Genomic DNA, 136162 nt, shown 5'->3' with positions numbered 1-136162 from the left:
TGATATTTCTTCAAAAAGAATCTGTAAATTCTTAAGCTTGAATATCTATTACAGAGATTATTTCTAAATAACATTTATTTCTGTTAAAACTAATCACTTATTTTGAGGAAAATAAAGGAAGTTTAGATTGATTGCAACTTTCATATTCAGCAGCTACTAGAAAGAATAAATACTCACGGGATAGAAAGAAATAATTCACCTTTTGAATATATCAGGGTTGTCCTTTTATGTCATAGGTCATATAAATGAATGAAGTGAGGTAGGTAAGTTTCTCTGATATTGAAACATAAAGAGAAGAATGGAACAGTTAATTTTCAGAATAGCTCTAGGAAGTAAGTATTAGAATGTATTCTTATTTTACCGATGAGGAAACTGAGGCACAAATAAATCAAGTTTCTCCCCCAAAGTCACACGTCCTGTAAGTGGTAAAGCTAAGCTTTGACTGCAGGTCATGTGACTCAGGAGTCACTTTTTAACCATGTTGTAAGGATCCAGGAGAGAGCTGGGGAGTGTGGTAGGTGCAGGGTCAGCCACAGCATTTATAGAAGGGGGAGAGAAGGGGAAGTAGATGGAGAGAGGCTGGTAAGAATGAACCTGGTTAGAGAAGGACGGATCTTGAACGTCACACGGCTTCATTCTACAGCCATCAATTTACTTAAGCAGAGAAAAGAGATGGGTGATTTTTCACAGTGGTGGTTTTCTGTCATCTGGAGGTATTTTCCATTCTGTCTCATTCTCTGGACACCCCAGTTAACAGTATTTTTTGAAACATCCTTTAGCATTAGAAGTTGAATAGACTGGGGACATGTTGTAATTGCACTATTAACACTAGTCCATAGTTTACCTTACAATTTTCTCTTTGTGTTGTACAATTCTAAGTTTACTTCAAAGTTATTAGTACTTTTATTCTGATAATACATATACAACCTAAAACTCATCTTTATACCTTTGCATTCTCATGGTGTTCTACACTGATAAAGTGGGGTTACTTAAACTCACTGTTTTTGCTATAATAAATATCATAAGATCATGTTGAAAGCCTGCTCATGCCTTTCTTACTTTATCTCATTAACAAATCAGCTTTCTCTTCTTTTGGCTAAATTTTTTCAAATCAGAAATTTAAAATTTAGAAAATTTAACACATAAAAATGTCATAAGTCACTGAGTTGGAAATAGCCTTGAAATCCTAATTAGATACCTGAACACATGCCTTTTTCAAGTAAAAAAAAAGAGCAAAGAAAACAAACAAAAACTGGCAATGACTCTGAGTAGCCAGAAGCCCAGCTAGGACATGACCTATTTCCAGCACTTTCAAAATATATTGACTTTCGATTGAAGAATGGCTTTCTTTATCAAAAAATAGAAAGCTCAGGTTCTTAGGGAGAGAAAGATTTGTTCTTACAAGAGGGAAAATTAACTGCGAAATATTTGTTAGCATGAACCTGTCCTGCTTTGAAAATATCAAGTGCTGAAAGTTATTTTAAATATATTTGTAGTGATACCTTTCTGAACCATTCCTCTACCCATGGAATGGACCCTTTCTGGAATTCCCAAGCTTTGGAAATACTTACTTCTATTTTCGTCTCTTTTGCTAAGATGTGGCTCTAAATTAAAAGATAGGAATGTAAAGAATTAGAACCAGCTCCATTCCCAGCAGGGCTGCAAGTTGGTTCTGCTTGATCTTGACCCAGGTCAGAGCAACTGCTTTGGGAAAACTTTTAATGTTATAAAAATTCCTCATTAGAGATAGAAAGTTATGAAGCAACAGCTGCCCTGGCAAAAGATGGAGAAAGGGCAGAGGAAGAAAAGAAGAGCATTCATTAAGCTGGTGAGTCATTTACCAAACCAGCAGACAGGATGCATTATCAGGAAAGCACCAAGAAAAGGTCTAGAAAGTCCAGCTTTGTCCAGCTTTCCACATGAATATGTGACCTGGAAACACTGTGGAAATCAGATTAAATTTCTGGATAAGATTTAGCTGTAACTGATCAGCTTTAAGTAGAAGGCCTGGCCCTGCATTACAGAAAGATATTTGGGAGGATGAAACTAGAATGATTGAGTAATGACAATGAATAGTATCTAAAATCCAAACTCATAGCCAGTGAAAGGAGATGGGGAATATGTGCCAGATGAACGAAAATGTGGTTCATGAGCACACACCACCATGAAGTCTGGAATTCTGTAAAAGTTTCAGCCACTGTCTCTTAGGAGAGCTTGTTTCCACATTTTCACTATTCTCTCCCCCTCTATCATGTACATTAGGTGTACCTTGAAGTTATCAGCTGCTCTCCATATTATCTCTTGTTTGCATTTTCTATTTATTAATGTTAATGATGTGCTTTCAGGATTCCTCTATTTTAACTTCCAGCTCACTGATTCTCTCTTCAACTAAGTCTAACTTGTTTCTATTATCCTTGGGAACCACTATGCTAATTTATTTTATGACTTTACTTTTCAATTCTAACATTTGCATTTGTTTCTTATTTATCTCTTAGATTGTTATTATTGACTAAGTCCAATCTTCTTTGAAAAATTGCTATTCCCTCTTTGTCTCTTTCAAAATTCTATGTGTTCTTATAAAATCCTTGCAGAATTACTTCACAAATTCTACCACAACAGATGTGATTTGTTTCCATTTGTGTTTTTTATGGACTTCATATATTTTTATTTTATTTATTTACTTATTTAATTTTGGTGACCTGAATGGGAGTTCCATTTCTCCATGATGTGTTTTGTTTTTACTGTGGATTTCTAGTTGTATAGCTTTCCTGCTGCATTGCACAGTTCTATGCCTTACATTATAGAATTTCTGTCTTTTATTTGTCTCAAGTATTGCTATTGTTTGTTGTTGTTGTTCTTTCTTTCTTTTTTTATCACAGCAGTTCTAGGTTTAGGGAAAAATCATGTAGTGCCAAGTACCCACGTGCCCCACTCACACATGCACTTTTCCCTATTATTAACAACTTGTGTTAGGATGGTACCTTCGCTTCAGTTGATGAAATGATATTATTGTTATCATACTATTAACTAGAGTCCACAGTTTACATTACAATTTACTCTTTGCATTATACAATTTTATTTGTATACGTTTATGTCAAGTTTACGTCAAAGTTATTCTTACTTTTATTCTGATTTTATATATATATATATATATATATATATATATACACTAAAATTTCCCATTTTGTCTACTTTTATTTATAAAATTCAGTGGTGCTAATTCACAATGTTATGCCACCATCATATCATATGCTAATGATATCCTGAATTTGTAACAATATTTTTAAAGTATATAAAATGGTGGGTAAATGTTTTTTATAATCATACTATTATGGTTGCCTGTGCCCTCAAAAGAGAAAACATCACCCATCATCCATGCTTGTTTATGTGCAATTAAGTGCAGAATCCCAGCTCCACCACTCCGCATATGATTTGGGAATGTTGCTTAAGTTTTCAAAAATCTTGGTTTTCTTATGCTTAAAATAGAAATGATTATTGTCTATGTCAGAGAAAGATTCTGAGGATCAGATGAAATATTTGAAGTAAAGCGTAGAGTCTAGTCAAGTAAGCACTCAAAAAGAAGCTAATAAGCAAACAAACAAAAGAGTGGATTATCCTTTGAGTTTCGGCTGTTGCATTTACATCTTGACCAAACCATCTCCCAAATCGGGAGACCTATACCTGACCTGCAAATATGTTGCAAGAATGAAATGAAGTTAAGTAAGAGATGAAAGTGTTTTGCAAGTTGGAGAGTCCAAGTTCTGACAAAAGTTATTGGTACAGTTGGGTAGTTGCCGGCCTTTTTCCATGTTGTCATACACAATGCACTCTGACCCCTGACCCTTCTGTTGTACTGGCAGGAGTTCCATGTCATCATACACCATGCACTCTGACCCCTGATCCCTCTGTTATACTGTCAGGAGTTCCATGGCATCATACACCATGCACTCTGACCCCTGACCCCTATGTTGTATTGGCAGGGGTTCTTCTCCACAGGCTGGGTGCTCCCCACCTCTGGTAATTGTTAATTATCTTTTAGGTTTAATTTGATTTGATGCACTGATCCTAGAATGCTCATCCTTATTCCACAGATGGGGTTAGGTGACCCCTGACCCCCATTCCCTTGTCCTTAGCTCTGATTCTACCTCAATTTGATTTTTGACATTTGCAATTCCTTTAAGGAAATGAATGGTAGGTTCATGGAAGGCAGGGTATGTTAGTTCAGTCTTGGCTGGACCACACACTGGACAGCTTAGAACAACAGAAATTCATTCTCCCCCAGTTCTGGTGGCCAGGAGTCTGGAGTGAAGGTGTCTGAGCCGTCTGAGCACTGTCCTTCCTGGCGCCTTGCTAGCCTCCAGTGGATGGCAGCCCAGGGTGCCCCTCAGCTGGCAGCAGCTGCACTCCAACCCACACCCACAGTCCCCTGTACATCTCCTCTAGTGTCTGTACTGCTTCCCTTCTCATAAGGAAATCGTTGTACGGGAATGAGAGCCTACCCAACCCAGGAGACTCGGTCAACCGATTCCATGTGTAATAGCCAAAGGTCACAGCTACATGTGCTGGGGGCAGGAGTCCAGCCTGGAACTGAAGGTCACAGTCTCACGTGCTGGGGGCAGGAGTCCAGCCTGGAACTGAAGGTCACAGTCTCATGTGCTGGGGGCAGGAATCCAGCCTGGAATTGAGGGTCACAGTCTCACGTGCTGGGGACAGGAGTCCAGCCTGGAACTGAAGGTCACAGTCTCACATGCTGGGGCAGGAGTCCAGCCTGGAACTGAAGGTCACAGTCGCACGTGCTGGGGGCAGGAGTCCAGCCTGGAACTGAAGGTCACAGTCGCACGTGCTGGGGGCAGGAGTCCAGCCTGGAACTGAAGGTTATAGTCTCACATGCTGGGGACAGGAGTCCAGCCTGGAACTGAAGGTCACAGTCTCACGTACTGGGGGCAGGAATCCAGCCTGGAATTGAGGGTCACAGTCTCACATGCTGGGGGCAGGAGTCCAGCCTGGAACTGAAGGGCACAGTCTCACGTGCTGGGGGCAGGAGTCCAGCCTAGAACTGAAGGTCACAGTCTCACGTGCTGGGGGCAGGAATCCAGCCTAGAACTGAAGGTCACAGTCTCACGTACTGGGGGCAGGAATCCAGCCTGGAACTGAAGGGCACAATCGCACGTGCTGGGGGCAGGAGTCCAGCCTGGAACTGAAGGTCACAGTCTCACATACTGGGGGCAGGAGTCCAGCCTAGAATTGAAGGTCACAGTCTCACGTACTGGGGGCAGGAATCCAGCCTAGAACTGAAGGTCACAGTCTCACGTACTGGGGGCAGGAATCCAGCCTGGAATTGAGGGTCACAGTCTCACGTGCTGGGGGCAGGAATCCAGCCTGGAACTGAAGGGCACAGTCTCACGTACTGGGGGCAGGAATCCAGCCTGGAATTGAGGGTCACAGTCTCACATGCTGGGGGCAGGAGTCCAGCCTGGAACTGAAGGGCACAGTCTCACGTACTGGGGGCAGGAATCCAGCCTGGATTTGAGGGTCACAGTCTCACATGCTGGGGGCAGGAGTCCAGCCTGGAACTGAAGGTCACAGTCTCACGTGCTGGGGACAGGAGTCCAGCCTAGAACTGAAGGTCACAGTCTCACATACTGGGGGCAGGAGTCCAGCCTAGAATTGAAGGTCACAGTCTCACGTACTGGGGGCAGGAATCCAGCCTGGAACTGAAGGTCACAGTCTCACATGCTGGGGGCAGGAGTCCAGCCTGGAACTGAAGGGCACAGTCGCACGTGCTGGGGGCAGGAATCCAGCCTGGAACTGAAGGGCACAGTCTCACATGCTGGGGGCAGGAGTCCAGCCTGGAACTGAAGGGCACAGTCGCACGTGCTGGGGGCAGGAATCCAGCCTGGAACTGAAGGTCACAGTCTCACATACTGGGGGCAGGAGTCCAGCCTAGAATTGAAGGTCACAGTCTCACGTACTGGGGGCAGGAGTCCAGCCTGGAACTGAAGGTCACAGTCTCACGTACTGGGGGCAGGAGTCCAGCCTGGAACTGAAGGGCACAGTCTCACGTGCTGGGGGCAGGAATCCAGCCTGGAATTGAGGGTCACAGTCTCACGTGCTGGGGGCAGGGGTCCAGCCTAGAACTGAAGGTCACAGTCTCACGTACTGGGGGCAGGAGTCCAGCCTAGAACTGAAGGTCACATATCACAGTTGCATGTGGTGGGGACAGGATTCCAGCCTACAATTTTGAGGGACACAGTTCACCTCATATCACAGCGTTGGGCTTATTAATCCCTTTCCCCCAAGGGTAAGTAATGAGGAGGCACTGAGTTACCATTACTAGGATTTAAATCCATTTCCACTTTCTATCCCCAGAGTATGCCACATGAAAGCATGACATTTTCTCAAAAGAGGGACAAACAGCAAATCCATGTCCTAAATGCTCTGTGCAGCTGGAGCAGGGGTAAAGAGAAATTCAAAACACCTTTTCTTGGGAGGAGTGAATATTTTGAATGATCTGCTTTAAGGGGACCTCCTTGTAGTGCTTGTAGTAGAGACGGATGTGTTGTTAAAACAGGGCAATGCTTCTGTATACTGCTTGTCAACAGTCACTCATCCCAGCCCCTCAAGAAAACCCCTCCCACGCTGCTGACCCTTGTCTCCTGGAGTCTCTCCGAGCCCTTCACCACTCTGTGGTCCAGGAACACAGGGCCCGGGCTCCGCTGAAGGTCTGCTCCTCTACGGCTTCATCTCTGTGGACTGCTCAGGGCTCATGCTCAGCCAACTGTGGACTACATTGAGCATAAGCTCTGTCTTTGTGTTGCTTATTTGAGTGTCTCCAATGTTTTTAAGGTGCATTTATTTTCCCCATTTTTTCCTGATGGGAATGAAGGGCTCTCTGTTATTTTCTGTGATTGCTTCTAACCAGTGGAATGAATGCAGACCCACGCAGGCTGCAGATTTATCATAAACCGAGCACCCCTTCCTCCGAGTGGACGCTCAGTGGGACAGAATGACCAGTTCTAGGTCAGGTTCACACTGACCTTCCCAGGCCCAGGAGGTCTCGTTTGTTCTGAGCAGGAAGTGACACAGGCATCGTGGTCCCTGCGGCAGCTGTGTGCAGGCTTGGCCTGCAGACCAGTCCTTTCCATCCATCTGATGTCTGTTGGCATTTTCTCTTTTTCTAGTTCATTTGTTCTCCAGGCACAGCTTTTCAGGGCCAGGCAGCCCCAGACCCCACAACCCCAGTACACATCCGGCACACGCGTTTGAAAACTGAAAGGCAGCATTTAAGGGCTGTGATTAGGGCAGTGGGTCCAACTAAGTTCACGCTTTTTCCTCACTTTTCTAAACAGGAAAATCATGTGGGTTTTTTGGCATCTTTAACGGAGATTGATAGACCAGCAGCAGACTTTCCTTTATTTGAAAGCTGAGACTTTTTGCCGGTGTTAATTGCACAGAGTAGCAGCAAGATGCACACATTCGGATTTGAAATATCGTGAGTCAATTTCGAAGGACGTGTTTGTGGTCATTTCTGCTGTAACCCAGCAACAGGAGGATGGAGACGGCCCTCCCCGAAGTTCTCTCCTTAGGAAACTCCCTGCGCTTTGCCTTTTCAAACCAGTTCCTCTGTCACACCAAGCGTGTTCCCACCTCGTGGCCCTTGTTTTGTAGTTACCTCTGCTGAATAGCAATTCTCTAGATCTCCTTCCTCACCTTATTAACATTTCTGCTCAAAGGTTACCAAGTTTGAAAAGCCTTTTTAGCACTCTAACAAAAATCTCTCCCCTCCCCACCACATATCCCTCTGCATCTCCTGAAATGCCAAAATATCATCTGTTTTCTCCTCGTGTCTTCTTCCCACCAATGAGAAGTTTGCCTCCACCAAGATTTGCCCAGCACCTGTGGCGGGGTGGGGGGAGGGCGGCTGGAACAAAGTGGGTTTTCAGAAGTATTTACTAAATGAATGTTGCTAACTTTTTAGATAGAGCGACTCTTGCAGTAATAGAAAAGGAAGTAACATTTTCCTATTCAATGGCTTGTTAAACATCTATTTTTTTTACTAGGCACATAACCATCTAATTAGATTCACTTGTGTTCTCATTATGCCCTTACACCAGCTCTTCCACAACCACTCTAGGACGGCCTCTTCCACCCTGATCTCCATCTGTTTATATTTTTTCTCATCTTTAAAAGCTCCATTCCAAGGTTGCCTCCTTCGTGAAGCCTTCTTCACTCCATCGCTTCATGGGCAGGAAACCATCAGTTCTACTTGCTATCTCGGAGTCGGCCAATCCATGGGAATGGAGCCGGGTTTGGGCGCCTGGCCCAGGCTGTGCTGTCGGGTTCTCCTTTAGGAGAACTTAGCTGTGGGAACCAGAGAGTAAAGTTGATCATGTAGGGAAGTTAGAATTAAAACACATAAACTCCAGAAAAATGAGACACCTATAGTTCATAACAAAGATTAAAAATCAGAGATACCAGGATACTCTTCAGAGATGCATGAATGAAGCAGAGATGAGGAGAGAAACCCAGACCCAGGAAGGAGAGAGGAGGCTTATGGCTGTCAAATTTCTAGGGTCACACTGGAGTTGTCCTTAAGGAAATCCTCATCCTTGTCTAGCCTTAGCTCACAACGAAATGCCTCTTGCCTCACATATTTGACAGCAGTGGAGTGCTGAGCTGCCTGCCCTTGAGGATTTGCTAAGTATGATTTAGCTGCAAACTGGATACGTGGCTCTTGGTTGGTTCTGTCCTTAAACTCAGGCCAACTGAGAGGGTTTCAACACGACCATTGGAGCGTGAAATGTGTGCTCTGTAGTTGAGGTTGGAGTAGCCGCTGCTTGACTTTGACCTGGTAAACCTACAGTATAAGAGCTGGCCCACCTGCCATATTGGTGAAGGCACAAAGGTAAGCGACTGCTCTTGGCATCAGGTTTTACTCCAGAAGTTTGTTCAGGCAAAGAAACTGAAGGCCACACGTGTGGGAGAGCCACCATGGGGCTTGCTTAGACCCTGTCCAGTGGGGTTGAAGGAAGGGTCAGCAGAGGAGAAGCTGGAGGTGGATGGCAGGGTTTCTAGGGGCTGAGGGGGAGGCAAACAATCACCACGGACTTGAACATGTTTGCCCAGGTAGGGAACTTCAGCTGAAAGACTATTTATGATGGGGTGGAGAAGAGGGTTAAAAAAAATCACATAGTGAGAGAAAGAGTCAAAGTTAGGGGCTTGCCAGGCTCAAAGAGTGAGGATTCAATTTATCATGGTGACAGCCAAGTAAAAAATGTCCAGCTGCCTTCAGCTCTCATTTTCTAGCTCTCTTCCTTCTGCACTAACCTAACAAGGAATATAGAAACAGCAAGAAGATATGGAAGAGACACTGAGAGAGAAAGAAAAAGGATGCCGGTTGGACCCCTGCCCCTAGTAGGCAGATGGCCACCCATTCACAGGTCCTTGCTGAGGGAAGGAAACCATGAGTTCTGCTGATTTCATTCCCAACACATTCATAGTGAACTCTCCACTCTTTCTGAAAAAGCACTCCAAATGGCTTCTGTTCCCTGTCACCCAGTGGCTCTGATTGATGCATCTGCCATGGCCTCCTAAAGCACGTTGATGCCCCTACAGGGCTGGGTGGAGGATGTTTCATTTTCTAGTCACCCTCTGGTATGTCTCCCATCCTCTCCAGATGTTCGGGATATTGACTTAGGCCTAAACATTAGAACTCATCAAATGTCCACCCACAGGGGCGGTCCTAGGGCCCAGGACAGGTTTAACATGGTCAGAGCAAGAGATCAAGTGCTGACATCTTCCAGGAGGGAGAGGTGGTAGAGAAACCCAGGTGGACATTGCACCGTAGACATTCTCAGGCTTACGGAGAGGATGCGAGTTACAGGGTAAGGGTACACTGTATATTCTCCAACTCCTATGAGCAGTCAAAGCACCAGTGATGTCTGACTACCCCTGAATGCATGCTACCTGCAAATTGTATGAGAACACTCCAGAAGATTTTGCTTATGTATTGCAATAGCCTTAGGAGGGCGTGTCATCCTTATTATGGCTGTCCGGTGAGCCTAGTGAAGGAACTGTGTTTACATTGCTGGGTCCAGAGGAAGGTCTGCATAATGTGCTAGTATTGTTGTTTTTATTTTCAAATGTTCTAGGTTAACAGAGCTATCATGTGGCAGGGACAGAATTTAAATGTAGGCAGTGTGAATTGAAAGCCCTTTTCTTTGTTTCAAAGTCATGATCACGATTTCTTGCTGCTTGTTGACATCACCAAATCTTCACAGCAACCCTGAACGAGCTGCCAGTGTTACTCCAGGACGCCCGCGGGATGTACCACGAGCTGCAGAGTTAGGAACCTTTGGAGACTCTGGGGCTCCACCACAGGTGGTCCTGACCCGACTCCTGTACTTTGTCCACCGTGAGAAGATGCCCCCTGGCACCGAGGGCTGCAGCTTGCAGCTGAGAAGAGAGACCACTCCCTGTTTGTTCTTTAGATGGGCTCATATATGGACCAAATTAAAGCTATAGAACTTTATCTTCCTTATAGCACAGCCAGCTGTCAATCAGCCACTTGATCAACTCTGCCTTCCTGCATGAATATCATTCATCCTTGTCATTTCCCTGGAGTAATTATTATGATTTCTCTCCTCAAAAAAAAGCTATTACTGTCAGTCTGTACCAAAAAATAATTAAATAGAAACATTTCAAAAATGTCACAACTAATTATAGTTCTAATTGTGCTTGTTCCCAAATTTAGTGCGATATTGCACATTACTGAGTAGAAACAAACCATAAATTATTGTATTTATGACATGCATTGCAGTACAGAATTGCATGCCAAATTCTTATGACAGGCATAAAAGAATTATTCAGAAATACTACTGTGTTTGATGCCAAATTTAGTGATAATTTATAGCAGTCTGAATTTCCCCACCTGCTGCAAATTCCCTCAGGTCCTCAAGTTTTACTTATTCCCCGGTGATGGAATTTTAAGAACACCATTTACCTATGGGGAAATTATGCCTCCTTTGCTGTGTCCTTCACGGAATCCTTCAGTCCTTTTGAGTCTTAATCATGGCCATATGGAAACACATCACATATCTTGTACTGTGGGAGGATGCTGGGCTCTCTGGTCCGACAGCCAGCTTCTTCCATTTATTATGGGGAAGGAGGGACACTGTGGAAATGGTGCAATGGAAAGCGGGGATCCCTTCTGCATCTGGTTTGGTTTATATCCAACCTTCCTATGGCAACCAAGTTAGTTAAAAATATCAGGCTGTTCTTCCGTGAGCTCCTTGCCTTGGATCCTTTGTTTTCTTGTCTATAATGTGGCAATAACTATGGTACGCTTTCTTCCCTGAGTTTACTGATCATTCACCTGGTTCCAGCTTTTCACACATACCTCAGTTTCCCTCATTGCAATTCTGCGGAGCTGGTCATCTTGACCCCATTCGAAGGAGAACAAAGCTGAGACTCAGGAAGATGTTCCTAAGGCATCATCGCCAACAAGCAGAGCTAGTGTCATTCGCCTGAGAACATGGGCAGAGGGAGGCCACCTGACTCATCCCGGCTCACCGCCATCTGGTTTCCCATCTTTGGGAGAAGCTGTCCCCTAAAACCTAATATCAGTCTAGAAATCCTTAACGTTTTATGTGGAATGGACAACACAGCATAGGGAGGGCCCCATTTTGGGCGCCCAGCACTCTGATTTCCCTTTAGGAATCCACCACCCTCCTTGATGGGCAGAGCTGTAGGGGCCATCAGGGAGAGGTGGTCGGGGTGGACGCATGGTAAGAGGCCAGTCCGACTCTCTGTTCTGAGAATTTAAATCCTCACCCAATGCACAAAGACAGAGTCTCAGGAAGAGTGCATGTATCCTAATTTAGGTGACATGAATAAAATGCTCTTTAAACTCTGCTTTGCCAAGTCCTGGGGCTGCCTGGTTCCAGTTCTTTATCGTAGTCATTTATTTAGGAACACTTCCATAGCCCTCACCATATGCCACTGTTTTAAATGCCTTACAAATAATAGCCCATATAGCCCTTAACTTGTACATCCTTTCTAAGGCCTGTCTTCAATTCTTAGAGCTAGCCCTTTTCATACCAATAACCTGTACATATTTTTCCCCGTAAGTTTGCCACAACCAGACTCTATTGCTGGCAACTCAAGGATCCTATATAAAGGCTAAATAAATAAACTGGTGCAATGAAATTGCTCCATAAACGTGAGTTTCCCTTCCTTCACTGCCATGATTTAAACTATCATGAAACATAGACACAAATACTAGAAAATAAATAATATATCAGATTAGAAGCATCCTTGATTTGTAGCGTTAGATGAGAATTTAAGGCTCATTGAGGCACCTCCCGCAGGGTACACTAGAGGCTCAGGTATTGGTAATTAACTCACCAAGGTCATCATCCCGGCGGACAGGGAGGGCCTGGAGCGCAGGGGACGGTGAGCACAGAAGCGTCTGACCAGCTAGCTCGGCCTTGAAGCATTTGGTTAATTCTGCTCAAATGACGGGTAGAAAGGGACTTGATTTAATTAAATAAATCAGGGAAATTTTCATTGGGAAATGCACGATAGAGTGAGACAAGAGTGCACTAGACCTTGGCCCTAGGGCTGGCTCGGGGGTTATCTCACTGGTTGAGTGGAGACAACTCACTTCTGCTGCTCTCTGCACTGCAGTCCCTTTGTCTGATAACCTCTCAGACCTCAGTTTCCATCTCTAATTTGCTGATTTTGTGAGTTTTACTTCATGACCTAACAGGTACCTTAGAGAAGTAGGGATTGACATAATTTATGATGGATCTGGCAATTTGTAGAGCATTTTTCATTTTACAAATCCCTCTCACCCTTAGGTACTTATCACACGCCGTGAGGTGGGGATGAGTGTCATCCCGTCCGCATCGAAGGGAGGGAGTTTACTAAGAGCTGACCCTGTGCTGAGAGCTGTGTTTTCCCAACAGCGCAGCTTCGGGTCAGAAATGGGAGCCCCTGCCTCGGCCGCCCCCTGCCCCGTCATTCCTTCCCTCTGAGACCCACAACCCGCTGAGGTGACCGAACACGCCTCAGGACTATTGCGAGGACACAGAAAACCAGAGTGTGGCTCAGGCACCCTCCACCTCCACAGATTTACCCTCCATTCTCCCGGACAATAAGCAGTTAAAAAGGCAGCCCGTCTATGAACTAATACTCCTAGTAAATGCTCAGGCTATGCTGTCTTGGAGGCAGAAGCACCCTGGAAGAAAGAGGTAAGGGGGTGCGGAAGAGGTGCGCCAAAGGCTGGGGCGGCGGACACCCACTGGCTCCACGTGCCCCAGAAGACACCAGGACACACGCTGGACAGGATGCACATCCTGGCTGCGCTGGCTGCCTCTGCGCCGGGGAACCCCAGGTCTTACGTGGGGAACCCCGGGACTTACGTGGGGGACCATAAGCAAAGGAGCCAGATGTTGGGAAGGGATGCTACCATGAGCCAGCCACAGGCTGTCCCTGCTCAGGCTGATCAAGCTACAGATGCTGCCAAATCCTCGGCCTGCAGCCTCGGGAGCCAGGACTGGGTCTCACATTTGGCACGATTACCACGAATTCGTAGTGAGCTCATTATATAGGAATGACAGGCTGTTACAAAGACGTCAACTTTTACACTCAGTGAGAGATTTAGTCTTTGGAGGGTTTCAAGCAGAAAAGTATAATCATCTGGTATGTTTTACAAAAACGCTTCTTCCTGATTTTTTTTTACTGTAGTAAATATGAGTTTACATTTTATAAATTAAGTTTGAATAAAGGAAATAAATTTGAATAAAAGAAATAAGTTTGCGTAAAACAGAAGCACTAAAGAGGGTATTGCAACAATTTTGGTCGATCGTTGGAGCCATAAATGGTAAGAAATGCTCGTACTCTGGACGTCCTCTGAGGGCAGACTAAAGGGGGTTTGTTGATGGGTTAGATCTGGGGTTGGAGAGTATGAAAGAAGTTGATGGAATTTCTGATCGCTTCATTTTTAATTTTTTGCTTGAAAATATAGAAGAATGGAATTTCTATCAACTCAGATAAGGATTGCTACAGAAGAGGTGGCTCTGGGGAACGACTGCTGGAGTCAGTTTAGGAGGCACTCAGCGCGAGGCGCCTGCTGCATGTTATTGGGGATGGTGAGCAGTTACCTGGTTACTGAGTCTGGAGTTTAGGTGAAGGTCTAAACTCAGGGTTTAATCTTGGTGACACCAGCACATAGATAGTATCCCAATCTATGATATTGGATTATATCATTGGGAGTGATGATTCAGTTTTAAAAAATACAATAGGATAAGTGCAGACACTGAGACCTGGGGTGATCCGTTATTTTAAGGTTATGAGATAAAGAGAAGCAAAGAAAGGTAAATAGCAACCAATGAGGGAGAGTTAGCCATGGAAATGTGGTGCTGGGGAAGTCAAGTGAAGAAAGCGTGTTAGAGGGAACTCTACCCAATATTGTTGATAAGTCAAGTAACATAATGAATGAACAATTAGCCCCATGATTTAGCAAAGTGGCAATTATTGGTGACAAGACAGGTTAAGTAAAATGGGAACAAAAGCCTGATTGGAGTGGTTTAAGACAGAATGAGAGAACACAGAGTCCTGTTCTAAAGAGGAGCAGAGAAGTGGGGGTTAACCGGAGGTTGCTATGGTGTCAATGGTTTTGGTTATAATTTGAGTGATTATAGGATGCCTGTGGGTAAAAGAAATAATTCAATAGGAGAGGAAAACGATTGATGAGAAATGGAAGACAATTGTTGGAGTAATATCTTGAGTGGGATATATCATGAAAAAAACTGTTTTTGGTATTTAATTTTTCCCATGTAGAAAAATGGAGAAGAGTGCCTATGTGTTACATTGTATTTTCCAAGGATGGCCACATAATATCCCACCCACAAGCTCTTCTTCAAGGAGATATTGTCACACCTACCAGTAGATGAAGCCCACTGCTGTGCGTTCCATGGTGCTTCCAACGAGATGGCAGCAGGAGTGACCCTGTACAAGTTCCAGGCATAGCCCTTACCTAGCCAGCTCACAGGCCCACCTCCACTTCGTGGCATAGCCCTTACCTGGCCAGCTCACAGACTCACCTCCACTTCGTGGCATAGCCCTTACCTAGCCAGCTCACAGGCCCACCTCCACTTCGTGGCATAGCCCTTACCTGGCCAGCTCACAGGCCCACCTCCACTTCGTGGCATAGCCTTTACCTGGCCAGCTCACAGGCCTGCCTCCACCCTGTGGCATAGCCTTTACCTGCCCAGCTCTGAGACCCACCTCCACCTCGTGAGAAGAGTGAGCATGCCTACAGCACCATTCCCCAGCCAGGGCTCTGTGGCCAGCCAGCAGCCAGTGTCAGGGCCAGCCTGGAGTCAGGGGGCTGCAGCTGCTCTCCAGGTGAGACAGCATGAGAGGTCCTGGGACAACAAAATTTGCCAAAGCCCAGACAGCACAAGAATCACGAGAGAGACAAAAATATCTCTTTATTTCGAATTTCTAGGATTTGAGATATTTTGCTATACAATGATAGACAGCCAGAACATAAACTGGCATCAGAAGTGAAGAAAGGGCATTCTACCGTGACAGCCATTTAAAATGGGCCTCACTGGTTCAGGACTTAGATTAAGGATTTAAGGCCTTAAAGAGATGATGGGTGGCTTCGGGACATATGGAACACAGCTTAGGAGGTCAGAGGAATGTGGCAAACGGTAGAAAAGCTGTTGCTAGCAGTAGCGAGAATATATCACAAATAGAGAAGTTCTAGGAGTAACTGGAACATACATCCAGTAAACTGACATATTTGGCTAGGAAGATCTCAGCACAATAATGGAAGTTCCAAATTCTTTATTTCAACCTCGTATCATAAGGTACAGATAGAAAGAGATGAGCCGAAAAAGGAACTGATCAACTTTCAAGCCAAATTTGGATGAAATATAAATGACCAGGACATGGTGGGTTAAAAAATACCACTGTTTCTCAATCTTTCCAGATGGGAAACAGCTACCTAAGAAAGAAATGGAGCAAAGGTAGAGATCCTCTCACGTGTGCAGTTGTAAGATTCCAGAAATAGTATGGAAATTCCTGTAGTGAGCTTCTGAGAATGCTCGGTGCGTTCCCAAAGCATCCTGACCAGGGAGATGCCCGTCACCAGGGGACTTGCTTGCGTGACTTTTTCACACACAGACGGAGCCTCGGTAAAATTACAGATACAATTTTTACTTGTTATTAATAATTATTCTTTTACCAGCAGAAGTGCTAGCAGCTTGGACAAAAAGAGACAGAAATAGCCCCAAATGGAGAGAGGCTTATGGAGAGCAGACACGCCGTGAGCAGGAAGCAGCTGAGGCAGCGTCTGGGCTGCAAACACAGCCCAGGCCCGTGAAGAAAGGAGGGCGCCTGGGGGTGGACGGGGCCGCAGAGAGCAGGACGGAGGGCAGCTGGGTCATCGAGCCCCAGGACACAGGCTCATCAACGGGGGTTCAGCTCACCACTGACCAGCAATTCCCTCGCAGCTCCTGTTTGTTCATGTTTTAAACCAGAATGCCTACTGAGGGAAGAATATTGAGGAGAACTGTGCTCAATAAGACGATTCAAGTCCTTCTGGTTTGATGATTCACATCCTCCGAGAAGGGTCAGCACGTCTGGATGTGACGTCGCTGACGAGACCCTGCCTTTACACTGATGCTGTAATGAGATGAGTTGAGACCTTGGGTTCCTTGGGGTGTTGGGAAGCATAATTTGCATGCGAGTATTATGTGAATGGTTGTAGATGATCGTAGGTTCTAAATATGGCCCCAGCAATATCTCGTACATATTCCTCTGCAATATGAACTTGCCAATCTCCATCCAGAGGTGGAGTTTTCTTCTCCTCTGTCTCGAACTGGGTTGCCCTGTGATTGCTTTGACTGATGGAATTCAGTGGAAATATACTTGCTGGCCGTCAGCATACCCACTAATTGCCCAGGAGCTTCTACTCTCTTCCTCTTGGAATGCGCACTCTCAGAAGGCAGAGGCACCATGCTGTGAGAAGGTCCCTGGGGAGGCTGTGTGCAGCACTCTTTCCAGAGGCTCCAGCTGAGCAGCAGTAACCGACATCGTTCCTTTGATGGTGTCCAGCCTGTGAAGCGGGCTCCAGGCACAGCGGGCTCCAGGCACATCCGCTGTCTGGCCAAAACCGTGGAGAGAGCCCAAGTGAGAGCCACTCAGGTGGGCCCGGTCAACTCACGGAAGTTGGCAGAGAAGGTAGAATGTTGTTTAAACTCAGTAAGTTTAGGGGCAGTTTATCTTGCAGCAATAGACAATGGAGCAGCTGCTCCACTGGGTCACAGCGAGGAAAAAGGAGCTAATGAATGCCAAATGCCTGGGACACAGAGGCAATTAATAAATGTCCTTTCCTTCATTTTAAGTTCAGATACAGATTAAATAAAACTGAATGTGATAGCACAAGGACTTGACCTTTTTAAATCTCTTTTTCTCCCTCTCTCTTAGTATCTAGCTGTTGCTTATTGTCAAGTGAGTATTCTCCAAGTCTCAAAAACAAAGCCAAAATGTTAGGATAGAGTTCTCTAATTGCCCTTCTATATTTAATGACAGGATTCTGTGATTCTGTCGTGTTGTCACCATTGCTGATGATGGGATCCTTTCATGCTTACTTTATACTTGAAATTCTTTGGGTAAATGGCACTGTAAATTTAATGCTTTATTCAAGTCACACCAAAGTGTGGGTTTTGTATAAACTTTAGTTGAAAGCCTCAAAAGTGAAAGGACGTTTTCAATCAGCCTGGTCGCTGAGAGTCTTATCTGAAGGCACAAGAAAGACTGAAAAAAAAAAAAACACACTTTATAAAACTTTTGCTCTTGTGACATATTGATAAAAATATAGACGTCCGGATTGAGTCCTCATTTTCTTGTTATAAATAGAATTTAGTTATCGAAAATCTAAGTAAAGACCCACTCAACCCCATGTGAGAATTCATCTCAGATCATGAATGAGACTCTTCATTTCTGTGCAGCCCTAAATTTCCCAGCACTTCTCAGCAAAAGATGTGAACATTCAGTACCTAATCAGTTTCTCCAGCCATAAAATTATCAAAATAGCAAAACACAAGTTCTGAGGAAATATAATCAAAGAGTAGGACACCTGTCAGCTTGTAGCTATTTCTGGGTCCGTTTTCAGAGTCGGCACCCCACTGCTCACACTCTGACATCCTATAGGATCTGACTAAGCTTTCTGTACCAGGGTCTATGAATAAGAGGATCCCCCAAAACTACCCCAACCAAAATCAGTGACCCGCTTCCCCTGCAGTGGTGCCTGAGTCCCTGGGCAGCCCTGTGGGAGAGGAGACGCAGCTCCCCATGTCAGGGCCCAGGGTGAGACGCGGGGGAGGGCTGCACTTCTCAGCGGAGGCTGTGGCCGTCCTTTCCTTCCCCCTTCTGAGCCCTGCTGAGGTCGGGATATCAGGCTGGAGGGTCACGGGTCTGATCCAGGTTGGAAAGCCCAGTGTTCCTTGTTCCTTGCCACACTGAGTTTACTTTTGAAGGAGTTTATTCAGGTGCCTTTGAACAGGGATGCACCTTCTAGCTTCTGAGTATCAGTCTGCCCACGGCCTTTAGTCGAGTCCTTTCCCATAACCCTCACAGGCAGCGGGCCCAGGCGGAAGGCGGGACCTGTGGGGCCGCAGACCCTGCTCACCAGGCACCGGCTTCAGCAGATTGCCTCCTGGGTGCTGGAAGCTCCCCGCCTCCCTGCCGTGCCCCTGCCGCTCCCCCAGCCACCCAGGCCCCGGGGGCCTCCCTGGGCTCCGGACACGCCCTGTCCACTTGGTGGCAGCTCACGCAAGTGCGTCGTCTCGCCCAGGCCCGGGCGTGAAGCGGGCACAGCAGCAAGGGCCCGCTCATATGCAATTCACCAGGCGGGGCCATGTGCAGCGCAGCCAGGCAGAAGAGGGCAATCGCTGGTCCTATCCCTTCCCGCCGCGGCTGCACTTCAGACGGCGTCCGCACACGCGCTGGCCACCGCGAGGGTGTGGCTGTCGCCTGCATGTGCGCGTCCCCCCAGCCTGGAATCACGGAGCTGCCGTCCCCGCATACGGGAGGTCAGGCTGCAGGGAGAGGGCGGCGAGGGGCTGAATGGGGCCTCGGGTGTAACGGTAACTGCAGCCCGGAAAATGAAGGAAGGCGGGAGCGGGCCCTGGGCGGGGAGGGGCGCAGCCGGCGCGGGGACACGGGGACGCGGGGATGGAGCAGAGGCTCCGGGACCCCCGCCGCGGGCCTCGCGTCCACGTGGGCCCACCCCTGCCTCCCGGCCGCGAGCGCTGACACATCGGCGCGCTGAGGGCTCCGGAGCCCAGGTCCAGACAAGACTGACTGACCGCAAACTTCAAATGTTGCGTCCATTACACAGCCGCGGTCCTGGCAGCCGGTCTGCAGAGCCAAGAGGCGGGAGGCGTCCTCCAGACGCAGGAGGCGGCGGCTCAGCGCTGCCCGAGGGGAAGGGGCGGGGCGGGGGTCCCTGCGGGGACAGAGGCGGGTGCGGGGGGGCGGGTGCGCGAGGCGGGTGCGGGTGCGGGGGGCTTGTGCGGGCGTGGTTGCGGGGGTCTGGTGCGGAGTCAGGGTCGGAGGCGGGTGCGGGAGTCCGGTGCAAGCTAGGGCTCCAGGCGCAAAGCACGGCCGTGGGTGCCTCCACCTTTATGAACCGTAGAGAATCAGCGAATTCACAGAGAGGAAGTAGATTAAAGGTTGCCAGAGGCCAGGGTGAGGGGGGTCATTCCTTAAAAGATAAAGAGCTTCTGTTTCCGGTGATGGGAGTTTGGGTAACAGGAGGTAGTAATGGGGCACAGCTTTGTAAAAGGAATCGATGCCACTGACTGGTACTCAGAAAAGGGTTAAAGTGGCAACGTTTAGGTGACATTACCATACAGGAAAGGGAGAAGGGACATCCATAGAGAAAGGCTCCTAGCCCGGAAAATGCATTTGTGTCCTTGGACACGTGTGCAGATTCGCCCCGTCCATCCAGAGCAACTTCTGCGGCCCTAATGTCGCCCCGGCAGACCAGTGGCATTCTTCGTGTCCCATCAGGGCCGGCTGCCACCCTGCCAGTTGGTCTCAGGTCACATGGGGCACCGTCGGTCTCACCTGCCCAGGCCGGCTGCCGCTGCTCCGGACTCACCCCCACTTCCCACCTGACGTCAAGGCTGTGCCACCGACTGCCTAGGACGGGGCTTGGAGCACGGTTAGTCTCGTGGGGTGGGGACGAAGAAGGTCATTCCACGGAGCAGCGGGATCATCTGGTGGAAGGGACTGGGGGACAGCGTCCCTGAGCTTAACAAGGGCGCTGGGGACAGGCAGCTGGATGGAGAAACTGCAGTGGTCCACTGGCTTATGGTCAGTCTACCTGCTCTTACTAAGTGTTGCAGGCCCCGGGCACAGACACAGAGGGACACGCGTTAGGTCCTCAAGGCCGGGCAGAGTCTATGGGGGAAACAGGTGTAAACAGACAATGTAAGAGAACAGCTGCGCAACATTTAACGTTCATGTGAAACGTAACTGCGTGAGCTTGGGAAACGTATTTAACATCTTTGGACCTTGGTTTGCTTAAAGGTAAAAGGGGGAGATGATAATAATGGGTACGGCAAAGAGTTATTCTGGATATTAAACAAGATAATGCGAATGAAGTGCTTGGCCAGCTCTGTGACACAGTGGGTGCTCCAGGACATTCGCTACAAAGATTGCTATTACCATTGCGTGTGGACACACATACATGGTAGGAGTTTAGACTTGTGGAAGAAATTAAGCACAGCAACTCCATGGTAATTGTTTGCCTGAAGGACAGAGAGAGAATTGCCTCAGGGTCTCCAGGGAAAATGCGTCTGTAATAGTTACTTATTCAGTGAAAAGTTCTGAAACAAAAATGGCATAATGTGAGCACCTGTTAATTTAGGATGATGGTAATGTGTATTACTACATATTTGCATTTCTGCAAGTTTTCATTTTTACAAAGTTAAAAACTTGGGAAACAACAAGAGCGGGATGCTGTAGGTGTGCGATCCGTTACCATGGCAGCCGGGTAAGGGGCGTGGGTGTGAGGTGTGGGCTGGGGCACCATCTGGGTGCAGGTGTAGGGCAGGGGTGGGGGCTGGGGCGTGGGTGCTGGCTGGGAGCAGGTGTGGCCTGGGGCGGGGGCGGGGGCGGGGTGTGGGCCCATCCTGGAGGAGCAACACAGAAGGAATCTCATTTGGGCCACCTACTGCATGCCAAGAACTGTGCTGGATGTTTTCTTGTAGGAAGTTATTTTAAAGAGAAATGTACCAAAGATGCAGAAAACATATAAAATTATGCATAACGTAAATTGTCCCTGAATCAGTGCTGCAGCATGAACCTTAAAATAAGCAGTGTTTCCCCGAGGGACATTTGGCAATGTCTTGAAGCATTGCTGTTTTCACAACTGCGAAGTCTCTGGCGTCTAACAGGTAAAAGACTGGGGACACTGCTGGATGCCCTGCGTGCACAGGACAGGCCACAGCACAGAACATCCAGCCCACAAGGTCAATCGTGCTGACCTTGAGAAACGCTGAGGCAAGCACCACTGTCAAGAAACAGGATAAGGACAGTGCCAAAGCGACCCGCCTCCTTCCCAGTCAGACCCTTTCCTCACCTGAGCGTGTACTCCTCGATGTTTGAATTTAATCCAGGCTCTTCCACTAACACACTGCATTACCTTGGACAGGTTCCTTTAAGTTCTCTGTGCCTCATCTGCCCGTCTGTAAAATGGGAACACTGGAAGTGTCCCATCCGAGGGCTGAGTGGAGCAGCTAGAACACTGCTGAGTGCAGACCGTGTGTGCCCACGGCCACCTCGTCCAGGGTGTTTTAGCCTGCCAGGGCGTTACGTCTCTCTGCGTGCCAGTGAAGCTCCATAATTTCAGCCCTGGGGGAGCTGTGTTTCTCCACGCCCACGGCCTGAGTGGGCATTTCACGGGACAGTAGGAAGCCTGGCTCTGCGGTGCACCTGCCTGGCGCTGGCTCAGGTGGCTCCCCTGGGCCCCACTCCCTTGCTGGTGCCTGGACAGGCTGCTCGCCCTCCCTGACCCATTTCTCTCTCCAGTGAGTGTCAGAGGAGGGCCTTGTAATTCGTCAGGAATTTGGGCAGAAATAGAGCAGATGCCAAATTTGGTTTGACATGGGGAGGTTCCCCCAATGTGCAAAGATATTGCTTTATCAAATATCTTTGGCCCAAATCATTTTATTATTTACTTGTTTTTCAGCATTTACACAGACACGTGGAACCTAGCAGATCCTTAATATTAGGGTTCCGTTCGCCTTTTCTGAGATTACTACTCTCACTTCTGCCCTGGCAATGGACAACAAGAGATTTCTGTCCTTCCGGACCAGAGTTTTCACATCAGTGAAAAGCAAGCTTTGTTGAAAGGAAATGGGGTTGCAAGGTGGCCATAGATGGAAATGCTCCCCATAGCGAGGCTCAGTGCCACTGAATTTGGTGACCAGTGCTTTAGCCCGTGGTTTGTCATTCAGGACTCCCTCCAAGGCAGTAAACACAGAGGGTCAAGGACGCTGTTGGTTGCCACCTGGACTTCCTGCCCTCTTGCCGTCCCTACCGCTGGGGGTGTCAGCTGCTGACAGCACCCCACCACGTCCTTCCCTGGGAGTCAGGAAACTATCTCTCCCTTCTCCAGAGCACAAGTTGTGGGTGTTGCTCTTGCCTAAATTTGGACAACTCCAAAGGACAATCTAGTCCCAGAGCTCCAGTGAATTTGATTGTGATCTTGGGACATTACAGTCCAATTTCTAATTTCCTTCCTCCCTCAAATGCTGTGTTTTAGAGAACACTCCACAATAAACTTCTTCATGCAGATCCAGTTACTCAGGAAACTGAAGGTAGGGGTCCAAGAAAATCAACTCAAAAATAAGGATCCTCTCACTGGTGATAAGTGGAGCACAGACTGCAGGAGGAATTCAGTGCACACGTTTCAGCTTTCATCCTTGTGGACCGGGACGGGATAAGACTGAAAGGGAATGTACTAGCAGGTCCAATTTCTCAGGATTTTGACAGTTTCAGGGGCTGTTGTGGTTATAAGGATTAAAGAATAAAATGTCTGTATCTCAAGGCAAAGACAGTGAAGGACTGATATTAATATTAGGGTTATAATATTGTTTTTAGGCATTATAGAACACTCAACTTATGACACTCCCAGCCATTTAAAATTTAATGCTAATTTTAAAACCAGAAGGTATACTTGGCAACATATGCAGATACTTATTTAGAGCTATACCAAGGCAGAGGATGTGAAAAGTGAGAGGACTTACACCTTGAATGCAAGAGTAGCTGTCTTCTAGAGACAGTTAAATTCCCAACTCCAGCAAGTTCTAGGTTGAAGACAGAGCTCTAATTAATAAGGAGAAAGATTCTGCAATAGCAGAAACCAAAACCAAACCCTGCATACACCATCACTGGAGACACCTTGAAGTTGCCACCCAGCTACTTGGTTGCAGGGTGACTTCACAGAAACTCTCCCACTGTGGAAGGGTGAGCCAGTTGGGGTCTCTGGGAAGCAGATGGTCATATGGCTGGGAGTGTCATAAGTTGAGTGTTCTATAATGCCTAAAAACAAGTGATAAGGCACATGACTGAGCCTGGAGAGCTGTCAGACTGAGACAGACTTGATGAAGTTTGCCCCAACATGGAGTTCTGCAGCAGTCCCACACTTTGAATCTGTCAAAATCCTGAGAAATTGCACCTGCTGGTACACTCCCTTTCAGTCTTATCCTGTCCCGGTCCACTGAGGATGAAAGCTAAACCAAGTGTACCGGACCCCTGCTACAATTTTTGCTCAATGGAGCCAGGACCTTGACCCAGTATTTTGCTTGGTCATTGCCTAAAGACCACCACAGGAAGATGGTAAACTAAGTCCAAAAGTCGAGGTGGACCCCGAAGGGTATAATGGCGGAAGGTTAGCTTCTTATCGCTGGCAACGAGTTATTACTTGACGGAGGTGTTGAGTGGTACATCCCCTTGTTTGCCACAAAGAAAAACAACACATCCCCTAAGAATGGTTTTGCATAGCATCGCCTCAGACAGATTAACCCACTTCACAGCAAAGGGAATTGATCAGCGGTTACATCACTGGACAGTGAGATCCTTTGAGCCTATCAAATATGACACTGATAGAGTTGAAAGCGCAACTGAGGCACCGTTGTGGAGGGGATTGCCTGTGCCACTCATCCTAAATCAAAGGCCATTATATTGAATTGGGACCCCAGTGTGAAGAGTACATGATTCAGGGAACCAATGTTTGAAAGTGGGAATGGCCCACTTACCATCAATCCTATCTTGAGGATTTTGGTATTCCTGTCCCTACAACCCTGTGGGCTTAGAAATCCGAATTTATAGACAGGGAAGGCATCCAATAGGCTCAGAAAGCATCCTTTCTAAGTGACAGCCACCAGCCAGCTGCTTCTTACACAGGCAAGGAAGGGTGTTTCCACCTGCTAGGCTGACTGATGCTGACCTCAGGACAAGGTGGCACTGCCTTTATACAAAGGAGCCAGGTGTCCGTGCTGCACACCCTCCTAAACTGACACCCGCCTATGACCTGGGCAGCAGAGGGTGGCCATGGGCTGTGGCATCCAGCAGGTGAGGTTCTAGAATAGCACAAGGCAAAGGACACATGTCAGCAGAGAGTAGCCAAGTGGGAGGGAAATCTAGACAGGGATGCTGAGAAGAGAGATGATGAGTATCCACTGTGGCACCAAGACCGACTACAGCCGTCAGGCTGAAGTGCATCCTGCTAACCTGCCTTTTCTACTTTGTGTCCCAGGAAACAAGACAAATCAGTCTCTTGAAGGAGCATTCTAGATGGAGTGCACTTATGGCATGAGGTAAGTCTGGGCAGCACGAGTGGTGGACTGTAGTGGGTGCTGTGGTCAGCTGCATCTATTCCTCCTTCAGGACAGAGGCACTCATTCTCCCAGGCTGAGCATGGGATACTAACCACTAGCACCTAAATCAATCCCTGCACGCTGCCCTCAACTGAAGGGTCTTGCCTCGTCCAGGCTATGATGTCTTCAGAGACAGCCTGCATGAATTAGTCATCAATGAAGCAGAATAAATGCCAGCCCCCTTTTTCAAATTTTAACAGCTTTGAAGGCCACCTCATCTCCAAAGTTGACCACAAGATATTCTGAGTTTTTTGCGGGGCGGGGGGCGGGGGGGAGCAAATCTTAGTTCAGCCTCTCCCTCTGTCAAACCCTGCTTCCTTTGCTCCTCTGCAGGTGCTGATCCTGAGAATGCTTCCTGATGTCCTCCTGCACCCTTGTCTCCATCTCAGGGATGTGGCCTGGAAGCAGATTGGGGATAGACTCTGGACACAGCCCACCCAGGCTCAAGTTCAGCTCTGACACTATCAACGTGGCCATGGGCAAGTTGCTTACCTCTGGGTGCCTCGTGCTCCTTATCTGCTGACTGCAGCTGTAAAACCTACCCCTAGGCTGTAGGAGAAGTACCGTATAAGTTAGGAGGCTAGAGTAGTGTCTGCTACCAGCAGCACTATGGAACTGATCTCCATCAATATTGCTATAACAATAATAACTACTATTATTATTTATTGCTTTAATTATGGCTATTTGTTAAGGATGGGGTTTATGCATTTAGAATTCGCTTTGTTAGAGATTCTGCTAAGAGCTTTTGACTTTGACTTCATCTAGCATCACTGTTTCTCAGTTTTCTCCTTATGAAATGGAAATAAGAGTGCTGATAGAATACACTTGTTATTGTGACCATTCATTCAGTTCCTCTTAGGAAAAACCACTCAGCTAATTGCCTAACACCTCCTAAGTCTTCAGCAAATGTGAGTTGTGCTGATAGGAGTAGCATTACCTCACTGACGTGAGCGGTTACTCAAAGGCAGGCGTGGGCTGAGTGCTTTACAGGTCATATCTCCTTCGATTCTCATAGCCTTATTTGATAAATAATTTATCGCAATGTTTCTACGTTGCCAGAGATGAGATTCAAGCCCACCTGGTCTTAACCCAGAGTCGCATTAGCTGCCACCCTGTCCAGCCACTGAAGCCTTTTTGGATCGATATCCTCCTGCCTGTGTGCTCTCCCGCGGCACTTCCTGGGGCAGGTCTCCTGTCTTCCTGCTGCTTCCTCACCCACGTGCTGCCCATGTCACCAATCGTCCCCCTCCTGCTTTTCGTGGTGTTTTTTCCTGGCCGACTCTTGGGGGCAGAACTTCTGCCCTATTGACCGGGGACCTGCAGTTCCTGGCCCAGCGCCGGCGTGGCAAACTTCCCCTGGTAACCCGACGGGATGCCCTTCCATCCCCCAGCCCAGGCCTGTGCCACGTCTCACGTGAACTTTGGGTTTCTCTTTAGAGCGCCGTGTGGAGTCATCTTTTTGGGAAGGTCACGGAGGGTGGCACCCCCCGTTACGATTTCTTATTCTGGAATCCCTGCCAAACCTCACCCGGAGCCAACACCTATCACCCAGCTCATCCTTCGAGCTCGGGAGACAGCTTTCCCAGTGCGCATCCAGAAGGGTTTCCATGGCAACCGCGGCCACTTCCAAGGGGAGGGAATGTCTCATCTGGCATCTGTTTCTCCTCCCTGCGTGCCGCTCAGTTGACACCGGCAGTTGGGATGGGCCTCAGATCGCCTTTCCAAATGATCCACAGCTGACAGGAGCAGGTGCACCTGTTAAATAAATTACTCAAGCTGCATAAAAGACTGATGCACCATCTTCTTAAAACTCCAGAGAGGTCTGCTTTCATCAGCTGCACCGTCTCTATGTCAAAAGGCTCCCTGTCCTGGGAGAGGAGCATGGGTGAAACCCACGAAGAGTCGGCCCTGGGACAAGTAAGTGCAAATACAAATATGTCTGTGCTTACGGTGATGATTTTCTGTACTCATTGCTTGCTGCCTCCAGGGTCATTTTACACCTGATTCACCTTCACAGCTGCTGAGGGCTTAGCGTGCATATGAGATGTTTAAGGACAGCCTAAGGGAAAACAAAGCCCAAAGGTTCAGGCACAAATGCTGACATCGGTTACCTGTCCAGTCCACTTCGTGGCTGTGTGACCCTGGGAAAGTGTCTTAACTGTTCTGTCTCTTAGTTTCTTCGTCAGTGGAAGTTGGGTAATTATAGTAATCCAATTCATAGGATGGTTGTGAGGATTTAGCTGGGTTAACATCAGCACATTTCCTAGTATAAATACACACTGAGAATATGTTGCTTAAATGAATACAGCCCTTGCATGACCTGAGTCTCTTTACATATCACAGCCAGAGTTCATCTAAGTTAAACTTCACCTTGTCTCTGGAACCCCCCTGATGGTCTCCTTTTCCTCAAGGACCCTCAGCTTACAGGACTTACCTGTTTTGAGCTTTAGACTGACTCTCCCATGGGTGGGCATCTTTCCAAGCACCTGCCTCTGCGGCGTTCAGTGTCATGGTGAAGCTAAGGCTTCAGGAATGAGCAGAGGACACAGGACATCAGAGCATCCCCACAGCTGCCCCCCGAGAGTGCAACTTCCTGGCCTCGATCATGAGTGGGGACAGGGGTCCTGCCAGCTACTCGTCCTCCCGAGTCTCTTCCACATGGACCAGGTGCCGAATTGAGCTGGTTCTCTCGCCCAGAGGAAGCCGTTGTGGTGACGTTGCACCAAATGCAAAATTAGTAAAGTTGAAACACTAACATTAAGAATTATTTATGCCTGCAATACTCATTTAGAAAAACGTTATTAGAATATCTCATTGCCAGTACCAACAAAGAATTAAACACCCAGGAATAAAAATAATGACAAATATGTAAGATTTAGATTAAGTGTTTAAACCAATATTAAGGGTGGATATAAAAGATTCTGGGAGAAAGAAACAGGAAAGCTACTTACAAAATAGAGAAAAAACAATTTTTTCCTGAGGTAAATTATCACCAGATAATTATTTGTTCAGTGTAATTCCAATCAAAAGTCCAATAAAAATTTGACCCTTGGCAATTTCAGTTGGGAACATATCTAGGTTCAAGGTATTCAAAATACTCATGAATAGGTAATCGAAAGAAAAGAGGTCCCTTTGTATACTGGAATATAATTAAAATATATGTAATGTTGTACTACATGTGTGATATGTAAAACAGCATGTATATGCATATATGTCATATTAGAATAAAAACAGCATAAAATCCAGTAAAGTTGGAAAAGGCAGACTCTTTGGAAATAAAACTTTATCTCTCTACCACACACAGAATGCAAAAGTAAATCCCAGACGTATTATAGAGCCAAACATCAAAAGTAAACTGTCAACACCCTAAAAGAAAATGTAGATGTATATTTTTACAATATTTTAATATGGTAAGATTTTCCATGAAAGCTATGAAATGTGACAATCACAAAATGTATGTCTTTTAATACACACATTTTTTTAAAAGCAAAACTTTTCTGAGACAAAAGATTCCATAACCAAAATTAAAGCACTTTGACACGTACTTAGAACACACATTTTTATCGTAATAAGTACTGGTGGTAATATGCAAAGAGCTCCCAAATAAAGTGACCAGCAGCCCTGCAGACGGGTGTGAGCTCTGAGCAGAGAGGCGCTGGTGTGTGTGGTCGAATTTGCTGCCCACCCGCCTCCCGGGTGTGAAATCTGCAAAGTAAAAGTACAGTGAGAGATGCCACCCCACGTCCTCAAATCTGAAGATGTAAGGTTGACCCTCCTGTCAGCACCTGCTGGAGGGAGATGACTGGGTAAGACTCATTATTAATAGATTTACCTTTTATCCCAGAAGTCAAAGTCCAGCAATGCAATATTCCTGCAGCATTTATGATGGAAAATGAAGGACTCCCGACATGTTGGTGAGAGTTCGCGGTGAATGGCCTGTGCGGTCACAGGGTTCCCCGGCTGGGCACCCCAGAGGGCGCTGGCTGGACAGGCCTTGTATTTGGGGTGGGCTGGCCATGAGCTGGCCAGTCACCTCCGCATCTCTCTGCCACCTCCACAAGCTTCACGGGCCGGAGCCCTCAGGAGAGGACGGCATGTGTTCACCCACTTCCCTCGCCCGCCTGTGTCAGGTCCCCACACAGTGTCAGTGTGGCTGCATCAGGGGACAGGCACCCGAGGGACCCGACTGTGGCCGGCCACAGGTGGCTCCTCGCAGGATGGGGCCATGGCCAGAGAGTGGAAAATCCCAGGGATGTGCAGTGTGTGGAGTTTGCTTATGGCCGCGAACGCGGTGCATTTTGCTTTGTTTGTGTGTGTTTCGTGTTTCCATGTGTACTGGACCAGGACTTGTGTTCCCAAATGGGACAAGTTCCCTCAGTGTCCATCTGGTGACTCTTCTTTAACGATGTGACCCAGATGTCATTTGAATTCATTAACTTTTTCTCTGCTGGATGTAACAAATAACTGCGGGTGTATGTTGTTGAAATGTCCCACTATGACAGTTTCTATTCTCTACATTATGCACATTGAGGCTAATTTATTAGGAGCTCAGAGGTATGGGATTGCATTTTTACCTTCACCTTATACATTCATAAAAACTCTCTTGGTCTGAAAGTCTACATGGCATGGCTTTAAGTAGCTAAGCCACATTTATTTTGGTTATTATTTGTCTGGTATATCTTTTTCCCTATTTTTGCACTCAGTGTTTCTGGATTAAATCTCTCAAGCACAGAGCATCACTGGTGTACTTTTATTCCATCTAAAAATCTTTTAAGAAAGAATTTTGTCTATTTATAATGGGTGGAGTTATGCAAGATTTTAAATTTTTACTGTATTGACATTTTGTAGCATTTTTTGTTAAGACTCGTCAGCCCTTCACATTTATTAGCCTTTTATTTGGACTGATCACTTTTGGCTTATTTATTTTTATTGTTTAGTTTATTTTTTCCTACTGGTTTTTAAATTATTCACTTCATTTATGTTCTTCAGATATTGCCATTGAATTTTCAGCTTCATAAGTAGTCTTACTCGATTGCCTTCAAACAAGAGGGAATTTTAATTCTCCCATACTAATTTATATTTTTTGACAGTTTAAAATTTTTGTCTTAATTCATTTTGTAAACCACAGATTTGACACTTTTATTATTTTATTCAGACAATGTCTGCTTATATTGACTCATGTTTACAAACATTTTTAGCTGTTGAGGTTTATCTTCCCTTCTCATTTCTCCTATCTTCCTTCAGTTGTTTTTCATTCTTTCCAAAATAAATACTTTAGAAATTACTTTAGCATTGTTCTGTTAATGATAATCTTTCATTTCTTTTGTTTGTTTATTTGATCATGTCTTTATTCCTGAGATAGTTTGTTGAATTCCCAATTCTAAGTTGATAGTTATTTTCTCTTAGCACTTTGAATAGATCATTTTATGGTTTCTGGCTTCTGGTAGCTGTGGTGCCACTGCTCCTGCTTCCTCCTCCTCCTCCTCCTCCCCCCTCCCCTCCCCCTCCTCCTCCTCCTCCCCTTCCCCTCCCCACCTCCCCCATCCCCTTCTCCTCCCTCTTCTCTCCCCTCCCCTTCTTCCTCCCTCCCCTCCCCCGTCCTCCCCTCCCCCTCCTCTCCTCTCCCTCCTTCAGTTCTTCTTGCCTTTAAGAAACCACTATTCATCTGATTATCATTCTTTTATTAGCAATTTGTCTTTTCTCTTTGAATACTTGTAGTTTGCCACTTTGTTTGCGGCATCCGCTGTTTCATGGCAGGTGTCCAGGTTGGATTTCTGTTTAAGTATTAGACTTGGCATGCCTGCATCCCCTGTATGTAGGGACACATGTCTTTCACAGGTCAAGAAAATTATCAACAATTCCAGTTTTAAATATTACGCGGTCTCTGTTCTCTCTGTGTTTTACTTCTAGGACGTCAGTTAGCTATAAACAGGTATACATATTCTTCAACGACACTGGAGTCAATTTTACATTCTCCACCTCTTCACACCATCATTAGGCATCCTGGAAAACGTCTTCAGGCCGCTGTTCTGTACCTGGTTCTGCCTTCTCTAGTCTTGAACTCCCTGTTGACCTCCTCCCTCTGTTGGGCCCCCACCTGCCAGCACCATTCTAGCTGGAAAACCTGGAAAAGCTAGAGACCATATTTTAAAGATTCTCTTGAAATCAGGGTCACCAGGGCTCCAGCGGGAGATCTGAGCAGTGGAGAAGAGGTGGCACTTGTGGTTGGCCCCGGCTCGCAGGACTGAGAACAGGCGACGGTGGCGCTGGGCGTTCTGCTGTCTTCTCTCCGGCCTCTGGGTGATGGTCAGTGTCAGCGGCCGCTGCCCCTTCTGCTGTCCCATCCCGTGTCAGCGTCGGGCATCCCTCGGACTTCCTTAAGGCGAGTGTGTTGGTGGCCGCGGGCGAGGAGGCGGGTCCTGTCCAGTGGCAGCGTCCGTGGGAAGGCCCCGGGGGGGTTGGGGAGTCAGTTTGGGCCACACCGTTATGTGGAAGGAAACCGAGTCCCCAGGTCCAAGCCTATATTCACACACCTAGTGTGGTGCATCTTCTGTCACGCACACAACCCTGGCTAATACGCTACTTGTTGGGCTTTTAATTTAGAAAAAGTTCTATTTCCGAAAGTTTTCCTCCTTTTGTGAGTGAAAACTTAGACTACAGTTACCAGTGGCTGGGGCGGGGCAGGGAAAGGGGAATTCATGCTTAGTTGGTACAGAATTTCTGCGTGGGAGATGAAAACGTTGGGTTTTGGGCAGTGGTGACAGTATCAGCACAATATTGTGGATGTAATTAGCACTACTGAGCTATATATTGAAATGTGGTTAATTCTATATTTGATTGTGGTTAAGTAGGGACATTTCGGGTTGTATATATGCTAATAGAATAAAAACAGAAATGTACAACACAAGCAGAGAAACTTTATGTCAACTATGGATCCTTGTTAAATAGTACGGATATAGTATTCTTTCATCAGTTTTAACAAAGGCACACACCGGGCGAAGTGTTGATAATGGAATGGTGTATACAGGAAGCCTGCACTGTTTGCATGATTTTTCTGTAAACCCCAAAGTCCTCTAGTTAAAACAAAGTGTTAAAAAAAGAATTTATCTTGGTTTCTTGCTAATTATCATACCATCCTTTATTTCTTGAAATATTCCGTAAAGCAATTTATTTTATATTCTGTGTCTCATTTCCAGTATCAGAAAACATGTTGGGGGAGGCTTAATTTGTTGTCATTTCTGCTGACCATTTTCTTACATATTTGGTGAATTTATTTGTAAAATCATGCCCGGTTGAATTTAATATATGGGGATTCTGAGGGCCCGTATTTGGAGAGTTTTCCTCCCAGGAGGATGTGCAGCTGCTTCTGCCAGGACCCACTTTGTGGGACCTTCCTAAGAGCACCCTATTATCACTTGCACGTCCCCAAATGCCATGTGAGCCTGTCCACCTCCTCTCTTACTGAGCGCTCCAGGCAGACTCCTCCTGAGGTCGGTAGTTTCCGCTTCCTGGGGATCCAGCCTGCCTGTGGCATGCAGGTTCACGCTCTGAGGAGTCCTGAATGCCTTCTCTCCAGGTTGGGGTCTTGGGATCAAAGCTGCAGGGATGAGTCTGAGTGTTTCGTTTCCTTTCTCTCCCACTTGCCACATTTGCTTCTGAATGTTCCACATCCTTGCTTGGTAGTCAAAGAAGAGGCAAGGCATGAATAACGTGTGTCCCTAACTTTTCCAAAGAGCACCCTAACGGCAGCCCCCTAACTCCAGCATGTAAGATTTGAGAGCTGAATCTCAGAGTCTGCTCACACCACAATGGAGGGCAGTGCATTTTAGCAGGGTTGTGTTATGTCTACTTATGTATCACTCAGTTATTACTCAGCCAATGTTGGTGGAGTCACGCGTGGTCCCCAAATCCTCTTTCAATGTGAAACAAATTATATTTACTTGGAAATTATCTTTGACTTTTAAAGCTTATAATGTGTCACTATATTAAGATGCATGAAGTTTTCTCGTCTAATTTTGTTTCCTTTCTATTTAAGTGAGTTGGAGAAGGCGTGGATGGAAATATGATAATGTTGTGCTTATAATGTACTTATGACAGCTGTTGACATCACCCCAGAGAGAAACTTGCATTGTAAAAAGAACAAAACCAGGTAGACAGAAATGAGAAGGAAAATAAAACTGAGAGAGTAATAAAAAAGTTTTCCTTTAAGGAAAAGAGCTTTGACTATAAACAGGGAAATTCACCAGTTTCACAAAATGCGTTTGGAAGAGTTTCATGAACAGGCATATATAGATAAAAGTGTGCACATCCTGTTATTTATGAGACTCTAAATGCAGAATATCTTCTATAATGTCCATGTATGTAGAGGTAATGATGCAATATATAATGCATATATCACTAAAGGAATTCAGCATTCCCAGGTATGAATTGATAATTTCTTACAGACCTAGTAAAAGTCTATAAAACCAAAACTGCTGCCAGCAGGGCCAAAGTCGAGTCTGCCCTTGGTTTTGGAGTCAGGAAATGCCACAGTGGCGGTTAGCCAGGTGAAAGCGGGCATCAGAGTGCTACATGCTGATAGGCTACATGGATTAAAGTAGATATCTACATTTCATTTCTTACAAATTCTATTTCAAACCCAGATAAACTCCTAGACTCCTCTTGTGAAAATCTGAGTCACCACTTCATTAAACTGTGGCTTTCTCCTCGGGATTCTTACCCTGACCCTCTTAACTTGAAGGGAACATCAAGCTGTGTAAATCAACTTAAGGAATTAAAGCTGTTTTTAATTGCCTGCTTATGATGTGTTGAGGACAAATTTAGGTCTAGAAAGTAAAGCTCCCTCTCCTAGGGTGAGGTGGAAAGCAGGGTGCTTCCTCTTCCCTGCAGTAAACTTGGGTTTTCTCTCCTAGTGGAAATTTAGCAGAAGGCTAGTGATTTGATATCTAAGGGCTATAAAAGTACCCGCCTTATATATGAGTTCCTGCTATTCTGCCCTAAAACTGGGGTCTCTCCACTTGTATTTCCATCTGAGATAGCTCATTATATATGCTCTACTCATGTAATTTTCATTTGTTTGAACTTGGTACAGCTGGTTTTGGGAAAAAATGTTTTGAGAAAGTAGCTTGACTATAAATGCATTTGCCTCACAATAATTAATTTGAACAAACTCCAAAATTATGCTTAATAACTTTTCAGATCCTAATTAGGGCCAAATAAATGGCTTCCATTTATAGTAGAACGAATCTGATTAGTTTCTTGTTTGGTGTGCTACAAGCATGCAAAATATCCACCCTGAGGGGCCACTGAGCAAAATCCAAAACTTCAGATTTATTTAACCACGATTGCAAATTTATAAATTGCAACAGACTTTCCTAATTAATTTTGCATCATGCTAATGATTTTGCTTTGTAACAACTGGTTGTATTAGGAGGAATCACAGCCAGATCTGGAGCCATTTGCAGTCACTGTTAGTTTGGATAGAAATGAGCAGAAACAATAAGGAAAGCAACTTTCGGGGACATGGCTCCTGAGAGGTAATTACTGGTTCCACCAAATGTCTGCTGAAGCAATCCATTCAATGGCCATGATTTAGTAAGACCCCATTATATTAGGTATTTTACAGCTAATTTTACTTGCAACTGAAATGTTTTCTGCTGAAAGAAATTATTATCCAAATGTCTATGGCAAGGCTGGATGTGCAAGAGTCAAATGGGTCCAGATTTTGAGAAAAACAAGTGAAATGGACGGATGCTCAGGCAAATATAAGGGGTCATAGAAAGGGCACTGGGTCATAGGTGGAAACCCAGATCTAGTACATGTCTATTGCTTAATAAGAATAACTCTAAGTGGGCAACTGGAGGTGCTACCATATGGCCAAGAAAAACGGGTGCAGACAGAGGGAGAGAAGAGACTAGAGATGTGAACGGGAAGATAGAGGCAGTTCAGAGTGTCTTACTAGAGTCTGCACAAATGGAGTCATAGCTGTGTGTTAGAAAAAAGGCTTCCAGAAGCTGCTGGAAAGCAGCTTTCAAATAGTTGAGTTAAGGAGGCGAATAAGGGGCATTCAATGGTTTTCTGAATGAAAAGCTCCATAACTAAGAAAATGCAGAGTTGGCAGCTTGCAGGGAGGACGTGGATTTCTTGGACTGTGACTCCTTGTAGTTGATGTTGGGTCTTCTAATCAGTATCCCTTGTATTGCCGTTGTCCTCAGAAAAGATATGAACAGTTCTCGAAAGAGCAAGCATCTCGGCTTGTTGGTGGATCTTATGGATTTTAGGCTCGGGTTGTGTTTCAAAGTCCAGCCCATGGGAAGAGTCTTGGAAATCAGACAGTGCTACTCAAGAGGGTGCTCAGAGTAGAATCTGAGGACTTAGCTTTAGTAAATCAGGCTGGAGAATGTATAGAAATGGCATACAGTTCCCAAACTATTTAGTTTTCTAGACTCCATCTGCTGATGAAGAGTCTACTTCTAGGCTTGAGGGGTGGGGGAGCCTGGAATAGAAAAGCAAACATACAAGCAGACACATTTCAAATTGAATTTGATGAGATGTAAGTTAATATTCATTAGGTACAAATTCTAGTAACCTGCTTCAGGTTTAAGAAAAAGAGTGATCCCATGGCTAAGCAAATGTCTCACTTTTCCAAAGACAGAGGTGGGGATTCATGGAGAGGGCAGGGAGCAGGGGCAGGGAGCCCGCAAAACCATTTGTGTTCACTGTACACGGAGTCAGCGGTGGCAGGAGAGGTGCTTAGTCATCCTGCAAAGCAGGTAGCAGCACAATAAGAAGTGTCTGAAGAAGAAATCAATTGGACACGTATGTTTGAGCTGCTGTAGAACAGCAAATGGCGTTGTTGCCGCCTCCCCATTTCTTCCAAAGTTCCAGTTGGGACTATTAGGGGCTGGTGAAATATGCTGAATGAACACATGGTTTACTGGAAAGAGGAGACAGCTTGAGACTGCTTTAGAAATGAAACCTTTAAGACCTGCCCTACTAGAAAGAATAATGAAGTCTTTCATATTGAAAAGAAATGATACCAGATGGTAAATCTAATTCATGGGAAAAAATAAGAGCACTAGAAGTGGTAAATATGTGGGCAAATGCAAATGTCTGAATTATATCTTTCCTTCTCTTATTTCTTAAAAAAATGAGGTTATTTAATGTAATTATTATAATACTGTAATGTTTGGTTTAAGATCTAATATATAAGATGTAACATATTTGACAAAAATAACAAAAAAGGAGAGGGAAGAAATGGATCTACGTTTCTAAATTCTATTGGAATTAAGTCAATATTAACCTGGAGTAGGTTCCAAAGATGCATATTATCATCTTTAGAGCAACATTAAAAACGAATTTTAAAAGAAGGAAAAAAGAAGGAAGAATAGTTGGCGGAGGAGAGTGCATCAGGTGCTCCTTCCCTGGGGCGGTTTGGCCCCTGCTCAGGGAGCTTCAGGGCTGAGCGCCCCATCAGCCCCCAGCCCGCCTCCAGGTGAAGGAATTCATCTTTAATTGTCAAACAAGCAGACCTGTCTGGTAACAGGGTGGAGTGCCCACTCTGAGGCGTGTGTAATCACCACCAGATTCCTTCTTTCATTAAATGCATTTTCCCTGAATCCAATTTTGCCTGGTCAGATTAATGCATTTCCTACGACACCAATTGTTTGAAGTGAACCCTTGATTGCTAGAATGGCTGAGGGCAAGCTTGCTCATTCATTCTTTCATTCATTCAATTTGAGTTTCACTGCTTTGCATATTTTACCCTGGTTGGCACAACCTCCATCCTTACAGGGACTATAAATTTTGGGGCTCAGGCTGAGTGCATCCAAAAAAGCTATGTCAAAGGCATACACACTGCACAGCAAGAGGAGGGGCGGCTAGAGGAGGAGGATGGGGGATAGGTAGGGTCGATAGTTAGAAATGTTATGGAACTCCTTCTTTCTGCTCACGGCTATTCCTTGACTCACATTTGAAATGGCACTTCTCTTTTGCAAGCTATTTTAAATTTGAGTTTGAGTTTTCAAGCACTCATAAATTCCATTCAAAGCACAGTATTGTATGAATATGCTATTTACATATAAGAATATGTAGGAGTTGGGAGATGGCAAATATTTTAACTTCCCTTGGTGGATGAACAAATGAAGACTTTAAGAGGTTAAGGAATCTATTAAAAGTGACCAAGCTAATAGAAGGAAATATCATCATCCAAAATTGTTAAAATAATCACATCTACCTCTCTCTAAATATTCTGGAATAGCATTTTGATGCCAAGATATTTCCAGGGCCAATCTTGTCCGAGCTCCTTTCTTCACTGAAAGATTCCTTCACCTTCCTGCTCCTACTCTAACTTGACTCATCAGAAGTCGATGAGTTAACTGCAGCCTCTTAACTGAAGACTAGTTTAGCATTCTCTGCTCATCACGGTCTCCAGTGGTGTGTGTGCCCCCTTCCTTGCCATTCCTGCTTCCGAAGGATTTCTCTTTCTCCCTTCCCCACGCCCCCCAAAACACTCCCTAGAAGAGAATAATGGTGCCCACCTCATGAATTAAGTTATTCAGTTAATTGTTGTGAGTTAAATGCTTGCCTGGGATTGCCTCATATTAGCTAGTATTAGTATATTAGAATTATTATTATTAATGATGTAAATTTTAAGTACTGCAACTATTAGTCTGGTCATATCATAAAAGCCAGTATCCTTTTCTAAAGATAAACACAACAACTGCCTAAACGTGCATTTAACATTTATAGCAATTTTTATCCAGCAAGCTAGTTTTATATTCATGACAAGCACTTTCAACTTTAATATGTTTGCTTACATGAGATGCAGATTGTAATTTAATAGCACGCTGTTTAATTATGCCTTCATTTGTATAAATTGTAATGTTGCTGCTGAATAAATGAAATAAAAATCTCTTTAATTTCCTTCTCAATATTTAATTTAAACCAGTGATAAACAGTGGCCATTTCTTTGAAACAATGTTAATTAATATTCAAAAGACTAAATTTGTTTTAGGATGTATGGTATGTGTGGCATGTTGAAAGCATAACTGAACTGGAAATAAGGTTGATAGAGTTAAATAACCTCTGAACAGAGGAAGACATACTATACCATCCCATTGGATACATTTTTACCAATAGAAAAATGCACAATATGGGCTTTATATTTTCAAAGTGCTCATATAATTGTATCCAATATACAGCTCAGGATTTAGCTTTAGAAATAATTCACACACGTGCCACCTAATTATTTAACATATCAAAGCTTTAAGGGTCTCTGAATTTGATTGGGCTCCCGGTGTACATCCTGTTAAAGAATTAGGAGGAAGATGAGGGGCGGAGACCACCACACCGCTAAATCCTTCCACCCCCGACCCCAGACCTGGCACCTGGGCTGCAGAGATGAATACAACACCATGGCAGCCCTCAGTGGCTCGTCACCCTAGAGGGAAGGGGGGGGGTCACAGGCAGCTGTACCCCTTCCAGAACAATCCATGCTGTTGAGGAGAATCTGGTGCCAAGGGCAGAGGGAGAAAGGGGGGCACAGTTAGCCCTGTCAGTCACCACCCTTAGTCATGGCGACTCCGAACTTCTCTACTCCCGTCCACTGAGCATCGAGCCTGGTGCAGCCATGGCCTGGTGACCTCGAGGAACTGGTCCAATACTTGTCATCCACACGTGTGGACACCGAGGCCCAGAGAGGATCGATGATTTAGGCTGGAAGACAGAGCAAACAAGCAGCAGACAAAGACAGTGAACCCCAGAGTCTGGCCTCAAAGTCCACGTGATTAGCCCTCCCACGTGCTGGGAACTTTGCAAAGAATGTCCAGCGGCAGGGGGGCGGCGGGGCTGGGAGGGCCTGGGTTGGCAGCGGCGGAAATCTCACGGCCGGCCTCCAGCCGAAGGCAGTGGACAGCGGAAGACACCAAGGGGCCCACTCCTGCCTGGTTCCGAGCCAGATGGGACGGGAGCCCGAGCAGGACAGTGCAGCCTGAAGGGGAAGGCTGAGGACACAAGGGCCCTGGGTGCCCGGGAGAACCCTGTCCGAGCACAGAGAGGGCAGCGCCCCTGGGGGCGGGGGCACATCCCCCGACCCTAGGCGGGCTCGGGTCTGAGGGAAGCGGTTGGAGGGCAACGGGTCCGGCCCACTGAGGGGCGGGAGCCAGCGGAGCCAGCGAGGCTGGCGAGCGGTAGCGGGAGGCGGGGGAGCCCCTGAGCGCGAGCGGCCAGCGTCCTGCGCTGAGCCAGGGTCTCGGGGCCGGGGCCGGGGGCGGCGGACAGCCAGTGTGGCCTCCGCAGAGAGTGCCAGTGTGGTTTGAACCGTGATGACCTTCCCCCGGGCCTTGGGAAGGGAGGGCCGCCTCTGTCCATGCAGCCGTGCGGGGACCAGCTCCTCCAGGTGTCTGCACAGGTCCCGCGCCGTGAGCAGGCATCCCAGACCTGAACGGGGAGGGCGGGAGCTCCAAGTTGGGCCATCCCGCTCCGCATTCTCCCCTGGGGCTGCCTTGAGGCCACCCATCACCTCCCAGGTTCTGAGCAGAGATGGCCTTCAGCCCTGCTGCCCTCAGGTGCCTCTCACGCACGGGGAACCCACAGCTCAGCAGCGGCTCTTTGGCCCCTTTGGTCCCAGGGTCGTCCTTTTGTCTGGGGGGGCAAGACCAGGAGGGGAGCTGACACCTTTGGCCAGACTTCCTTTTCCTAGGCAAACATACACTGCTGAATCAAAAGGTGGCTGGTTGTATTTTTACTTGTTGGCCCAGCAAGGTCTGGGCTTGGCCTTACCTTAGCTTGGGTGTGCTTGACCACAGTCCATCCAGAAACTCAAACCCAAGCGTGTGAGCTGTCAGCCCTCCTCCCTCCCTCCAGCACCCTGCTTCAAACAGTGACCCGTCCTTCCAGGTCTCTCACTTTTTCACCTTGGACTGCACCCCACTTTCCATCCCCATGCTCTCTCTTTCCCCTCCATCATTTCGTGACCAGCTTACTGCTACTGCAAGCAAACTCTTTTCCTGTTTCCTTCTGCCCATTGTACTAGAGCCTGCACTGCTGCTAGATTGAACTTTCGGAATTCAGACGAAGCATCACTGTTGCCCTGAGTTTGAACCTGTGAATGGCTTCCTGTCGCTGAATAAAACTTGGTTCCTCATATACAAGTCCAAGAGCTGCACGTGGCTGCTGACAGCCACTGCCCAACCCCTCCCACAACAGGCCCTTTGCCTGAGGGTCAGCTGGCCCACAAGTGTGATTATGTGCTCCAGGCAGAGCCAGCCTGCACCGCAGTTTATTTTAGGGAACACTCTCCTCTTGGCAGCATTTTTATCCCCACAGACTGCTGACAATTATATCTCTTTTACAAGATTTTGTGAGGACTGTTACTTCCCTAAATGCCTATATTAAAAACAATAAAGAGCAAAAATCAAGAACTTAACAGCACAATTGGAGGAACATGTGAAAGAACAGCAAATTAACCACAAAGAAAATAGAAGAAGAGAAATAACAAAGATTGAAGCACAGAAAATTGAATGGGAGAACAAAAGAACAACAGAAAGAATCAATAAAACCAAAAGTTGGTTCTTTGAGAAAATCAATAAAATTGATGGGCGACTAGCAAGACTGACAAAGAAAAAAAGAGAGACGATGCAAGTAAACAAAAGCAGAAATGAGGAAGGGTGTATTACCACAGACTGTAAAGAAGTAAAAGAAATCATAAGAGGATACTATGAACAACTAATTGCCAATGAATGAGACAACTTAGATGAAATGGACTAATTCCTGGAGACACACAAAAAAGTCACACTGACTCAGGAAGAAATAGAAGATTTTAACAAACCAATCACAAGTAAAGAGATTCAATTAGTCATCAAAAATCTTCCTACAAAGAAAGGCCCAGCTCCAGAAGGCTTTACAGGGGAATTTTATCAAAAATTCCAGAAAGAACTAAGACCAATCCTGCTCAAACTTTTCCAAAATTTTGAGGAAAAAGGAATTCTCTACTTAACTCATTTTATGAAGCTAATATAATTTTAATACCAAAACTGGGTACAGATGCTATCAGAAAGGAAAACTACAGGCAATCTCCCTAATGAACATAGATGCAAAAATTCTCAATAAAATATTAGCAAATTGAATCCAATAACACATTAAAGGAATTATACACTCTGATGTAGTGGGGTTTATACCAAGAATGCAAAGATGGTTCAACAGAAGAAAATCAATTAATGTAATAGAGCACATTAACAAATCAAAAGGGAAAAATGGAAAAATCACCTGATCATCTCAATGATACTGAAAAAGAACTCAACAAAATTAAGCCCCCTTTTCTCATAAAAACACTCCAAAAGATGGGAATCAAAGGTAACTATCTCAATATGATAAAGGGAATATATGAAAAACCAATAGCCAGCATTGTACTCAGTGGAGAGAGACTGAAAGCCTTCCCCACAAAGATCAGGTAAAAGACAAGGATACCCACCATCACCACTATTATTCAACATTGTGCTAGAAGTTCTAGCTAAAGCAATCAGACAGGACAAAGAAATAAAAGGCATCAAATTGGAAAGGAAGAAGTAAAACTCTCACTATTTGCAGATAACATTTACTATACTTGGAAGATTCTGAGAAATCCACAGCAAAGTTACTTGAGCTAATAAACAAATTCAGCAGGGTGGCAGAATATAAAATTAATGTGCAAAAATCAGTAACATTTCTATACACAAGCAATGACCTAGCTGAAGAGTCAGTTAAGGAAAAAATTGCATTCAAAACAGCACTTAAAATAATCAAATACTCGACTTCCGGAGAAGATGGTGGCTTAGTAAGCCATGCGGGTCTTAGTTCCTCCTCCAGAACAACTACTAAAGAACTAGAAACAGTACAGAACAGCTCCCAGAGCCACGACAGAGACCAGACACACAGCGCACCCCATTCAGGACTGGCTGGACCGGCTAAGAGACTCCGCTGCGGTGAGGTCCCTGAGAGGCGTGCGCTTCCCCGGGCCAAGGCGGCTGGCGGCCGGAGCCCCTCCCTCCCTCCTTCCCGGGCCGGCTGGGAGCTTTGGATCTGGTTCCCCAAGCCGCGGCGACCGGAGCCCCTTCCACACACGCAACTTCCCGGGCTGGCTGGAAACCTTGGATCGACGGTTCCCCAAGCCGCGGCAGCCCTCCCACATGCAGCTTCCTGGGCCAGCTGGGAGCTTTGGAGCGGCGGTTCCCCAAGCCGCAGTTTCCGGCGACCACAGCCCTTCCCACACATGCGGCTTCCCGGGCCGGCTGGGAGAATCAGAACAGCAGTTCCCCACGCCGCGGCAGCTGGCGACCCTCCCCCACAGGCGACTTCCCGGAGGAAAAGGAAAGAGTCTCCAACAGTAGTAGAGACTGAGCCCAACCTAACACCAATAGTGGAATTAAGGAACAACTTCTGACTACTAAAAATAGGCCCTCAGCTCAGGCGAAACTGATCAAGGCGGAAGTCGCCGATTGGGCTAACTGAAAAAGAGGAAAGGAGGCAAAACAGAGCCTTCTGCAGCTGTTTCTGCAGAAGCTTCATTGCCTCTGGGCTCAACGCTGGGATTACACAGGTTACGACTGCCCCGAATGCAGAGGCGGGCTGCTTTTAGGGCTCTCTACCACATGAACCTTCCCCGCGGGAGGGGTGAAACGCAATTCAGGTGGAATCCCTCTCTCAAGGAATTCAGATCCCAGGACTTCACAATTTGAAGCCATTAAAACCAACCTACAACCTTTCCTCTGTCTCCACCACACACCCAGCAGCGAGAGTCTTCCAAAGTTAAAGGAGCCACAACATCTTTTGCTGGTGGGACCCGCAGACAGACAAGTACCACATACTGGGCAGGATAAGAAAAGCAGAGCCCAGAGACTTCACAGGAAAGTCTTTCAACCTGCTGGGTCCCACACTCAGGGAAATCTGATTAAATGCCCAGATGCCAGCAAAAAAAAAACAAATCACACCAGGAAAATTGAAGATATGGCCCAGTCAAAGGAACAAACCAATAGCTCAAATGAGATACAGGAGCTGAGACAACTAATTCTGAATATACGAACAGAAATGGAAAACCTCTTCAAAAACCAAATCGATAAATTGAGGGAGGACATGAAAAGGCATGGGATCAACAAAAAGAAGAAATGGAAAGTCTGAAAAAACAAATCACAGAACTTATGGGATTGAAAAACACAGTAGAAGAGATGAAAAAAACAATGGAAACCTACAATGGTAGACTTAAAGAGATAGAGAATAGAATTAGTGAACTGGAGGATGGAACATCTGAAAGCCAAAAAGAAACAGAAACTGTAGGGAAAAGAATGGAAAAATTTGAGAAGGGGCTCAGGAAATTGAATGATAATATAAAGTGCACAAATATACGTGTTGTGGGTGTCCCAGAAGGAGAAGAGAAGGGAAAAGGAGGAGAAAAACTAATGGAAAAAATTATCACTGAAAATTTCCCAACTTTTATGAAAGACCTAAAATTACAGATCCAAGAAGTGCAGCACACACCCCGAAGAGAATAGACCCAAATAGGCATTCTCTAAGACACTTACTAGTTAGAATGTCAGAGGTCAAAGAGAAAGAGAGGATCTTGAAAGCAGCAAGAGAAAAACAATCCATCACATACAAGGGAAACCCCATAAGACTACGTGTAGATTTCTCAACAGAAACCATGGAAGCTAGAAGACAGTGGGATGATATATTTAAATTACTAAAAGAGAAAAACTTCCAACCAAGACTTCTATATCCAGAAAAATTGTCCTTCAAAAATGAGGAGGAAATTAAAACATTCTCAGACAAAAAGTCACTGAGAGAATTTGTGACCAAGAGACCAGCTCTGCAAGAAATACTAAAGGGAGCACTAGAGTCAGATATGAAAAGACAGAAGAGAGAGGTATGGAGAAGAGTGTAGAAAGCAGGAAAATTAGATATGATATATATAATACAAAAGGCAAAATGGTAGAGGAAAATATTACCCAAACAGTAATAACACTAAATGTTAACGGACTGAATTCTGCAATCAAAAGACATAGACTGGCAGAATGGATTAAAAAACAGGATCCTTTTATATGCTGTCTACAGGAAACACATCTTAGATCCAAAGATAAACATAGGTTGAAAGTGAAAGGTTGGGAAAAGATATTTCATGCAAATAACAACCAGAAAAGAGCAGGAGTAGCTATACTAATATCCAACAAATTAGACTTCAAATGTAAAACAGTTAAAAGAGACAAAGAAGGATACTATCTACTAATAAAAGGAAAAATTCAACAAGAAGACATAACAATCATAAATATTTATGCACCGAATCAAAATGCCCCAAAATACATGAGGAATACACTGCAATCACTGAAAAGGGAAATAGACAAATCTACCATAATAGTTGGAGACTTCAATTCCCCACTCTCATCAATGGACAGAACATCTAGACAGAGGATCAATAAAGAAACAGAGAACTAGAATATTACAATAAATGAGCTAGACTTAACAGACATTTATAGGAAACTATACCCCACAACAGCAGGATACACCTTTTTCTCAAGTGCTCATGGATCATTCTCAAAGATAGACCATATGCTGGGTCACAAAGCAAGTCTCAACAAATTTAAAAAGATTGAAATCACACAACACTTTCTCAGATCATAAAGGAATGAAGTTGGAAATCAATAATAGGTGGAGTGCCAGAAAATCCACAAATATGTGGAGGCTCAACAAGACACTCTTAAACTGTGAGTGGGTCAAGGAAGAAATTAAAAGAGAAATTAGTAAATATCTTGAGGCGAATGAAAATGAAAACACAACATATCAAAACCTATGGGATGCAGCAAAGGCAGTGCTAAGAGGGAAATTTATTGCCCTAGATGCCTATATCAGAAAAGAAGAAAAGGCAAAAATTCAGGAATTAACTGTCCACTTGGAAGAACTGGAGAAAGAACAGCAAACTGACCCCAAAGTAAGCAAAAGGAAAGAAATAGCAAAGATTAGAGCAGAAATAAGTGAAATTGAGAACATGAAAACAATAGAGAAAATCAATAAGACCAGAAGTTGGTTCTATGAGAAAATCAATAAGATTGATGGGCCCTTAGCAAGATTGACAAAAAGAAGAAGAGAGAGGATGCAAATAAATAAGATCAGAAATGGAAAGGAGACATAACTACTGACCTCACAGAAATAAAGGAGGTAATAACAGGATACTATGAACAACTTTACGCTAATAAATACAACAATGTAGATGAAACGGACAAGTTCCTAGAAAGGCATGAACAACCTACTTTGACTCAAGAAGAAATAGATGACCTCAACAAACCAATCACAAGTACAGAAATTGAATCAGTCATTCAAAAGCTTCCCAAAAAGAAAAGTCCAGGACCAGACGGCTTCACATGTGAATTCTATCAAACATTCCAGAAAGAATTAGTACCAACTCTCCTCAAACTCTTCAAAAAAATCAAAGTGGAGGGAATGCTACCTAATTCATTCTATGAAGCCAACATCACCCCCATACCAAAACCAGGCAAAGATATTACAAAAAAAAGAAAACTACAGACCAATCTCTCTAATGAATATAGATGCAAAAATCCTCAATAAAATTCTAGCAAATCGAATCCAACAACACATTAAAATAATTATACATCATGACCAAGTAGGATTCATCCCAGGTATGCAAGGATGTTTCAACATAAGAAAATCAATTAATGTAATACACCACATTAACAAATCAAAGCAGAAAAATCACATGATCATCTCAATTGATGCAGAGAAGGTATTTGACAAGATTCAACATCCTTTCCTGTTGAAAACACTTCAAAGGATAGGAATATAAGGGAACTTCCTTAAAATGATAGAGGGAATATATGAAAAACCCACAGCTAATATCATCCTCAATGGGGAAAAATTGAAAACTTTCCCCCTAAGATCAGGAGCAAGACAAGGATGTCCATTATCACCACTATTATTCAACATTGTGTTGGAGGTTCTAGCCAGAGCAATTAGACAAGAAAAAGAAATACAAGGCATCAAAATTGGAAAGGAAGAAGTAAAACTATCACTGTTTGCAGACGATATGACACTATACGTTGAAAACCCAAAAAAATCCACAACAAAACTACTAGAGGTAATAAATGTGTACAGCAAAGTAGCAGGTTACAAGATCAACATTCAAAAATCTGTAGCATTTCTATACACTAGCAATGAACAAGCTGAGGGGGAAATCTAGAAACGAATTCCATTTACAATTGCAACTAACAGAATAAAATACCTAGGAATAAATTTAACTAAAGAGACAAAAGACCTATACAAAGAAAATTACAAAAAACTGTTAAAAGAAATCACAGAAGACCTAAATAGATGGAAGGGCATACCGTGTTCATGGATTGGAAGACTAAATATAGTTAAGATGTCAATCCTACCTAAATTGATTTACAGATTCAATGCAATACTAATCAAAATCCCAACAACTTATTTTTCAGAAATAGAAAAACCAATAAGCAAATTTATCTGGAAGGGCCGGGTGCCCCGAATTGCTAAAAGTATGTTGAGGAAAAAAAACGAAGCTGGAGGTATCAAGCTGCCGGACTTTAAGGCATATTATGAAGCCACAGTGGTCAAAACAGCATGGTATTGGCATAAAGATAGATATATCGACCAATGGAATCAAATAGAGTGCTTAGATATAGACCCTCTCATCTATGGACGTTTGATCTTTGATAAGGCAGTCAAGCCAATTCACCTGGGATAGAACAGTCTCTTCAATAAATGGTGCCTAGAGAACTGGATATCCATATGCAAAAGAATGAAAGAAGACCTGTATCTCACACCCTATACAAAAGTTAACTCAAAATGGATCAAAGATCTAAACATTAGGCCTAAGACCATAAAACAGTTAGAGGAAAATGTGGGGAGATATCTTATGAAACTTACCATTGGAGGTGGTTTTATGGACCTTAAACCTAAAGCAAGAGCACTGAAGAAAGAAATAAATAAATGGGAGCTCCTCAAAATTAAACACTTTTGTGCATCAAAGAACTTCATCAAGAAAGTAGAAAGACAGCCTACACAATGGGAGACAATATTTGGAAACAATGTATCAGATAAAGGTCTAGTATCCAGAATTTATAAAGAGATTGTTCAACTCAACAACAAAAAGACAGCGAACCCAATTACAAAATGAGAAAAAGACTTGAACAGACACCTCTCAGAAGAGGAAATATAAATGGCCAAAAGGCATATGAAGAGATGCTCAATATCCCTGGCCATTAGAGAAATGAAAATCAAAACCACAATGAGATATCATCTCACACCCACCAGAATGGCCATTATCAACAAAACAGAAAATGATAAGTGCTGGAGAGGATGCGGAGAAAGAGGCACACTTATCCACTGTTGGTGGGAATGTCAAATGGTGCAACCACTGTGGAAGGCAGTTTGGCGGTTCCTCAAAAAGCTGAATATAGAATTGACATATGACCCAGCAATACCATTGCTATGTATCTACTCAAAGGACTTAAGGGCAAAGACACAAACGGACATTTGCACACCAATGTTTATAGCAGCATTATTTATAATTGCAAAGACATGGAAACAGCCAAAATGTCCATCAACAGACGAGTGGCTAAAGAAACTGTGGTATATACATACAATGGAATATTATGCAGCTTTAAGACAGAATAAACTTATGAAGTATGTAATAACATGGATGGACCTAGAGAACATTATGCTGAGTGAGACTAGCCAAAAACTAAAGGACAAATACTGTATGGTCCCACTGATGTGAACTGACATTAAAGAATAAACTTGGAATATATCATTGGTAACAGAGTCCAGCAGGAGTTAGAAACAGGGTAAGATAATGGGTAATTGGAGCTGAAGGGATACAGACTGTGCAATAGGACTAGATACAAAAACTCAAAAATGGACAGCACAATACTACCTCATTGTAATGTAATTATGTTAAAACACTGAATAAAGCTGCATCTGAGCTATAGTTTTTTTGTTTGTTTGTTTGTTTTTATATATATTTTTTGCATTGTTTATTTTTATTTTTTTCTCTATATTATCATTTTATTTCTTTTTCTGTTGTCTTGCTATTTCTTTTTCTGAATCGATGCAAATGTACTAAGAAATGATGATCATACATCTATGTGATGATATTAAGAATTACTGATTGCATATGTAGAATGGAATGATTTCTAAATGTTGTGATAGTTAATTTTTTTTAATTAATAAAAAAAAGAATCAAATACTTAGGAATGACCTTAACTGGGGTCATAAGGGACTTGTACAGAGAAGACTACATAATATTGCTAAGAGAAATCGAAGATCTAAATAGGTGGAAAGACATTCCCTGCTCATGAATAAGAAGGCTAAATATAATTAAGATGTCAATTCTCCCCACATTTATCTACAGATTCAGCACAGTACCAATCAAAACTCCAAAAAACTACTTTGAAGATTTGGAAAAGCTAACTACCAAATTGATCTGGAAGGGAATGAGACCCTGAAAAAAAGCATCCTAAAAGAGAAGAACCAAGTGGGAGGATTAACACTCCCTGACTTTAAAATCTGTTATAAAGCCACAGTGGTCAAAGCAGCATGGTACTGGCACAAAGATTGAAGCATTGACCAGTGGAATTGAACTCTGAGTGCAGAAATAGTCTGCCAAATGTATGGTCAACTAATTTTTTCACAAGATCTCCAAATCCTCAGAACTAGGACAAAAAAGTCTTTTCCATAATTGGGCACAGAAGAACTGTCTCTCAATAGCCAAGAAAATGAAAGAGGACCCGTATCTCACACCCTACACAAAAAATTAACTCAAAGTGGATCAAACACCTTAATATAATAACTAGCCAACCATACAGCTTCTAGAAGAAAAGTTAGGGAAACATCTTGAAGACCTAGGAACAGGAGGTCGCTTCCTAAACTTTGCACCCAAAGCGCACGCAAAAACAACAATAACAACAAAAGATAAATGGGGACTCCTTCAAATCAAATGCTTCTGCACCTCAAAAGACTTTCTCAAATGGGTGAAGAGGCAGCCAACCCAATGGGAGAAAATATTTGGAAATCACATATTGGACAAAGGTTTGATTTCCTGTATATACAAAAAAAATCATACAACTGAACAACAAAAGAACGAACACCCAATTATAAAATGGGCTACAATATGAATAAGCATTTTTCTGAAAAGCAAAATATAGATGGCTCAAAAGCACATGAAGAGATGCTCATTTTCACTGGCTATAAGGGAAATGCAGATCAAGACTACAAGGAGATACCACCTCACACCTATAAGAATGGCTGCAATTAAACAAACAGGGAACTATAAATTTTGGAGAGGCCGTGGAGAAACTGGGACACTTATGTGCTGCTGGTGGGAATGTATAATGGTGCAGCCACTATGGATGACTGTGTGGCAGTTCTTTAGGAAACTAAATATTGAGTTGCCCTATGATCCAGCAATAGCACTTCTTGGTATATACCCAGGAGAACTGAAAGCTATGACATAAACAGACATTTGCACACTGGCATTCATAGCCCCATTATTCACAGTTGCCAAAAGATGGAAACAAACCAAATGCCAATCAACAGACAGTGGATCAACAAACTGTGGTATATACACACGATGGAATATTATGCAGCAGTAAGACAAAATGACGTCCTGAAACACATGATAAGATGGATGAGTCTTGAGGACATAATGTTGAATGAACTTAGTCAGACACAAAAGGATAGATAGTGTATGATTCCACTTTTATGACCAGCATAAAGGTATAATCAGAGGCTTATAATACAGAATATAGGGGACTTAGAGATACACAGAAGCTAGAGATTGGTGAACCATTAACTAATGAGGTTGAACTCCAATGTAAGGGAATAGATAGGAGCAAAGGTGATTCTCTAGTGGGTCTAGAAGTAATATTACCATATTGAGATGAACAAGATTGAAAGGGGTTGTATAGACCTACGTGTCCCACTGATTAAAACTAGAAATATGAATTAGTTCTCACAAGAATTACTTCAAAGATATGATTCTTCTATAAAGAGTATTTGAGTCTAGGATCCAGGGAAACTGCTATTGCATGCTATGAGCTATGTTCAACAGGAAACCATCAGCACTACCACAGCAACAGCAGAGGTAAATAATGGGGGAAGGGACAAGAGTTAAGGGGAGGTTTAGATTTCTACTTGGCGAGAGTGTCTTTATGGGTTTTCTTTCTCTTGGGAACAATGAAAGTATCTAAAATTGAGAATGTTGATGGACTGTGGGCTGTGAGCCTTCTACATGATGCCTGATGAATGCAGGTGGCTGAAGGATGCATGATGGAGAATTAGATTGGTGAAAAATGATGTATACTTATGAACAAAGGTTGTGTTGCTACAAAAAGGAACAAAATTGTGACACACGCATCGATGTGAATGAACATGTGGGGCATTTGGTGAGACAAAATAAGCCAGAAACAAAAGAACAAGAAGGGTACGGTCACCTTTAGAAAATGCTTATGAGAAAACAGGGGCCTAGATTGTAAGCTTTTAGAGGATATACATCAAGTCCAGACTGGTGATTATCATTACTGGATTTTGAGAGGCTATTTTATATATATATATATATATATATATATATAATCTGATATTTAGAGATAAGAATGAAACTGAACAGGTTGGGGTTAAAGTAATTCAGAACATAGGGGTAAGGAAGACAGTGTTTATATTTTGAAACCACACATACGCTTTGAGACCAATGAAAGAAAGATTTATTTGATCTGGAACTGAAATTTTCTGCAGTGCATAATCTAATTCAACCTATCTGTACAGCTCATTTGAACAATTGAAACACAGGGAGCACAGAATAAAAAAGAGGTCCTTTAATCCTGTATAGATTATTGTAATGCCTGGAAACATCCTAGAGTATATTAAGCAGATAATCAAAAAGTATTGGCAAAGTCCCCTGAGGGATGGGAGAAAGACTATGGAACTATTAAACATTACCATCAGGGAATCACCTGATACTATGTCAAACCTTAGGGACACCAAATCAATAGGCCATGCTGCTCACTTTTGTGAAGCTTAAATAGATAGCAGAAAAGTTTAGCCTACCTATAGGCATGCTTGAGGGTTACTTCTGGAGGACCTCTGTTGTTGCTCAGATGTGGCCTCAGTCTCTCTAAGCCCAACTCTGCAAGTGAAATCATTGCCCTCACCCTTATGTGGGACATGACATTCAGGGGTGAAAGCTTCCCTGGCAACATGGGAGATGACTACCAGGGATGAAGCCAGACCTGGCACCAAGGGATCAACAATTCCATCCTGACCAAAAGGGGGAAAAGAAGTGTAATTAATAAAGTATCAGTGGCAGAGAGAGTCCAAATAGAGCCGAGAGGCTACTCTGGAGGTTGCTCTTACACAAGCTTCAGTTAGACCTTGCTACCTATCACAACCTGCCAATCCCCAACCAGGACCATTCCAGCCAATCCTAAAGAACACCTACGGCAATATATAAGATTCCACAAGGGTTCCAGCCCCTAGCATAACTTTCCAGAAACCTACAACTTCCAGATGGGTCCCTGGTCCAGATAAGTTCTGAAGCCTAGCCTAGCCTCTCCAGAACATCAGATAGTTCCATCTCCCTTCCCCATATTAGTGACAGACCCTTCCAATATGAAACATTTAGAATTGCCATAGCCAAACAACCCTAAAGAGAGGGATGGAAAGGTCAAAGGTGATGGTGGAATTATAGAGAGAAGATAGGACTTCACAAATGAGTATGAATACTGAATCATTAAATTGATATCTCTTTTAGTCCCCAGTATCTTAGAGCAGCTAGAAGTAAAACCTAAAATTGTGGAATTGTAACCCATGTCAAATTCTGAAATATGTTCTATAACGAATCATGGTGCTGTGCTTTGAAATATAGCTTTTTTGTATATATGTTATTTTTCACAAAAAAATGAAGGGAAAAAGTCTATTGTGATGATGAGAAGTATTTAAGCCTTATAACCTCCTATGTTCTGGAGCAGCTGGAAGGAGAAATCTGAGATGATGGTATGGTAGCCCATGATAAACTCTGGGATCTGTCCTGTAAAATACTTGTTGAAGAGTGCTTTGAAAACTATTGCTTTTCTATTTATTTGCTTTGTTATACTATACATTAAAAATCAAAACAAACAAACAAAAACATTATATTCTTCTGGGAGAAAGAAAAGCCTTGCTACCACTGTGACTTTGGACGTCTAGTTACTGAAAGAATGAGTCAAATTACTTTTGTTAAGCAAAAAAAAAAAGGTTTTGTGGGGACTGAATCTGATGATGTTCTTGGCACACAGAAGAGACTCAAAACACACTGGGTTTCTTCCTCATCATCACATCTGACCCAGCCACATGCCTTCCCTGTAGTGGATGTTCATTATGTTTGTAGAGCAGTTGTTGAAACAATCAAGACCTCCATATCCTGTTGGAAGCAATCACCATAAATTAGCTTTCTAATTCTCAAAATAGTTAAATGTCAATGAGTGCATTCTATTTTTTCTCCTCTAATTTCCTTATAACTTCCTCCTATTTTGACAGCACCTAGCACCTCCCCGCCCCCCCCCCCCCCCCGGAATATTAGATAGCTTGTGGCATTTTCCAAAACAGTTTTGTTATTGCCTTCTTTTCCTTCTATTTCCCCACCTCCTCCTCCTCCTCCTCCTCTTCCTTCCTCCACTGAAGAGTGAGAGTCACTGTTGATCCTTTGATGCCATCAAATGCCACCTCCCACCTGTTTCTAGAAGACCTGTGTTGCATCCATTTCCACTGCTATGGTTTCATCTTCCAGGCATTATGCAGAGCCCTCCAGTGTCAGGCACTGAGCTGGGTGTTTGGGAGACAGGGATAAATAGTGACACTTTCCCAACCTGCATGGTCCAGCCCTGCCCTGGACATTTCTCTTGCCATCTCCTTTGTCACGTTTACCTTCATGTGCTACATTAAGAAGACTGTCCTTTCTTCTACTTGAAGAATGATTCAGTCTCCTTGGGTTCAGCTTAGATGCCAGTGCCTGACGCCACTCCAGCAGACTAAGCCATGCCCTCTTGTGAGTGCCAAGTTCTTTCCATATTCATTCACAGCCTGTGGGCAACTCGATGACACAGGTCCCCCTTTGCCTGCATACTTTGCAGTTTCCTTCTCTTCTCCAGAATGTGACCTTAGACTTTGAGGGGCACTACATTCACTTCTCTGCTGGTTTGACAAAGGAATGAGCAGCGGCTGCCAAAGGGGCTGGGAGAGGCTCAGAGACCTTCGACAGGGCAGAGACCTGCCCCGAGAGGGGCATCCAGCCTGCTTTCGAACAAATCCTTCAATTCCTTGGACTTGTGAACATGTCTCTTGTAACCAAACACTGCATTCTATTCCTAAAGTATGGTTTGATGTTTGCAGAAACTAGAATTGTGTATTTGGCTCTCAGGATAGTAGAACAGAATGTCCAGTGCCAGCCTGAAGGAGACACACTGGGGAATTCATGTTTGATTTTAGATGGCATTAGGTTTTTTGTAAGTATATTCTGCAGTTATTACATATTTAATATACAATAATTTATATTATATTAATTATATATATATTATATATAACACACACACACACACATATATATAAGATTCTGTTCCAATTGGGCTGAATGGCAGCTGTCTCTGGGTGGTTCTGTGGCCTCTGCTCTTCATCGGCTGTTTCAGGAGAGGAAGGACTGACCTGATGGACATGCCCTGGCAGGACGCTCAGCCCGTGCCCCTCTCTGGGTTCTGATCTCCTTGGATTCCAGAGCTTGTATTTGCTGCAGCCCCATAGGGAGGGTGTGTAACTCAGCTCCCAGATGGATGTCACCAGGTTCCCTTGCCCAGCAGCCCTAAGCCCCACCCTCCACAGTGCTTTACCAGGAGAAATGCTCTCTCCTTGGCTCCAGTGGCAAAAATCTACCCCTTGGTTTTCTCATCTGCTCTGTTTTCAGGCTGACCTTTCCTCAAACCAGCTCTTCTGCCAGGAATGTCCAGTCTGCAGTCCAGTAACTAATGATCTTTCAGGCCAGCTCAAATACCTTCTCCCTAATGCCTTCTCTTTCCCTGCCTCTCTCACATAAAAGGGATGACCCTTCTGTGTGCAGTCACAAAACAGATTTCTCCCACTTTTCTAAAGTGTCTGACCTTTCTATCATAGCTGCATTCACTGGGCTATTATGATCTGTTTACTTTCCTTTCTCCTTCACTGTTGCTCCCTGAGGGCAAATACTGCCTGATTATTTTGAAATTCAAGAGCATCCAGTGCCTGGAATATAATTGGCAAACAATAAGTGCTCTTTAGGGAAATAACTATAGGAATTGTTAATGAACTGATATGGACACACCTTTCACCTTACATGAATTTTTCCCCCTTAATTACCGATGGGCTTCCTACCCTGTTTCAATTACTACAGAATTGTTGTAACTCTGAGCATCTTTACTCTGTCCATGCCTTACATCATTTCCCTATATCCTTCTTTTAAGTATGGTCATTGTTGATTTCTTGACTAACCTCCAGTTCTAAGCACACTCTCCCGTGGTGCTCTCTCCTCAGCTTCAGTTTGCATTTCCTGAAAATCCATCCACCCCCATCAGGCTGTCTTGGGAATTGAATGCCCTGTGACTGACAGCGACTCCTGCCAGCTTTGCCTATCCCCTGGAAAAGGACTCAGGCTACTTTGTGACCTATTTCCAATTTGGAGGCACTGAGTAAGTATTTATTTTATTGAACTTGATCTGGATGTGGTTGAATCCAGACTTTACAGGAGATTGCAGCTCATGGGGAGTGAGAAGTAATGGTCATAAGTCTCTGTGATGCTTGGCAATAAGCAATGCCTTGAGGAAAATGCCCTAAGTCTGTAAAATAACAAGGCCCAAGGGTTTGGATAATCTCTGATGGGAAGGTGCAGGAAGGATGGGAAGGGTCCAACGTGGAGCTGAAGGCATGTGACTTTGGGTTTGAAGGATGGGATGTTAGTTCATGGGGCTGATTGGTTCAATGTGCACAAGGAGCAGAGGCATGAGCAGTGATTGGTGCTGGGATGTAAGGGTACAAAGCAGCGAGCTGTCACCGTCAGGTGTGGAGAGCCCTCCACAGGTATTTTAAGGACATTGTTTCTCCTGGTTCCCACAGTGCAACTGTACCATGAACGGCTATCTCCACATACAGGGGAAGAAAGAGGGGCTCTAAAGAGCCAGTTGATCAGCTTGTCCTAAGAACTCATGCACACTTGTCTGATGCCAGTGCCCAGAAAATGGTTGCAGGAGCCAAGAACCAGAAGTCCCAGGCAAGAGGCGGCCTCACTTTTGGAATTCCTTGTGTATTCTTAATATCTACTGATTCTCCTGTGATCCTAAATGCCTAGCTCTTTTTATTTTTCTGTTTTTGCATTTTCTAAGCCATTCCTACAGAAGAAGAGCCTTCAGCTCCTGGGCCCTGACCTCAGAGCACTGCCTTCTCTGGCTCTTCTTTGTTTCCTCAGGCTCGGCCACTGCATCACTTCCTTCATTGAGCCTCCCTTCTCTCCCCAAACCAATGGGATCACTTTCTCTTCTGAAGCTACAAGGCCATCCTTCACTCCTATGGTAAATGTGTTTCTTTTGGCTCCCACAGGGGTGTCACATGCCTGCCCAAATCTGCGTCTTCTGTGGGGCCTCCCGTGCTCCGCCTCCCAGTCCCCTCGCCTCTCGCCTCCTGCTGCTCCGGCCCCCCTCGGTGGCTGTGGCCACTTATCTCACCTCCAGAGTCTCTCAGGAGGAGCTTTTCCCTGGGTTTGTACCCGGGTATTGTGCATCCCTCACGGGAGGGGAGGTTTGTCTCTCACCCACGCTTTAGGTGTGTTATGCAGGATGTGATCTTCTAAATTCATACGAATCACTTATTTTATATTTATACCTCACCAACCTTCAAAACAAGTATTTGAGGCAACCTAAACTCAAAAAGATATACATGACACCTGCACAGGAATGTAAAATTAAAGACAATATAAAGAACATAGGAACATGTAACCAGTGCCCCAGGTGGTATAGCTTTATACACTTTTTGCTTTCAAAGCTCTAAATTTAATTCTGAAATTTCTGAAAGCAAAGGGAGAAAAGAGAAAAGCCTTATTTAAGTCTCACGGTTAGAAATACTGAGTTTCTATCTATCTGCGACCCCTCCCATCAGCATCAAGTCGTAATGCTGTTTTAGGTGGGTCCCACCATTCCTGTTTCCTCCAGCACCCCCTAGGAGAGGCAATGACCTTTCTCGTTTGTCCAGCTGAGTCTGCAGACTCAGTCCTTCCTAGTTCCAGGGCCAGGCGCAGTCCCAATTAGTGATAAATCCACGGGCCAAGCTGCACACAGTGGGATCTGGTGCTTCTTATCCTCCCTTGCCCTGTCCATGGAGAAGCTCACCCGACACCAGGCACCTTTCCCAGAATTCCCCTGGCTAGTCACCCCAAAAGCAACTGTGATTCCACAGACATAATGTCTACAGCTCTGCCAGCTTGGGATGGGGTTAGAAATCATTAAGTTGAATTTGACTTGTTAAGGCGGAAAATGTACTTCTTGGAAGTATGTCATAGAGCTAAAGGAAGCAATGGCAAGACGAAAGAACCAGGCTTGTAAGATGGACCTGAAAATTAGGTGTTGAGGGGATCACAGCCAACGTGTCAACGCAGGGATGTTCTGGTTAGAATACAGTTGCATCTCTTTTTCTCTGTTCATTTGTCTCATTCTTTCCAAATTACAAGTTGAGGATAGGAGCCGTTGATTGACAGAGCTGTAGTTATTTGCATGAACTTTACTTTCAGAAGAGAAGAAAGTGAAGGATCTGGTTTTCTGTGGTGGAATCCCTGCCACTCACCAGAATTCAAATCCCAATGGAGAAAACAGCTCCCACGGTGGCAGAAAATACCCATAGATGCAACACAATAGCCTTGGCTCTCCTCCTTAGGTTTTTATCCTGTCCGCTTCTAGCCCGAACTTGCAGGACCTAGCAGGCTTCCCTGACACCTCTGTGAGTTTGGAGACACACTTATTACTTTGGTCATGTGAGGTTTTGTAGCCTCGGAGGCATCGTTCTATGTGGTGGGAGACACTTCTCAGTAGAAGGGAGGACAGTCAAATAGGAAGAGTAAGCCAAAGATGGGATGGGATGCTGGGAAGGACATTCGAGTTGAGGTCACATGATTTAGCAAAGGACTTCTAGATCTGTGCTGTGCAATGGGCTAACTTAAACTTAAATTAATTAAAATTAAAAAATCTAATTCCACGGCGACACTAGCCACACTCCAAGGGCTCCTATGGTCACATATGCCGTCTTTGACAGCCCAGAAAGAGCATTTCCGTCATCCCAGAAAGTGCTCTGGCTGAGGGCTTGCATTGGACGAGAAGGAATGAGAGTCTTTCCCAGTCCTACAGGTCTAAATGAAGGGGTGCCCCTTAAGTTAGCAACTGTGGGTGCTACTCATATTCACCAGGGGGCACAAACACACAAACACACAAACTCACAAACTCACAGTGCACATACCAGACGAGGTTTGGTGAAGGAGATGAAACTGGTGATGACCTAAATCGGGGTACAGCAAACTGTTTCTATAAGGGACAGAGAGTAAATATTGCAGGCATCGTGAGTCCTTATAGTCTCTGTTGTAAATCAACTCTGATGTTGTAGAGCAAAAAAAGCCTTAGACAGGGAGCAAATGGCTCTGTTCCAATAAAGCTGTATTTATGGATGGTGAAATTTGAATTCCCTATAATTTTCATGTATCATGAAATGTTGCTGTTCTTTTGATAGCCCTATCCCTACGGGATATCTCTTATTTGGGATGGCTAAGAGTCAAGGGTCCTGGGACCAGTCCCTACTGTTCTCACAGCCTGAAGGCTGCAGGGTTACTGCAGTGCTGTTGTTACGCTGTCCCCATTGTCCACAGCCCTGTCCCATCGCCCCTCCTTGCTTAGCTGGAAAATCCACATAGCTCATTAACTGAGAGTGTAGACTAAGCAGCTAAGCAGGCCCATTTGTAAATACCAGTTTTCCTGCTATCTGACCATGCAAAGTTGGACAATTTACTGAATCACTTAAAGCTCAGCTTTGTGGCTGCTGCTGTCGGTTTTCATTGTAAAGTCTGGTTCGCATCGTGTACCTCTGGAGGACGTTGAGGGTTGTGTGGGATGACACAGATAACACCCTGAGGAAGATATCTGGCACCCGGATATTAAAAACGAAAGCCACAGATATCCACATCCATAAATGCAATAATCAGATAGGAAAATGGCTGAATGGATGTCAAAATGCACAAATGCAATGATATAAGAGTGGGAAAGAATGGGCAGAGAAAACAAGTTCCCAAGAATCTAGGCAACAGATAGAACTATACTCCTCCTCTGAAGATTCCTTCCCAAAGGGAGACGCCAACTGTTAAATGCCACCTAACACCAAGGAACTTGACTCAGAAGGGAAGGGGGATCATGCGTTTGATTGGAACTGTATTTCCTTCAATTTGCAGGAAATTGTGATTAGTTTCCTACAAAGGAGGCTTTAATTGGACCCAGTTTGAATTGATGAGCAGCTAGTGCACAGGCCTTTGTTGTCTCGCAGGTGGATGCTGTCACACGTCCCGAGTTGCAGAGGTGAGTCTGTGGCCCACCTGTGCCTTTTCTGACACACGGCGGCAGGACAGGGTGCAGACGGCAGCTGCTCAGGTTTCCTAACGTGAGGGCAAAACCCTTCCACCAGTCAAAGTCTGGAAGGCATGTAGTTAGTGCCCATCACTCATTTATTCCTTCTCTCATGGATGATTTGGTCTAAAAGTGTCAATTCCTGGTTTCAATAATCCATTTCATTTTAAGCACACAAATAAAAAAATAAACTACACTATAAAATTCATCAGAATGACATACAATTATTAAGACGCACATAATTCTGTAGTGAATTGTTCAGTTTGATAAACATTTATGGAGCCTAAATTCTGGACACTGTGATTTATATAAATGGTCCCGAGAATATAGCTCCTACTCTCAGAAGCCCACAGTCTAGTGTAAAAGACTGCAGTACACAAAATCATTTCAGAAAAAGCGGGATAAGTGCTGAAGCAGTACGAAGCCTCGATCGTGTCTGACAAAAGCATGGCCCACGTAGGATCCCAGTCCCACGTGTGCAGCTGAGCCCTGTGCTAGATCACGTCCATGGGTGGCTGTAAGACGCCCGCAGCTCCAGAGACTGGGCTGCGCCCCGGTCCTGGCACCGCTACCTCCATCGGGGGAAAGGGGGCCCTCTTTCTGAGTTACAAACAGTGTGCTTGCCCAGGCTTTTACTGATTGTGAAAAAATCAAAAAAGAAAGAAGAAGGGAAGGAAACAGCATGAGGGCAGGAGAGAGAGATCATAAAGGCTGGAATGAAAAGACATGAAAAGATGGAGAAGAATTCTCACCTAAGTTAGTGCTGAAATGGACGTTATTGATCACCTAATCCGGGGTTGGAAACCTTTTGTTCTGTGCAGAGACACACAGTAAATCTTGACTGTCAGACCTTGTGGACTCCGAGGCAGCTGCTCCGCCTTGCCCCTGCCCTAGACCATGCGTAATGTCAGTGTGGCACATTCAGCTGAATCCGGCAGCCCGTGGGCTGGTTCCCTGACCCCTAAATTCTCAGCTGTTCCTTCAGCTGTGATGCGGTGCCCGGCACCTTCTGAGCCCTGACCAGGTTGTCGGCATATTCCCTTGCATTACCTCATTTAATGTCCAGAAACAACTCTGTGAAGAAGTCACAGTCCTGCTTTATTTTCCCTTCATTTTATCACGGAAGAAGTTCAGAGAGACTTTAAGCTTGAACAGGGTCTCCTCGTAAGAGTGACTGGACAGGAGGGGTTCTTTAGTCCATTTTCAGCCCACAATGTTTCTCAGCCATCTGGAATTTGCAATAGTTACTCTACTCTGCAGTGCAGGACATAGAGTCTTGAAGAAGCTAAGTGACCTATTCGAGATCCTTCGGTAACCTGGAGCCAGAGTTGGGACTAGAATATTTCCCTGATTCTACGATTACTTCCCCAAGGGGCTGGGATAGGTCCATCATGTACGAGCTTTGAGGCATGTCTTGGTTTCCAGCAGGGTGTACATGGGAGATGCCTTTCCCAGAAAGGCTGGCTTATTATTTCAAATGTGAAGTTTTAATCTAACTTTTTTAAACTAAGAAAAACATATTTTTCCTGAGCTGTTGCAATGAGACAATTGCCTTGAACACTGTGAGAAGCTGGCAGGGGGCCAGAGAGAACGACGCAATGCTAATTTGGTGGGATTCCAAATTTTCTCATCCAGCTCACTAGGCAGAAGATGCTATGTTTTTCTTTTCTTTCCAAGCATGAACTGAATATTTGCAACCTGAGATGACAGTTTTAGCAATTTGAGACGAGCTCATCTCCAAATAAACCTAATTTTCAGTATCATCCAACAGTCACAATTCATTCGTTTTGACCATTAAATCAAATGCCAAAGAACAATAAGCTTCACAGTTCAGGGACTCGTGAAATCACGGCATGACCAGAAGGGGTCACTGCTGCCCAGCAACTGGGTCTCCTTTCTCCGCTTGGTGAGGATTTAGGACACGGAAAGAGGAAGAGACGGAATAAACCAGCATATGCCGACGCCTCAGCTCACACTGAGAAATAGACATGGTCTTCAGCGCAGCCTTCCTTTCCATGAAGTTCCATGCAATTCATTTCATTGTAGTTCAGTTTAATTCTTTCAGTTCAGTTCAGTGCTATTCTCGAACAGGCATGGTGGAAAAAACAAAGAATAAAACAGGAGAGAATCTTGGCTTTCATGCCAAACCTGGATTTATTCCCAACTTTGTCTCATATAAAGTGCGTGTCCCTAAAACATTTATTTAATCTCACTCAGCCTGAATGGCATCTGTGGAACAGTAAAAATGATCCCTAAATTACTGAACTTAAAGCAAGTCATATGGATAAAAAGACTAACTCAGGTGCAGTCAATACCATTAAATATTACTTGGTGCCTGTCTCGGACGCTGAGAGGAATGGCGGTGGAGAGGCACCTCCAGGTGGGGAGAGAAGGTGCCGCCCTGTTCCGCTCAGATGGCGGTAGAGCCACAGAGGCAGCGAGGACAGGTGGCTCTTCCTGGAAATCAGGTGAAGGGTCACACACGAGATGGCCTCAGGACCGAGGGAAGTGAGGCGCCCTGGGCAATTAGGAAAATTAGGAGACGTTTCCTTAGGAGATGTGCCCAGGAGGCGAGCAGAGGCGTGGCTGCCGCACAGATGTGAGGAGGAGGCAGGGAACGCACAAAGAGGGTCTGGGGAGGGACTGGGGAGCGCTGGAGCCAGGACTGGGGGGTTTTGCCTTATTTTATGCTTAAAGATGTACCCGAGGACTTGACTTTGGGCAATGAAGGGTGGGTTTGAAAGGCAGCCTGAAGGCAGAAGATTGTTTGGCAGTAACTGTAGCAGCATATGAGAGATTGTTTTTCAAAAGCATCCAGGATATGTTAACTGCATGCCTACGCAATGTCCTGGGTGCTGGCTTAGAGTGGCAAGCAAGACAGACAAGCGTCCTCCTTGCATGGAATTTGTGTCTTGTCAGGGCAATAGCAAATACAGTGGAGAATAAATAAAAGAAGATTCAGATAGGGAAAAACATCATAAGGACAAAAGGTATCAGAGTGCCTTGGCGGTGGCTCGCTTATTTATATCCGTGTATTTATGATAATACAACGTCCTTGAGTACATCCCCCCCAGTAAGGCCACTGACCACTGTGAGTAACAGATTACTTAGCCCCATGTCACAGAGAAGGAAACCGAGTCCCAGAAGGACAAAGAGCCTGGCTGTTTGTAAGTGGGAGGGCCAGGGGTTGGGACAAGTCTTCTGACTGGGAGTGGGGCTCTCCGATGGGGAGAGAGAAGAGCCTGAACTCCATCTAAGGGGCTTTGCTGTGAGGCCCAGCGCAGGCGGGCAGGAGCCCAGGAGGTGACAGTCCCGAGCTGGGGAAGGGGCACGGCCCCTGCAGGATGGCTGGTGGGGCAGGGGGCTGGGAGCTTCCACATCCAGCTGGGGAGTGAGAAATCAGTGGGCGAGGCGGCGGGGAGTTATCACAAGGTGGGGGGCTATGACTGCTGGAGGCGGAGGTTGGCTAAGGGGGGTTATCGCCATTGCAGCTGCCACAGGAGAGTGCAGGGGGCATGCAAGGACGGTCTGGGACTGCCCTGTGAGTGGGGGCAGGTTTGGTGTGGCAAGGGGCCTCCTGCAAGTGGCTGGTGGGGGGGTTCCTTGGAATGCCTGCTAAGGTCAGTTACTTCATGGGGGGCTTAGCTTTACAGGGACCGTGGCTCATCTCTATGCAGCACAGCACTCATCACTTAATTGGACATCAGAAAACCGGAACCCATTACCACAAATGCACCAATTCCTAAAATAAGCTAGGATAATGCAAAGAGGCAGGTTTAGTTAGAGAAATCTGACTTCAAAGTCCATATCTGCAGTTACCTGCCCTATAGTCTTTGGCAACATTTCAGCTGCTGCCTCAATATCTTTGGTGAAGTGTGGCTTCATTCCTGAACTGAAGGCCTACTGTGAGAATTTACCGGTGAGTTCCTGGAACCTACCTGGCATGCCTTGACACAGCCTACTGCCCCTCCCCTTCCTTCGCAAGAACCAATAAAGCAAGGAGACTTGTAGCTCAGGAGTGTAATGGTTGTTTATGTGGCTGCTGTGAGCAGAAACCCCTTTCTCAGTTAATATGACTAATGACGTACCCTCATGATAATAATAATGCTAATGATAATGGTGATAACAATTTTAATAAAAGGATTTCATCAAAAGAGCCATATTTCCCTATGGAACTGCACCTATTTCTCTTGGCTATAATTCAGCATTGCTTTGAAAGTGAATCCACAGAAAATAAACTACTATGAAGAGCTAGTAGTTACTAGGCTTGTTAGATGCCTGGTGTTGTGCTAGACTCAACATGTATTTAATTTCTCCCTCCCCAGAAAACCCCATGGCTTAGGCTCTGCTATATTCCTGGTTTTACGCGTGATGAAATCCAGACCCAGGGAAGCGAGGGGCTGTTGGGCTTTGTGGAGGCTAGCGTGGTCGCTGCATTCTCAGCATGCCCTCGGGCCGCGGGTGGGTCTCCTGTCCTGCCACTGCATCCCTTGCAGCCCCGTAACTGCCTGACATCCGAAGTTAAACAGATTTTAAAGTGAGTTATGCTGTCTTCATCTTTTGTTTTCATCTTTTGTCTGTTATGAAGAAAATAGAAGAAGATCTCCTGGCATGAGTCCCAAGTTTGAGCACTGCCCGTCCCCAACCCCCCACCCCATCATTTTTGACATGGGTGTTTAAAAGGCTCACAATTCCATGGAATAAATGCCCCACAGCTGTTTCTCCCTTTTAACATTGTTTCCTCCTCTTCAGTTGTAAGCTTCCCCATCTGTGGTTTGAAGTCACACAATTCTGCATCTGATGGCAGGCGACTCCAATATATTCGGTCAGGGAGACATGAGTTCTTTCAATCCTGAGACTCAGCACTCTAGAAAATTAGACACGAACTCAATACACAAAAACAACTGCAAGAAAAACACTTCTCTGACTCAATTTCCAGACAGACTGGGCCTCCTGGCTACGTGAAGGATATCTTTTATATATTTTTTGACAGATCTGATCATTGCAAACACAGCCACTGCATTCACCTCCATTCCTCCCAAACTGTCATTTCCTATCAAGGGCAAGAGCTAGCCACGAAATTAAGAAATGCTAAAGAGGATGAAGCCTGGAAAGAGGAAGAGTGACGTATCAGAATCTAGCCAGGCAGGACACACTCTGTTGAAGTAATCATGTATGGGAATAATTGCTTTAGACGTGCTATCCTTTATTTCACTGAGATGTGTTTGTGTGTATGTGAATGTGGGGGCTCCGTAGGGAAAGTAGAGGGCAGAAGTAGGAGAGGGGGACAAGAAGAGAAAGATGGGGAGAGGAGGAGGGGAGACAGACATACTGAGATAGAAAGAGAGACAGAGGAGGAGAGAAGATTGCAATGTGATGATCGGAGGCATTTTTCCTTCTGTGCAAAGGGAGGTTTTAGCTTACACTCAAAAATTTCCCAGGTGGGTGACTTTATGCCCACCTGACCTCTTTGTTTCTCAGTTAACTTTTTTGCAAAGTGTGATCATTTTTTCCTGTTCTCTTTTACTGGCTGAATGATTGCCGATGGCAAATGATTGTTTAAATGCAGGGATGCATTAGCAGCTCTGTATGTTATGCAAACACAAAGATACAGTTGTTTGCAGCTGGTCACTACTTCCATCAAATAGACACATCTCTGAGTCCACACACAGCCGAGTGTCGGCCTCTGTTTTGGTCCAGACTGACCTGACAACCTGCCTCCATCACTTCGGTTTCATGAATGGACTTGATTCGGGCAGCTGGACACCGGGGTTACTCCTGACTGCATCACTGCCCAGTCTTCTAAGTCTCTCTGAGAAATCCTAACACATCTGTGATTTATAATATGATCACAAATATGAGTCAAATGCTAACGTCTATCTCACAAGGTATTGAGAAGTTCAAACGAGTCCAGATGGGCAAATGGGGATTCTTCATGTAGATGTTTGCTATTGGTATGGCTAATAAGTAGAAAGCAACCCAATCTCAGATGTGTTTTGTATGCTGCTGCATCCTTCCCCCTATGACAAAGAAACACTCTCATCACTAACAGGATTCCTCCTTCCACTCCAAAGGGGTGGAAATGTAGCAGAAACAGAAAGTGAATGAGGGATGGTTGTGTGTGAGTGTGAGATGAGGAGCGTATTTCCAGGTGCTGGAAAGAAGGGACAGAAACACAGTTGTCCAGGATTGTTTGGGTTTCTCATCAAGTCCTTTACACCATCCCATACTGAAGTCTGGAAAACACAACATGCTTTTTCATTTTAAGCTGTCTTCCAGATGTTTGATATCTTACAGGCAGTGCTCAGCCACATTTATACCGCACGTGGCTGTGCTTCCAGTGGGACCGTATCCCAATTCAAGTGCCTCCTGTCTATGAAGCCCTCTGAGTAGGTGCCCCTTCCCCAAACAGATGGAATTGCACTATTTACACCAGGGTTATTGCAGGTGCTTGACACATTTTTATAGACTATATGATTGAATGAAGAGGAAAATAAAAGGAATTGAACACTTAGGTTGAAATTCTTTGACTTTGTTAAAGTGACAAAGGGTTGTTACTCTCCTATTATCTAGATGGAAAATAAACACACTGCTAACAATGTCGGCTGCTTTAGGCCTTCTTGCATTCTATGAACATAAGTAGTGGAAGGAGGATTAAAGCCATAAGGAGCTGATCCATTCAGGAGGACTAGTTTGTGTCCAGGGTGAGAATTCAGTCCTGCCAGTGCCCCGCAGGGCAGGCAGCACCGTCAGGAGGTGGTCTTGGTGGTTTCTCTGCACAGCCTCTGAGACATGACACCACCAAGGCAGGCCACAGCCAGCACTTCTTCAGACATTGCCAATTTTATGTAAACATGATGTTTTTACGTTGGTGATACTGAAATATTATTCCATATGCTAATTAATGTAAGGAAACATTTTTGCCTTTTAGTTTCACCATATACAACAAATATTACTTTTTAGTATGAAAATGAATTCCCCACATCACAAATATAGGGGCTCTATTGGGAGAAACCATTGTCCTTGGGCTTCTTATGCCCTACACATATCACTGTGTGAGCCAAGACTGCAGGGCCTGGTGCTTTTTGCTAGGATATTTCTCAGGGTGATAGTGCAGCTGGTATCTTAGAGGGAGGAAGCAGCATTTCCTCCTGGACAAAATGCAGGCTTGCATACTCCTTGTTATGAAAGCACCAGATTCCCAAGCTCAGTGCTCCTGAGCTGTGAACAAGCCTGCTGCCCGTGGAGAGTTCACCTCTGGACCGCACTCACCTCATCCCCAAGAGCTCACGGCAGAGGAAAGCAAGGCCAAGACGCTGGTGGTAAGGCTACTTGCCTGTTCATGAATAATGGGGGTCTTGTGTCTTCTCCAGCACCCCAAAACAACAGCAGGCTAACTCCTGGCTTGTAACTAGGATAAACTCAAATCCCCAAACTGACATTCTGCTGGTGAAGTGACACCGTGTAACTTTCTACAACCCATTTCGAAAGGGTACAGTCTGCCTTGCCACAGGCCTTGGTATGGACAAAATACTTTTCTTAGATCATCAGCATCTAAACTGAAGGACATGGCCCAGCTAAAATGTCCTGTTGAATCACTGTGAGGAGTTAATGAAGCCAATTGAATAAAATGCCTAGTGGTTTTTCCCTTGTAGATTGCCATCTTTAAAATGTTTTTATTATTGTATCCTAATGCATTTTACATTGTCAATCAATGACAATGAGTATAAGACTTTGCAAACTGTGTAACATCCTCATTTTTTAAACTGCTTTCTCAGTGGTAGTACCAGTAAAATTTTGAGAATGCCAGAAGGTCTGGATATTTTGGGGTTGGGCTCAGGCCAGTGAGAGGCCACCAGACTGCATCCTGCTTCATATTTTCCATGGAGTGGGGCAGAATCTGAAGAAATAAAGCCAGTGCAACTATTGAAAAAGAGCAAATATGGCTGAGCAATTATGGTCTGGGGCAAGGAGGAAAGGAGAGCCCAGGAAGAAGCTGCACTGCAGAAGAGGATTTGGAGCTGAGTACTTCTCATTCTTTTTTCTGGTGCTTGTGAGCAGAATGAACAGGACTATGGACTTTAGATAGAGAAGTCTTCAGATTAGCCCCTGGACAGTCACCAGCTACAGCATTAGGCTAGGGTGAACGCTTGAGCCTTTGCATCTCATAGCCCTTCCTTACAATCATCATCACACTTCATCGCAGGCTTGAAGATGAAGGAGTCTACAGTTAAAAGCCTTAATGTTGACTTAATCCTGTCCCTGGCTCGCTGTTGCACCTGGAGAAGTCACCCCACTTCTTTAAGTCACGCCACTTCTTTGAAACTCAATTTGCTGATCTTTAAAATAGAGGAAATAATGCCTACCCAGAGGATGGTTGGGTAGCTAAGAAAGAATGCATGTCAAGTCCTCAAACCCATGTGCTCCAGGCAAGTGACAAGTTGTTCTTGTGGCTTTCATTGGACCACATTGCTGTGGATTTTGTCCCTGCTCTTCCCTTATCCCTCAGGCTGTACTACTCCAGGGGGTTCACACTCACTTTCAACTACGAGAACATGAATTTCATTGATGAAGGGATTTCTCCAGAGCTAGGGAAGCCCCTCTCCCCATGCACAAGACAGACCCTCCCAGGAGCCCTCAAACCATGTGATGAGAGGTGGTGCACTGGTGTTCCTGTTGGTTGACTCTTACGTGGGAAAACTCTAAAGGGTTCCCTAGAGTTTCCTCAACAGATTAAGATCCAGTTGTCCACAGTGACTTAAAACCTCATCCTTTATTAGCTGGAAGAACACATTCCTTTGTTATAGCTGCTCAAACCTTGCATTCTACGTCTTAAAAAATTCCCATAACAAACAAAAAGCTATGTGCATGTGAATTCCTGTCTTAGCTCTACCTCCAATAGGACGCAAACCCTCAACACACTCCTTTGGAATTTATGTCAATTGTATGCATCTGAGCAATGATGGAAAGCAAGATCTGGAAGAACACACATGGACTAGAAATCAATTCTGTTAATTCTGCTATTTATGGTGTTTCTTAAAGTAAATTTTTTCCTTTATGTAAGGAAGGTGATCTCATTCTGAAGAAGATTTTATGAACTGCCTCTGCTGTTCCTACCATGTTCCTTCCTTTATGGCTTTAGTATCAGAAAGTTGGAGGAGTGTGTTCCCATAAAAGAAAGAGATTAATTTTGCAGTGGCAGAGAATCCTGGCAATTTTGAAATACACAATGGTTGGTACTGGAAGCCAAAGCTGAAATTATTGGTCAGGGTCAGATTGGAGCAGGCTATCAGCAGCAGGATTAGTAACCCAGGCTAACTTAGAGAATAGTTATTATTTGACTCACAGAATATCAGAATATCGCTGACTGTGTAAATACTGCCCGCTATGCTCTGAGGACCAGGTGATGTCCCAGCTCAAGAATAAATCAGGAAATGTTCACAGATGTTCTAATACTTGATACTGTAGTATATTCTCTCGTTCTTCATAATTTCAGCATCTTTACATTTCATTGGCAATCTATACTACCAATATATTGCCAATATATTGCCAATATTCATCTTGCCAAGGAGTCTTTTCTATTTTGATAGATGGCTCATTATTTATAAAAGAACTGTGACTTCACTCCTAGGATATGCCTCAAAACTCCCCAAGTCCTCGATTTTATACATCTGCTAGCTTGCGTTTTCCTTGTTTTATTCACATGGGCTCTCACTGTTCCCTAGCAAGGGTTTTCCTGGGACGCAGTAGATGTGTTCTGAAACAACCGGCTGAGAACACCAGATCATTAGACAAATGTGAGAACATCAGAGCTTCGTACACTAAGTTATTCACATTTCACTTCCCTTTAGAAGTTATATTTCCTCTTATTTACCTAGTAGTTAGATTTCTGAAAACGAGTGAATTGAATATTACTTCAATTAAATGCACTTCTAGTTAAAAACAAAGATAAATACATAGAGGTTTAAAAAAATGCCAGCAATACATTTTTGGTTCCCCTTTACATTCATTCCCAGGAGCACATCACCTTGCTCCATGGCTTCCAAAGACAAGTAAAGCCCCGTACCCAACTTTATACCTTCAGCCCCCACCTTGGCCTTGAATTTTGGTACAGAGTAGATACTGAATAGACGTTTTGAATGAAATGAACAAAAGAATGAATACGAAGAGTGAAAAGTTTAGAGAATTGTAATGTAAAATATATTTATTCAAGAAACATTCAGATCACTAACAACTGTGATCAAATGTTTTAGGGTTCTCTAGGGGAATAGAACCAACAGGAGATATATATATATTATGTAAATATTATGATATTTTCATAGGAATTGGTTCATGTGACTATGGGACAAGTCCAAATTCCCAGGGCAGGTGACAAGCTGGGGACTCCAGAAAAGGTCCCTACTGAGTCCTGGGAGAAGCTGGATGGCTGAAATAGAGATGGAAATTCTCCCTTCTAACTGCTGAAATCATCACTTCTCCTTTTCAAGCTTTCAGCTGATTGGGTGACACTTCTCTTGTGGTTGAAGGCACTCTCCTTAGCTATTGTAGATATAATCAGCAGAGATGCAATCAACTTTCTGAGGATTTTAATCTATGAAATATCCTCACTGTAACAATCAGGCCAGTGCATGCTTGACCGGACAACTGGACACCATCACCTGGCCCAGCTGATACAGGGAGCTGACCTTCACACCAAGGGACATGCATATGGCAGCCTACATTCTCTATGCATGCTCTTCTCCATTGCAGCTGCTTCTGTAAACAGTTTCGGTGATGCCCAGCAACATTTCAGAGCAGCAGTTTATCTCCATGTCTTTGTCACGTGCTGATTCTAATGATGCTTTCCCTTAGGAAGGCGTGCAGTATGGCATCAGAGATCTATTCTTTTCAGTGTGGTGATGACCTGCATCTCTACTGATTTCAAAGGTTCTTTTTTTGGGAGTCTTGCTGTGGTGTGAAGAGATGTTCTCCAGGGATCACAGACAGTAAATGCATCTCTCTACAGTCCATGCTCGTGTCGCCGTGACAAGGTGGGTGCTAGCAGAGGTGGGGTCAGCTACATACTCCGAAGATGAGCCCCTCCATCAACCAGCACCATACCCAGTAAATGCTGGCAGGCAGGGCAAACAAGGTACTAGAAAATATACAAACAAGGTTGCAAAATATATGGAAATCCAATAGTTGCCATTCAAGAGCCATGCATACCATCACCTTCCTAAACTCCCAGCTACCCCCAAAGCTCCCCACACAAGTGCTCCCTGGGGACTGCCAACAGCCCGGTCTGGTTGACAAATAGACACGGGTGTACCTTGTAGAATTACCCGTGTCCGCTGTCCTTGAATTGGTCTGGAGGATCTCATATGGCTGCATTATTTAAGCGTAAGAGAATCTGTCTGAAAAAGGAGAATGACTGCCCCTCCAAAACCAGTAGGCTGATGGAGAAGACCAGTAGGACCACACTGGTCTGTGGGAAGAGTAACCCCTGCCTCGGTGCAGACGGAGAGAAGGCCGACAAGAGCTGGTCGGCATGGTGTAGTGTAAACAGTCTCCTGTCTTGTCTCTCCATTCCCATGTGCAAAAAATAGGTCCTATAACCCATCTTCACCCATAAGACAACATACTGGGCTTGCCCTGTATGGCATCTTAGATGTAGAAAAGGCTTTGGACAATAAAGTCATGAGGCCTCTGCCTCTATTTTTCAGTTCTAACAGATAACAAGCAAACAAGGATCATCTGGGACATTGAGTGTCCAAGAATATAATCTTAACTTCAATTCACAATAAACTTTTGATGTAAACATTGTCTAGAACAGCACTTCCACAATTCTCCAAAAGCTGATCAAGATTGTCAGAACAGAAGCAGTCATTTGAAGGATCATCAGAGTAATCTCCCAAATATTGAAATCAAAAAACTCTTACCCAGACCCAGGATTTTTGTCAACATTTATAAACTTTAAAAACAAAACTTTCTACTATCATAAATAGAAGATAATTCTAAAATGACCTTGCATTAGCTAAAATGATCTGATATATCATGCATAATATTAACTTTTCACTTTGGGAAATTACATTTTAAAGATTTAAAGCCACAAAAAAAGAAAACCGTATCTCAAGTGAAATGCAATGTCTCCTGATACCAAATTAGAAATGTCTTAAATTTGACTATTCTTAATGGAGCCAAATTGTATTCTTAGTTTTGCAGATTAAATTCTTCAGGTTATTATAATATTCATTTCCATCATTGTATACATATTTGGGGATGTAGTTGCAAATAAAATACCAAAGCAGAAAGTCAACTCCACCTTGATGCTTTCCCAGTTTTCTTTTACAGATGATTCATGCTGAACCAGACCAGACACCGGAGTTGTGGGAGTGAAACTACTTTTCTCCCCTCCTCTAGCCATGTTATCAATTCCCTGTACACAATGGCAAAGAAATTGCAATGAAATAGCCAGTTCTTGAATGCAACTTTTTCTTTCTTTCTTCTTGCATTTTTCCCTTTAAATTTTGCTTTCTTGTCTTTTGTATGATCTTTTACATTCCTTCTTTCCTTCCTTGTACTCTCCGTACCTGCCTGCCTTCTATCCCTCTGTTCATGCATTCATTCACTTTCAGTTCTTTTGTGTATTAAGGTTATTGCTTTGTTGTCCTTTCTGCCCATTGTTTATTTGCTAGCTCTACATTCATTATTAGCATACAGTTCTTTATATTCTTCTCTCTCATCTTCTTCCTCCACAAGGAATTTCCCTGGACTTGTCCAAGGTGCAAAGCAACTCTTCCGGGACTTAAACAGAAAGAGTGTCATCTCACAGGTCAGCTCTTCAGAAACCTATGTTCTCTCAATCGTACTGCTCACAGACCTATCCCAAAGTAGCTCTCCTGATGGTCATGGCAGAGGAAGCCCCCACCTTGTTCATGCATGATGGGGGAAACCAAGTCTGCACTTCCTAACCTCTCTTCAACCGACTTCCTTGCTTCATGTCACCTCATTTTCTAGTTTTCATTTAATTTCCATTTTTACTTTATTTTATTTACTATTTTTACTTTATTTTATTTACCTTCTGACTTGTTTGTAACACATGGTGGAATGGAAAATACCAGAAATGGAATGGCTTTTAAATGAGAATTTAATAAGTTGCAAATTTACATTTCTAAGGCCATGAAAATATCCAAATTAAGTCATCCAGAAAAACATACCTTGTTTCAAGAAGGCTGATGACATTCAGGTTTTCTCTCTCAGCTGAAAAGACACATGGCAATGCCTGGTGGCTTTCTCCCCAGATTTCTTCAATGTCTTCCCTGGGAGCATTTTCTTTCTGCATCTCCAAAGGTTTCTGAAAGTGTCAGCTCTGAAGCTTTTTCCATGATGGTTCCGTCCTAAAGGGCTCCAGTAAGTAACCCTACCTTAAATGGGTGGAGAGACATCTCCATGGAAGCCATCTAATTAAAAGTTACCACCCACAATTAGATTGGTCATATCTCCATGGAAACAATCAAAAAGGTCCTATCCCGCAATATTGAATGAGGATTAAAGGACATGACTTTTCTGGGGTACACAATAGATTCAACAGGCACACCTTCTGTTTTTACACTTCCTACTCCTCTTACTTTCTGAATTAGTTAGGGTTCTCTAGAGAAACAGAATCAACAGGAAACACTCACAAATATAAAATTTATAAAAGTGTCTCACATAACTGTGAGAACACAGAGTCCAAAATCCGCAGAGCAGGCTGTGAAGCCAATGATTCCAATGGAGGGTCTGGACAAACTCCACAAGGAGAGGCTTGCGGGCCAAAGCAGGAAGAACCTGTCCCTTCTGAATCCTCCTTAAAATGCTTTCAGTGATTAGATAGGGCATCACTCACTGTAGAAGATGAGTGATCTCTTGGCTGATGACAAATGGAATCACCTGTGGACGCAGCTGATATGATCATGATTTAATTCTATGAAATGTCCTCATAGCAACAGACAGGCCAGCACTTGCCCAACCAGACAAACAGGTACCACCACTTGGCCAAGTTCACACATAGACCTGACCATAACAGCCCACCCCTTGTCAACTTGGCAGCTATACTCATCCTCTTAAACCATACCTAATTTCTAAATAGAAAACAATAAAACACTCATTTTTTCTTTCATCTAACAATACTCAACTGTTCTACATATAACTGGAAACACATTAAATCTCTCCAGAATAGGGTGCAAGTCCTTGGGTAATATTCATTCTTGAACTTGATATCTTACAACTTAAATAGCATAACATGAACAAAACAGCATCACAGTCATTGTTTCTGTAACTGATCATGTGGTAGTAGTTCATATTTATCACTACCTTCTTCCATTACCCATTCCATGTTCCCTTTACCCTCAGCAAGCACTTAAGCTGGCCATGGTTCTTTGCCTGGTTGGATGATCCAAACCTTCATTCCTGAAATTTCAGAGCCATTGGCAGTCCTGCCTGCATTGGGTTGTTGCAGTTTTCCATTGATTTTAATCACAGGGCATGGTAGTACTAAAAGATGCCCTAGGAGATCTCCTATATTCCAAGAAAACTCTTCTTTACCTCCATTGTGCAGCTGAAGTCCTATTTACCCCTGATAGTCAGGGTCAATCACCCCAGACAATAATGTAATCCCTTCTTGGCTTGTTGATCCAGGGGCATGAGTAGCCCAAAGTGACCAGGTGGCAGTCTTAGATTCCAGTTCAATGGAATCATTGTTTCTCCTGGTGGAAGCAGTTCCCTTTTGGAACTAAAACCTGTAGACCAGCAGAGCTCAGGGTCACAGGGACAGGAAGCAAAAACTTTCCTAGTGGATCACTAGGAGTAATAGTGAGTGGCACCACTCCCATTTCCACCCCTTGGTTCCTGGACCCATGGATCCTGGCTATGGGAGAAACAGCACCATACAGTGGACACTGATTCAGAGCATACACAGCTTCCTGGAGAACATTACCCCAGACTTTCAAGTTTTTGCCACCTAGTTGGCACCGTAATTGAGTTTTTAAAAGGCCATTCCATGGTTCTATCAATCCAGCTGCTTCTGGATGATGGGGAACATGGTAAGACCAGAGAATTCCATGAGCATGTGCCCATTCCCACACTTCATTTGCTGTGAAGTGTGTTCCTTGATCAGAAGCAATGCTGTGTGGAATACCATGACAAAGGATAAAGCATTCTATAAGCCCATGGATAGTAGTCTTGGCAGAAGCATTGTATGCAGGGAAAGCAAACCTATATCCAGAGTATGCATCTATTCCAGTTAGAACAAATCACTGCCCCTTCCATGCTGGAAGTGGTCCAATATAATCAACCTGTCACCATGTAGCTGGCTGGTCACCTCAGGGAATGGTGCCATATCAGGGGCTGAGTGTGGATCTCTGCTGCTGGCAGACTGGGCACTCAGCAGTGGCTGAATCCAGGTCAGCCTTGGTGAGTAGAAGTCCATGATGCAGAGCCTACCCATAACCTCAGTTCCTACCACCATTGGCCAAAAAATTTGTTCATGAGCCCATTGGGCAATGACAAGAGTTGCTGGGGAAAGAGGCTGACTGGTATCCACAGAATGAGTCATGTTATCCAATTGATTATTAAACCCTTCCTCTTCTGAAGTCACTCTCTGGTGTGCATTCACATGAGACACAAACACGTTTATGTTTTTAGCCCACTCAGAAAGGTCTATCCACATACTTCTTCCCTGACCTCTTTCCAAGTCTCTGACCATCCAGCCAAACCATTAGTAACAGCCCATGAGTCAGTATACAAATACACCTCTGGCCAGTTCTCCTTCCAAGCAAAATGAACAACCAGGTGCACTGCTCGAAGTTCTGCCCACTGGGAAGATTTCCCCTCACGACTGTCCTTCAAGGACAGCCCAGAAAGGGGTTATAGTGCTGCAGCTGTCCACTTTCAGGTGGTACCTGCATATCATGCTGAATTATCTGTAAGCAAGGCCCAAATTTTCTCTTCCTCAGTCAATTCACTGTAAGGAACTCCCCAGGATGCCATAGCTCTGGTCTGGAAAGAGAAGGTAATGTGGCAGGAGTGGTGACCATGGGCATTTGGGCCACTTCCTCATGTAACTTACTTGTGCCTTCAGGACATGCTCTGGCCCTATCTCGTATATACCACTTCCATTTTATGATGAAGTGCTGCTGTGCAAGCCCAACTTTATGGCTGGGTGGGTCAGACAACACCCAGCTCATGATAGGCAACTCAGGTGTCATGGTAACTTTGTGGCCCATGGTTAAGCGTTCAGTCTCTGCTAAGGCCCAGTAGCAGGCCAAAAGCTGTTTCTCAAATGGAGAGTAGTTATCTGCACCAGATGGTAAGACTTTGCTCCAAAATCCTAAGGATCTGCATTGTGATTCTCCTATAGGGGCCTGTCAAATGCTCTAGACAGCATCTCTATTTGCCAATGAGACTTCTGGCACCATTGGATCTGCTGGATTATATGGTCCAAGTGGCAGAGCAGCTTGTACAGCAGCCTGGACCTGTCACAGAGCCTCCTCTTGTTCAGGTCCCCACTCAAAATTAGCAGCTTTTCTGGTCACTCAACAAATGGGTCGGAGTAGCACACCCAAATGAGGAATATGTTGGTGCCAGAATCCAAAGAGACTGACTAGGCATTGTGCTCTTTTTTGGTCATAGGAGAGGCCAGATGAAGCAACTTATCCTTCACCTTAGAAGGGATATCTCGACATGCCCCACACCACTGGATGCCTAGAAATTTCACTGAGGTGAAAGGCCCCTGTATTTTTGTTGAATTTTTCTCCCATCTGCTCACACGCAAATGCCTTACCAGTAAGTCTAGAGTAGTTGCTACTTCTTGCCCACTAAGTCCAATCAACATGATATCATCAATATAATGGGCCAGTGTGATGACTTGTGGAGAGAGAAATGATCAAGTTCCCTGCAGACAAGATAATGACATAGTGCTGGAGAGTTGATATACCCCTGAGGTAGGACAGTGAAAGTATATTGCTGACCTTGCCAACTAAAAGCAAACTGTTTCTGGTGGTCCTTACTAACAGCTATTGAGAAAAAAGCATTTGCCAGATCAATAGCTGCATACCAGGCACCAGGGGATGCATTAATCTGCTCAGACAATGATACCACATCTGGAACAGCAGCTGCAATTGGAGTTACCACCTGGTTGAGCTTATGATAATCCGCTATCATCCTCCAAGACCCACCTGTTTTCTGCACATGCCAAATAGAGGAGTTGAATGGGGATGTGGTGGGAATCACCACCCTTGTATCCTTCAAGTCCTTAAGAGTGACAGTAATCTTGGCAATCCCTCCAGGAATCTGGTACTGCTTCTCATGTACTGTTTTGCTAGGTAGGGGCAGTTCTAGAGGCTTCCACTTGGCCTTTCCCACCATCTATAATATCCCTCACTGCATGTGTTAGAGAGTCAATTTTAGGATTCTGCCAGTTGATCAGTATGTTTATTCCAATTATCCATTCTGAAGCTGGGGAAATAACTGCAGAATGGGTCTGGGAGCCATTGGACCCACTGTGAGATGGACCTGAGCTAAAACTCCATTGATCACCTGGCCTCCATAAGCCCCCACTCTGACTGGTAGACCAGAGTGACGTTTTGGGTCTCCTTGAATTAAGGTCACTTTTGAACCATTGTCTAATAATCTCTGAAATATCTAATCATTTGCTTTTCTCCAATGCAGAGTTACCCAGGTAAAAGGCCACAGGTCTCCTTGGGGAAGGCTTGGAGGAAGATTAACAGTATAAATTTGTGGCAGCATAACAGGGTTCTCCCCCAAAGGGACCTGACCTGCCCTTCATTCAAGGGACTGTGGGTCTGTAGACTGTTTCAAGTCTGGAAATTGATTAAGGGGTCATGACTCTGTGTTATTGTAATTCAGATTAGACTCTGTTCACTTGACCTAGAACTCTTTTGTTTATACAGCTGAAACAAGAGTTTAGTAGACTGCCATTCTATTGTATTTCTAGGTACCCCTTGATTTACTAGCCAATGCCACAAATCTCTGTGGGTCATATAATTTTGACTCCTGCTTTGAGTTTGCTGTCTATTATAATAGCCACATCTACCCTGTCTTTGGTGATTAAGTGCTGCCACCTGGCTTCTGCCAACTCGGGATCCTGTCATCCCCATAGTGTTTAAGGATTCCAGCTCAGTGACAGCAGTTCCTACAGTAATACCCGACCTACAGAGAAGTGCAATTACAGATCTCTTCAGGGATGATGGTGCCAGTCTCACAAACTTATTTCTCACTGTTCTGGTAAGAGGTGCATCCTCTGGACATTCCTGGGGTGTAAGAGCAGGCTTTGCATGATAAATCCACTCTAACATTCCAATCTCTCTAAGCCTCTGGATCCCCTCATCTACATTATGCCAGAGCAGTTCTGGCATTTCAACCTCAGGTAATGTCGGCCACCTTTTGATCCATGTTTCAACCAATCATCCAAACAAACTGTTAATACCTTTTCTAGCCCCTCAAGCTGTAACATTGAATGCAGACTCTCTGCTTAGTGGGCCCATATCAATAAATTCAGCCTGATCCAGCCTTAAATTCCTCCCACCATTATCCCAAGCCCTTAAAATCCATTGCCACACATATTCCCCTGATTTGTGTCTCTATAAATTGGAAATCTCACATAGTTCTTTTGGAGTATAATGTACCTCTTCATGTGTGATGCTTTGTACCTCACCTTTAGGGGCCTATTGGGACTTTAGTCTAGTTATAGGTCTGGAAGAAATGAGGGGTGGTGGGGGTGGTTCATGAAAATAATTAGAAATCCCTTTCAAGCCATTTGCTTCAGGGCCTTCATTTGCAGTTTCATCTGGTGAAACAGGATTAATCCCTCTAGGGCTAATCTCTTCAGGAGGAGATTGGGTGGCCAATTCCTCAAGTCAGGCTGGAGGTGGGGTGGCTATGTCCTCAGAACAGACTATTATAGGGTTATCTAGAGAAGACTCAGCATGACCTAGGATTTCAACCTTGCCCCCCACATCATTATCAATCCATATGTCGCCATCCCATTTTTCAGGGTCCCACTCCTTTCCAATCAATGCCCTCACTTTAATGACAGGCACCATGCAAGACTGAGATTTCAGTTTATGTTGTAAAGTTGCTACTCTAACAATAAGATTCTGAGTGTGATTTTCAGAGATCTCAAGTCTTTGGCTATAGGAGATAAGATTTTCCTTCGGGATACTCATAGAAACTTCTACATCCATCAGACAGCGCTTAAGCTTCTCGTTTGAAGCCTTAAGCCCATCCCTTTCACCCCTTAATGTATCCAGTGTGTCTTAACAACAACCAGCCAACATCTCTATAACTCTTATTTCCACAAAACTCTGTAAAGGTGTCAAAAACATTATCCCCCAGAGCCTGACTTCGTACAAGTGAAGCACTAGGAGAATCGAATCATGATATTTTGACTATCTCTTTTGCCAGCTCTCTCTATGGATTGGGAGTGTCATTCTGTTTATGGGAATCAGAGTCCTTAGTGCCTCTGAGTCCAGTCAGATTAAAAAACCATTCATAAAAACCCATTTTTAAGATTATGTTGGTACTCCTGGTACCAAGATATATTAGTTAGGGTTCTCTAGAGAAATGTAATCAACAGGGAACATTCACAAATATAAAATTCATAAAAGTGTCTCCCGTAACCCTGAGAATGCAGAGTCCAAAAGTCGTAGGGCAGACTGTGAAACTGATGACTCCAATGGAGGGTCTGGATGAACTCCACAGGAGAGGCTCACCAGCTGATGCAGGAAGAGAGCCTGTCTCTTCTGAAGCCTTTTTAAAAGGCTTCCAGTGATTAGATTGAGCATCACTCATTGCAGAAGACACTCCCCGTGGCTGATTACAAATGGAATCAGCTGTGGATGCAGCTGATGTGATCACGATTTAATTCTATGAAATGTCCTCATTACAACAGACAGAAATTAAAGACTTTGTAATTATCTTGGAGTTTATTCATTTTCTTTCTTGCATTTTTTTTGTATTTTAATTACTTTCATGCTTTTTCTTTGTTTTTCCTTATTTTTAACCTGCTCCTTTTCCTTAAATTTTAAAGTGCCTGTTTTAATTTCACTGTCTTTACAGTCTTTAATTTACTTCCTTTATTTAGAATTTCTAAACCTTTTCCCAACCAGACAAACAGGTACCACCACCTGGCCAAGTTGACACATGAACCTGACCATGACACTTTCTGTATGTTACTTCTTTTATTTCCTTCTGATATTTTATTTCTGTGAATTCAATAATCATCTTTTGGTTTCTTTCACTTTTTACCTTAGTGTTCTCTGTCCTTTTTCTATTTATGTTTACTGTTTTTAAGTTGAGGTTTTCTTATGTTTTGTTCACTCACATATTATTTTTACTATAATTTATGCAATTTTATTACCCTGTTTTTCTTTATTTTATTTCTTAATCTTATTCTCTATTTTTTTACTACTTTTACATTTTTTATAGTCCTTTCTTTTCTTTCCTTATTTTTTTCCCTTTCTCTCCCTCATTTCCTCTTTCCTGGCTTTTTTACATATTTTTCTTCATTCACTCATCACCTTCTACTTCATCTTTTATTTGTCCTTTGTTTACATTCTTTACAATTTCTCTGTTTCTCCTTTTATTCTGTTAATTATTTTCTATAATTTCTTTCCACCTTATTTTTCTCTATTTTTTGCTAGTTTCTGTAGATACATAATAAAATTTGTTTACTTCTCATAAACTAGTTCAAAATTGTTAATGTTTTCTGAGTTTTAAGTACCTTCTTTTTTCTTTACTTTCTTTACACTATTTCTTTTCTCCATATATTTTCTCTCCTTTATTTCTTTTCTCTTTTCCTTTACCTCTTCTTACCTTCTTCATATTATGCATTTGTTTTTCCTTTTAGTTAATCTATTTTCTATAATATTTATTTATTTTCTTATTTTTAGTTTACTTTTACATCTTTAATCTATTTAATATTATCTATTTAACTTATATTTGTGCTCATTTTACATTTTGATTTTAATTCATTATATTACTTTCTGTTTACCCTTATGTTATATACATAACTTCTTTTTCTTATTTCCTCTTTATTTATTTGACTACAGTATCTGTTTTCAACTTCTCAATGTTATAGTTTTTATTTTTCTTTCATTGTTTTTACACCTTACATTGTTCATCTCCTTTGTGGTCTTTTTTTCTATTCTATGTTACAACTTTATTACCTTTTCTTTACTATCTTTACTTTACTTCCATTTTTATTTGATGTATGTTCTCTTTGTTTTCTTTTCCCTTCTTTATTATTTTTGTGTCCCTTTGTATTTTTCTTTATTATTATTATTATTTTGCTTTCATTTGCTATTATCGTTTGTATGTATTTTTTTTTCACATGGGCAGGCACTGGGAATCAAACTTGGGTCTCCAGCTTGGCAGGCAAGAACTCTGCTACTGAGCCACCTTTGCACCACCTTGTTCTATATGCATTTTAAAGACTTTGTAATTATCTTGGAGTTTATTCATTTTCTTTCTTGCATTTTTTTTGTATTTTAATTACTTTCATGCTTTTTTTTTGTTTTTCCTTATTTTTAACCTTCTCCTTTTCCTTAACTTTTAAAGTGCCTGTTTTAATTTCACTGTCTTTACAGCCTTTAATTTACTTCCTTTATTTCTTTATTTAGAATTTCTAAGCTGTTACTCTCATCCATTTTCATTTCCATTTATACTTTCTATCTATTGTCATGTTCTATCTTTTAGTTTTTTGTTTGTCTTATTTCTCTTCAGTGTAGGCTAATCTGTTCAATTTATATAGAATGAACCCTGTGGATTTATAGAAAAGTTAATAATAAAATAATGAATTATGCAACTTGAAAACATAGATTAAAAAAACAAAACCTCAAACAACTCATCAATGTTATCACATAAAGACTACACAAAATTTACTTCTTGAGAAAAGTCTAAAAGATCAGAATTTTCCAAACTATCAATTTTTTAGTTTCCTTTTACCCGAGAGTTCAGCTATCAGCTTATCCCTTTCCTCTAACATTTTACCATAAGATGCAAGGAGAAGCCAGACTACACTTTCAACATTCAATTTTGAAATCTCTTCAGCTAAGTATCCCAGCTTGTCACTTTCAAATTCTGCATTCCATCCAATATCAGGTCTCAATTTTGTCAAATTCGATATCACTTTAAAACAAAGGTTATCTTTCCTCCAGTTTGCAATGACGCAATCATCATGAGATGAAAACAAGGAGATAAGGACCAACAGATGCTGGACATGTGCCTTGCTATCTGACAGAGGAACCCTGAATGCCAGCAACCTTTCTTCGGAGAAGGTTTGGTCCTATCGATGCCCTAATTGGGGCATTTTTGTGGCCTTAGAACTGTAACTTTGTCAAATAATAAATACCTATCATAAAAGCCAAACCATTACTGGAATATTGCATTCTGAAAGCTTTAGCAAACAGAAACAGATTTTGGTACCAGGAGTGGGGTACTGAAAGATGCAAATACCAGGAATGTTGGGTGGACATTATAAATGGATAAGGGGAAGGGTCTGGAAGAATTGTGAGGTGCTTGATAGAAAAGGCCTAGATATCTTTGAAGAGACTGTTGGTAGAAATATGGACACTAAGGGTTCAATGATGAGGTCTCAGATAGAAATGATGAATGTGTCATTGCAAACTGGAAGAAAGATGACCCTTGTTTTAAAGTGGTAGAGAATTTGACAAAATTGAGACCTGATGTGGGATGGAATGCAGAATTTGAAAGTGACAAGCTGGGATACTTAGCTGAAGAGATTTCAAAATTGAATGTTGAAAGTGCAGCCTGGCTTCTTGCATCTTATAGTAAAATGTTAGAGGAAAGTGATAAGCTGATAGCTGAACTCTTGGGTAAAAGGAAACTAAAAATCGATAGTTTGGAAAATTCTGATCTTTTAGACAATAAGTCAACAGAAAATGCTGCCTCATGTGAGGATTTAACCAAACATGGAACCAGTCAGCCATTTTAGTACTAGTCAGAATGGGAAATGTAGCTATCCAGAAAGGATCTGTAAAAAGTCCTATTGTCAGTTCGGACTCTGTGTGCTGTATGTGAAACCGCCAAGTTTTTTTGGTGATATGTACATGAAAGGATCCACTGCCAGCTTAAACTAAAAGGATAGATTGAAGGGAAAATTACTTCAATGGCAGAACCATAGAAGCCAAGGTCTAAAACCAAAAAACCTTGGAACAGAAGAGTGGTCCCACCCGTGCATGTGGAAAAGGTGAGTTGGCCCCAGTTTGCAGAGGGTGAGCCTTCCTCCTCTTTGTTCAGGAAGAGTACTGCTGCCCCAGCTCCCAGAGAGGGTGAAGCACATTCCCCAGGGATTGAGGAGAGTCAGGCTGCCACCCCACTGTTCTAAGAGGTTGGGGCCTATGTCCCAGAGAAGGCACAGCGTCTGGCTGCCATCTACGTATGTGAGGAGTCTGCGCAGAGAACATGGCTGTCTCCCCAACTTGGAGATGTTGGACCTCAACCCAGTGCTTCAGAGAGAAGGGCTGCTGCACAAGGCCTTGGAGAGGGTGGAACTGCTGCTCTTTCAAGCCCTAAGGATGAAATCTCATCCTATGCATGCCTCTCGAATGAAGTATGTCTTGTAGGTTTTGGGACTGATCTGAATACATGACCCCTGTTTTCCTTCCAATTTCTTCCTATGGAAATGGGGACATTTACCCTATGACTGCTCCTCCTTTGTACATTGGAAACATATCACTTGTTCTGTTTCACAGGTGCACAACTAGAGGAGAATTCTGCTGTAGGAATGAACACACATGTAACTGATTTTGATGAGACTTTGCAATTAATACTGTTACTGAAATGATTTAATGATTTTTATATCATCATGGAATGAACGCATTTAGTATATGGAAAGACCATGTCTTTTTGGATCCCAGAGAGTGGAGTTTTGAAGCTGTGTACCCCAGAAAGCACCATGTTCTTCTAGTCCATTCTTGTGGGTGCAGATGTGTTGTGGGTGGAGTCTTTTGACTGGGTTGTTTCAGATGAGATGGGACCCAGTTATTCAAGGTGGTTCTTAAGCCTTCACTGGAGTTTTGTATGAGGATTAGAGAGAGAAAAAGCCCAGAGAGCTCAGAGAGGGAGAAATACCAGAGAGAGATGAGAGAGACAAAAGCCCCAGAGAAGCTAAGAGAGGACCCACAGGAGCTGAGAGAGGAGACCCCTGGAACCAGGAGTAGAAAGCAACAAAATCCAGGAGAGGGACCAGCAAATGCTGGCCATGAGCCTTGTGGAACCCCAGGCCAGCGGCTTTCCTTCAGGGAAGCTGTCGTCCTGCTGATGCCTTCTGTGGGACATTCTCATGGCCTTAGACCTGCAACTTTGTAAACCAGTAAATCCCCATCGTGAAAGCCAACCCATTCCTGGTATAGTCCATTCCAGGAGTTTTAGCAAACATACTATAAATGGATGACCTTATTTTCATTTTCATTAATTTGGAGGACATATTTTATACCCCGTTGCATATGAGGAAATTGATGAGTAAAGAAATATGCATTACACTGAGTATTGCACAGCTAGTAATGTGATGGGCAGATATTACATGGGAATTCTTTTCTCAGGATTATGTGGGTTTATTTTAATCATAAATATATCATAAAAACACATTTTGGCTTTGAAAAAGTAAAGCTAAGTAAAAACAGACATGGTTCGAGGTTTGGTGATTCACAAAATAGTAGATTCAAATGAACGATATACACACAAAAAGCAGGTCTTTTTTATCAGGCAATTCAAATTAGTATAGCAATGAGCTCCTTTAAGACAATGCTATTGGCAAAGATTTAAAATGTGTATGATTCTCAGAGAAACGGTATGTGCAGAAATAGGCATTCTCAAACACTACCCGTAGGAGGAGACTTCTCCCTGTTTTGTTTGTCAATGCATCTTAGTGTTTGGTATTTTTGGAAGGTAGGGAAGACTTTAAGTTAACTTGTTTTCTTTCCCCCACACAAAGTATGTGAGCAAGATGATAAAATTAAATTTTAGCTGTGATATCATTAAGTAACAGCGAAGGAATTCCACAGAGAGTTGTCAGTCTGAAACCCAACTGTCAAAAGAACTGGCTAAGAACCATCTTTTTTCCTATTTGACCACATACCCTTTGAGTTCCTCACAATTTAATAAAATGCCCTTTTCACGAAGCACAGTGGAATGATGTTAAAACTAAGTGCAGAGGGGAACAGAGTGTTGGCTGTGTGTCACGAGAGCGAGTCAGAAATGTGATGCCCAGCCAGCTTTGGGTCTAGGCGCAGACAATTGATTGCTGCTTCAAGGTAGAGAATTAATCCAGACTGGACAGGGTTTGTGGTGTCAGATGCCATGACTGGTGGACACTGCAGGGTGAGTGTCCGAAGTGGGTCTTCATGAATAAAATGCTGTTTCTCTAAGCAAGCTGTTTGCTCAGGTGAGCAGACTGTTGTCTTGGATAAGTTAACCTGTAGATTTTCCTGAAGCAGACAGTGAAGTTATTTAGTGGTCTGTGACCTTATCTTTCCAAGAAGAAGATTTGACCCAGACATTCTCAAACCATAATCCACAGTGGGGTCACGGAAGCCTGGTGTTTCCAGACCCGGTAAGACGTGGGGTGCTTTCTCTGGAGGGAGCCGTGTGGGAGCCTACCCTCGGCACAGATAGGGGACAGGGACTTTATCATGCGCCTCACCAGCGGGCAGGGCACTGCACGGAGAGCTTGTGACTGAAACCGGGGTGCACATTTGACCAGAGTCTACCTCGTGTGCGAGAGGCTGTGGGTCACTGGGCCGAGGACCCAGGGGAGGCAGGTGAGCTGTGCGAGGAGGCAAGGGATGTGCAAATGCCCAGTACCTAGGGGCCAGGAGGACACTGCGATGGGGAGGGAGCTCGGGGCTGCTCTGAGCGGGAGCCTGGGGAGAAGACCCCGGGCGCGGGGGCGGGGGCGGGGCAGGAGCAGCCTGCGGAGAGGCTGAGAGGATGGCGGAACCCAAGGAAGGCACTGCACTTCATGACATGCCTGTCTGTGAATTTGCAAGGCTTGACTCATAGCAGACAAGGTGTTTTCATTACTGATTCAAATCTCAAAGTGGCGTTTTAGTTTGCCACAGCTGCTGGAATGCAGCACACCAGAGATGGATTGGCTTTTAATAAAAGGGGATTTACTTAGTGAAAAATTTATAGTTCTTCAGAGGAAAGGCAGCTTTCACCTGAGGTTCTCTCTGACACTTACACGAAAAGGCGACGTCTGCTGGCCTCTCCCGGCTTCTGGGTTCCAATGCTTTTCCCCAGGTGCTTCCTTTCCGCACCTCAAAATGTCTGGGCTGAGCTGTGAGTGCTGAACTGCCTGGGCTGAGCTGCTGATCTCTTCTGAACTCCCCCTTTTAAGCCTCCAGCTGGTTAAGTTAACCTCACTCATTGCAGACTGCTCTCCCTTAGTCGGCTGCAGCTGTGATCAGCCATGATGGTTCAAGTTCACAGCCCCAGGGCTGGGTACCCTCACCTGGCCAGGTTGACACCCGAATGCAGCTACCACAGTGGCGATGAAATGTTTTCAATAATTATTACAGTTTCTGGGGAAACCTTCGGGCCTGCTGAACTTTTTACAAGTGACTTCTAAGGAAGTTGTTCTAAGTAAATCTTAAAGGCACAGTGGGGAATAAAACTACCACTGTGCTTTGATTCTGCCCCATGAGTCATTAAAAGGTAACATGCCCAGTCTCCTGAGGATTGTGATGACATGGGGGGGAGGAGCCGATGCCATGTGGGGGACGGAGCCGATGACATGGGGTGGAAGGAGCTGTGCAGTTTTAAATATTGGCTTCCCTGTCTCTGAGGCTTCAGTAGATATGGTGAGTCATTTGAACGTAGAAGCAAAGCTTACAGAGCTGCACAAACTTCAGCCCTGAGCCGTCTGTGGTTTGAGGGACAAGCCCAGGTGGGATAAGGACCCGTGACCAGGAGGTCACCATTATGGAGAGCGTAGAAAACTGTCAATGGGGCTCTCATTGCAAAACAGTGTCCTGTAAAAATTTCAGAAGGAAGGAAGAATCCCAGCGGGACTGGTGTGGTGTCCCCCAGACTTCTGTAATTGTGAAGAATGGACCTGGAGCCCCAAGACTAAAGAGAAGTGAGTGTGAAGCAGATGCGGGAGTTCGCTGTGGCTGTGCTGCGAAGAAGCCTCGTGGCTGTGGGTCTGTCATGCAGACCTGTTAATCAGGCGTGTCCTTATTCATAAACTGGGGTTAAAACGCCCACAGAGTCAGGTGCCTCTCAGACTTCAGGTGCAGAGGTTTCTACAAGCGACTTTGAGGTTGCCTTCAGCTGGATGGAGTGGCCGCCTGGCATTGAAAGCGGCCGGAGGAGGCTGCGCCTCGGGCCGCTCTGCTGAGTAAAAGCAGCCGGCACGAAGGCCACAGAGTGCATGATCCCATTTGCATGAACTGTCCAGAACAGGCAAATCTGTGGAGACAGAAAGGAGGTTTGTGGTTGCCAGGGGCAGGAGGGAGAGGAAGGGGTATGACAGTGAGTGGGTGCTGTCTTTTTGGGGCGGCCCTGGGCTGGTCTCACCACCACGCGGAGACCGGGGTGAACCGGGGACCCCCGCTGCGCCCCTGAGCTCCTGTCTTCTCACCTGTCAGCTGAGGGTGCAGGGACTATTTCCAGGACGGTTGAAAGGTTCAAAACTGTAATATATATCTGGATATATATATACGACTTCACCTGTCACAATCACAGACAGGCAGAAACTAGGTGCTCAGAAAAGGAAGGTGTCCATATTTGTGTTTTGTGATTGTTTTCCGTGCGTGGGGCAGTGAGGGCACAGATGCACGTGAAGGCTGCGCTCTCCGGGCCTGGGTCCGCAGGGTCCGGGGCCGCAGCTGGAGCTCGGTGCCTCCCCGCCCCCTGCCCTCCCCGCACACCTGCGCAGGTGAGACAGGCCGCGTCTCGGGGGCCTTGGTCTCCCCACCCACTCCGCCTTTGCTGACCGGAGGACTTCCGTGGAGTGCGGGATTCTGCTCGGTCCTAAATCAACCTCTCCGAACTGCTGCTGCCACCTTGAGAGAAGAGAATCCTTTACTGAAGAGGGAACATTTTATTTCAGACCCAACCTGCGGCGGCTAATACATTTATCCCTGCGGCAGGCAGGTGACCGCCGACGGGAAGCGAACTGCGGGTGAGCCCTGAGGGCCCAGCCCGTTTCTGGGGGAAGGGCAGAGGGGTTGAAGACGTGGAATCTGGAAGACGAGGAAGCTCCAGCCGGCAAAGGGCAGAGCGCCGGAGCTGAGGACCGAGTCCTTCCCAGCCTGGGGACGCTGAGACGCGGCTGCGCTCGCGGCAGACCACTGCCCAGTTTGCAGGGCTGAGTTCCCCGGAGCGTCGGTGCTCCCTGCACTGCATTTGTTACATGTGAATACAGCCTGGACCCCCTTTAACACATATTGTTCAAGGACGTGATGAGCGGGAATATAGTCAAAAAATAAAAAAAGAAAAGAAAAGAAAAAAACAAGCTTAAGTTCCTCCCTCACATTTGATGGATGAGAGAATGAGCAAATAATCGCGAGCCGTGACCCAGCGAGGCAATGCAGCGGCTGAGGTCGAGCACCGCACCGTAAGCAGAGAGGGCAGCACGTGGAGAGGCGCTGGGCTTCTTTTAAAGGTTGTCCAGAGAAATTCCTTCACAGGATGATGCTGAAGCAGAGAGCTGGTGGACCAGGGAAGGAGCCCTGCCTGTGTCTTTAGGTGAGGAAATCTCATTCCCTGTGGCAGAAATGAAGGGCAGCAAGGGGACCAGCGTGGCTGAGACCTGCGAGGGCAGGAGAGAGGTGTCGCCCAGCGGCTGCAGGGGCGGGCGGCACGGGCACAGCCATGCGGGGCTAGACTCCTCAGTGAGGACCTCGGTCTTTACTCTGAGACGAAAACACTCTCCAAGTGTCTTGGGCACAGGAGTGACGTGATCTGGACATTCTGGTGCTGCAGGACAGAGCGAAGGGGGCATACCTGGAAGGAAGGGGACCAGTGCCCCTTCCAGGGGAGAGAAGCGGCTTGAGCTTAGATCATTCAGGAGACAGGACTGAGATTCTGGATCTAGTCTGGAGACGTGTGAGAAGAATGTGCTGGAAGATTGGACAGGGTATGAGGTAGGGGAGATGGAAAGGGTCAAGGAGGATTTCAGAGTGTTTGACCTGCAGCTGTGAGAGGGCAGAGTAAACAAGAACTAAAGGGTGAATGCAGATCGGAAGGAGAAGGCAATAGCAGCAGATGCAGATTTTGTGGGGGCGAATGCTTGTGCAATCTGGCAGCACTTGTGAAGAAAAAACTAATAAAGCAAACTTTGAACTCCCATGTTCAAAGTACCTCCCTAGGTACTGGGCGCTGGAAGGCGTCCATGGATATGAGAGGCCCCAGAGCTTGGGCTTCATTAGCTCCATGCTCAGTCTGCCTCTGAAACCAGTTTCAGGTTTGAGCATTAAACTTGAGTTACTCTCAAATATGCAAATAGAGCTGCTATTTGACAGCTGTTTGTGTGAGTCAAGTTAGCCAATTATAATGTGGCAGTTGTCATCTCCTAGAGGGCATTAAGCTCTGACACCAGAGTGAGTGTAGAGGATGAGAAAGTCAGACTGTGAGCCTTGGGTACTCCAAGGTCGGCTGCCAGGAAGAGAAGGAGCTGGCCATTACAGTAGGAGGAGAACCAGTAACCTCCATTTTCTATCCGCAGGTCAACGCTTGATCTGCATGTGGAATTCAGCACAGTAAATCCTCCCCACCTCATTGAAGTGCTTTATTCCCCTGGCTTTCTACTTCACTGGTCACTTCTTATTTCACCCACTGGCTCTGCTTCCCTGCAATGGTTCTAATTCGCAGTGCCCAGGGCTCCGCGCTGAGACCTCTTCGCTGCTGTGTTGGACCCTGTTCCTGGGAAATCCCATCCAGCTCAGCTGGAAGGCAGCATTGGCGTCTACTCCAGACTGCCAGGCTCCTCTCCTCAGCCCTGGCCGCTCCTGACATCCAGGCTCGTTTATGCAACTTCTCCATGACCTTCCCACAGAGTGTACACATGCACCTCAGACTGTAGCAGTCCAAAATAGAATTTTGCTTTATCTTCTTGTTCTCTCTCTTCCTCATCTCGGTAACCTGATTCATCGTCCATCCCGTCACCAAGCCCCCAAACCCAAGAGGCTTCCTCAATCATACTCTTTTCTTCTACTAAAAAATAAAAATCTGGCAGTAAGTGGTCTCTGTTCTGCCCCTAAGGAATCTCAGGGATGCGTCTGCTTCTCCCTCCACCGCCATCACTCGTCTGAGTCAGCGTGTCCCTCACGGGAACAGTGGCAGTGCACACGGCGTCCTGCCTCGGCCCACGCTGCCCTCAAGTACACACACCGCACAGCAACCGGGGGTGCCCGAAGCATCACTCAGATTGAGTCACAGCTCTTCTGAAAACCTTAACAGCTTCCCGTTTCACTCACGACCCTGCCAAATTCCTGCCATGGCCGAGAAACTCCTGGCAAAATCAACGGCCCATCTCTGCACTCAGTCCCTTAGCAGCACCCCTGCTGCCTGTGCTTCCACCACGTTCATCTTGGTTCTGTTTCTCGATGGAGTCAACAGAGAACATTTCTACACAAGAGCCGTCGCTGGCCCATCCCCTGCCTGAAAGTCTTGGCTCCGCAAACACCACGTGGACGGTTGGTTCTCACTCAAATGCCAGGTCCTCAGCACGGGCTCATCTGACACCCAGTAAAGTCGCTTCTCCAGCTTCGCCTGCCGCTCTGTCATGCTGTTTTGTTTTTTATTGGATTAGTAGAATTTATCCCTTTCTAAGTATATCACCTTTAGTTATTTATTGTTCATTAACTTGCTTATTTCTGCTGCATACATGTCTCTCTCCTACTGTGATGAGAGTGGGTCCTTCTCCACTTTTCTTTCCACTGCATTCCCAGGGCCTTAACACGACTGGCAAAAATAGATATTCAGGGCGGGCCACAGTGGCTCAGCAGGCAAGAACGCTCGCCTGCCATGCCAGAGGACCTGGGTTTGATTCCCGGTGCCTGCCAATGTAAAAAAAAAAAAAAGATATTCAAAGTATTTTCAGCTATCAAGTTTAGGAGCTGGAAGGAATTCAAACTACGTTAGTCAGATGCTGATCATTTATGAAAGTCATGGACACTTTGGGGCACCAGAGTCACATTGAAAACAAAACTCAGTTGCCCAGCTGAGAGTCAAGTTTGTAGATACACATAAATAAAAAGGCCAGTACAAACTAGTGTAGTAATTTCAGCCAAGGGGCAAATAAGGCTCACCTGGGTGCACAGGGAAGCTGGTCATATTCTGTTGTGGGAAGACTGGGGAACTGGGGAGCGTTCAGGGAGGAAGTTATATCAAATCTGATAGCAGAAGATGAGGGCATGTTTTCAGGAGTTGTGTCAGATTGCGGACACATTTTATTCCAAGGAAATCATGTGCGATGTCCTACATTTAAGAGGGAGGTTGGCCATTTGGGAATGTATTTTTTGTTGTTTCCTATCAGAGATCAGTAACATATGCTTTGGGTCTAAAATTGCCAGGCATCTGGAAGGTAAAGTGGTGAGAGGAGAGTGTGTGGACCAGGGAGGGATGTAAGCAGCCTAAGACGGAACTAGGACAGGGTAAACTAAGAGCATGGCAAGGGCAGAGCTTTTTTTTTTTCTGCGTGGGCAGGCACCAGGAATTGAACCCAGGTCTCTGGCATCACAGGTGAGAACTCTGCCACTGAGCCACTGTTCACTGCCCAAGGGCAGAGCTTTTGAAGCCCATAGGTTCCCCTTGTGCCCACGGACATGCCTCCACTGGGCAAGTCAGGTGACGCTTGCCTTAGGTGTCCTCCATTGGGGCCACTGGGGGAGTGTGAAATGGGGAAGGGAAGGTGACCTTTACTGCAATGGGCTCTGCAAACCAGGACTTCCGATGTTGCCAGGAGCAGGGCAAGTCGCATCTGGGGATCCTATGCTAGTGCTGCCTCTTTGCTGGGAACTTCCAAATTCCAGTATAATTCTGGCAGCTTGTGGCCTTACTGCTGTCTGACTTGAATCGTAAGTTTGGAGTCAGCCAAGTTCCCATACTTTGAAATCTAATTTATAGAATTTATTTCAGTCCCACATCCATGCAGGAGCACTGGAAATATTTTGCTTCTTCTGGTTATTTCCTATTGTACTGTCAGCAGAAGAGGGAAATGGAAGAGAAATCAAGTGTGGGTGCTTACACCTGGGCAGGGAAGGGCTGCTGCCCACCAGCCCTGCCCAGGCTTTAATGGGGCATATGATCTGGGCAGGATGCGGGTCCTTGCTGGAACCCCATTCCCTGCACATGAAATGAGCATCTGAATCAGATGCCTTCCAAGTCTCTTTCAGATCCTGATACTCTAAGATTCAAAGTGCAGTTGCCCAGATGCTCCTGAAATTGTGACCATATGGCCGAGTTTCTGACCTGCTGGAATATGGCTGCCTCCTTAGTTACCAGGCAGAATGAGCTCATTACCCGGGATTTCACAGATGCTTCAGGTCTTCATTAGGCAAACTGTTTGGGTGGCAATTTCGTAAAAGCTTTTCAAAATATTTTGCTTTGCCTGACCTTTGCTTTCTGTGCCCTTCAGCCTTCAATGTGGGAAGGGTAAAATTGAGAGGGAGAAAAAGCAAAACCCTACCACCACTTGCTAAGGGAAGAATTCCACCCCAAGTTGTGCTCTCTGGAAGTCTTGCAAAGGTGTTTAGGTACAGCTGAGGGAATATTTCAGACCTCCTGTGGGTGGCCCACTCCACTCCAGGCACTGAGTTGACAAAGGTTGATCACCTTTGGGTTCTATCCATCTTCTAGGATCTTACAGTTTGGTATAGAAGATTGACACCAAGAGATTAGAGGCTGAGAGTGCTGACATTGGTTCCCATGACCTCACAGGGGTCTAAGTGCCTTTATTCCCAGCTGGGGCTCTGGAGTCTGCCCAGATCTCTCCCTTGGTTGTCATGATGATCAGGTGAGATCATGTGTGTAGGTTGCTATGCAAACATGATGGGGGTAATCTTCATCCATTGTTGTTATGTTATATTGATTTTGAAAATTCTCAATATATATGACTAAGTGAACACATTGCTAATGCCCCTTGCAAGGGGCATTCCTTACAGTTTTCACAGTAACTGTACTTGGGGATGGCTACAAAATGAAACTGCAAGGGCCCTTAAAGCATCAAGGAAATGTCATTGAAGTATATTACTGGTTACAAAATGTAAAAGGGACAATAGTGGTACATAAACGATGAAAAAATCTTACAAATTGCAAAAAGTTAGTATTCTTAGTGTCACAGGTTTATAGAATGCAATAACACTAATACTTTATTAATGGGCTTTTTACTGATTATGATGCTTTGTCTGGCTCACCGTTACTTTCTTTTGGCCCTGGGAACAAGTTCTGGGTGGAAGGGTGTCCATGATCTCCAGGACTGTCGGAGCCCTCGCTGGCTCAGTCAGAGGCATGTTGATATGGAGCATGGAGTCCTGGCGGGTCCCGTATACTTGGGGCCTCAGCAAGAGTGAAACAAGTATGAGTTAAGTGTATTATGGAAGCCACAGCGAATGCTCTATGCTACTGGAGCCACAAGGCTTGTGCACATATCCTCTGTTCACACACATGATCCGTTGCTCTTCTGGACTTCACTTATAAAATACAAGTTCAAGGACAATATTACTGAGAATTTGATGATTTGGGTGCCAGCAGAGATTGTGACCAAGTACGGTCTTAGAGTGGGTGTGTGCCACTGACTACACGCCACATACCAAGGAAGCCAGCATGACTCTGCTCTGTCCTGAGCAGCAGTTAAGCACGATGGTGTGCATGTCCTTTTATTCTTTTCTTTTTTGTTGGGGGGCATTGGAGGAGACAAGAAAGGCTTCTCAGAGGGTATGATGAAGGAATTAAAGGCAAACAGGGCAACTGAAGGGTAAGAAATGTACCTTCAAGGCAAAGGAAAAGGTATGCACACAAGATGCACAAAGGCTTATGAGTGGGTGGTGGTTTCGGGAACTAGCAGGTGTTTCAAGAAGCCTTAGATTGAGGAGACATGTGCCTTGGAAAGAGTACAAGAGGACTGCGATTTCTGAAGGCCAGCCTCCTGTCCACACCCTGATGGACTCTAGGGTTCTACAGGGACAGATGTATCCCTGCCCTCTCAGAGTTCACAGTCTACTGGGTGACAGTCAATTAATCCACAGGAATGGCTCAGAGAGCTGCCTGCTGGGATGGAGGTGAGTTAAGATCGCCACTAGAATGCATAATAAAGAATCATTTTGTTGTTGTCACGTCCTTCAGCACTATGTCCCAGCACCTAGAACATACAGTAGGTGCTCAGATCTGTTGCATGCATGGGTGATAAATGAATGCACTAATGGATGGGAGTACAGTTCTTTGGTCACTTTGTCACTTAAGGCTTTTCTGTTTACTTGAGCTAAGTAAAACTCACTTATTTTAAGCCTGCATGGACTTATGTATCGTCTTTTTTTAAAATCATTTTTCACTGATGTAATTCTGTATTTATTTGTAAGATCATTTACTCTATATCTCTTTCATTCTTTGAGCTTCAGCTCTTTGAGGATCCCCATCTGTTCTCTCCCCCAGTCTGTTGTATCTTTGACATCTAGTGTGATTCATGGCCCATTGCTGGGGCACAATAAGTGCCCCCAGGAAATGTCCCTGCAGATGTAGAGCCCATGTTCACAGATCATGACAGATCAGTGTGCCATGAGTTTTAGGGTGAGTAGGGTCCTGACTCTGCTATTGGCTGGCAATTACAGAATTGCAGAGCAGATCCCAGGGAAGGATCCACCAGCACTAAGGCCATCTGTTCTTCAGAAATGGAGACACAGGCACAGCTTGGAACTCATTGAAATAATGATTTTCTCTGTTATTTGGCTTGGGGTCTTGCTCCTTGCCCAGCCTTCCCATCCAACAGCTATTGGGTGGTGTTGAATGTTTGTAATATGTCAGGCATTAACCCAAAGTTAAGAAATTTTTCCAGTTAATCAGGGCACAGAGAATACTGGGAGTTCAATGAGATCCAGGGCATGCAACTGCCTTGAGAGTGGAACCTGTGGCAGCAATTGGGTCACATTCCATATACTAAGCCCTTGGCATGTTGAAGATCAGAGATTGATTCCAATATAGAAGCTCCTGAAATTCCTCCTAACTATTTTCTGTTTGCACTAGAACTTGACCAGGTGGGTAGGGGATAATGCAGAAGCTCCAAGGGCAAGATCAGAGGTCATTTAAATCCATGTGGATGAAGAACAAGTTGCATTGATTGGCTCCTGTGAGACACTGTGGTAAGTAGACCTTGGTTTGACTCATAGTTTAACAAGTTCTGTGCTGTGAAATAGTTTCTAAATAATCTCTATAAGCCTCAGTGTCTTCAGCTATAAATTGGGGACAACTGAATTGGCTTAGCCTGGATTTCTCAGACAGCAGAACTTGAAACAAAGGTCAAGTACACATATTTTATTTGGGGAGCACAGGTTGGGACAGAAGCAGAACTGTGAAGGAGTAGAGTGACTGCTTCCTTGATCCCGTGTAACCACTTGCAGATCCTTATGAATAGCATCTCAGGACCTCTGCTCAGGAGAATAAATGAGGAAGCATTGATTCATTTTCTCTCACCCCCTCTCACTCAAAGGTTCCCTTCACTCCTGTTTGCATGTAGATATGTGCCCACTGGATTCCTGTGATGTCCCCTGAAACAGCGTCAATGCAGAAGCCCCAGGAGATGAAGCAAGATGGGCAAGGACATAAGGTGCGGCACTGTCAGGCACACCTGGCAGGAAAGGCCACTGCAGGTGGCTGGAATGAGGAACAGGTGATGAAGAGAGAATTTGAAATGTTGCACAAGACATATTCCATACAGGCACCTATTTACAGATTTATTCTGAGAATTGTTGCACAAAAACAAAGGTTAAAAAAGAATCATCCGGTACTAACTAAATGTTAGCTTCTTGCTCTAACTTCTCCTCTTCTCTCCCTAAACACTTTCCTCATTCCTTACTTTGAAGGTCCAACTCCATTAGAAGAATCAACCCTTCGAAACAATTCTGAACTATTTACAGATGACAGAGCCAAATTGTTCAAAGTGATTACAGAACCTATGAGTTCATCTTTCTTTAAAATGTGTTATTTATAATCAACACATCTGCTGCATTGTAATAATTTTCCAATAACTGTCATCCCAGGAGCCTATATGAAAGCCATATCATGGTGGGCTCATCCCCAGGAATGCTTTCCACCTCAGTGAGAATGCCTTCAATCCGATTAGTCTGTGCGATTTAATTTGTTCAATGCAAACACTGGAGTTTAATTGAATTCAATTATGCACAAATCAATAAAAGTCAATTCCAAATGATTAGTCTTTACATTCATCAATAGAATTCAATTAAAATGAATCTTGAGATTTACCTGAATGACTGACCTATTTTAAAATGACTGCAGAAAACTATGGTATCAGGTTGTGGTGGACATTTTGGAGGCTGTGTGTGGACTTCTGAAGGGTTACTATTCCTATAAAACTGGGGGAGAACTTATTAAAAAATAGATACAAATTCTACTCTGTAATTTTAAAGAACTTCATAAACAGTTTGTCTTCCCAATACCCATGAAAGTAGGTCAGATTAAGTTGATCTTTAAAAATGAGGCTAACGCTGGCTTATGTTGGCTGACTTTCTACATGTCCCAAGCTTATTGGGGTGTTGAAGTCCCCTGATGACAAACTGATGTCTCCACTTCCCATGAACCCTTGTCTATAACCTCTACCATAGAAGGAGCTCCTCAGAGGACCATGCTTCTGCTTTTATACTCCAGCTATCTATTATAAATAGAGAAGCCAGAGCGCTCCTTTCTATAACACAATTGTAGCTCATTTTAGGGATTGCTTATTATAATGTATAAGGCACTGTTTTAGATACATTGGTATTAACTTTAAAAATTTATAATTATCATCTAAATTAAGTGACATTACTATTTCCTGTTCACCAGGTGGAAAGTGAGGTGCAGAAGGGTTAAGTAATTTGTCCAAAATTATGAAGAAATAATTGTCAGAGCCAGGATTTAAACCCAGATTCTGGAGGCTGTGGGCTTACTCTAAATATGATCCATCATATCACTGCTCAAAGCTCACCACTGAGTTCCCACTAACAATTAGAATAAAATCCAAACTCCCTAAAAAGTTTACACCATTGGCTGCTGCTGTCCCTCCGACCCCATCTTCATTGCTCCCCATGTTGTTTCCTATGGTCTGGCCACATTAGCCATCCCACAGCATTCACAGCCTTGCCTGCCAGTTCATGTCCACCTCTGGGTCTTAAGCTGTCTTCTTTTCAAACTTCAGACAGCATGTGCTCAGGCGGGAAAGACATGACATAGCCAAAGGCGGTAATTGTTAAGAGTTTAGTGGGCAGAATATTTATAAAGGCATGAGTAGCTTAAGGAAAATAAGAAAGGTAAGTGAATCTCCTTAGGACTAGCAAGAAGAGAAAGCCAGTTCTACCATTAGCTCTAAAACAGCAAGGCCAAGAGTCATTGCCAGAACATGACAAACCCTGTAGCTCTGGGGGCTGAGCACTTGGAGAACAGCAGGCCTTACAGAGAAGAGCAGCAGCTGACAAACCTCAGCAACAGGGACCTGGGAATGAATACTTTGGCCTCGTTCTTTTCCCTCCTGCTGACCTGGTACTCTTACCTCCCAATGACAGCTCTTTTAGAGCTAATGGTAGAAATGGCTTTCCTCTCTTGCTAATCCTAAGGAAATTCACCTACCTTTCAACTGATAGCCAGATAAAAGAGATCCTAATTGATGTGGTCAGTGGAACCTGGTCTCCAAGAGAGGAAATGCACGTTACAGAGAGATACAGTGTGCATGTGCAGGGCACACAGAGAAGATTGAGCACAGGAAGCCTTGTTTATCCCTCCTTTTCTAAAACAGCTCACTCCCCTGTGTCAGTGACTCTCTATTTAAATATCCCACCATTCTAAACAGCAACCGTTTATATGGTCCTGTTGTAACATGCCATGCTGAATCAGTTTATTGCTGTACTGAGTTCCCCATTCTTTCACCCTGACCAGAATCCTCAGGAATGTGATGACTCTTTTTGGCTTGTGGCTCAGTCCCTAGATCATCGTCTCATATCAGAGCACGGTTATTATTCAAACAGGTTCTTGAACTCATGAATGAATATTTAAAAAGGGAAAAGAGAAAATGAATGGATCATGCCTCCATATATTTAACTCACCAATTATTGTAATGCATAGATACTTCCAAGGGCTCTGAGAATACAATAAAAAATCACGCACATTACCAGCTTTTGAGCAGTAGGCACCAAAGTAGAGTTCAGGCACATGTTGTTTCAACATTCTGGAGTCAGCGCTGAGGTTTAGTTCTCAATCTTCAGACTCCTATAAGGCAAAGTCAACTAATTGAAAGGGCCTTTGAATTGAACTTTTGGAGGAGTTTATTAAAAAGGCACATTTCCTGACCCTACCTCCAGAACTTCTGTTTTAATATATCTACTGTAGAGCTTAGAAGCCTACATTTTCCTAAGTTCCCCTAAATGATTCTGGTATGCATGGTCATCACACTGCATTTCAGGAAAGTCTGATCTGGACCAATCTCCCACCCACTGTTGGAACGCTGTCTGTATAATTTTTATTGGTAACTCAACTTCCCTGAGGGATATCAAGTTCACTGTTATGCCATTGGCATTTCCATTCTTAACTTGTGTGTCATTGACTTTTTGAGAGAGACTCTGAAATTACACAACATATGCTTTCAGTGTAGTGTTCTGATAACTTTCAGCTGAAGGCATTCTTAATTGATATATTTGAGAGTTCCAGTCAGGAAATAATGGGGGTTTGTAAAAGAAAATGTGCAAAAGAATGAATGAACAGATGGGCCATGGAAAACTAAAGAAGGGTTAGAAAGGAGGGTATGTAGGATCAAGCTGTGAATGCTGTGACTGTTAAAAGATATTTCTTATTCCTTCTTTCATCCATTGAGTCATTTAAAGGATTCAGAAAAAAATGAAATATTAGACTTGGTATAAAGAAGATAAGACTGAGTTAGCTACCCTCTACCTTGCACTTGATTCTCTTAGTCTAGTAATTTAGAGACATAGGGAGTATTTGCATTTCCTAATGTTAAAGTACTTGAAAATAAATATCCCCATTTTATGGATGAAAGATCACTTCTTACATGGCAGTTTTCACACTTCTTACCACAAGCATCATGCTTCTGAGGTCTTACACTCAGCAGATGCTGCGATCCAAACTCTAGTCCCCAGGTCGGCATGAAAAGTGGAGAATAACAGCTAGCTTTTAACCTTTTTTTTTTTGGCATGGGCAGCCTCCAGGAATCAAACCCAGGTCACTGACAGGGCACTCAAGAACTGCCACTGAGCCTCGGTTGCACTGCCCATCAGCAAGTTTTTGAGCTTGGGAATCTGCTCATATCAATCAAACTACCTCCAGATATCATGGGGATTTACTTTGGAACAGAGAAGATAGGTGAAATGTTAATTATTTTCAAATATTTGCAAGACTACCATGAGGAAGTAGAGAAAATATTTAACTGGAAGCTGGAAAAATTGCATTCTGTGGTAGCTCTGTCTCTGTTCTATGGTGACCTTGGGCAGACTAGGTAAATTGCCTGCTTCTCTGTATATTGGAGATAGTGATAATACATCTGCCTCAGTTTCAGGAGAGGATCAAAATAGTTCGGATTTGCAAAGGGAAATGTGCTGTATGCCTGTGAAACAATATTTTTAATTATTATTGTCTTGTTCTTTTTGAGACTCCAGAATGCAGGAAAGGAAAGAACATAAGATATTATTAGGGAATAGTTGTTGGGTCAATGTAAAATTGAATTTTCTAACATTTGAAGCTGCCCAACTACTGGCTAAACTATCTCAATAAAATGTGAGCGTCTCATCAGAGTGAATGTAAAAGGAGAGCCCAGGCAAATCCGCCCCTGTTCACATATTGCAGTGATCATTTTATATTGGTAAAATTTTACAATATATATTGTCAGGTAGGTTTCATACTGTGTTTCTGCTCTTGTTTCATGACACATAGAAAAAGTGGGTAATAAAGTTAAATTAATGAGCTTGGTTCAAAACATGTAAAACCAGTATGTTGGTGAGGTAATAAAGATACTTTTAGAATACATTAAACTCAGTATGTTGATACCAGTGATATGGGGATTTATATCAGAGACTGATTAATGTTGTTAATACTTTGTTTTAGAAGGACAGTGATGAGCTGGGCAGGAGAGGCAAGACTGGCTGTATTACAAAGCAGCAGACATGTCTGGAAAGAAATGACAGAGGTAAAGAAGGAAGCAGTGATAGCCGCAGTTGGAACATCCCAGAAATTAACTGCAGGGCTCAGATAAGGGGACAACACAGCAATTTCATAAATATGCATGCCTAAGCTCTTACTCTCCATTTCCAGAAATAGTATAGAAAGGTAGAATATGGTTGGAGGTAATATGCTGGGTAAACAAATATTAGGAAGTGTGCTTGCTGCTATGGTTACAGAGACACGGTTGGAGAAGGAATGTTAAGGCAGAGAGGGAGAGGTTTATCGGCTGTATGAAGCCTCATGCGGAGACTGAGAATTGTAGCATCCTGCGTCCCCTGTCTTAACCTCCCCTAGCCAGTCAATAGCCATGACAGTAGACCTAGTACAACTATATCGAGGGAGGGGGGACATTGAAAGTAATAAACATTGCCTGTCCCTGCTGATCCTTCTTAATTTTCTGCTGGAGTCAGTGGAACATGGTGGCCAAGGGTGTGAATTTATCTTCTGGTGCCACGATTTTCTCTATAGATGCACTTTGCTTTGGGGAAGTTTCCTGACATCTTTGGACTTCAGTTTTCCTGTCTGTAAAAAAGAAATAACATTAGCATATAAAAGGAAAGGTCCAATGTGGTTTAGCAGAGATTTTAAAGTGGTTAACTCACTACTTGGTACATAGGCAGCCCTCAAAAATGTCAGCTAGATAACTGTGAGAGTAATGGCGGTTATAATGCCAAGAGAAAGAAAACTGAATTCTAGATGGTGTGATCACCCTCTGAGGTTTATAAGAAAACATATTCCCCATATTTCTGTAAAATTGTGCAACAACAATGCATTAGCATTTACAGATGGTTTCATAGTTCATTAAGACTCATACAAGTGTATCACTTATTAGAGCAACTCAGTGAGTGAGGTCTTATTATTAATTTCCCCACATTAGAAATGAGCTAAGTAAGGTCAAGAGAAGGAAATTCCTTGATTATGGATGCATAGATAACCAACAAAGAGGCCAAAAATTCCTAGTGTTCCATTTTTCCCTAGCAGTGACTATAAATACGTAGATATGGATAGTAGACAAAAATAGACATGCTTATAGGTATAGATATAGATTTGGATATAGACATAGATATAGATATGGATACGTTATGAATATATATACAGAGAGAGACATGGACATGGACACAGATATATAAATAAATACAGATATGGGTATATATGCTATAAGTATAGACATAGACATGGGCATGGACACAGATATATAAATAAATACAGATATGGGTATATATGCTGTAAGTATAGACATAGACATGGACATGGACACAGATATATAAATAAATACAGATATGGGTATATATGCTATAAGTATGGACATAGACATGGACATGGACACAGATATATAAATAAATACAGATATGGGTATATATGCTATAAGTATAGACATAGATATGGACATGGACACAGATATATAAATAAATACAGATATGGGTATATATGCTGTAAGTATGGACATAGACATGGACATGGACACAGATATATAAATAAATACAGATATGGGTATATATGCTGTAAGTATAGATATAGACATGGACATGGACACAGATATATAAATAAATACAGATATGGGTATATATGATATAAGTATGGACATAGACATGGACATGGACACAGATATATAAATAAATACAGATATGGGTATATATGCTGTAAGTATGGACATAGATATGGACATGGACACAGATATATAAATAAATACAGATATGGGTATATATGATATAAGTATGGACATAGACATGGACATGGACACAGATATATAAATAAATACAGATATGGGTATATATGCTGTAAGTATGGACATAGACATGGACATGGACACAGATATATAAATAAATACAGATATGGGTATATATGCTATAAGTATGGACATAGACATGGACATGGACACAGATATATAAATAAATACAGATATGGGTATATATGCTATAAGTATAGACATAGATATGGACATGGACACAGATATATAAATAAATACAGATATGGGTATATATGCTATAAGTATAGACATAGACATGGGCATGGACACAGATATATAAATAAATACAGATATGGGTATATATGCTGTAAGTATGGACATAGACATGGACATGGACACAGATATATAAATAAATACAGATATGGGTATATATGCTATAAGTATAGACATAGACATGGACATGGACACAGATATATAAATAAATACAGATATGGGTATATATGCTATAAGTATGGACATAGACATGGACATGGACACAGATATATAAATAAATACAGATATGGGTATATATGCTATAAGTATAGACATAGATATGGACATGGACACAGATATATAAATAAATACAGATATGGGTATATATGCTATAAGTATAGACATAGTATTGGACATGGACACAGATATATAAATAAATACAGATATAGGTATATATGCTATAAGTATAGACATAGACATGGACATGGACACAGATATATAAATAAATACAGATATGGGTATATATGCTGTAAGTATAGATATAGATATGGACATGGACACAGATATATAAATAAATACAGATATAGGTATATATGCTATAAGTATAGACATAGACATGGACATGGACACAGATATATAAATAAATACAGATATGGGTATATATGCTGTAAGTATAGACATAGACATGGACATGGACACAGATATATAAATAAATACAGATATGGGTATATATGCTATAAGTATAGACATAGACATGGACATGGACACAGATATATAAATAAATACAGATATGGGTATATATGCTGTAAGTATAGACATAGACATGGACATGGACACAGATATATAAATAAATACAGATATGGGTATATATGCTGTAAGTATGGACATAGACATGGACATGGACACAGATATATAAATAAATACAGATATGGGTATATATGCTGTAAGTATGGACATAGACATGGACATGGACACAGATATATAAATAAATACAGATATGGGTATATATGCTGTAAGTATGGACATAGACATGGACATGGACACAGATATATAAATAAATACAGATATGGGTATATATGCTATAAGTATGGACATAGATATGGACATGGACACAGATATATAAATAAATACAGATATGGGTATATATGCTGTAAGTATGGACATAGATATGGACATGGACACAGATATATAAATAAATACAGATATGGGTATATATGATATAAGTATGGACATAGACATGGACATGGACACAGATATATAAATAAATACAGATATGGGTATATATGCTGTAAGTATGGACATAGACATGGACATGGACACAGATATATAAATAAATACAGATATGGGTATATATGCTATAAGTATGGACATAGACATGGACATGGACACAGATATATAAATAAATACAGATATGGGTATATATGCTATAAGTATAGACATAGATATGGACATGGACACAGATATATAAATAAATACAGATATGGGTATATATGCTGTAAGTATGGACATAGACATGGACATGGACACAGATATATAAATAAATACAGATATGGGTATATATGCTATAAGTATAGACATAGACATGGACATGGACACAGATATATAAATAAATACAGATATGGGTATATATGCTATAAGTATGGACATAGACATGGACATGGACACAGATATATAAATAAATACAGATATGGGTATATATGCTGTAAGTATAGACATAGACATGGACATGGACACAGATATATAAATAAATCAGATATGGGTATATATGCTATAAGTATAGACATAGACATGGACACAGATATATAAATAAATACAGATATGGGTATATATGCTGTAAGTATGGACATAGACATGGACATGGACACAGATATATAAATAAATACAGATATGGGTATATATGCTGTAAGTATGGACATAGATATGGACATGGACACAGATATATAAATAAATACAGATATAGGTATATATGCTATAAGTATAGACATAGACATGGACATGGACACAGATATATAAATAAATACAGATATGGGTATATATGCTGTAAGTATAGATATAGATATGGACATGGACACAGATATATAAATAAATACAGATATAGGTATATATGCTATAAGTATAGACATAGACATGGACATGGACACAGATATATAAATAAATACAGATATGGGTATATATGCTGTAAGTATAGACATAGACATGGACATGGACACAGATATATAAATAAATACAGATATGGGTATATATGCTATAAGTATAAACATAGACATGGACATGGACACAGATATATAAATAAATACAGATATGGGTATATATGCTATAAGTATAGACATAGACATGGACATGGACACAGATATATAAATAAATACAGATATGGGTATATATGCTGTAAGTATGGACATAGACATGGACATGGACACAGATATATAAATAAATACAGATATGGGTATATATGCTGTAAGTATAGACATAGATATGGACATGGACACAGCCGTGTATGCAGGTGTGGATGCAGATATATAGATGTGGGGTGGACATGGACATGGACGCGATATAGATACAGGTACGGATATAGATATAGATGTAGATACAGGGTAGGCACAGGTGTAGAAAATAGACATTTCATGGTGATCATTGTGGTTCATTCTGGATTTCTTTGCATGTTTAGATATCCAGTCCTCTCATGCTTTTTCCCTGGATTTACGCAATCACGTAACATAGAAAGTGAGCTTGGCACTAATCTTAGATAAGATTTAATACAATCCACTTACATATGAAGAAAAAGGAAAGAGTAAAGGACTTTTGTCAAGGTTATTCGGCAAGATGCTGACTTCCATTCTGAGAGGCACTTGTTTTCCTTCACTTTTTGTAACTACTTCCTGCTTCTTCCATCAAAACTGTTCTACTGATTTTTACTGTTTCATATCCCAGTTGTCAGAGGGTAAAATAATCAGAAATAAAATACATGTGTTTTTACTGCCCAGTAAGCAACACTTGACATCACACTGACATACCCATAACTGGGCTACCACAATATCTTATATTGGATTGGCTCATAAATAGGTTCATAAATATTAACTATTGTACTGCCATCTTCTGTTTTAGTTCATAAAGTAAGGGAAGCAGAAGCCAGGTTGAAGCTAGCCTGGCTGGAAATTTTCTGTGTTTGCTCATTTGTCCATTTATTCATTTTATAAACATTCACTGAGTACCTAGTACGTACTCAGGACTGTTCTAAGCATTGTTAATATCCAGCCGTCATGGTCAGGTTCATGTGTCAACTTGGCCAGGTGGTGGTGCCTGGTCATCTGGTCAGGCAAGCACTGGCCTGTCTGCTGCTGTGAGGACATTTCACAGACTTAAATCATGACCATGTTGGGTGCATTTCACAGCTGTCTTCTGCAAAGAGTGATGTTTAATCTAATCACTGAAAAGCTTGGAAAAGGAGGATTCAGAAGAGACAGGCACTCTTCCTGCTTCGGCTGGCAAGCCTTTCCTGAGAGTTGGTTGAAGAACTTCATCAGAGCTGCCAGCTTCTAGCCTGCCCCACAGACTGTGGGCCCTACATCACCATGGTTATGTGAGATGCTTTTATAAATTTTATATCTATGGATATCTCCTGATGATTCTGTTTCTCTAGGGTTCTCTAGAGAAATGACAAACAAATCAGATAGGGTTGATGTTTCCATGGGCCTTACATGTTGTGGGAGGAGATAATCAATCAATAAGTAATTTCAGGTTATACTAGGTTTTTAGAAGGAAATGTGTACATGAGTGTGAAAGTGAAATTTGACCTGAGATTTGAAGAAAACCTTAGTCATTTGAAGAGTCAAAGAACAAACAATTTCACATGTGGAGCATGACCCTGGGACAGGGATTAACTTTGTATTCAAGGAGCATAACAGGCACCAGTGTGTCTGGGTAATGGGGGGATGAGCTGAGGCTAGAGGGGTACACAAAGCCACAGCATGTGTGGTTTTGCTGGTAATGATTGGATTGTATTTTAAGTGCAGAAGAAAGCCATTTAATACTTTTGAGCAGAGAATGATATACATTTTATGGAAGAAAACTGTGTTGGACAAACTAGAAGAAGAAGGGCCAGTTAGGAGACTGCTGACCTTGTACATGTGGGACGCGGCCATTTCAACCAGGAAAGTAGGCATAGTAGCCAAAAAGGACAGACTCAACATCCATTCAGGGGATAGAAACTTTAGGACTTCCGAGTGGACTGGATAGTAGTAGAGAGGAGACAGAGAAAATGAGATGTTCTTAGCTTGACTAATTAAGCAATTTTGGGGAATGTTCTAGTTTACTAGCTCCTGGAATACAATAAACCAGAAACAGAGTGGCTTTTAAAAAGGGGAATTTAATAAGTTGCTAGTTTACAGTTCTAAGGCTGAGAAAATGTCCTAATTAAAACAAGCTTATAGAAATGTCCAATGTAAGGCATCCAGGGAAAGGTACCTTGGTTCAAGAAGGCTGATGAAGTTCAGAGTTTCTCTCTCAGCTGCAAGGGCACATGATGAACATGGCGGCATTTGCTAGCTTTCTCGTGGCTCTACAAAAAGGGACTCTCTCCAAAATGTTTCCTCTTTTAAAGGTTTCCAGTAAACAACTGCACCTTCTTTGGGTAGAGACACACCTCCATAGAAATCATCTAATCAAAAGTTACCACCCACAATTGGGTGGGTCACATCTCCATGGAAGCAATAAAAATACTCCCACCCAGCAATACTGAATGAGGGTTAAAGGACTTGGCTTTTCTAGGGTCCACCTGTATTAGTTAGGGTTCTCGAGAGAAACAGAATCAACAGGGAACACTTGCAAATATAAAATTTATAAAAGTATCTTACCTGACCATGGGAATGCAGAGTCCAAAATCTGCAGGGGAGGTTGTGAAGCCAATGACTCAGATGGAGGGTCTGGATGAACTCCATAGGAGAAGCTCACCAGCTGAAGCAGGAATGGGGCCTGTCTCCTCTGAATCCTCCTTAAAAGTCTTCCCATGATTAGATTAAGCATCACTTCTTGTAGAAGACTCTCCTCTTTGGCTGATTACAAATGAAATCAGCTGTGGATGCGGTGGACGTGATCATGTTTAATTCTATGAAATGTCCTCATTGCAACAGACAGGCCAGCACTTGCCCAACCAGATAAACAGGTACCACCACCTGGCCAAGTTGACACATGAACCTGACCATGACACCATCAGATCCAAACTAGCACATTCCACCTTTTGGACCCTAAAAAGATATGCTCTTACACGTTCATTCCATAACAATATCAGAAAGCCTTAATCCATTTCAGTAACATTACAAATAAAATACAAAGTTAGAAACAATATAAAATCTCATCAAGTCAGTTACAGGCATGGTCTGTCCTGAAGCAAAATTATCCTCTGGCTCTGGACCATTAAAACTCAGAACATGTTATTTACTGCTAACGTACAAAAGAGAAACATTCATAGGATAAATATACCTATTTCCATAGGGAGGAAGGAGCACTGGGGTCACTGGACCCATTGAACGCAACCTTGGGGGATATTGGGGAGACCACCTTTTTCTCGGCTCCACACTTTCCAAGCATCAGGGCTGCACCCAGGCTCTCTGCCATCTCCAGGACACACCCTCAACCCCTCCATGTGGTGGCAGCCAGGCTGTCCCCAAACCCCAAGGAATGTGCTTCACCCTCTCCAAGGCCTGAGGCAGCATGACTCTTCCACTGCAATGAGGTGGAAGGCCCATCCTCTGCCTTTGGGGCAAATTCACCCTCTCCACAGGCTTGGGTGGGTCCACTCTCCTGGTCTGAGGCTTCTTGACTTCAGACCTCAGCCTCCATGGTTTTGCCTCTGAAGTTATTTTTCCTCCAATGTGTACCTTCTCTGAACCCCCCAGTCCAGACTGGCAGCAGCTCTGTTTATACAGGTCCCACAGCACTCTCGTTGGCTTTCTAAGCAGTAGCCTTGGATCATGCCCATCAGACATAAGGAGTTTCCACAGATGCTTCCTGGATAACTCCATGTCCAATCCTGGCTTTCTCTGAAATGGCTGGCTGGTTCCAAATTTGGTTAAATCCTCACACAGGGCACCATTTTCTGGGGTCTCTCTTTCTGGAGGCCCAGAATTTTCCATAACTTCAGTTTCTGGTTTCTTTGTATGCAAGAGTTCAGTTCTCAGCTTAATGCTTTCCTGTCACATTTCACTATAAACTGTGAGGAGAAACCAGGCTACACTTTCCACATTTAATTTGGAAATCTCTTCTGCTAAATATCCAACTTCATGGCTTTTAAAATCTGCCTTCCAGCCAAAGCCACTCGTCAACTTTGCCAGATTATCTGCCATTTTAAAACAAGGGTCGCCTTCCTTCCATTCTCATTGTCCAGAGTGATGCCCCAATGAATCCCAGAATGATTCGATCAGTGAGTGGAAAAGTATTTGCAAAGTCCCCTTCGGGGAATGGTGAGAGCAGAGAGAAATTCAACTTCCCCAAATTGAATTCTTGATATTCTCACAAGCAGTGTGGACAACCAAAGCCATAGGCTGAGCCCCCAGTCTTGGGGTTTGTTCATATGAAACTTAACCCCACAAAGGATAGGTCAAGTCTACTTAAAATTTAGGCCTGAGAGTCACCCCCAAGAGAGCCTCTTTTGTTGCTCAGATGTGGCCTCTCTCTCCAGCCAACATGACGAGCAGTCTCACCACCCTCCCCCTCTCTACATGGGACATGACTCCCAGGGGTGTGGATCTTCCTGGCAACGTGGGACAGAGATCCTGGAATGAGCTGAGACTTAGCATCAAGGGATTGAGAAAAACACTAGAATGAGCTGAGAATTAACATTAAGGGATTGAGAGAAACTTCTCAACCAAAAGGGGGAAGAGTAAAATGAGACAAAGTGTCAATGGCTGAGAGATTCCAAACAGAGTCCAGAGGTTATCCTGGAGGTTATTCTTACATTAAGTAGAGATCACCTTGTTGTTCAAGATGTAGTGGAGAGGCTGGAGGGAACTGCCTGATAATGTAGAGCTGTGTTCCAGTAGCCATGTTTCTTGATGATGCTTGAACAGTGATATAGCTTTCACAGTTTGACCCTGTGATTGTGAAAACCTTGTGTCTGATGCTCCTTTTATCTACCATATCAACAGATGAGTAGAACACATGGAATAAAAATAAATAATAGGGGGAACAAGTGTTAAAATAAATTTAGTTTGAAATGCTAGTGATAAATGAAAGCGAGGGGTAAGAGGTATGGTATGTATAATCTTTTTTTTTCTGTTATCATTTTATTTCTTTTTCTGTTGTCTTTTTAGTTCTTTTTCTAAATTGATGCAAATGTTCTAAGATATGATGAATATGCAACTATGTGATGATATTGAGAATTGCTGATTATATATGTAGAATGGAATGATATGTTAATATTTTTGTTTGTTGTTAATTTTTTAATTAATAAATAAATAATTTTTTAAAAAAGCAGAAAAAAGGGCTAGAAAGCAAGCAAGCATTTCTTAAGACATCAACAACAACAAAATAAATTGCATTGGGAATATTTTTTATCCCAAGATAATTTCCAAATTAGTCATCTGGGATGAAAGATGCAAAAAAAAAGAAACGTCCAATCTAAGGCATCTTCTTAGTTCAAGAAGGCCAGTGAAGTCCAGGGTTTCTCTCTCAAGTGAGAAGGCACATGGTGAACACAGTCACAGTTTCTCTCTCATCCGGAGGGCTCATGATGAACACAGTGTCATCTGCTAGCTTTCTCTCCTGGCTTCCTGTTTCATGAAGCTCCCTGGGAGGCGTTTTCCTTCATCTCCAAAGGTCGCTAGCTGGTTCTCTCTGCTTCTCGTGGCTATGTCGTTCTGCTCTGTTCTTTCTGAATCTCTCATTCTCCAAAGTGTTTCTTCTTTTATAGGACTCCAGTAAACCAATCAAGACCCACCCAAATGGATGGAGACACACCTCCCCTAATCCAGTTTAACAACCATTCTTGATTGGGTTACATCTCCAGGGAGATGATCTGATTACATACAGTATTAAATAGGGATTATTCTGTCTTTACAAAATGGGATTTTGATTAAAACATGACTTTTCAAGGTGCATGCATACTTTCAAACCAGCACAGGGAATGATGGAGCCATTGACTGAAATGAGACATTAGGAGGGGGTATAATAGGATAAAGGACTAAAAGAAAACATTTTAGTTTTAGTGGAGCAGAACAAATAAAAAACTGATTGGATGCGTTTAAGAGTGCAAAAGGTAAGTGGATCCTTAAATATAAAGTACCCTTATGAAGAACTTTGTATTGTTAGGGAGATTTTCTAGTAATGACCTAGAAATTGATGGTGTTGTAGACAGAGGGCAGCTGCCAGAGGGGAGCCCTTGCGTACAAATATTAGTTTCTCGACTTCTGAGAAAAATATCATCGAATGTGTTGCATAACAGCAGGAATTTGTTGGCTTGTGGTTTCAGAGGCTAGAGGGCTTGCTTACTCCCAGGGTCAGTTTCTGATTAGTTGGTTCCTTGGTTCTCTGTTACGTGGCGATGTACATAGCAGTATCATCTTTCTCTTCTTGGTTCCATGGATTTCCAGCTGCTGCCTACTCCCTGGGGCTTCTTTTCCTATTCCAGTTTGCTTTGCTTTTAAGGACTTCAGCCATATTGGATGAAGGCCCAGCCTCCTCCAGTTTGGGCACACCTTAATTAATAACATCTTCAAAAGTCCTGCTCATACCCAGGACCGGGGGTGAGGACCTGAGCTGGCCTTTGATGGGGGGCATGATTCAGTCCCAGCAGTAAGTGATTAGGGTAGGATGCAGGGAACTCACACATAAGTGGGTTGTGTGACCCTGGATAAAAGTTATAGTACATTTTCCATTTTATCAGCAGGCAGGGATGCATAAGCAATGAAGTCTGTGCATTTAGTGGAGGGAAGATGTGTGCGGTTCTGACAGTGACTCCTATTTTTTGAATGAGGAGTTGTGGAAAATTATTGCCTTTCTGGGATGGAACAGGAGATAATGTTCAAATTTTGATCAGATGATGTGCAACATTCTCTGAGACAATAAAATATGAACTTTCAGGAAATATTTGGTAAAAAATATTAAATGGATATTGAAATGTATGCACATCAAATTTAAACTAAGCCCATTCAATAAAGCTGTGTTATTGCAAGTGCTGCTTATGTGACTAGAAAAGTCACAAAAAGGCAGATTGCTAGTTGGCGTTTCAGAGTAGGAGAAGGGTAGAGGCTTTCTGTGAGGTCAGGGGAAGGGAAGATGGGATGGGGTGGGAGGAACTGATGAAAATATTGCTGCCTGAGGCTTGGGGGTCTCACAAGGTCCAGAATTTGTTGTCCATGGTTTCAAGAGGAAATAATCTCGCGGGTAAGGAGACAGTGTTAAGAAAATGCGGTGATTAATGAGGAGCTCACTTAGACGGTGCAGATCCAGGGATGGCGAGGCTATGTGGGGCTCACGGGGTGAGTGGCCGAGGCGGTGGGAGGCAGCGTCCTGCAAGCACCAAGCCCAGGAGCAAAGTGCTCGGCCCCAGTGGTCACCTGTTCTGGGAGGAGGATGGCAGGTGAGCAGCTTCGAAAACATATTTTCCCAATCTCTCCTTTCCCCCAGGGGTTCCACATGAGCGTGTCCTAGACCAAGTGATATGGCCAAAATTCTTTTATATATATATATTTCCTCTCCTCTCAGATTGTATAATTGCTATTGATTTATGTTTAAATTCACTGACTCCTTTCTCCTGCTGTTAATTCCATTCAATGAATTTTTCACTTCATATATTATACTTAGGAGTTCTATAAAAAGAAATTTCATCCTTTTCTGCCACTTCCATTTGTTCTGAGATATCCCATTTGTTTATTCATCATTACATATTTGACTTTACACACATAAACATGCTCATTATCGGGGTCAGTCTTTGTCTGGTTATCCCAACCTCTGGGTCGTTTTGGTGGGTTTTCATCAACTGATGTCCAGAATTCTACAATTAAGGGGGAAAACAGTTAAATATAATAATTGCCAATGACATGAACAGGTAATTTTTAGAAGCATAGAAATGGCAGGCACTTGACATGGAAAATGCACTAGAAATCAAAGATTAAATTTCAGACAACTCTGATTTACAATTTTAACCCATTTTAAAATGGGGGATTCTTAAGCGAGTGAGACAATTTGAAATAAACTGCTTTTGCGGGGAAATAAGTTCACCAATAGGTGAAGAGAGAAGTACAAACTCCAGAAGTGTTTGCGGAATTCACATTCAGAATATGCTCACCTTTTGAGTCATGAATTCCTTTTATTAATAGCTGCACTTGACAAATACTCGGACTTTTCTCACCCACCCCTTCCTCTCATTTGGAGAGGAGGAGAAATAAGAAAAAGAGATTGCAAATTGTTTCTGGCTTTTGTTGAGGGAAAAGCAACCTTTATGGTGCCCATTGCTGTGATACACATATTGTAATCCACACTCAAAATGAAGAGACTGCAGATCAAACTTTCCCAGCCTTTCATGTTCATTTCTATTTGCCATAGGTGTGCTAAGCAACCGCTAAAGAAATGGTGTCAATTGTTCCTCTAAAGAACTTTATATGGCCCACTTCCTTCCTCTCATCTGCTGCAGGCATGCATAATGCTGCCTATTAAACTAATTAGTTGTGCGCCTTTGGTATAATTAATAAGCAATAACCATACTGTTGTTTGAGGATGCTAAACTTGTAATGTTCTCTTGTGTTCTGTCTCACTTGCATGCTGTGGAACATAATGGTTCCACAGAGTCGTAAAGTAGCCAGGACTCTCTTTAGTTTTATTGTTATGGCCGACTCTAGTCTATTTTTTGACTGTGGTATTAAACCATTTCAGATAATTGAGAGAGTTACAGGCACTGGGTAAGAAATAGTTATGACATGAATGTGAATGCAAAAAGATTACATTTATTACGTGTGTCTTCACAATTAGAACGGGAAATTTAGGGTAATGGATTTCCTGAGCTCAAACTCTTCTGGCTCTTCAAGCTAATTCATGACCCAGAAGACTCTCAAGTTCTGTTGGGGGATTCATTTACCTACAGCGAAGTTTAGGGCACCTGCAAGATATGCTGATTCCTTATCGTCTTGGACAAAGCAAAGCAGAGGTCCAAGTCACTCTTGCATGTCAACTTAATGGGTGTCACTCTGACCTGGAGCCCTGTCCTGAGACCTGAGGACACTTCCATATCTCCTTGTGGTTTTCAGACAGAATCAGGAAGTTTCAAAATTGGAGCTAATGTAGAAGGATGTCTAGGCCAACTTTTCCCTGAGTGCTTGAGTAGGGACCCAACAGCCTCACTAAAGGCTTTTCAACATGGAATTGGGCATTCTACATACTGGAAAACTCATTATCTCTAAGTCACCCCATTCCACTTTGAGATTATTGAAACAATATTTGATGAACTACAATATGCTCTGTGATGTCTTAGCTTATCATTTTCTTTGAAACACTCCAAGAGCTGTGCTTCCCTGTCACAGAAGTGACATTCAGTTAATATGCTAATCTGATTTTCTACTTCTCTGTTTAGTCTTCTCTTTCTTACACAATATGCTCTTGACTTCCTTCAAGACCCTTACTCTTTGAGTTGGTGTATGGGTCTGTGTGGCTCCTAAAGTCCAAAGCCTGAAATGGAATTCGGTTACCCTGGTAGGATCTGATCAATAGAGAGAGCAACAATCACCTCGATATTCTAAATACCTTTTGTTTTTAATATATGTTATCTTTTTATTATTGGGGACTTCCATTCCATTTATTATTTTTTAATCAGAGAAGTTGTGGGTTTACAGAAAAACTATGCATAAAGTTCAAGGTTCCCATACACCACCCTACTAATAACACCTGGCATTGGCATAGGACATTTGTTATAATTGATGAAAGCACATTTTTATAATTGTATGATTAACTATAGTCCATGTTTTACCTTAAGGTTCACTGTTTGTGTTCTGCAGTTCCATGGGTTTTTAAAATTTTTATTTTAATAACAAATCTGCAACCAAACATTTCCACTTTTAAGCACATTCAGATATATAATGCAGTGCCATTAATTTATTCATAGTATTGTGCTACCATCACCACCATCATTATGAAAATTTTTGATCATTTCAAATAGAAACTGTACATTTTAATCCTTAGCTCCCCATTCCCTACCCTTCCCCATTCCCTGGTAACCTATGTTCTAGATCCTGACTCTATAGGTTTGCTTATTCTAACTATTCCACATCAGTGAGAGCGCATGAATTTGCTCCTTTGTGTCACGCTGTTTAGTGGCAGGATGTCTTCAACATTCACCTGTCTTGTTGCAAGTATCAGAGCTTCTTTCCTTTTGGGGCTGAATATTATTCCATTGTGTGTATAGCCTATGTTTTGTTTATCCATTCTTCAGTGGATGGACACTTGTTTTTATTATTTTTATGGTAAACAAAGTTCACATCAGAACAGAAGAGCAAACGCTGTTTACACATATGGCATGGGACATTGTCTTAGAAGCTATCGCCACAGCTGCACCTTTTGTGTTGAGAGAGTTTTGATTGGATTTTGGGGCTTCCCTGAAGAGCTGGGTTTAGCTGGGCATTGATATGGAGACAGACTACCTGATAGAGATACTTTAGAGGATGGGGAACTCTTGAAAATGTCTGCTGCTAATGATAGAGGTGAACTGTCCACTTTGTATTAGCCTAATAGTAAATAAAGCAATAACAATCGAAATACGCTGATCCGCCCGAGGTGTCCAAGGTCATCTTGTCCTCCAGAGACACTGCAGCCTGCAGGGAGTGAAGACATGAGGGCGTCTAGTCCCAACAATGCAGGAACATTGTTTCATAAGCCATTGTTCTCATGAAAGCACTTGGCTAAGAGTAATTAGTTCTCCCTGGAGAAAATGGGAACGGCTTCCCAGAATATGAAACAATGCTAGTAAACAATAGCTAATATATGTTCTGTACTTATGTTTTACAAGTATTGAGCTAAGAGCAATATGTGCTATATTTTATTTCTCGTACAAACTATAATAAATAGGTATTATTAATCTCGCTTCTCTATAGATAAGGGAAGAGGTGGTTTCAGGTAGGTCTATAACTTGCCGGGGTTGCACAGCTACCAAGTGACAGGGCAAACCAGATAGTTTGACTCAGGTTTCTTCATTCACTACTAAAGAATAATACCCCTGTGTCTTGCATGGCTGGCCAATAGCCAGTGGTTTGTATGGTTGCCATTAACTCTCAATCTAACTGAAATTAGTTCTGATGGAGATGCTTGTCTGGTAGAAGGACTGGGGGATCTCAGCCAACAGAAAGTAAAATTCCTCCAAAGGTTGGTAAATTGCCTTCATGTTGATCTCGGGATTTAAGTGCATTACAGAGCCTTGCCATTCACAGTATTTGCAGCCTCAATATTCTGCGGATGTTTGCTAGAAATGCGGACGCTCAGGCCCCAACTCAAATATACTGAGTCAAAATTTTCATCCCTACCAGATCCTGGGTATTTTGCATGCATATGCAATTTGAGAAGTGCTGCTGCAGTGCACATGTCGGGAGGCCTAGAGCCCATTGTGATGCGATAGGGGGACAGTATGCCAGCAGCTGTCACTGTCCCCCCAGGCTCATGGCCTAGACAATCAGACCTCTGGCACCAAGAGACACGGCTTTAACATGGTTGAAAGGATGAAGGTTTAATTTAATTTATTTTACGAAGACATAATGAGTTCATGCTATACCACCAAAACCACTACCATTAACAAAACAACCACAGCGAATTTCACCGTCTGATAAACATGCCCCACAGAAGGGCATAGAGGGGAGGATGCTTCCTCCCTGTCCTCACGGGGTTCATGGGGAAGTGGTCTCTGTAGGAGCATCCCTCTTGGTTCATTTATCCTGTCCAAGGATACAGAATGAATGCTCCTGGAGCAGAAAGAAAGGGCCACTCAACTGCATCCGTGGGCATCAGGGATCGTTTGATGGATGGCCACTTGACCGTGGGGTTGGAGGATGCGAGGAGGCATCTGTGATAACGCCTACATATTAGTGAACTCATAGTGCTCCCTAAGCCCAGGGTTAGTCCTCTCCCTTTCTCTTTCTCTCCTTTCCTTCCTTCCTTCCTTCCTTATGCAGTCTTTTATTGAGCACCTTCTGTGTGCATTCAGTACAGATGTAGGCAATGGCTTATCATAGGCACTTACATCAACAAGAAGATCAAAATCTGGTCTTTACCTTTACTGAGTTTCCAGCCTAGTGAGGGTGACTGTCAGTCAATAAAATGTAAACACACAACGAATATACAAAAATAGCTTGTCATAAATGATAGAAAGAAAACAAGTATCTGGCCATCATAGAGATCAGCATGGTGTAGACAGGATGGTTGAGATGAGAGACATTTAAAATGAGAAAAGAAGGTGAAGGAGAATGAGTTACATGAAGGGAAGGGAAAAGCCTCCCCAGGCAAACTGAAAGTTAGATGCCAGAGTTCAACAACTGGAAGCGAGCCTTGGTGTCCATCCCCGGTGTGTGGGAGACGGTGCTGGGCAGTCAGCTCGTGAGTGCCAGGTGATGGAGAACCTGCCATTGCTCTAGTATCAGCGTACTCCTCGCCACCTTTGAGAACCTAGAGCAGACGAAGGCTTTGTAATTTACTCTATGTGCAAGTGAAAGACTTTGGAGACATTTAATAAAAAATTATTTCCTGAATCATTTTATATTTTAGAATGGCACAATGTGGTGAATGGATAAGACTGGGCCAGAAGAGAATTTGGGGGAAAAAAAATCAGTTTTGAGGCTGTTTTGTCAGGGCATCTTTTACTCTTCCTCTAAAGTCTTCTCAATTGCTGTTGCCCTTTAGAATGACATCTGACTTTGAAATTAGTCCTCTCCTTGAGTTGAGGTGCATGAACTTACTACTGCAGTGTTATATAAAGTGGTGTGTAACCCCAAAGTTGGCATTGTCCAAACATTTCTCCTGCTTCGAGAGAAAAGATGTTGCTTTATGAATTTGCCTTTCTCTACCCCATTCCACAGCATGCCCTAACCTACCTCGTTCCCAAGGAAGGGACATATGAAAAATGATTTGCTTGAAGGGCCAGGTTTGAATAATATGTAGGATTATTATGCCTTAAGAGCAAGAACCAGGTGCAACCCTTCTTCTTTCATATTATTTATTCATTTGTTCAATTAATATTTTTGACTGCCTCATATGTGGCAGACTCTATGAGCCCCAGGGATACTGGCAAGAATATGTTGGACAAAATTCCTGCTTTAGGAAGCTACCATGTTTATTACCAAAAATATAATTTCATGTCCAAAAAACTGTTATAAAAGCAAAAGAAGATGTTTGGCAAGGAGTACAGGGTGGCATTACTGCAGAGAGGAGGTCAGGCAAGGCTCCTCTGAGGAGGTGTTTTTGAGGAAAGACTTGAATGAAGTGTGAGGAGGACCATGGGGTTCTCCAAGGAAAGAACACGGAAGAGGAAACAGAAAAGGCAAAGGCGTGTGGTTGAGACAAGCTTGGTAGGTCCAAAGAAGAGCAGGGAGGGTTTGAAAGAACACCACAGTGGTTAAGTGGTAGGGCATGTATTTTGAGGTATAGACCAGTGCCTGAAAACATTGGGAATTTCTGCCCTAATTAAGGAGTTTGGATTTATTTTAAGTATGATGGGAAACCAGTAGAACATTTGGAGCAGGGCTGCTAGGAGACATAATTTATATTTGTAAAAGATTGCCCTGGCAGTGAAGAATGGTCTGTAGCCATGCACAAGTTGAAGCGAAGACAACACTTAGGAAGCTATTTCAACATTGGTCCAGAGATGGTGGTGGCTTGGACGATGGAAGGAGTGGTGGCTTGGACGATGGTAGGAGTGGTGCAGCAGAAACGTGAGATCCATAGGGTCAATTTTGAAGGTTCTCACAACATGATTGGCTGATATGTCAGATATAAGATAGGAAAGAGCCAGGAGCCATGGGTAGCCCTGAAGATTTCATCCTAAGCAACCAGGTTAGTTGGACCATTTACTAAGGGAGGGTGAGTTTCTGTTTGGATGAAGGGAGCTGGTTGGCCTAGACTTATGGTTTAAGTTTGAGAAGCTGATTGGATCTGCAAGGGGAGAAATGAGGTAGGCATGTAGATATGAAACTGAATTCAGCAGAGAGATCAGGACTAGAGTATGGGAACATGATTCTGATGTTTAATGTCATTACACTCAGTGAATTCACAGGATCTTGTATTCGTTGAGAAGTGGCCTAATGACTCATCCTTAAGGCTGAATGCCAATTTTGAGAGCCTGGAAAATGAAAAGCAATCAGGCAGACATTGAAAAGGGCTGGTCATGAAGGAAGGAGGAAACCTGGAGAGTGTGTGCTCCTGAGAACAAGGGAAGCAAGCGTTCCATGAAAGGGGATTGACAGTGAGAGTTAGGTGAGGATGGCTGAAGTAAAGTCCTCGAGACCTTATAGAAGAGAAAGGATGTGTGCCCAGCGAGGAGACTTGACCTCAGTTGGTGTCAGGATAATTCAAGTATTCGTAAAGGGAGGTAGGTTAAATGAGCTCCGGTGGTCCTTGTTTGCTAGATTGGTGGTGGGGAATAAGGACATTCTCTTCTGAGTGCACATAAAAAAGTGTAGAGCATGCCCCTGCCCCCTCCTACCAGATGCCTAGCCCTTGTCTCTCATGGATATATTAGTTTATGTGGTGAGGGGGAAGCAAGCTTTCAGATGTAATTAACATCACTAATCAGCTGGCCTCAAAATAAAGTGAGTATTTTGGATTATTTGGTTGGGCTCATAGTAATCACAGAGTCCTTTAAAGGTGGAAGAGGCTCACAGAAGAAAGGGTGTCAGTAAGATGTGGGCTAAAAAGTCCTGGCCAGCCATTGCTGACTTTGAAAATGGAAGGGGTCGGGAGCCAAGGAATGGGGGCAGTCTGGAGAAGCTGGGAACAGGTCCTCCCCTAGCACCTGGAGAAAGCAGAGCAGCCCTGCCAAGGCCTTGGCATTAGCCCAGGGAGACTCCTTTAGGGCTACCGACTTCCAGAGCTCTAAGATAGTAACTTCACACTGTTTTAAGTTACCAAGTTTGGGGTTGTGAAGGCATCAGAAGGAAACTAATAGAGAAGCAAACCATCTTCTTGCAAAGAAAAGTTGGAGAGGGCATTTGAGACTTGAGAAGAAAGGAAAAGATATGAAACACTCTCACACACACATATAGAGTCATGTGCGTGTGTGCGCTCACAGGCAGATGGGTAGGTAGATACATATAGGTATAGGTTTAAGTATCGATATCGATGTTGGAAGTTACAGGTATACATATAGAGATCGGCTGTGGGCATGGTTATGGATATGGATTTAGATACAGTGATAGATGTAAGTTGTTCTGTTTCTCTGAAGAACACTGACTGATCCACTCTGCATGGGCTAGTTCTCACTGGTAGTAATTTTCAGAGGGACAGGATTATAATGACCGTGCCAGGCCTAGGGAATGCTGTCCCATGCCTTGGGCTTCCTGGGACCCTGGCCCCTCTGTGTGTGTCTTATACTTCTATGTAGACTTACATGTGCTTAGATAGAGCTACTGTAGCTGACCAAATCCAGTTGTCACCAAGGGACATTAGAGTAAAAATTAAGAATCAAAACCCTTTCATATTAAATACAGAGATTGTAATGAATAATTTATGCAGAGGTACACCCTGGAGAAAACCTGAACATGGCACTTGGTTGATCGTGTTTAAGGGATGCTAGGCCGTGACCGAATTCCATCTTATAGACCAGCACTGCCTCTGACAGCTGTGTACTGACTGAGGAGCTGTTTTCTCAGGTCTGGGGTCCATGACCAGCTTGGTTTGTCCAGACATTTTCTCATGGCATCCTGGATCACTGCTCTGGAAATGCTCATATGGCTGGCTGGTTCTGGAATCCTTGCCTTTGAGTTCCATTTGATTAGCTAATAACTCTTAGCTTATGCCAATTACAATTATAATTGTTTACTTATATTAACTAGCTTAATTCTTTCAACCACTCCATGAGCTAAGTAACCTTAATATTATAACTTTATGGATAAAGGAGCCAAAACATAGGAAGGTTAAATTGTCCAAGGGCACAGAGCTAGCAAATAGGAAGGCTGGCTTTTTTTATTCCAGCTTTGGTGGTGTTAAACAGTGAGCTACAGGAACAGGAATAACCAAGCAGGTACTTTTCCACATAGTGTCTCTTTCTCAAAGTGAATTTGTATTACGCAGGGTGAGATGGTACTTCACCTCAAAACGGGTGCAGTTATTTGATTTCTGAGAGAATGTTTGTTCCAATGTTTGTTACTAACCTGAGGATTTGTGAGACAATAAAATTATAAGGTGGGTGCTATAAGCCAGCCTAGCTGTGATATCTGAATGATTAAAGAATGCAACAATCATGATCCATTCTCATGTTTTTCAATTACTTACCTTTCCAAGAGTTTTCACAGGCAATGGTTCAGTTGAAGCACCCCCATCCTGAGAACACATATGGCGGGTGTGTGCATACCCACTAGACTGATGAGGCCACTGATGCCAAGGGACATTACGGAATATGGGGTCTCACATCAGCTGCTATTCACAGGGATGACGAATATGTAAACCCTGGGCTGCCACATGTTCCCTTTATCACATGTCCTTCCTGTGCTCCTGGAAGATATCCCGAAACCATCAGAGCATTCTGCTGCTGAGCTCAGATAAGCTTACAGTCTTATATATAATCCTTCCGACAAAACCATTGCCATCAAACACATAGAACTGGACACTTGGACACACACGTCAACACGCCCCTGCTGTCCTTAGCCTGCGGTGCGCTTGGTGTCTTGTTGGTGCTTAGACAGGCCTGGTGATTAAACTCACTGCAGCTTTGCACGTGGCCACTGCAGTCCTCTGGCTCCTGGAATCCCAGGCCTGTGCTCTGTCCTGAGGCAAGGGTGAGGCCAGATGACAGTTTCCATGCCTCAGCCGTTTGCATTGTCAGCTAGTTTATGGAATGCAAGCATCAGCTAATGTGAAAAGGCACTCTCAGGCATAATTTATAATTCCTACTTAGAATTTTAAAACTACTAAGATAATTGGGGAGAAAATAGAGATATTATTCTAAGTATCATATGTGCCTCTTTCCTGCTTGAATTAACAGACTTTCTCAACTGGCCTGTTTTCTGGCAACCACATGGGGCATAGCGTATGGGATATAGCTCTTTTTTGAAATGTGGGGGCACCATGCTTCTCCAAGCCAATGTCCAGCAGACTTTGGATGGTGACCCGGAGCTGGTGATTATGCCAACACACGCCATGAGACATGCTGGAAGAAGGCGTGTCCTCACAGGAGACGTGGGCTCTGGGCTAGCCCATGAGAAGCACATTAGAGACACCCCCACTGAAAGGTGGGTTTGAGGGGTCCAGCACAGTTTGCCTTGTGACAGCCGCTCTAAGTGCCATCTCTGAGCTGCCGAGGCCCAGGCGAGGAGTGCACACCTGTCGGACACTGTGTGTTGGGTGCTTTGATACAAAGTGCACTTGGGGTGTGATCCATCCATAAGAGACAAGAGCTGGCCCGTTCAGAAACATGCAGAAAAAGAGCTCACATTTCACAAATTCTTTATGCTGCACTCCCATCCAAGTAGAAATCATGCCAGAGTGTCTTTCAGAGAAGAACAGAGATTGACGGAGAAATGGTTGTTCCCGACACAGCATTCATTTATTGCAGTAGTATTTATTTCTTTACGGGGAAGAGAGGTTGCGTGTGTGTGCACCGGGGGAGGGGTAGACTGCATCATAGCACCTTTCCTTGGATATGGGGTTTTTAAGAAGCCGTTCATAACTCCTTTTCCTTCTTCACTGCATCTATTCATGTATGGAAAATAGAAATTCACTCTACTATTACAGTACATCTCTTCCCTTATTTAATCCTTTCAAACAAAGGTCCCCCATTTCCCTTAGTTGGTTCCTGCAGGTCCTTCCTTCGGAGCAATCACAATTTCAACAGAGAAGGCTTCACTCAGCTATTCCCACCAACCTCTGCTGACCCTTCTAACTACATCCTGCACCTGTGCTTATTCGCTTTCATAACCGATACAACTTGCTATCTGCTTTGTGATTATTCATTGTTACACTATTTTCTGCCCTATATGCTATCGTATTACTCCCATGAGAATAGGGAATATCGACTTCTGCTCATCTTTGGATCTTAAGTACCTGGTAGAATGTCTGACACTCACACTGCGTCACTTACACAGACACATAGTTTACATCGTAAGCACTCACAAATTATTGCTTACAAAAACAAGTAATTGATAAAAACAGCATATAATTTTATAGCTAGGAAATAGACTCTATATAATTACATAGCATGCTACAAGTTGCAGAATCCATACATGGCAGAGACTGAATTAGAACCATAGTGTCCATGGCTTCAAAAGCCATTTTTTTCCTTTATAAATTGGCACTTTCGGAGATTTTAACTTCATTCTTAAGGAGAAACTCAACTTTGATGGGGTCCTTGTGCTGGATCAGGAAAGGAGATGCCATCTGCTGTCAAGAACTCCATAAGATGAGACCATCAGATCTTTTTTCCTTAGGTCATCATCTGCAGAGAAACTTCCTCTTTCTGGGTGAGTGCAGAGTCTATTTCTCCTTTTGGGTGCTTTTTTTTTTAATGAGGTGGGAGAGTCATGTGACAGTTCTAGTCAATGAAATGTGGGGGAAATAATGCCCTCCAGTTTAGGCCAGGTTCCAAAATAGCCCTGCAGACTCCCACATTCTCTCTCCTGCGTCTGCTGCTGAAAACACAGCATGCTAAGATGACAACATCTCTCCACAGAATGATTTTGGGTTCCTTGGGCACTTCTTAGAGCTCAGCTACCTCAGAATGTGTCCTGGGGGGGCAGAGTGTAAATTGGGGAAGAATTAAACATTTGCTATGCTAAGCCACTCATCTTTCTTCCCTTATATTTTAGAAATGCGCATACTAATCTACTTTGAGTAGCTGCATGCTTTGTAGGCTGGTGCTAGGACTCAGATGAGAGTTGAATAGAAAGGTCTCTCAGAGCCATTCATGGATTTATACATTAAAATGATTCCTTTAAAATACTGTTCATGATGTTTAGTTATCTAAAAATAATCCATTAGTTCTTAGAGGTAAGGGAGTGGTGGGTGTCAAATGTAAATAGGAGTGTAGAGAACTAATCACAAAACCCTGTGAGCAGGAAAGCTTGAGAGAAATGTGTGTCCCTGTTCCCCAGGTGATTTCAGTATGGGGAATGAGATTCAGGTGCATTTCAGAATGGAAAATGGGGAATTGGTGTGGATAATAGGGAGTCAGCTGTGAAAGTGTAGTGCTGGAGCACATTTCATCATGTGGAACTTTGGCACAAAAAGGATTGCCTCTCACTGCTCATTTTTACAAAATGAACTTCTTTTCTTTCACTGTTCACTAAGCCCATTATCTCCTTGCATCTTCCAAAAGTCTTTCAGATTATAAAATAATAGTCTCTTGAATGCAAGACACTTAAAAACCCTTGGAGATCTGGAAACTGAAGCCTTGGAAGGACTTTGGGGAAAGCTCCGCGCGTCTCGTTCATCCTCACATTGTGCCAGCCACTTTCCAGGCTTTATGTGACACGTTTCCAGGCACCTTGAAGCTGGCGAACACCTGCACTGGATTCAGAAACGGTGCTTTCGCCCCGTGTCCTTCTCATCGGTAGGGCAGAAGGAGCAGAAAGATTTAAGGAACGGAATTACTGTGTTAGGCATGGGGGGAAATAACGGCAGTAAGTTTGAAATACTATCTCTTTTCAAAACACATTTATCTAGAGAAGTAGAGGTTGACCATTCATACCTTCACTGATTGATCAACTAATTGTTAATAACGACTTATAATATCAGATCTAGTCCCATTTTAACAGACACCTTCATGTCTGCGTACACTACAATATGGTGATGCTGTAACAAGAGACCTCGGATGTAAAGTATGCATTCAGTAAGTAAACCATATCATCAATTTCTGAAACAAGCAATTTATCACTTGGCCAATCAGTCAGTCAATATATACGCCACTTGGCCTTGTCCCCTGCACTAGCCTGTGGTGGAATTTTCTCAAATAGCTGCAGACTAATGAGTGTCTACCGTGCATAAAAGACTACACACATGTGTCTGCAGCTGTACACATGCATGTGTATATGTACATGTACATATAGTGTATTTTGGTTTTATCAGCAATTTCCTTAGAGTGGTTATTCTCCTAGTTAAATGTGAAGAAAAGGAGCACAGACAAGGCAAGTCTCTTTCCCAAGTCATATAGTAAGTGATGGAAGTAGGTAAACCCAGGCCTGTCCAACGTTAGGATGTGAACTGGCTCCACTACAGAGTAGCTGACAACTAGCAGGACTTAATAAGGCAGATTTTACAATCAAATGGAGATGCAATTGAGGTGTGAACACCCAAGGGTGGGGCTGGGTTATCCTGCCCCCAACCCAGCCTCGTCCACTTGCTTGGGGTGTGGCATGGGGACCCTGCAAAGTCCCAAACTCAGACCCACCCTTGCACTTGGGGGACTCCATCTACCTCCCCCCAGCATGGCTGTGCACACGGTGCTGTGAGCATTTTGCCAACTAATAACTCCTAAGGCTTTTAAAAGCAATGGTATTGGGTGCAAAGCCATCAAATTTAATTTTATAATGCCAGCAGGCATTGGTTATTGCCTTTAAAGAAAGCTTAATGAAAAGCCTGCTAGTCTTTTAAATTCCTCTCTTGTTAAGGCCACTGCTTCTGTGATACTCCTCGTTTAGCTTGAGAGATGTTGAAGTTGGTTTTTCGAATACAAAATGCTTCCACGTTATGAGCGTCTTGTCAGTTAAGTTTACAGGCTGCTGGCTAAAGGGACTGCCTCAGAAAAGCTCTCCTGTTTCTAATCTCCCACCGTCACCCAGATCCTATAGCTGTGTTTAAAGCCTTGCTGAGAACTGTATGAAGCCGAGGTCCCCCATATTCTCAATATGTTTTACCTTTCCCCTAACATCATAGCCTTGGACAGAATGTGGTTTTGGTCTCAAGATATGGTAGGATTTATTTTAATTAAGTGATTCTCCACTGCAGAACCAGGGGCCACCTACCCTCTAGCTTAGTGAATCCATTGTCCACCACTGCATAACAAATTACTACAATTTAAGAGTTTAAAGCAATGCCTGTTCATCATCTCATGGTTGGCATGTGGTTCAGGGGTCTAGCATGGTTTGGAAGGGTTCTCATGGTTGGCATGGCTCGGAGTCCAGCATGGTTTGGAAAGGTTCTCATGGTTGGCATGGCTAAAGAGTTTAGCATGATTTGGAAGGGTTCTCACGGTTGGCATGTCTCAGGAATCATGGTTCGGAAGAATTCCCATGGTTGTCATGTCTCAGGAGTCCAGCATGATTTGAAAGGGTTCTCATGGTTGATATGTCTCAGGAGTCCAGCACGGTTTGGAAAGGTTCTTACAGTTGGCATGGCTAAGGAGTCTAGCATGGTTTAGAAGGGTTCTCACAGTTGGCATGTCTCAGGAGTCTAGCACGGTTTGGAAAATTTCTTACAGTTGGCATGGGTAAGGAGTCTAGCATGGTTTAGAAGGGTTCTCAAAGTTGGCATGTCTCAGGAGTCTAGCACGGTTTGGAAAGTTTCTTACAGTTGGCATGGGTAAGGAGTCTAGCATGGTTTAGAAGGGTTCTCATGGTTGGCATGGTTCAGGCATCTAGCATGGTTTGGAAGGGTTCTCTGCAGAGGATGTCACACCGTGAAACCAAGGTACTAGGCAGGGCTCTGATTCTCAGTTGAGGTTCTAGGTCCTCATCCAAATTCACAGGTTGTTGGCAGAACTCATTTCTTCCCTCTAAGCTCCTAGAGGCTGTCGACTGTTCTCTACCACTTGTCCCCATAGTAGTTTCCAATGTGGATGTTCTCTTTCTTCCAGGAACATGTCTCTAACATCCTGTCTGGGACCAGCCAGAGGAAACACTTTGTTTTAAAGGGCTCATGTGATTAGGTCAGGACCATCCATATGATCTCCCTATGTCAGTCTTCTGATGTGGGAACTTAATCAAATCTGCAAAATACCTTCTCAGCCTTCCTTTCTTTTGTAAGACTTCAGTAGAAATTTAGAGATAGTCTAAAAGACTTTGAGGTTTTAAAGAAGGCTTAATCTCTGTGGACTTAAAGAATATGTATTTTTGCATTAGAAAATGAACTAAAGTTCACCACCACCATTTTGATTAAATTGTTAATTTATAGAAAGCCTTTAGAGCAGTCTATCACGCAGTAGCTCCTTACAAAGCTTTAGCAATTGTCACCTAACCTCAGCTATGTCTTGGTTTCCTCAGATGTAAACTGCAGATGCATGTACCCAGCTTGTCCAGCCGTGATGTTTAATGTGTTGAGTGAATATGATAACACGTAGAAAGCCTTGAGCAGAGACTGACATAAATCAGTGAATCAAATCCTGGTAGCAGATATCTGGATTCTTTTGCAGATAAAGTAACTTGGAACAAAGAATTGAGATCCAACTTTCACATTCCCTTATAATTATCATGCTATGAATACTTTAACAATGAAAATTAGTTCCCCCGAGGAAATGTGGATGGATTTAAGTTCCATTCAAGGCCAACATAACTTCTCAAATGTCTAACATTGGACAGTGAGAGAATCACCCATATAAATATGAAAGATGACAGGTTTTAAAATGTCAACAATTAGCTGTCCCTGTTCGTTTGGTTATTTCCCAGAAGGCATGGCCTCAAGTAGGCTCGAGCTGATGCTTCTTTTTTAGATAGTTTCATGCTTGCCCTCCACTTCTTTTTCAGGAGGAGCTAATTAGATAAAATGCTAATAAAGTGCTTAACATTTCTAGCAATAAAAATGGAGCTGGGAACCACATTTTAAAGTTCTTTGAATGTCTCACAGAGTTCCACTAACATTTGTTAAAGTCCCCTATCTTTCCATCATAACCGTTCCCTCATCTTTAGGAAATGAATATAATTAGTTCTCAGTGGCATTGAAACACCTGAGGAAGTACTTGCCAGCAGCCACGCAGAAATCCTTCTCTGATTTCAGCACAGAACTTGGTCCCTCTACTCACCCAAAGCTTCTGCTCAACCAGTCCTCTCCGCAATGTAGCCAGGCGAGGGTGAACTAGGCACTCGCTGCCTAAGAGTGTGTGGTTGCAAGAGGTGTGTTTGGGGGCCAGGTTGAGCTGCAGCCAAACTCTTCTTTTCTCTAACTCTGACCTTGGGGCGGTGTTACTTATAAAGTTGTGGTGAGGATTGGATTTAATTGATAGATAATGCCTATAGCGTCCTTGTTATGTAACCCACTCAATTCACCATAACTGAATATAAAAAGCATTTTATAAGAATAGCCATATTTCCCAAGCGCACAGTCTTATTTCCCTGAACTTTGCTGGTTCCTGACCCGTGGTTTTGCTTGTTGATCTCCCTCCCTCTTTTGGTACTCTTGTGACCACCATCTCTTCCACCTGCTGTTACTCAGTTTCCAAATGCTTTCCATTTTATCAGATCTTTCAGGCGATATATTACACACTTTGTGTCTGGGTAAGTGTGATGGTGAACTTCACGTGCCAGCCTGGCTCTGTCACGCTTCCAGCTGTCTGGTGAAGCTTGGCCTGCTTGCTCCTGGAAGGTCATTTCATAGATGGCATTTGCGGTTCTGGTCAGCGGTCACATTTACCATCAGCACAGAAGGCTGTCCTCAGCCATGCCGATGGCCTCTTCTGAGAATTGAGTGTTTTAGAGGTTAGGGGAATAATCTCTGCAGCATTGGCTCTTTTTTATTGGGAAAGGTGTACATTTACAGAAACAGCATGCAGAAAGCACAGAGGTCCCTTGTACCTACCATTCACACACGGTTTTAACAATTTGCACTGCTGTGTCAACTTTGTTAGAATTCATGAAACGATAGTATTTTAATGGTACTAATAACATAGCCCATAGTTTACATTAAACTTCACTGTGCTGTACGGTTCTTTATAAATTTTTTTAACTTTTGTTCTAGTTTCATATATACAACCTTAAATTTCCTTTTTTTAACCACATTCAAATATGTTATTCTGTGGGGTTACTTACCTTCACAGCGTCATGCTGCCACCACCGCCGTGTGGCATTTCATCATAAGACATTTTCATCAGCTCAGACAGGCCTTTTGTGCCAGTTTCAGCAGGAGCACCTCCTCCCACCCTGCCCCCATTCTCGGTAACCTGCATTCTAGTTTCTGACTCTATGAACTTGCCTACTATAATTATTTCATATAATTGAGTTCATACAATGTTTGCCCTTTATGCCTTGTTCATTTCCCTCAAAATAATGTCTTCCAAGTCCATCCAGGTTGTTGCCTGGGTCAGAACTTCAGTCTAACCAGTTAAAGCTGAATAATAGGCCATTGTGTGTAAATATATATATATATATATATATATGTATGTATGGACATTTTGTTTATCTGTTCATCTATTGATTAAAGCTTGTGTTACTTCCATCTTTTTTGGTGATTGTAAATAATGCCACTCTGAACATAGGAGGGCAAATACCTGTTTAAATCCCTGCTTTCAATTATTTTGAAAAAAAGCTGCCAAAATGCAACACACCAAAGATGGATCTACTTTTAATAAGGAGATTTCATTAGTGAAAAATTTATAGTGCTTCAGAGGAAAGACAGCTCTTTTCACTTGAGTTCTCTGTCGCATGAGAAAGTGCATGGAGTATCTGCTGGCCTTCTCTCCTGGCTTCTGGGTTCCAAGGGACTTCCCAGGAGCGGTTTCTTTCTGCATCTCCAAACATCTAGGCTGAGCTGCGAGTGCTGAGATGAGGTGTGCTGAGCTGCGGAACTCTCTTCTGACCTCTTTCTTTTAAGCCTCCAGCTAATTAAATAAAACGTCACTCATTGTAGAAGGCGCTCCCCTTAGCTGACCACAAATGTAATCAGCCACACATGAATTTCACATACCGATGATTTAAGGCAACAGAAACAGAACAATGGGGCATCCTCACCTGGACAGGTTCACACCTGAACCACAATATATATTCATATATACCTGGAGTGGGATTGCAGGGTCATAGGGTAATTCTATACTTAATATCCTGAGGAACTGCCAAATTGTCTTCCACAGTGACTCCACTATTTTACATTCCCACCAACAGTGAATGAGTGTCCCTATTTCTCCATATCCTTTCCAATACTTATTTTCTGCCTTTTAAATAGCCATAGTTGTTGGTACACAATGGTATTGCATTATGGATTTAATTTGCATTTCCCTGATGCCTAATGATGTTGAATATTGTTTCACATGCTTATTTTTGGAGTAATGTCTATTCAAGCCTTTTGATCATTTTTTAAGTTGGGTTGTTTGCCTTTTTTGTGGTTGAGATATATTTCTTTCCAAATTCTGGATATTAAGCCCTTTTTTGATATGTGGATTACAAATAATCCAAACTTTTATGATGAAGTCCTTTGATGCAAAAAAGACTTTTTTGCTGTTGTTATTGTTGCTTATTTTTTTTACTTTGATGAGGTTCCCTTTATCTATTTTTTTCTTTTGTTGTGCTTTTGGCATAAGGCCCAAGAAATCATTGTCTGACACAAATCCATGGACATGCTTCACTATGTTTTCTTCTAGGAGTTTTACAGTTTGGGATCTTATATTCAGACCTTTGATACATTTTACATTAATCTCTGTACATAGTGTGAGGTAGGGACAGCATCATTGTCTTGCATATGGAAATCCAGTTTGCCCAGTACATTTGCTGAAGAGACTATTCAGCTAATCTGCCCTTGCCAATGATCAATTGGCTCCAGAGGCAAGAGTTTACTTCTGGACACCGGTTTCATCCCGTGGTTCTCTACGTCTGTTGTTGTGCCAATACCATGTGCAGATTTCAATGTAGATTTCTGATGTGTCTTAAAATTTGGAAATGTTAGTCCTTCAACTTTGTTCCTCTTTTTCAAGATGTTTTTTGTTCTGTAGATTCTTCCACATAAATTGGATGATTGACTTTTTCTTTTCTGCAGAGAAGGTTATTAGACTTTTCATTGGGATTAACTGAATCTGCAAATCACTTTGGGTGGAATTGGAGCCTTAATCCATGTATGTGGAATGTCCTTCCATTTGGGCTTCTTCTGATTTCTGTTAGCAGTGCTTTCTCATTTTCTGTATATTAGTCTTCTCTGTCTTTGGCTACATTTGTTACTAGATATTTGATTTTTTTAGTTCCTATTTTGAATGGATTTGTTTTCTTGATTTCCTCTTTGGATTGCTCATTACTGGTGTAGACAAACACTACTGATTCATGCATGTCGTTCTTTTATCTTACTCCTTTGGTGAATTATACTGTTACTAGGAGCTTTCTTTTCTGTTTTCAGGATTTTTTTTTCTATAGATGATTAAATTATCTGCTTATAGGAAAAGTTTTATTTCTTCATTTCCAATTTGTATGTCTCTTGTTTCTTTTTCTTGCCTAATTGCTCTGGCTAGAATTTCCAGTACTCTAACAATATTGAGTAGCATAGTGTCCATTCATTATTTTCCTGATATCCATTTATTGTTTCTCTGTTTTCCTTTATCTGTTTGAGCATATTGAAGATCACTTAAAAACATCCTTGTCCAGATTATCCAAAGTATGATCTTCTTTGATGATATTTTATGAATTTTTACCTTATTCCTTTGGATGGGCCATCATTTCTATTTCTTTGCCTGTTCTGTAATATTTTCTTGCACACTGTACATTTTAATGTTTCAGTAGGTTAACTCGGGGACTTAGACCCTGAGCTGTCTGTTCCTTAAGTTTGTATCCAGATAATGCCATGACTGAGAACACCTTGAGGGTAGGGCGCTAACAAAAACAAACAAACCAGAGCAAAAAACACCTTTCAAGATCTTCACAAATTTGCTCTACTTTGGCTGAGCCTCTCTTTCAGAGTTTAGCCCTCCTATGAAGAAGGTTATTTCAAGGTGAAATTGAAGTGCAGGATTCTCTCCATCTTTTCTGAGCCTTCCTTTCATCCTAGACTTGTGCTTTTCCCTTGCCTTAGAAATTCCTCTGTTTATAGGAATTTGAATGTTTGCATTCTACTCCTTATGAAACAGACTCCCTCCTCCCAACCCTAGTTGCTTTATTGTATTTTTTAAAGCATATAGTCCTTTGTCTCAGGCCTCCTTGTCTTAGTTGTTTCTTATCCTTGGCTATCTACAAGCTGATTTAGCCTCTAGGACACTTTCTCAGAGAGCAAGTCAGAGATGAGTTTCCTTGCTTACTGCTTCAGTGTGCCACCAAGCAGATTAGCACTGGCACGTAGGCACTGCAGTGTGTGTGTAAGGGTCATTCTGCTCTTAACAGAGTCTTGGAACACACTAGATCCACAGGAGGACAGCGTGGGAGAGAAGTGAGCAAAGCCACCATGAGCTTTTCCTACTGATTTTTTTTTTTTGCATAGGCAGGCACCGGGAAAATGAACCCGGGTCGCTGGCATGGCAGGCAAAAACTCTCCCTGCTGAGCCACCGTGGCCTGCCCTCTCCTACTGTTTTTAAAGATATATTTTCTTCATTTGACACTTGCTCAATTGCTGAAATCCTTTAGCTATTTTCAGGAGTTTGAAAGAACATGGCTGTTCTAGTTTGCTAGCTGCCAGCTTGCAACATTCCAGAAACAGAATGGCTTTTAAAAAGGAGAATTTATTAAGTTGCAAGTCTACAGTTCTAAGGCTGTGAAAATGTCCCAACTAAAGCAAGGCCATAGAAATGTCCAACCTAAGGCATCCAGGAAAAGATACCTTGGTTCAAGAAGGCTGATGACGTTCAGTTTTCTCTCTCAACTGGAAAGTTACATGGTGAACATAAGGCATCTGCTAACTTTCTCTCTTGGCTTTTGTTTCATGAAGCTCCCCCAGGGACATTTTTTTCTGCATTTCCAAAGGTCTCTGGCTATGTGGGCTCTGTAGCTCTTTCTAAAATCGTTCCTTCTTAAAGGCTTCCAGTAAGCAGCCCCACCTTGAAAGGGTGGAGACACATCTCCACAGAAACCATCTAATCAAATGTTACCACCCACAATTGGGTGGGTCACAGCTCCATGGATACTTAAAAAACTCCCTACCAGCAATATTGAAGGAGGATTAAAGGACATGTCTTTTCTGGGATCCACAAATTCAAACCAGCACAATGGCTTTCCAGTTTTTGCTAGTTGTTCAAAGATTCTGTAGGGGAATGGCTTCCCTAGAGCATTTTATGCCACCATGTTGGTCAAGTAGATGTTCCGCCCTTCTCTTCACCACTGGCTCCTGGCAGAATTTCCAGTTGCCCGTTTTCCTCGGGAAATATGACCTATGGACTTCCATATCACGTTGTGAAATTTCTAGCCTGTAACCTGTGCTACAAGTTCTGACTCACCAGGTCCCGTGTTTTCATTCACCAATTGCTTACAAGAAATCTCCTCATATATCATCTGGGTTCAGTTTCTCAGGAGAATCTTGACTAATAATGTACTGGAGACAGCTGTGGTAAACTAGAACTGCAGAAGATTCTCTCCTCATAAATCAGTGAGAACAATTATTAATTTGTCATTCATCAAAGATTTAGTCAAATGATTAATTAGTTAAAATTTTACTAAACATTTGTAGTTAGAAATATACTAGATACCAGTAAAGTATTAAATATAACCTAAAGGGGCTGAAAATAACCTTAGATCTGAGGGATGTTTAGGAGTTAGTATTTCTGCATTTAGGAGTTAGTATTTCAATGATGAGAGTGGCCATTGTAGTTTGGTAAATGTATTTGTGTTGAAAAAGACAGATTGGAGTGCAAAGGGAGAAATGGGTGTGGAGAGACAAATTTTCAGTGGACCATGTGAGACCTATCAAAGCGAGATGCAATGAATTTTTAAGAACTAGTAGGCCTTAGTGATTGATTTGACGTGTAGAATATAGGAAAGTAAAGAGTAAATAAAGAATGAACTCTGGGTTTCTGCCATGAGCATCTTGGCAAATGGCAGTCTATTTCCTGAAATAAGGAACGTGGGATAAAGAAGTTATTTGGGGTAAAGAGAATGGATGCAATTTGTACCATGTTGACTTTGGGGTCTCGAAGTGTTGCAGGCTTCTACATGACAAACATAGTTTAACAGAACTTTAGCTCAAGAGAAAGCTTTTTGAATCTTAAGGGATGAAAAACTTAACTAAAAGATTGAGAGAAAAGCAAAAGTCTTACTACCAACCTTTGATAGGCATCCTTAATTCTTCTGAAGTATCCCAGTTGCATGAACAAGCACCTGTCTCATCCCCTCTATTAATGTAAGGATATGAATTAGTTCCCAGAAATTGGTTATATCAAGAAGTGGTATGTGCCACTGCTATGGTGAAGCAGTCATGGGCTGATGCTGTATTCTCCATGGTCCTTTCTCTCGTGAAAGCAATTGTGAAGAGGTAACTAGGACAGAAGAGACATGATATCAAAGCAACCTGGATTTCAGAGCCACCACTTGCAGGAAGCCTGACCCTGCCTGTTGACTGGACCCACAACAGACATTGTGAGCACAACAAATAAGCTCTTTTGTGTCGGGCCATTGTGGTTTGATATCATGTGTTATTATGTAACAGCTTAGCCTCTCCTGCCTGATCTAATACCTTTGCAACAACTGGACGTAGCTGGCCAGAGGTCAGGGGCTTCATGAATAAATGCTGACCCACCCTGCTCAGGGGAAGCAGTGGTAGCATTGCTGTTCTTGGTAGGAACCAGTGGAAGGTGCCCAGATGCAAGCAGGAGGAAAGAGTCCACGTGGCTCATTCATGGGGACCGAAATACATCAACCACAGATGAAACACCCTTGGGCTCCCAAGAACTTGCCTGCTCTTTAGAGTGGGCTCTTGTTTAGAACTTTTTCTAATGCATCCAAATACTTTATGTGGTAAGATCCTTGAAGCATTGAGTGTTTTCATTGGCTGGAGAAAGAGCAACTTTTGAGTAAGAGAATGACGTCAAAGGAAAGGATATTTCTGTGAGACACTGTAGGTAAGTACGTTATACATTTGAGTGCTGAGGTTTAAATTATGCTTGCAGAGCACATTTTAGCATTTATTTGTTTTTTTTTATCATTGTGTAAGGGTTTTTTTTGCCTCAACAGTATCTGATTGTGTCATCATACTTAACACCCTGGGGATGAACTCCTACCAGAACCTCTGAGGGACTTTTAGCACTTTCTCTTCAAAGGTTTAATGAAACTGAGCAGATGCAAGTGGCACCTCCTTCCTTTTTCCTAGATCCTATTCCATTCTCTTTCTTACAAATGCATATCATTTGTGCTGAAATTCCCACCCATGAGAGAATTTTATGTCTTGAGTTGCCAGGACTAGATTCCAAGGGCAGCACAGGAGCACTCCGTTCAAGCATCTACAGTTTATTCAGTGCGATTAAGTCCTCTGAAGAAGTGTGTAATTCTGCTCTGGTGATCAGGGTTACACAGAGAATTCAGAAAGCCCATGAGCCGCCTCTGCGTGGGCACAGATGAGAACTAGCCTCAGGGGACCCATTTTCCTGGGGGGCCCTTCTGGCTCTCTCCATGCACCTCTGCCAAGGCATCAGAGACTAAAATTTTGCTAGTCGAGTCCCCCTCCCTTCCTTTCTTCATTTCTCCCACAAATATATTTGGAGGGTTATCATGATCATGTGTCTGTCAGTTCCAGATACTAGAAGTTTGGCAGTGAAGAAGTCCGATTAATTATAGTGGGTCACGTGTTCTACTGAGGTTATGCAAGCTATGTTCAGGAAGACACTAAAGCAGAGTGAAGTAATTTGGTCATGGAAGTGAGTGAGTTCTCTGGGGGTGGACATTGCATTTTACCTGAGTATTGAGAAGGAAGCAGCCACGCAAAGATGTACGGGCAAATCTGATGTATTTCTCTCATAGAAAAGAAAGAGAAACTAGGAGAGTGTAATAACTCTTTGCTAATTCATTTTAGTCTTCTGGAAGAGGTTTTATCTCTTCTCGCAGATCCCAGGTTTAAGAGCAGAGGAACCCTAAGGACAGACAGCTAGGATGAGTTCTTGACTTAAGGAAAGGGCTTCTGCTGATGGGGCTGCAATGGCCAAGGAGGAGGCTGCATGGGTGGCCAGTGGCCACAATCAATCACTCCTTGTGGGAAGAGCTTAATGAGCTGGCGGGCTGACCACCTGCTGCTTCTCTATCTCATTTTAGTTATAGCATTTAGCTGGAAACTAACCGACCCCTGGGGGGAAGGCCTTGTTAATTCAATACCATTTCAGGGATAGTTATTTAACTTTCCCCAACATTGATTAAATTAAAATCTTTTTGAAAGTGTAAAATTGGTAAATTTGACATTCTCTTTATTCTACTTTATTTGATTTTCAGATTTTTTCCCTTTATGGAAAATGTTCCAGAACTGCAGGGATTTACTTGCATAACATATGCAAAGAAACCTTGAAATGCATCCACCACAAAAAGCCTTTATAGAAATTCAAAAAGGTTAAAATTTCCCTGTGAAAAGTAGTAAAAACAAGTTAGACTAAAGGGGAACAAATGCACCCAGGAGTCCTTGAGCACAGGAAACAATTCCTGAATTCAGAGGTACTGGTGGGATTTCAGATACAGGAAACTTAGGTACAACTAAAACAAAATAAAGAGGAAAAAAGCCTGCCTCATTGAATACAGTTCTGGAAACTGCCATAGAGCTAAGAATGAATGCCTGAACTCCTGTAGTGAGAGGAAGGAAGAGAGAGAGAGAGAGAGAAACTTAGAAAAGAAAAGAGGGAGGGAAGCAGGGAAGGGGGATAAGAAGGAAAGGAGAAAGAAAAGCAAAAAGAAAAAAAGAAAGAAGGGAAAGAGAAAGAACAGAGAGAGGTTAAGGAGCTCAGGGGTGTATTAATACATTAATTTAATTCAACAAATATTTGATATGCATACATTAACTGGTAGACTCTAACTTACATATGAGAATGTTCCAGTGAAGAAGAAATTTTATTCTCAATCTCAGAGACTGTTACCGTTTAATAGGGAATCTAACAAATACACTGGGCTAAATTTTAAGAATAAAAAATATTGGGTTTGGGAGACTGTGTGATAAGGGGATTTGACCTAAGGGATGAATGGGACTGTGTGTGTGAGTGACACGCGCGTGTGTGTGTGTGTGACTGCATGACGGTGTGCGAGGCTGAAAATGAGGGGAGTAGAGGAGCTCAAATAAGTCCAGTAAGTTAGACGTGTAGAAAATGCTGGCCCCGACCCCGCAGGGATTTATATGCCCATTTGGATATTTTAAGGCAATGAGACATCATGAGCAAGGTAATGACATAGTGAGATTTATGTTATAAAAAGATCCTTTAGGCTCCAGAGTAATTTGTCATGACAATGGAGGCTGATCTTATGTGGGAAGGAACAGTAAAGTAGAATTTATATAACATCTCAAGACAGTTAACTCCAGAAGGACCAAAGCACAAGGAATATAATTTATGTAACATGGTCCAGACTTGAAAGGAGAATGGAAGCATAAGTGAACCTGCAAGGTTTGATGGAATTGATCAGGTCAGGTGGGGCTTCAGGTGAATATGGCAGTTTGTTAATTTTTTTTACATAAATAGGTTTCGATGATCAAAAGCCAATATAATGTGAGAGTGTTTACAATTGTTTAAAAAATTGGTGCTCGCTGATATCTATGTAAGTAGACGTATTTGTGGGACTCTTACCAGAATTTATAGCCTAGCTGGTTTTCAAATCTACTTGCCCATACTACAACTTGGGCATGTTCTCATTTTCCGTTTTTAAATCAACAAGCCACGGAATCATGAAGTGGAGTGGTCTGTCTGTGGCCAGGCAAGAAAGGAGATGAAAGACCCCAAATTTTTCCAATCACCTACTCTGTGCCAGGAAAGTATTTTCTTATCACGATCTTTAAGGATTCCAAAAGGCAATTAATGTAATCAGACTCTTACAAGTAATAAACTGAAAAGCATGGTTACCATACCAAATCAATTGAATCTGAACTTTCATTAATTTGATTTAAAATCTAGATCTATTTCCACATATCCTTTCTTTTTATATTCAGAAAGGGTTCTGCCACATTTGTAACTAAGAAAATA

The 136162-nt window shown here is 43.2% G+C and overlaps 1 long non-coding RNA gene across 1 annotated transcript; it reads left to right on the top strand.

Moving 5' to 3' along the window:
• The first annotated feature begins 26544 nt into the window (after positions 1-26544).
• LOC143686532 (uncharacterized) lies at positions 26545-69539 on the top strand. Its single transcript, XR_013177250.1, has 3 exons — positions 26545-26885; positions 54552-54706; positions 69515-69539. It is a non-coding gene; the product is annotated as an uncharacterized LOC143686532 (long non-coding RNA).
• The last annotated feature ends 66623 nt before the right edge of the window (positions 69540-136162 follow it).

The sequence above is a fragment of the Tamandua tetradactyla genome, chromosome 6, assembly GCF_023851605.1.
Source record: "Tamandua tetradactyla isolate mTamTet1 chromosome 6, mTamTet1.pri, whole genome shotgun sequence".
In the NCBI taxonomy this organism is placed as follows: Eukaryota; Metazoa; Chordata; class Mammalia; order Pilosa; family Myrmecophagidae; genus Tamandua; species Tamandua tetradactyla.
Note: the sequence above shows the minus strand (reverse complement) of the source record. Positions and strands in the feature narration are given on the sequence as shown.